This window comes from Tasmannia lanceolata, unplaced genomic scaffold, assembly GCF_043159265.1.
Source record: "Tasmannia lanceolata isolate RefF3 unplaced genomic scaffold, GAP_Taslan_0.1 ptg000015l, whole genome shotgun sequence".
NCBI lineage: Eukaryota > Viridiplantae > Streptophyta > Magnoliopsida > Canellales > Winteraceae > Tasmannia > Tasmannia lanceolata.
Window position 1 is genome coordinate 56016087 of NW_027518692.1, and position 132292 is coordinate 56148378.

The following is a 132292-nucleotide window of genomic DNA, read 5'->3' on the forward strand; positions in this document are numbered from 1 at the left end:
ACTTATGTTATCTTTCCACCTCTCCGTATGAATGGATTATAGACAGTGGGGCCATAGACCATATGGTCTCTGAACCATATTTTCTTTCTACCTTGCGTGTAGACTGGCAAACGGCCGGGCCCAGGTCAAAATGACCCGGAAATTTTTACGGGTAGACCCGCACCCGGCCCGTACGGGCCGGGTCACCCGTGTTTTTAGTAAATGTTTGCTTTTTTCTGTTTTTTTTTTGTTTTTATAGGTATCTGCTAGCCACCTTCTCCAAAGGCTACTTATCGCTCATCCTTTGCAACTGATGTGTCAAGAGATTTGTCTTATTAGACGTGGTGAAAACTGCAAGGAAATACTTTTTTGGAAAGGTGGCTAGCAATAATAAGTACCGAAAAAGCTAGCAATAATAATCATAATAATGTACTAAAGTTTTGGAGGAAAATTACGGAAAAAGTGCTATAAAGTAGAAAAATTACGGAAGAAATACTGTTCCTTTATATGACAATTACATAAAAAACTACAGAGAAGAGATATAGAAATATGACAATTACGTAAAAACTACCTTTTTGTTTCACTTCAACGGGCACCCGCAGGTCCACCCGGACCCGCCAAGTTTTGACGGGCCGGGTTGACCCCCGGGTCAACTTAGAAACGGGTCACAACATGTTGACCCGGACCCCGAAATTACAGGCGGGTCGGGTTGACCCACGGGTCTGGGCAATTCTTGCCAGGTCTACTTGCGGACTCTACAATCTTCTAAACCTATCATTCTACCAAACGGACAACGGGCCACTATTTCTCGTATTGGGTCTACTAACATCTCTCCTTTTTGAGACTTGACAACGGGTCACAATACTATAACTTGCTTTCTGTTAGCGAATTAATCAGTGCTATGAATTGCTCTACTTCCTTCTTTCTTGATCACTGTACTGTGCAGGACTTGTCGATGAAGACGTGATTGTTTGGGCAGGCTTAATGGAGGCTTCTACACACTCCAACCACTTCCAGAGCCATAGCACTTACCTCTACCACCCGGGACTGGATTGACTTGTGCCATTCTTCTGCTTATGTACAAGCTCTTTCTCAATACTTTTTCTGCTATTTTATTTTCCAATTAATTTATTTGTGATGTATGTCCTCTTGCAAAACAGACATGTCTTTCTCTTCTACGTAGCACTATTTCATCTGCCTTGACTTTTAGTTTGCTTCAGGTTGATATTTGGGGACCTTTCGGTGTTACATCACATTAAATGTTAGATTTTTTATTACCAACATAGATGACTTCTCTCGTGCTACTTGGACTTAATTACCTCATGCAATACAAGTCTTAAACTACTCATTATTTAAAATTGTTTGTTGCTCTTACTAACCCAATTCCAATGTCAAGTTCAAACTATATGAACTGCCAATGGCAGTGAATTTCTCTCTCACGTCATGCATATTTTCTTTTATAGAGAAGGCATTGCTCATCAACGCAGCTGCACGGGGACACCACAACAACATTTGTTGTGGAACATAAGCACGGACATCTTTTAGAAGTTGCTCGGTCTCTATAGTTCCAAGCACAACTTATGTGGTTAATATGTCCTTACAGTTATATATTTAATTAATCGCATTATGACGTCGTTGCTAAATAACCTCTCCGCATAAGAAGAAATTTTTAAATCAGAACCTCACTCTGACTATCTCCGTGTTTTTTGTTGTATTTGTTATGCTTTCGACATAAAACATCACAGTAAATTTGCCCCCACAGCTCACCATTGTATCTTTGTTGGTTACCCCTTCGCTCAAAAGGGCTACCGAGTGTATGGTTTGCTAAGTTATTTGCAAACACAAGTTATTGCACGGCCTTAGATAGGCCTTTCATAATTGGTTTGCTAAGTTCTCTCTCATGCCGTTCATCAGATGGTCTTTAATCGGTCCAAGATTGATAATTCTCTTCACAAACATTATGATAATCCATCTACATTTCTACCTATCTATGTTAATGATATTATTATAACCAACAACGATGGAACTTCCATTGCTACTAGAAAAGATTTTCTATGCACCCAATTTTATATTAAATAGCTTGGTCTACTAAAATATTTCTTGGGTATCAAGGTTGCAAGATCATCTGGATGCTCTTTTCTTACTCAAAAGAAATACACTTTAGAGATTCTCAATTATGTGAGACTTATTGCATTTCTTATAGAGCAATAATTAAAGCTTGACAATTCCGGTGAACTAATAGAAGATGCATCTATTTACCTACGTCTCATTGGAAGGATAATATATCTACCATCGCTCGGCCTGGCATTGGTTACTCATTGCACACCAACCACGTAAGCCACACATGGATGCCACATTCAATATACTTTGTTGTCTCAAAAGCACGCCGTGGCAGTGCGTCTTCTTTACTTCGTGTCTCTCTCTGCAACTTACTATCTATTATGACTCAAATTGAGTCATTTGCCCTGCGGCGAAGATGTCCACGTTCGAATATCGCATGTTGCTAGGTCAATCGCTGTTTTCTTGGGGAAGGAAAAAAAAACAAAAAAACAAAGAGCAGGCACCCATTCTTCAGGGCATTCATGTGAAGTTCGACGGCAAAAATACTTGCTCAATGACCTTAGTATTATTCTATAGCACCAACCTATCACCTTACACTATGACATCCAAGACACTATTTACACTGCAGCTAACCCTGTTTTTCATGAACAGACCGAATACATTGAATTTGATTGTTATCTTGATTTTATTTCTTTGTAATCATCTTGATGTACATTGGGCATTAACATCCTATTGCTCTAAAGGACACATAGATAGTACACCATTTTTTTTTTCAATTTTGCAACATTTAAAGATGAAAAAAATGCGGTTTCATATACCAAGAGTTGGTATTATTATTCTGCTAATGAATGATTTTTATTTTATTTTTTAATTAATTATTTTAATTTTTTCCATTCCATCCAGGAGGAATCGATATAAGAATCAAAATAATAAGATGCCAATTCCAATTCCAATTCCAATTCCGATTCCAATTCATGATTCTAGCAAAATCCAAAACGCATCCAGAACTAGTGGTGCACTTTGCTTATAAAAAGCAACCTAAACACGCGCGCTCATTTTAGGTTAGGGTATCCAAAACGGAACCTAACAGAGCTACATGTGTCCATTATCGTACTGTAGACAAAATCAAAATCGAAAAGATACATACCCTCCCTTTTCTTCCCCGGGACACCCCTCCATTATATAAAAGTTCACTATATATATCAGAGGTGAAGGGAATGCCCAAGAACGGGACAGAAAAGCAGAGAGCAGTTGAAAGCAAGAGGGAAATCGAAGCATAAAAATCTCCCTCTCTCTCTCTCTCTGTTGTATTTCGTTTGGGAGAAGAATAGGCAAAGAAGATGGGAAGACGAGGAGGACAGGGAAAACGAAATGGAGAGGGGAAACAAAACCCTAACGTGACTGAACCTATGCGCATCCAAATCACTAAACGCCTTGAAGAGTTCCGAGCAGGAGACGATCAAGGTTACTCTCTCTATCATTCGCCTTTCTCTTTTCATTTTCTTCCTCTAAATATCATTTCTTGGCACATTTTACGTTTTTTTTTTTTTCATTTGTTTTGTTGTTTTGATGGTGTTTATTTTGCGTTGTGCTAAGAAGTGGGTCTTGTTCTCTTCATCACAGTCTCTGATTGTTTTGAGTTATTCAAAATTAGATTGCCCTAAAATATTGACACTGGGTATTTTCATTCTCAAATCATGGATATGGATCCAATGCCAGGAAAAGATTTCCTCTGTGTGTATGTTTGTTTGTTTGTTTTATTTATTTTTAAGTGCACTGTGATGATATGTGCATGTAATCATGGTGTTTATGGGGTTTTTGTAATGTAGTTATTATGTAGCTGTGGGAATGTGTTTTAGGGTTATGGATGTTTGTTATTGGTTATGTGTCATGTAAGTGGGTTAATAGGTGGTGATGTGGCAATCCTTTCTATTTGTATTTAAGAAGTTGTACCTTAATGAAAATGAAGAGAATTTGCAACCAAAACAGTAACTTATGTTTGTGGAAGGTTGCTAGACATTAATGTCCCTAGCATAGTTTCAAAACTCCACTGCTTCATCGCGGACTCCCTCGAGTCGACTCCCTTTTGCCTTGGCCGTGTTCCGTGTTTTGCCTTGCAAAGTCAATAAAAACTCCTTTGTCTCTCTTGAGTAATAACTGCGTCAACCGAGTACTCCGCCACGTCAACTGCACTCTTCTCTGCATCCGTGCCGAGTCGAGAAAGATTTTTCTTGGCCGCATTTTGAATCACATCTGCGTTTTTAAACTTTGTTCCCTAGAACAATTTTATCCACATTATTCATAATGTCTGGACGGGGCATTTATTACTTTCTGAGGAAGGATAACTTGCTGATTGTTGAGTGCTCGTCACACATTTTTCCCACCCCTAATGTGAGATTACAATCGACTCACCACTGGGACTACAATGGTGCTGATTGTCAATATAAGCATGCCGAGAATCATCTTCTCCATCAGTGTGTAAAAGACTTGATTTGCCCATATTGTTTTTTCAAACTTGTCCCAACATGTCAGATGCATGATTTGATTTCGCACAATGCGTGCACTTTCTGTTTCCATGTCTTTGACTGCTAGCATGGCCTCCTCTTGACCTTCCACCACGTTCTTTGCTGAAACACTACTTCCATAGCTACCATTATCTCTGCCTATTGAGGATTTTATGGTGAATTCCTTTCTCACATTGTGCTGTGCATAGGATCTCGAAATACTTTTTTTATTTTACCTTTAGAATCACATCCCAAAGTATTTTAACTTTGAGGATCTAGAAATCCTAGCATGTTGAAGTCATGAATACAGGCTATTCAAAGAGGGAAAGCTCTTTGCTAGCCAAAATTTGCCAACAAACTGAATGACATTTTGGGCATGGTCCGGAAAGAAACTTAGCGACCTTATACACTTCTTGCTGAATTTTTAATAGCTCCAGGTTGGCAGTGTGAGGTTGATACAGATTCAATCTATCCCACATACTAGAAAGTGTCATATATTACTCACTCAAACAGTCAAACTCTTGTTTTCTTGTCTAAACAAGAATATGTTCTAAAATGAAGAATTCGTTTCCCATATTGTTTCTCATACCTCCTTGCCCGTGTCAAGGAACATCACATCTGCAATAGTGGTTCCATATTGTTCCATGACCAAGTTATAATCTGATAATTTACGTTGGGCCACTCTTCATACTCACAATCAGTCTTGATGACTTCCTTATGCGTCTTAGATCAAACAAGCAGATGAAGTCAAACTCATCCGATGGGTCCATTTTCAGTTAAGAATGTTAGTTTCCCATTTCCACTAAGGCTACCTTTACATGTTGAGACCATATAATGTAATTGGACACATTCAACTTAACAGAAGTAAGTTGCATCCCATGTATCTTCATGATGTTTAAAAAAATGGGTTTATTTTCACTCATTATGGAGATTCACACGTAGGACAGCAAACTGATCTACTCAGATAATCGCAAATAGGGCAGCAACTGATGTAAACTAACATTAAACACTGAGGTAGCAACCATAGTTAGCAAAACGCCCTAAGGAACGCATCCGAGATTTTTATTCCTCGGCAAAAAAACAGGACGGGAAAAATTCGAGTTTAATACGGTATTGGTTAAAAAAAAACGTAGTAAAAAACGGAAACACAAAAAAATGCGTTTAAAATTTTGTTATTTACAAAATTTGGTAGGGGTAAAATTGGAAAGTTTGGCCAAAAAAGCATGTTTAAAATGCGTATTAAATGTTTCCTAAATTCTTTTTTTTTTACTGCAAAAGTTTTAAACAGAGTATTAAATGGCACACTAATAAAACACTTTTTTTTTTTTTTTGAAAAAAAACGCCTTTTAAAACGGAGTTTTGCTAACTACGATAGCAACCAAGGTTTAAAATTTTGATTTCGGCACCGGTTTCGGACTTCCAAAAAACCGAAATTTCAACCGAAATTTGGTACTCAAGTTCGAAATTTCGGACAGAAATTTCAAAATTCCGGATTTTAAAAAAAATAAAAAAGGCATTTTCTCGAAATCGGCCGAAATTTGGTAAATGGCGAAATTCTAATTTCGCCAAATTTCGGTTTCGGTCTAAATTTAAAGCCATGGTAGCAACTAGGATAACAAGGTAACATAATCCACAAGTAGGCAGCGCGACCACAAAACAGGGCAGCAAGATTGCACACTCCACAAGTTGACAGTACAATCATGATTAGGACAGCAAGCACACTAGATTCACCACATAAAAAACTGAACACAGCTCCTGGGCGGTCCACATTTCATAACATAAAAAGAAAACTAAACACAGATTTACCACATAAAAACTGAATAAAGCTCGAGGAAGTCCTCACGAAGGCAGTCCACTCTTCATGCAAGGAAGCATCACAGCTAATCTTCGCAAAGTATTATAGGCACGAATTAGACCAGGTAGTTGTCAAACTCTTAAGTCAAGTCGCATGGGTGACTCACCCATGTTGATGACTCTTACAAGTTGTCTGGTGACTCTTATGAGTCGCTACGAGTCGAGTCGAAAAACTGAGACTCTTACGAGTCAAGTCGAGTCGCTGGGCTTGCGCTTTGCTGTTTTGATGATTGAAAACTTGAAAGTTGGAACTTAGAACTTCACCATTATTATTATTTTTTGAATGGTAGGCAATTGTTTTAAATGTGAAAAAGATCAAGGAGGCATGTACAAATAGATAAGGACAAGCCCCACTGCAAGGTTCAAGGAGGAACAGAGTCAAATAGCTCAACTCTCTCCCTAGAGACACCATCCCTAGCTAAATTGTCTGCCATGCCATTAGCTGGCCGCCTAACATGATGGAAAGAAATCGATGCATCCCCCACCCTGTCGTGGATCTCATCGAAGAAAGAAGCAAATCTCCAAGGGAAGGAATGAGAGCCACTACGCCACCTTATCACATTGAGCTAGTCTCTTACGACTATCTTATTCTAATCTTCATTCTCAAGGTACCTTATTCCTTGGTAGATAGCACGCACTACCTTATTCTAATCTTCATTCTCAAAAAACCATGTGCGGGAGGGTCCAATCTTGGACAATCTTGGGTTCTTGTTTTGAACCACCACAAATCTCCTTCCAACCATACCATAAATCATGGGCGTATACAAATCTAAAGCAGGAAAGGGTTTTCACCCATGATTAAGTCCAACCAGAAGTTATTTTTTTTGCATGCAATTTACAAGCACATAGTTATATTTTTGGCTTAGTGCTTTATCTATGTGCCGTTGGATTATTTTTTTACATGCTTTATCTTTTGATATATAATTATATTTTGTTCAACTAAATTTCTGTTATCGTCAAAAACTTTTACGAGTCACGAGTCGAGTCGAGTCGCGAGTCATAAAATTAAGAAATCGAGTCACTAGTCGAGTCATGGGTTGACAACCAGTTATCATGATGGCAGTGTCCTATGCATAGAAGCTGCACACACTTCTAGAATATCCACCTTGATTTACAACCGGAAGAGGAATCGATTCAATGATACATTACACACTAGGGCACAAAGACACAGAACCCCATGGGTTTCTGCCCCGACATGAAGAATGCCTTAGGTTTGCGCAACACAAGAGATTCAAGGACAGAAAGACAAGAAAATGGGGAAGGGAAGGTAGAGCTAGGATTTCAAGAAAACACTGAAATCAGACTGAAGGCAAAGATGGATCTTGGCATTGATACCAAGTCATGGAGTTAGGGTTAGAGAAGAAGAATAAAGATGAAGAAAGAAAAAAGAGAAGAGAAGAGGGAGTTTGTGGAATTAAAGGTGAAACCCTGCATTTTGTGACACCTATCGAAGTGAAAGGCTGAAAAATGTTCACAATATGCAAATCAATGGGAAAAGACATGAAGTTAAATGATTCACTATTTTATTGGGTAATCAATGAAATAAATCAGAAACATATACTAAATGTCTAAAACTACTTTTTTTTTTTGAGAAAAAGAAAATGTCTAAAACTACATGAAAGGTTTAGGCCTGTTAAGTGATAGAAAGTCACATGTTATTTTTAAGTTAATTAGTAGGATGGGCCCATCATAATGTGCCCTTGTGACATGTACTGTAATTTCCATTAAGCAAATAATATATATACTGTCAGCTTCACTAGCAAATATAGGGACATGGTATATTCGGCCCATTTTTTACTTGGGAGTTGGGACAGCCCTTTTTTTTACTTGGAACAGCCCCCTCTAGTGTAAAAGAGTAGTAAAATATACACTAGAGAGGGCTGTCCCAAGTAAAAAAAGGGCCGAATATATCACTTCCCTAAATATATTTCTGATGATGTTTTTCTGGAGTCAGTTATGATACTATTTATTTCTTATGCTTTTGAAGGAACAATTTTGGAAAAATTGTAAATCTTTGGGGCGTGTATCATTTGTTACTAACCGCGTGGATGTTACCTTTTTCTTGACTTGCAGTGTACACATTTGAAGTGAACTTGACCAATCCTGAGCGGGCTGTGGTGCATGAGATGTGCAGGAAATTGGGTATGGTGTCGAAAAGTTCTGGGTGAGTGTTAAGATGGCGGTGTTTTGAGATATTATCTGTTAGTGTAGAAACAAGTGTTTAGACTATTGTTTTATATAAACGTATTGCCAGCTTGGGTAACTTGATACAATTGAGCTGTATGTTCGATACAGTCGTCTTTCTTATTTTTCTTTTTAAAATTGAAAAGTCAAGAAAATTATGGAAAACTCAATATTTTTACTAAAATTGGTTTCCTAAGTGAGACATGACATTTAATGCGTAAATTATTTTTAGGGGGGAAATTAAAAAAATTGCTGAAATTTTAATAACTGAAAGAACATCAAAGAAAACTAGCTGGATTTTTTTTGAAAAGAATGTGGTAATTAGGAATTCATTGAACATTAATATTAAAAACTTTTTTTTATTTCTTTTCCCATCCTTTTGTTTATTTTTAAAGATGGGGAATGAATCATCCCAGTTTTCTCATATTGAATTTGTGGTCGCACCTTGATCAATCTTCCCCATCCACGTGATGGATCCCCCCTTGGATTGCTTTTTACCTGATATATGTTCTAACCTGAACGATTGCTATTGCTAATTCAAGAGCCTTAAAGTAGGTCCACATATTAGGGGGGAACTTTCGGAAACTGTCTTAAGGTGTTGCTGCATGGAGCTTTTGGGTCGATGAATGTGATATCCATCTACCACGGAAGCACCCATATTTCGTTGGTGGGTCTCACCTTGATCAATCTCAACCCTCCACAGTAAGCTCACCTTGGACTGCCCATGAACTAAGAGTGATGGAGATAGCTACTCAAACTTTTATTATTGGGCTTGGTCCCAAAAACACATTCAGATATCTTTTTGAGAATTGGAACAGCCCTAATCTTACTATTTATAATGGTTTTGGTTAGGGTTGCAAGAAATAAGAAACATGGATGGGTATTGTATTGGGATGCAGTCCCAAAAACACATTCATATATTTGTTTGTTTCCAAGTCATTTTCTTATAATTTTCCGCTGGGGTAACATAATTACATGTGTTATACTCACAAAATCATAATATGCATGCATAATAACAGTTATGCAGTCGTTACAAGTCAAATACTTGGTTTTTTTTTTTTTTTTTTTTTTGAAATAAAGAATTGTATTTAAAAAGAAGAGAAGGGTACCGTGTATTTTTCGTTCAAAAAAAAAAAAAAGAAGAAGAGAAGGGAAAATCCTGCGATTGAGGAGGTCTATCCATGAAAAACAACAAGATAAAAACAAGAAAACAAAAGACCCCTCGATAGCTATTCCAAAAAAAAAAAAAAAAACGACCCTCAAGTGGGAAGAAAATTAAAGATCTCCAGACTCTCCCTGGTGACCCCTTCTCTAGCTAGCCTATTAGCATCACTGTTAGAATGTAAACATGTGTTTAGGAAAGCGATGGATGATCCAGCCGCACAGTTCATAATATCATCTATCTAGTGTGCAAATTGCCAAGGGTGAGAAAGGCTTCCCTTTCAACAATCTAATAATGACTTGCCAAGTCAGACATCAAATACTTATTAGAATGTAAACATGTGTTTAGGAGCATTTTAGTCATTTTATATGTGCTTTCTCCAAAAGCTTAAGCTATTGGAGAAGGCGTTATTTATTCTTTTATACTTTAACACTCCCCCTCACTTGTGGCCCCTCTTTCTAGGCTTGGCCTACACCTGGCACATTCGGCCCCTCTTTTGGGTTTGGCCATTGCATGTTGATTTTTGCTATCAAGGAGGTTTGAACTCATGACCTTTGGCTCTGATACCATTTGAAACAACCAGTTGCTCCAAAGGCTTAAGCTGTTGGAGAAGGCATTATTTATTCTTTTATACTTTAACACTTACACTGGTCATTTCACCTACGATTTGGTTAATTAAGAAAATTCGTCGAGGATGACTTCTCCATGTTTTCCCTCTCTTCTCTTCTTCTAGTAATCTAACATGACTATAATATTCTGACATGATACTGTAGCGGATTATGAGTATATAAATGTTGGGTCTGATTCTAAGCGTGCTTCTTCTAATTTCCTTAAAATCCCTTTCATTTCATCCCTGAAGTCTGTCTCCCGTCCAATTATTTATGATCTTCTCCTTAAACTTACCAATTATTTATGATCTTCTCCTTAAACTTACCTTTTCTCTCCTTTTTAAAAACCCAATCCACCTTTCATCTAAATTTAGTACCGTTCAACACCTTTTCCTCACCCCCTTTATTATCTTCTATTTTTTTCTTCATTCCAAGATCCAAATTTCGAACTTCTTTGTCTTGGTTGTATTTCGAACTTCTTTGTCTTGGTTGTATTTCAAATCTGTATCTCCTAGTGGCAGGTTTACTAAAATTCATAGTATCCCAACTTGAAGTTAGGGTATCCTAGGGCCACTTAAATTTCCCTTTCCATTCCCTTTTGTGGAAGACCCAAAATTAAACGTACCACCCCATTTTGCTTTCTTTTTGGTTTAAAATTCATCTAAACCAGCTCCATACAGCTTTTGTCCCCTCTTTCACTTCCACCCTTGCTCTTGTTTCAAAAATTTAAACAGTGATTTTTTCCCTTCCTCTATTGTCATTTTCTTCATCTCTCTTTCCCTTTAACTTTTTAAATGGCGTCTTCATTTTTTTTCAATGCGGCGTTGTCTTTCACTTTCCTCTGCTTCCCCATCTCTTTCTTACCTCAACTTGTTTCCATCAATCCAATGGCAATGTCGTCCTTTGGCTTCATCAATCAATACATCGGGTGAGATTAACTAACATTTAAAAAAATAGTTTTTTATATTTATTTGATAAGTAATTTTCTGAAAATATAGTTTTACCATAATTTTTAAGCAATTTTATTACAAAATACATAAAATAAATAAATTTTGAAATGAATAAAAACCAAATCCTTCAATCGATAGTTGAGCAAGATTAATTCTTTCCATAGTTTTTCTTTATTCAAACCTTTCCTGGTCCTGAAAACCTTCATAATGCTCATCCCTTTTTCCCTCTTCTATGTCCTCTCAGTCTTTAGTTTCTGTCTAAGAAAGCAACTTGTCTTGATTTTTCTCACTTTTCTGGCGAACAAGAGAGAAGTCTTCTCTCTCCACGCCTTTTAGCATTTTAAATAAGAAGTTAAACTCTCTCTCTCTCTCTCTCTCCAAGTGACCTCAAGCATTTTCCTTAATTTCCATATTATTTCTTTCACCGTGTTCCTTTTTTTTCCACAGATGACAACTTTTCTATTTTCAAATATTTATGGTTGTTCTTATTCTTTCCTTTATTTTATGTTTATTAGTTTTAAATTTTTAATTCCTTTTCTTTTTCACAGATGACAACTTTTCTATTTTCCAATATTTACGGTTGTTTCTTTCCCTTATTTTATGTTTATTAGTTTAAATCTTGTTAATACACGTATATTTATGACTTCATAAACGTTGTTGAAGTGGTCTTCAATGTTATTTAATATTCTATTTTTCTTAGCCAAATGATTTCTTTTTCTCTTATGTTGATCTTCTCACTTTATTCAACATTTTTTGATTGGCTGTTGATGGCTTTTGTGGGATTGTAACATCTTTTAACTGCTGATTAGAAAAGTGTAAATTAAAGAGAGGTGTGTCATTATTAAAACAAGGGTGTGCATATATCATTTCTCTGTTCATTATTTCTTTGAGATTTATTATTTATTGATTTTATTTTTCAGGATTGTTGTGATGTAAGTTCCCTTTGTCTTTAAATGGCTTAACCAATGGTCTAGATCCATTTCTTTTTTAATTTGTCCGGTTGACATAATTGAAGATTCAAACTTTTGTTTGGAGATATTTAGTTGGGTGTCTATTATTTCATGTTTTTGTCAGTGAATAGTTTGATCTAATGACTAATTGCTGGAAATGACAGTACCGCTGAAATTGTCGCTCACTGTACCCTCCATGCTTTATTTTTGGTTATTCCAAAATTTGATTTGAGAGCCGTCTTCTTGAGTAACCGTCGTTTTGATAGATTAGACATTTAGACACTGATGGCAACCCTATTCCTTTTGAATAATTGATAGCCTGGATCTGATCTGTGAGCAAATGAATAGGCCTGAACCCAACCGTGAGCATCATGTTTAGTGTTTTCTGCTTTCTAGGACCAATTTTTGCTACTTTTCAATCATATTTATTTCATTTAATCATGGGTTCTTAATTATTAACTTCTCTGTTGTGGCATTTTGTTTCTTACGGACCTAGACTTTTCTGACAGGCGTGGAAATCAGAGATGTGTCTCTGTTTACAAAAGTAAAAGTAAGCAGGAACCTGTTAAGAAGGGGAAAGAAAATCTTACCTGCTTGACATTTTCAGAAGAGACAAAAGTTGTTCTACAGGATTTATTTACTCGCTATCCTCCTGCTGAAGGGGAGTTTAGTGAAGAAGCTTGCAAGAATAGTAGTGAGAAGACTAGTAAGAGACATGGGAAGAATGATACTACCTTTTGCAAACCTTCAATGAAGAAGGCTGAAATTGCGAATAAGTTGGATTTGCTTACTTCTAGAATGAATGAGCCTTCAGACTTACAAAAGGTTCTCTTCTGTGATCAAATTCTTGGAAGTTTCAACACTCCTCTTGGTTTCACATCTACTATTTAGTACTGCTCGCATATCATAGTTTCTGGTTCCAAAAGTTTTTACCTTCTGCCACTCACTTTGGCTTGGTATGAATGTTTGCTGTGGATTCATACTTGCAGATTGCTGAAGTGAGAACTAAGCTTCCAATTACATCCTTCAAAGATGCTATTACGTCGACATTAGAATCTCACCAGGTTCCATTACTCCTATTGCTTGTTCAATTCCCCTTCTCATATACAACAAATTACGTTTCACTTCATATATACTTAACCTAGTTTATTATTACCCATTGCCTTCTTTCATGCTCTCTCTCACACACAGGTAGTATCCTGTATACTTGCATTAGTATATACTCAATCCAAGGTTTTGTTTCTTTTCCATAGGTTCTATACATCATATTAACCTTTGTTTCTATTGTAGCTTCTGTACATGGTGTAAACCTGATGTTCAGATTGTCAAATGCATTCTAATGGTGCAGTATATTCTAAGTTCTCTTTGCTTCTCTACCATCTAAACCAGGTGGTGCTGATATCTGGTGAGACCGGCTGCGGGAAAACCACTCAGGTACCTGTTCAGCTGTTCTTTGCTTTGTCTTTTCTCTGGTACATTTGAAATTTCTTGTATAAAAATCATTCCTTCTAAATAGTTTTGCCATAGAATTACTGGTGATATACGTATCTTTGGGATTTTGGGAAGTGAGAACAGCTGATCCGAATTGAATCTCGTTTTATAATTTTTTGAACTCCTGGTGATTTTTTAATTAAGAAGTTTTGTTTCTTCAATATTGGCTGAAAATTTCTTATTTTCGGTTGTTTAATGCCATTAGTGCCATTGCCAATGATACAACATTTATTTAGGTCGTATTTTCTCTTTTCAGTGTTTGGGAGAGTGCTGGTTATATAGATAAACTCGAGATTTGACTGTGCAAGCTGTGGGATTATTTTCAATTGAACTATTATCTGTGGTCATGGATTCGTATGTTGAGTGTCGACATGGATACGAGATGTCATACACGGCAACTCCTAAAAATATAGAAACAAGGACACATCCGTACAATTACTTACGTATAAAACTACTGATTACTAATCCTAACTTGTGACAAAATAAATATGGTATTCATATAACAAACTAATAAGCATGGTTTTAAACGTTTCGGCCGAAATATTTCGGTTTCGGTGGAAAACGAAACGAAATTCACAGTGAGTCAGAAAAGTACCATACTTCGCCGAAACGTTTCGGAAATTTCGGTGAAAGGTTTTGGAAATTTCGGTGAAATTTTTACAAGATTTCGTCCGAAATTTCGTACCGAAACCGAGATTTAAAACCTTGCTAATAAGTCTTAAGAAACATGTGATAATCAAATAACAATGCATTCATCAATCTAGTTTAGCTATCGTCAGCCTCCAATATGCATCAGAAAGAGAGACCAATATGATATAATGAATATAATATTGGAAGAGTATTTGTCTAAACCATTAAAAAAAGAGAGAGTATTTGCTTAGTGTTTTAGATTTAGGAGAGGAGGGATAGTAACAAATATTAGTTAAAGAAGAGTTAAAAGAAAAGTTAATAATAAAATAAGAGTTAATGTTAAAAAAGAAGTTAAACACAATGCTCGATAATAAATAGTATTTCACTTGACACGGTACAGTTGAGACGACGTTCTCACTTTAAGTTAGACAGTGCAACAATACCGTTACGACTTAGCAGTGTCAAAAGGAGTGTCAACACGTGTCTCCCGAAAATTTGAAGCGTCGGCTAAATCATAGCATTGAATCATTATGGGTCTACATTTGGGAGATAGCAGTGGCCATATATATATATATATATATATATATATTGAGGAAATGGTTTGTGAGCAGCTGCTCAGATAAGCTTATCTGAGCAGAGCTCACAAACCATAGGGGGCCCCACATTTTGGGGTGATCCTAAGCATTCATTTGGAAGGCCCCATCATGGATGGCGTGTTACCAAAAATCAGCTCCATTGGATCATCTTAGGGTGTCCATTTGTGGAGGGAAAAATGGACAGAAACTGTTTGTCCACCAATATACCCATTTTTTCCCTCAACAAATGGAAGGGTTAGGATGATACAATGGAGCTGATTTTTGGTACACACCCCATCCATGATGGGGCCTTCCAAATGAATGCTTAGGATCACCCCCAAAGTGTGGGCCCCTATGGTTTGTGAGCTCTGCTCAGATAAGCTTATTTGAGCAGCTGCTCACAAACCTCATATTGATATTAATCGACTTAAAGTAGGGATTTTTATAATTACATTGGTCTAGAATCTAGATACTTCTTTTAAGACAGTGCTCATTGTTTCTGTATGAAAAAGTGACGGGGGCTATTTGGCTATTGTTTGTTTGTAATTGGGTATGTTTTATATATTAAGTAAGCAAGCCTACCGGTGCCATTCTTAAAATGAATCTTACATGCATAAGATGTGCTTATTTTAGTTGAATATGTGTATGCTTGATGGTGAAACCCAAAAGGATTACTGTGCTATAAAATGAAAAAGATAACTCTAGAGTGGTCCATCCTCCTTTGGTTATCGACTTTTTCTCTATCTTTCAAATCGATCCTTTCTCTGTAATGATCTTGACTTCGGAGTAAGTCATCGTCGACAAGTTTTAAAACTAAAATGGTTATGGTTATGTGGTTTTGCAAAACTCAACCAAAATATGCTTTGATATTTCAAAACATGTGTAAATTTCAATTTTTTGTTCGCTAAGATATATGGTAATTGTTGAAAAATATCAAGTAATTATCATTTTGATGCAAGTTAGGCCACAATTGTGACTTTATTGATTAGAACTAACTATGCTGTGATTTGGTCATTCCTTGTGAGTTACACCTATTCCCAAGACCTTCGGTTTTTTGACTTGGATCTTCGATAAACCAAGTCAGATCATGCTATAAGGTAAGGTCTCAGCCTATTTGTAAGTTTCACAAATAATTATACAAATTGCAAGAATTCCTTATGGTTTTGCCTTGGAAGGTTTTTGAAAATTTGATCTTGAAAATTGGTGTAAGTTACCAGAAATTGACTTGAAACTAGAGTTTGTACCAATCGTCTCCTTTAAGCAAAAGCGATTTGTACCAAGTTTTCAGAACTTGACATCCAATTTACTATCCATAATTTTGACTGTAGCTTTGTGCATCAAGTACTAATCAAATGTTTTGAGTAAAAATAAGTGATGGTTCGTTAATAATGTTGGGCAACAGACACATTTCAACCTATGTTGAATGTGTACAAGAGTGTCGGAATCCGACATGGGTATTGAGCGTCTAGTTCGGAAAACCTCAAGAAAATAGTTTCCTTGCATGGTTTTAAATTTCCACCAAAACCGACACAAAATGACCGAAATGTTTCCTTTTCCATGCCCCTTCCTTTTCCATGCCCCCCACCGCTGTTGCCTCAAAATTGGTTCAGTCTTGCTCCATTTGTTAGTCCTTTGGTTTGATCTGGGAACTATGATGGCCTTCTGTAGGTCCAGGTCTTTTCTCTGGTTTTTCTTCTTTCTTTTTTTCTTATTCCAAGCATTCCAACCTTGGTCCTTAGCCATGGTTTTTCTTCGTTGAACCTTTGACTCGGTGCTGTTCGGTGAAGCCTTTATCAGAAGTGAAATGTCTTGCAGCTAGTTTTATGTCCCACTGAAGAATAAATGTTTCTGAAAATGATTATTGTGAAATTGTAACACCTTAGTTTGGGTGCAAAGACCAAAATGTGGACGTATTTGCTAAAGCCATACGTAAGGTGTGATTTGTTCTACTCTCAAGCAAGTTGGGGATGCTTGACCTGCATTCTTCAACTTGATGATAGTTTGAAATTATAGATGATATCATGTAATTTCAATTAATGTTGGGTGTTCTAAAGTTATAGGGATCTTTTAGTTTCTTTAAGTTTTTTCTATTATGTAACTCACATCATGTATTTTACATTTAGTTGAGTAATAAATCACACGTGCCTAACTTAAAACTGAATTTGAGAGAGAGAGAGAGAGAGAGAGAGAGAGAGAGAGAGAGAGAGAGAGAGAGAGAGAGATTTGCTGGTGACCTTGGAGGATTCAGATTTCCCATGCTTACTGTCGCCTCAGTGGCTTGACTAACAGCTTCACTAGATGGGGTGCAAAACAGTCCCACTCTTGGATCTCTTTCCTCAGCAATGCAATTACTCTTTTATTTATTTTTCTATTAACAATTCTTGATTTATCAAAACTAAAATAATTTCTATCATATATTCCCCATTTTCTTTGAACCCTGACTCCCACAATATTTGTGGATGTGACTAGGTGGTATTGGCCTTAGAATAGATGTGCATATACCTGGCGATGTATAACACGTTGGTTTTTGTATTTCCAGCTCTAATACCTTTGTTGTTTGCATTTCCAACTGAAAGACCTATTCATATCTATATTGGCTGATACCCTAATCCATGCTCCGAAAGTTGATCCTCTGTACACGCCAATCTCACGTTCCTTCATATTTTGTGAAACTGGCAATGCCATGAATGGATTCTCACGCGTGATAATTCATTCATATATTTCTGCAACAAATACATGTTGGACTGTTGATCAAACCATTCAATAGTCTGGTAGTCTAGTTCTGCAAGTATTTTATTTGGTAATGGTGCCCCCATGTCGCATGATTTTGCCACCGTGACACATTGCAATACCTGGATTTAATGTGCCGTTGTTCGCCGGAACACACAGTCCTTCCAGTTTGAAGGGCTTTACCTCTCTAATCAAGGTTAGAGATAATGGATGTCCAAAACTACATAATTTTCATAAGTTTGTTATGACTATGTTCATATACTGCAATTTCATCTTTATGTTACTTTGAATAATATTAATTGAGTCTCAGGAATCGATCATTAGATTTTGAGTTTAGGATTAAAGCTTCCGCTAAAGTACTTATTCTCGTTATTTATGTGTCTGATAGTTTGCATAATTCATATTGAAATTTGCTTGTGTGCATGAGTGCATAGAATTAACTATATACATTTTAATGGCTCCACATCCGATGCCTTAACATTGTCTTCCTACCAGAGGTTTTTGATTGAAAATAAAAGGTTTAACAACAAAAGAGTTTTGATATCGTGTTCTTATTTGTCAAATGTCAACAAATACTTTACAACCTTGTTATGATTCATATTTATCTTACTTCTTTTGATCTTATGATGATTTTCTTTTTAACTAACATGACCCAGGTCCCACAATTTCTTTTGGACCATATGTGGCGTAAAGGCAAGGTGTGTAAGATTGTGTGCACTCAACCTAGACGTATATCAGCCATATCAGGTTTCTGCTATGTGACTTTGCATTCTAAAGATCGTGTGTTTTTATTTTGCTCTTTTTGCTTCTACACTAGTTTTTGCTCATGGTTAGAGATATGCTGTGTGCAGTTGCCGAGAGAATCGCTTATGAAAGAGGAGAAAATGTTGGAGACAGTGTTGGTTACAAGGTATATCATAACCTACCTAGATATATTAATACTAAGAAACACGTCCCTTCCGAATGTGCAGATGGTTGATTCTTTTATCATTGCATGCTGCCCTGCTCTAATGTGTTTAAGCAATCACGGGCCATATTAACTTGAAGTCCTGTATACATACATTTATATGTGTGTGTGTGTGTGTCTTTGTATATGTATTTAAGCAATCACGGGCCATATTAACTTGAAGTCCTGTATACATATATTTGGTGCATGTGTTTTAGAGCTTTAACTATACATTGAATCAGTGGATTATATCATAATCATCTCTAAGAAAAGCATTAGCTAACTTTGTTTCTCCATAAATTGGTGAATGTCTGCCCACCAAAAAAAAAAAAAAAACTGGTGAATCTCTAGGTAAAATGATCATGCTTGTCCTTTTCATTCTTTAAGTCTGTCAGGAAACTCTTTTTAGTTTTTTGAAAGGGACTTTGCATTATAGTTTGATTATTGTTTTTTGTGAGGAATATTCCCTGAATTCTTTTCATGTTTAGAATCACATCTCTAAACCACTTCTCTTGACAATTGGGTTGAATGCTTTTTGTGTAACTTCTTTGGACAATAAAATTTCTAGCCATTTGCTTATAAGACTGCCTATTTTGTGACAATTTTATATTTTATTGATGAATTTATCAATTTCTGGAAACATTATCACTTGTCAGATACGCTTGGAGTCTAAAGGTGGGAAGCAATCTTCTATAGTGTTTTGCACGAATGGGATTCTTTTGAGAATGCTTATTAACATGGGCATGGGCATACCAAAGACAGAAACCACACCGGAATCCTTGAAAAGTGGTATTTTTGAAATAACCCACATCATCGTGGTAATGATTTTATCTTTTTTTTTTATAAAATTTGGTTTCTCTCTGAGTTTAGCTAGATTTCTTTATTGGACCCCATAATGCCTTAATTTATATAGGATTCTTGCCCTCCTTTGCTCACACTCAGTGGAATTACTAGACTGTCTTGTTTCGTTTTGTTAGTGTTATTTTTTTATTGCTCATGCCCATGTTCTAATACGTGTCGACATTTATCCATGTATGCATGCATATTATATGCATAGAGGGAATACTATTATCTCATGCTTGTCCGTGTCCATCCAGTCGTGCATGCAACACATTGTTTCACAAAAATTCTGAACTGTTTAATTCCGGTATTCCATGTAAATCCATCTATGCTGATTTTCTACTCTCTCTCTCTCTCTCTCTCTCTCTCTCTCTCTCTCTTAAAGTGGCAATTTACATGTTAGTTCAGTTGGTATCGTCCCTCTTCTTTTATATTGAAGTAAAAAAAAAATAAAATTAATTCTCTAGTTCAAATATATAATAAGTAAAGCATGGGAAAGACTTCTTTTCATGGAAAGTATAGGTTATCTGATCATCATAAGCTGCTTCAGATGCTATGCGGCGGTTTCCTTTTGTAGCTAGGGGTTATGCCAAGGACTACTCTTTCTTAGAGGGCATCGACATTGGGGAAAATTACATTGGGCATATAATTATATGAATGGAAAATTCAAATTGAATTGGTAGATGAATCGAATTGGCGATCCAGTTTGGGCCTTTTGAAAAATTGAAAGTACTCTAGAAGATTCTTCTGTACAAATGTTAAAAAAAATTGTGATATTAGCGAAAATATTGTAGGTGGAAGATATTTTCTAGGGAAGTGTTACATATTATGGGGATATTAGCTGTTCCCAGTCATCAAGTTCCTTCTTAAATTGGTAATTTACTTGTCTTTAAATTGAACAAGTTGGGTTTATACTTGCTTCAATATCCTAGCTTTGCTCAAGGTAAATCAGATTCTCCGCTCCATTTTTTCTTGCGTTTTCACATATTCATGCCCACACAATTTTGTTGCAGGATGCCAATTTACTTCCTATTCATAGCCCTAGGTCACTGGTAGGAGCTCCCTGGGATTGTGGTCCAATAAACCGACTTCAGTTAGAACTCATTAATAATAGGTGTTGTTGTGGTATCTTGCACGCATAGTTGTGCTCATGTTTCTTCTGCACATTTTTGTTTTGCCTACAGCTAATAGATCTTGGGTGGACTTTGAGGAGGTTTTCCATATATCGAGTGGCATTTTTGGAAGGTCCAAAAATAATCTTTAGTTTTCTTGAACTGCCATGTGAAAAAGCAATTTTATAAAATTTCGCCACGGGAAATAATAGTCCACCCTATTGTTTTGTATTTTCCTGAAAATAACTTCATTTTTAGGAAAAGACAAACAAAGAGGGGGTAGAAATGCGGCCATGTTTAGGAAAAGACAAACAAAAATGCGTGGAAATGCTAGAAAAGGGGGTAAAAATATAGCACTAAATTGGTTAGTTTTATTTTTTTCCATTTTTTTATTAAGGGTAGAGGTGTACTTTTTAATCCAAATACTTTTCCAGACTGAAAATGGAAAATTGCAGCCATGTTTAGGAAAATGTGAATCTTGAAGAAAGTACTTGGACTTGGATGGGTCTCAAAATTTGTGGAAGAGTGGGTGGTGAAAATCCTTCTGCATGTACCACACTTCTCATGTATATATTTATTGATTGGGCCCACTTCTCATTTATTGTTGGTTTTTCCTTAGAAGCAGGAACCTCCTCTCGGGGTGCCACTCCCACCTTTTGGCGCTCCTTAGGAAGGAGCTTCCAGGGAGCGCCGACCCCAGAGTGATGGGAACTGCTCTAATGATGCTCCCAGCCTGCTTCTATTATTCTATAAGTCCTACCATTACCAACTTCCTTATATCAAACTCCTCAAACTCTTCAAAGTAATTCGTTGGAGCAAGCAGAAAGGCTTGTGTATCTTCAAAAGGCATGAGGAACGAGTGCACACAAATGAAGATGGTTAGAAATTAGCTTTTAGATGTACTTAAAATTTGAAAGATACATATGAAAATAGTTAGAAACTATTATTTTTTGATGTGCTTGAATTTTGAAAGATATATAAAGAAAATATTACATACACGCTCCCATGGTGCTCCCAAACTTAGACTCTTCTAGACCCCACGCTTCCCGCCCCCGCACCCGCTTCGTGCTTCTAAGGGTCTTACGGTTGGCTCATGAAAATAACCTCATTTTCAGGAAAATACAAACAAGGAGGGGGTAGAAATGCAGCCATGTTTAGGAAAAGGCAAACAAAAATGCGTGGGAATGCTGGGAAATGGGGTTAAATTTTTTTTTCCTTGCACTAAATTAGTTAATTTTATTTTCCCATTTTTTTTTATTAAGGGTAGAAGTATCTACCTAATCTAAATACTTTTTTTGACAGTAGTCTAATCTAAATACTTTTCCAGGCTGAAAAGGGGAAAATTGCAGCCATGTTTAGGAAAAGACGAATCTTAAATGAAGTACTTGGACTTGGATGGGCCGCAGAATTTGTGGAAGAGTGGGTGGTGAAAATCCTTGATGTCCCACACTTCTCATATACGTAAGGATTTTCTTGAAAATACATAAGAGTCCCACTTAAAAGCTCGGAAATGAGGCCATGTGATGTCTCTTAAAATGACCATAAAAGTCGTACGGTTTGTTCATTTGCTATTCTTTTTTTTGAATGGTAATTCATTTGTTATTCTTGAAAAATAAATCCTTGTGCATGTCCCACACTTTCGATTCTCTAAGAAATACTTAGAATCCCACTGGAAAGCCTTGGAAAAGACATTTTAAAAAAAAGCTTTGGAAAGGAGGCCAATATTGGTTTTAAGATGACTGTAAAAGTCTTATGGTTGGCTCTTTTTCTTTTTTTTTGTGAGAGATGTTGAAGGTTTGAGGGCAAGAATGACTTTTAGTTCTAGGCTTCCAGACATAATTTGGACACCATGCTGCACTTCCATGTTTGAGTGAGATGACCTTAAAAGTCTTATGGTTGGCTAATTTATTTTTATTTTTTTGTGAGAGATGTTGAAGGTTTGAGGGCAAGAATGACTTTTAGTTCTAGGCTTCCTGACATAATTTGGACACCTTGCTGCACTTCCATGTTTGAGTGGATCAACAATTTGAGAGTCCTCTTGCTTATTATGTATTGCAGAATGTTTTGTTTCTCGGTGTTATTTGTATTTTTTTCCTTTTTGAAAAGACTTCATTAAAAGAACGAGACAAGAACAACAAGAAGAAGAGATGACACCCCACGCCCTCCCCCTAAGGAAAAAAGGAAAAACGAAGCCAACAACAAAGATCTAACAGAAAAATGTGGAAAAGGAAAATGCCGAAGGGGGCTTCAAACGGGGAAAGTGGAAACATATTGTCAATTAAGAATTCCATACCATGCCTTCTGTAACTTGTCTATTCGTTGTGTTGTTTGTATTCCATAGGATGTGTGGCGTCTCTATCCAATTCCTCAACTTGGGAGAACTTCACAAGTCTCCAACATACTAACCAAGTTCAAATTAGGGAATAAATCAGCGAGGCAAATGTCCAAAAACTCAGGGAAAAATAAAAAATATTAAGGACAATATATAACAGATATAACGTACAACCATTCTAACAATGTTTTAAGTAGTAAAAAGTTTTTTTTTTTTTAATGGCAGCAACTTAATTAATAGAAAGACAGACTGAGATGGTCAATACAAAGAGAGATTGGAATTAGAGCCCAATAGATGATCATCCCAACGATTAAGTGGTAAAAAGATATTATCATAAACAAAATTTATCATCAAATGTTCATCTCCAAACCAATATCCCACTAGGAATGAGCAAAAATGTTGAAAATGTAATTAAATTAAATGTTAGATGGCAACATTCCATCATGATGATCAATTGAATCCATAAAATCGTTTGTATTTGAATCATCATTACTCATATCCAACAACTCTTCATCATTTTGGTATTTAGGGTGATCATCACCTCCAAGGTCAGCTTCCACATCCTCCGTTTTTGGCAATGTTGTAATCAAAATACAACAAAAGAAGATATGAACTTGTTACAAGAAGAAATGGATATTCTTTTCTTTAATCTTATGAAACTAAATAGATCAAATAAAATATCAAATCTCAAAGAGAGAGCAAAGGGAAAGAGGATAAATATGATTGCTTGCTTAAAAAGATTATCTAGTGAGATTGGTTGTGAATCTTTCTTTTTATTTCTTGCACTAATCCTATGCTCTTCATCTACATGTTCATACGTACAAAAACTATGTCTTCTAGGTTCATAGGTTCCAATCTATTTCCCTTCTATAATTGAAATACTATTACATTGGTATGCTTTCCATGGAGAAACTTAATAGCCATATCTCCAAAAAATTTGGTGTCCATTTGCATGGTACCTTTTGATCTGTTGAGTTATTTTCTCAATTTATTGTGTAGCCAATCAGCACCATCTTATGAATGACCTTTCTAATCTATCTTTTATTACTTTATCTATCTTCGGATGTTTATTACAAAACAATTGCAAATTTAGATGGACGTGACACCGTGTAATGGGCTATTTAGACTTCTATTCATTTGTGATCTACGATATTCCACAGCAAATATGTCAATCTGGTCTTGTAGATGCTCTTGATTGCTTCCTTTGCCTTATCGGCGACGGCTGAAGGGGGTCATTATTTCCTCATCTCTAATATCTTTAGTAGGCAGAGCACGATTGAGATTAGAGAACTGATCATCTTCTATGTAACGATTTGAAGCTTGTTGAAGACCTTGATTGTTGATGTTAGCTCCATGCAAGAATCCATGGTGGAACCATAACCACCTACTAGTCACAACACCCTGTTCAAAGTTTAGTACTGTTTGTAAAATCTGATTCAAACATATGTCATATCAATTGTAAAATTAGAAGTTAGAGAAGGGAGAATAGAGTGGAGACGAGTTGTGGGAGGGGAAGATAGATATTTCCCCCACAACATGTTTTTCACTTAGTTTCATTGGCTTGGAATGTCTGATGACCATTATCATCTTATTTATCTTTATTTGTAGGATGAAATTCACGAAAGGGATCGTTTTGCTGATTTTATGCTCGCAATTCTCAGGTATTTCCTTGGCAAAAGGACACTTTGTTATTTGTTGTTTATTTGCTTTATGTTACTGGACATACAGATACATGTTTCATTATCAGACAAAAATGTGGGGTGCCTAATTCACATTTTTAAATTGGTGGATACGCGGATATGTGAGGGGTAGACATTCATACCACATTTAGGGGTCATTTGGATGCACTGATTTTGATTTTGCTAAAAGTTTGAAATTCACTGATTTTAAAAACCCTGCATTATAAAATATGTTGCTTGTATTTGATCCTGTAATTTTCAAGGATGCAGTTTTGCTCTGCTTGGAGGAAACCCTATTTTGCTTATCATTAAAAACATACTAATTTTGCTTTAGTGTTTAATTTCATGAACATTATCAGTTAACCAAATGAATTGGCAATGCCAATGACTACTCCAATGTATTTTAAAATTACTACTCAACTCTCCAAGAGGATTTCTTTGATTTTTTTATAGAAGGATCTCACGCTGTCAGCCCATGATTATCTATAGCATCATGGAACTCCATTGGGCGCTCCCTTTCGAATGCCTGCCGGAATTCACGTTCATGTTGTAAATTCCGGATCTCAAAAAAAAAAAAAGAGAGTCAAGAGGCCTTCCCCTCAACCACTTCGAAAACTATTCATATTATTAGTCCAACAAAATATATGGAAGGAGTATGTTCAAGATAGTATTGTTAATTACAATAATACATAAAACAACAGAAAGAACACGAAATTAGACATCCACAAGCTATAAATTATGCTTTTCTTATAGAGACATACACAAGCTATGAATTTTGCTTTTCTTATAGACTACCACATATAGATTGTCTCTTGCAAGCAACGACGTCCATGTTTGCTTTTCTTGAAGCCAACCAATGTCTCCCTCTCTTTCAAATTTATAAAGATGTTCCTCCGCTTCGTGCAATGAGGGGAATGCGTGATAGCAACACCCTTTGTACTGATTCACTTACATGTGACACTCTTCCCATGATAGCTAAATTCTAAGAGCAAAGGCCTCTAAAGAGAACATAATATTTCCGTCTTGCCATTTTATTTTAAGATCTTTCATTTACAAAAATATTTCAGCATTCTGGATGTTACCTATATAACGGTAAACGACAAGTCTTTGGTATGAAAGCATGATAACAATATGATACAAGCCTACAATGAAGGACTTCTGGCCTTATAAATATATTATAGTGGCATATATGTTTGCCACACTACATTCTTAAACATATAGAATTGTAAATGAGATGATCATGCTTTATGCCTTAATAAGTTCTCCCATAAAATCTACAACAAACAATAATATTTTGCAAAAAACATAGTAGCTATATATTTTCTATAATCATGGTTTTAATTTTCTACCAAATTCAACACGAAATGACTGAAATGTTTCTATTTCCATCACCATCGAAACAAATACTAAAACCAAACCTCTAAGTGCATTAGTTGTATGGAGGGACATTATCAAGCAGAAGTTTAAGTTTGAAGAAGGGATTAGATTCAAAGTATACTCGGGTGAGCGGATCCAATTCTGATCACATAAGTGGTGCGGGGAGTCACCCCTTAAGGAGGCCTTTCCGTATTTGTTTGCGGTAGTCGTTGACTAGGAGGTGTCTGTGAAGGACTGTATCGTGAGAGAGGGCTCCTAGCTATCTTGGAGGATTAATTTCAGGCGAAACTTCTTTGACAGGGAACTGTATTGGGTGGCTCATCTCTTGGAAGTGATCTCAGCAGGTTAAATTAAGGGGTCAGGAAATGCCAAAAGGGTTTGGATCTGGAGCTCCTCCAGGTCCTTCAACGCCAAGCCCTTCTATCATGAACTAGCACCGATTCCTGCTTCTTCGCCTCTTGCCAAAGTATGGAGCATCCACTCATCCAGTGCCACCTAGGGTATGTGCTTTTGGTTGGTTGTCCCTTCTCAATAAAATCCTCAATGCGGACCACCTTCGAAACCGTCAGATGCTCATCATAGATCATTGTGCTTTGTGTGTGGAGGCAGGGGAGGCGGTAGATCATATGTTCCTTCACTGCAAGACAGTGAGGTATGTATGGTGCAAGATTTTGGGCAGATTCTGTACAGTGTATGTTTTGCCTCTGAGGCTGTGCAATCTATTGGATTGCTAGCCGCTTGTCCCTTGGAGAAAAAAAAGGTAAAATTCTCTGGCACATGATATTACTTGCCACTCTCTGGTTGCTGTGGAAGGAGAGAAATACCACGGTTTTCAGGGGTTTGACAAAAAGCCCCCAATTCTTACTCTTAACGATTCTTGCGTTGACGATTGCGTGGGTGCGGACTCATCCTTCTTTCATGTTCACGTCAGCTTTGATCTATGGCATCGATGGAGGGAGATTTGTTTGGAAGGAGAGATCATGACTGTTATTTCTCAGAGTGGAGTCCTCCTGAGTCAGGTCAGCTTAAGCTAAATTTTGATGGCTCCAATCTTGGCAATCCTGTCCTTCTGGCATAGGAAGTTTTCTAAGAGATGAGGGTGGGACAATTTTCTGGTCCTTCTCGGGGCCCATTGGTATAGCGGATTCCAATGAGTCGGAGCTTAGAGTGGTTCTACAAGGGCTGAGGACTTTAGACCCGTCTCGTCTAGATATGGTTGTGGTAGAATATGATTCTCTTAACATCAATAGATGGTTGAAGGGCGCTTCTCCTCCCCCTTGGTGATTCGCGCATTGGATGGATGAGATTTCGGATCTCTTAGCGCATTCATCGATTGGCTTCCTCCATGTTCGAACTGGCGAATCGTGACGCTGATAGGTTAGCTAGAGGAGGATGAGTCGGAGCTTCCTTTGAGATTTTTGATTTTCTGCCCCTTGAGGAGGCTTGACTGCACTCTATTCTTTATCTTTTTCCCATATTTCTGTACTGACCATCTCAGTCTCCCCTTCTTTTAATCAGTGCAATTCAATCACTACCATTAAAATAAATGCAGTAGTTACATTAAATAATTATATTTATATGAATTACATGTGAAATGTGGTGTATATATTGTGTATAAATATGTATATGATATACATGTGAAATGTGGTGTGTATTGAATTATCAGACATGCAACAATGCATGTCACTAGGTGTTTGATGTTGTTAAACTATTATTGGTGTTTTTTTTTTGCTTGGGTGATGGTTTTAGTGTGTATTTGTGCTTATTCTAGCACTTCCTAGGGTTCCATCTTAAGTCCCACCATTTACGTATGTTTCCATAATTTTACAGGACTTAGACCAAAATTTCCATCTAAAACCGGCATGTTCATGTAGGTCAAACAAGCACTCATGATATTTAGGAAGCTAGCCATTCCTTGTAATATCACATAGGCCAATCAAATACTCATGGTTTTAAGGATGCTAGCAAACCTTGGATAAAGTTATTAGACTACTTGAATTTGATGCAAGGATGCTAGCAAAGCCTGTATAAAGTTATTAGACTACTTGAATTTGATGCAAGCTCCTGCCTTCTTTACTGGACATAGAATGTATTAATCTTAACCATGTTAGCTACCAACAAGTCATCTAATTCATCAATTCAATAACACGTATAAACTCATTCTTTACAAACCAAATCAGTTTCCTATTTCAGAGAAGTCTTTTTATCTTTCTTTTTTTCTTCCACTAATTGGATTCCTTAATCAGTAGTTTTCTAGTTTAAAAAAGATATGGGTAGTAGAAGTCAATAGTTCACAATTGATTTGAGATTAGGATGGCCTTAGTTAGCTAGTGATTCAATGTCAATTTAATAATGAGGTTTGGACAAAGTCAGACCAAAGAGAAGAGGAAGCCCTTTGTGTTCATAAAATACGTCAGGTATAGAATCAAGCATAAAGCTGGGAAGCTTGATCAGACATTCAATGGTGATACCTAAAGTCAAGCCCAACCTCCTTACCCAATACTCTCTCAATCTAGACCCCAAATGCACAAAACAAGAACCAAAATAACCAACTTCCCATATCTGAATCAAACTCACCATGAAACGGATTAATAGAGAAAAGTAAAATAAGGCATCATGATTTCTAGAAAATTTTAACCCATCTCCACACAAAATAACCCTAACCCACTCAAGAAAAGCCCTCCCAAATCAAGTTTAATGAACTTGAATTCACCCATCATTCAAAAACTCTATAAAGATCGAGATCAAGTAAAGATGAGGGGTCCACTATTCAAAAAAATAAAAAAAGGTAAAGATGAGGGTACTTGCAAAGATGAGGCTATTTCAAAAAAAAAAAAAAAAAAGGGTACTTGCAAAGAGACGACCTTACACAGATCCACACATGCTTTGTTGTATATGTGCTGAAAAAAATAATGATGTAACAGTAAGAATATCTAGGAACCATCTTGTAAAATCCCAGAAATCATCGCCTCAGATCCAAGACAATTCGAAGATAGAATGATATTTCTTGCCTTAAGAAAGCAAGTTTCAGATCTGTAAAGGTGGCTCCTTTGATGTTGGATATGATTCCAATTACAAAGATTTTCTTTAGTCAAAAGAACGAGAAGAAGAGTTCCAATATAAAAAACAAGGGATCTCAATGGCAGAAGTAGAAGAGACGGCTGTGGGTATTTTCTAGTCAGATCAGATCTTGATGTGGGGAATGAAATATTGTAGTTGGAGGCGGACGATATGGTCTGAGATTGGAACCGATGAGCTCTGTTATGTTTTTAGTAGATAGAATCAATATATATATATATATGAGAGAGAGAGAGAGAGAGAGAGAGAGAGGAAAGTGAAGCTACACCGCCGGTGTAGCTAACTTAGCTACACCGCCGGCTTAAAATACAATGGGCCCACATTGTTTTGGTGATCCAAACCATTCATTTGATTGGCCCTCACATAGATAGGGTGTCCCCCAAAAATCAGCTCCATAGGATCATCCCAACCCTACGATTTGTGGAGGCAAAAATGAATGTGTAAAAACCTTCACAAATTTGTCCATTTTTGCCTCCACAGTTTGAAGGGTTGGGATGATCCTATGGAGCTGATTTTTGGTGGACACCCTATCTATGTGAGGGCCAATCAAATGAATGGTTTGGATCACCAAAACAATGTGGGCACATTGTATTTTAAGCCGGCGGTGTAGCTAAGTTAGCTACACCGGCGGTGTAGCTTCACTTTCCTCATATATATATATATATATATATATGTGTGTGTGTGTGTATATTTTTTTAAATGAATATATATGTGTGTGTTGATATTGTCTACAATATAATAGGGAAATTACATTTCCACCCCTTTACCATATCTTTTCCTGCAAAATGACTTTATTTTCTGAAAGAACCAAACAAAAGGGGGTAGAAATTCTGGACATTGGGTGGAAAAATTATTGGAAATTACATTTTCTCCCCCTCTTTTCCTGCGAAGTTATTATATTTTCCAAAAGAACCAAACAAAGGGGGGTGGAAATGCTGGATGTGGGGGTGGAAATATCATTTCCCTTCATTATATAGTATATAGTTTGTAGGGAGGTGATATTTCCATCCCTTTTATGCATCGGACAGAGAAGGATGAGATGTGTTGCATCCATCAAAAGCCCTTTTATTAATAGAAGGAAGTACTGCAGTGACAAAGCTGCCAATGCTGGGAAGTCATTTGTGGAAGGTTCAAGAAGTGACCAATAGCAGTAGAAATGTCATCTCCTACCCCGCCCCTTCCAATTGTCATGCAAAGGAAAATCTCCCTTTCTCAATAACGACCCTTGATAAGACCCACACAATTCCTTAACAAGCCTGTCGCTACCAGTGTTTCACAGATGTTGTCTGAGCCTTCGCCACCTCGGTGCCACTTGCAGTTGAAGAATCAGTGCTCGTTGCTGGACAATTGATCCCAAGTGAGGAGTCGACCCTCTCTCTCCATGGTGTTGACTGTTGTTTTAACCTTCTCCATTGATTGTGGTGTCATTGTTTTCATCACCCACTCCATGCCCACCCTCTGCTTCTCCATCCTTCTTGCATCGCCACTCATCTGCACCTACATCCATCCTCACTGTGTTGCTTGGATTCTTTGCGCCCTAGCCAAATCCGTGTTGATATGTTTCGACACTCGAATTGGACATGGATTCGTGTGGGACACAATCAGATTCTTGGAGTAGTCGTGTCCCGCACGAATTGTGTATTTTCGGCCGAATCCGACTCACCATTGTCTCTTTTAAAATATAAATCTTGAATAGTTACCATTTAAATTTGTTTTCTTCTTAACATATTTTTATAAAGGAACATTTCATCCTCTCTTGATGAAAGCCCTGATGCATCTACCCTCTACTCTCTACCCTTGAACATTGACCCCCCTTCTTCGGCTCTCTTTATAACAACCCCAATGCCTCAAACCTCCACCCTCAAATTATATATATATATATATATATATATGAGAATAGTGTTTCTGAGCTCTAGCTCAGATAGCTTATCTGAGCTAGAGCGTCAAAAACTCGTGTGGGCCCATGTTTTTGGGGGGATCCAAAGCATTCATTTAAAAGGCCCTATCATGAATAGGGTGTGTACCAAAAATCAGGTCCATAGGATCATCCTAACCCTTCCATCTATATATATATATATATATATATATATATATATATATAGAGGAAAGTGAAGCTACACCGCTGGTGTAGCTAACTTAGCTACACCACCGGCTTAAAATACAATGGGCCCACATTGTTTTGGTGATCCAAACCATTCATTTGATTGGCCCTCACATAGATAGGGTGTCCACCAAAAATCAGCTCCATAGGATCATCCCAACCCTTCAAACTGTGGAGGCAAAAATGGACAAATTTGTGAAGGTTTTTACACGTTCATTTTTGCCTCCACAAATCGTAGGGTTGGGATGATCCTATGGAGCTGATTTTTGGTGGACACCCTATCTATGTGAGGCCCAATCAAATGAATTCTTTGAATCACCAAAACAATGTGGGCCCATTGTATTTTAAGCCGGCGGTGTAGCTTCACTTTCCTCATATATATATATATATATATATATATATATATATATAGAGAGAGAGAGAGAGAGAGAGAGAGAGAGGAAAAGGATTGTGAGCTTGAGCGTACCATCCTTATGGTGCGCTTGAGCTCTCAAACCCATGTGGCCCACATTGTTAGGATGATCCAAAGCATTCATTTGAAAGGCCCTTATATAGATAGGGTGTGTACAAAAAATCAGCTCCATAGGATTATCCTAACCCATCCATTTGTGGAGGTCAAAATGGACAGACCACAAATCTGCGCATTTTTTCCCTCCACTTTTGGGGGGGTAGGATGATTCAATGGAGCTGATTTTTGGTACACACCCTATCTATGATAGGGCCTTGCAAGTGAATGGTTTGGATCCTCACAGAAATTGTGGGACCCATGTGATTGGTGCACTCAAACGCACCATTTGATTGGTGCGCTTGACACATTCCTCATATATATTCGGAGGGGTTAGGTTGATTCAATGGAGCTGATTTTTGGTACACACCCTATCTATGATAGGGCCTTGCAAGTGAATGGTTTGGATCCTCACAGAAATTGTGGGACCCATGTGATTGTTGCACTCAAGCGCGCCATTTGATTGATATATATATATATATATATATATATATATATATAATCTATTTAATAAAAATTATCGAATCCTACTTTTTGGGATTTGCCGAATCTGGCACCTCAAATTCGTGTCGGATCTCGACACACGAATCCGAATCCATGCAAAACACCTCTGTTAGTCATCAAATCCTTCTTTTAGTAAGCTACTCACCTCGTGACTGCCGCTTGCGTCCCTTTTCCTCCGCTTCAGTATCATCCATCCTCAACTCTCTTATTCTTGTCACCCAAAAACCTAGAAAAAAAGTGGAGAGAGAAAGAACGGATTCTCCTAGAAAAACCAAGGTGTGAATTTGACATCTCCATTCTGAAAAATGAGAAAAAAAGTCTTACTAGTTGGGAAAAGTGTGCCTCCCCATCTTGTCTGAGACAAACGATACAAATAAGTGTGGAAATATGTGTTCCCATTGTATATAATATGCCATGTTCTTATCTGTATCCATGGAAAACATCTTTATATAGTTTGAAAAGGTTATCCACAAAGTCTTATCTACTTAGCATCTTACCTAATTTATTGCTTTTCTTCAAGTATCAAGCAAGGATTTTTTTTTTGAATGGTATCAAACAAGGATATTGATGTCAATACTTGTTGATGTCAATGTGGCACTAGTTTTTGTGTCTAGGGAACGTAAGTTTTTCTCCTAATTTCAAATATTCACACATATAGAGTTATACATCCTGACTCTGTTTGTCTTATTTGCAGAGACCTACTCCCATCGTGTCCTCATCTACGTCTGGTTAGCATAGTTCCTTATTCTCTATTTCTAGCTTATATGTTTTTTTACTTTGACATTTACTTTCTGCTCTTCTCATTTGTCTAGTATTGGTGAATGAATGTTCTGACCTTTTCTTCAATTCAACAGATTCTTATGAGTGCCACTATTGATGCTGAAAGGTTTTCACAATATTTTGGAGGCTGCCCTATTATTCGGGTACCTGGGTTCACTTATCCGGTAAATTTTTTCGAATTAAGTTGGGATATCAATTCATTTCTTGTAATTAATTAATAGTTTGTTGTAATTCGGTAGCTTTCTTGTTTTAGGTCAAGACCTTCTATTTGGAAGACGTGCTCTCTATCATGAAATCTTCCGAGGATAATCATCTAAACCATGCTGCCTTAAGTGGCGTGGAAGAAGATACTGAGTTAACGGAGGAGTACAGAACCGCCTTGGATGAATCTATTGAGTTGGCAATTTCAACTGACGAGTTTGATCCCCTGCTAGAACTAGTTTCTACTGAGGCAACTCCCAAAATTTATAATTACCAACACTCATTAACTGGTGCGTCACCACTGATGGTTTTTGCCGGAAAAGGTAAAGTTGGTGATGTGTGTATGCTTTTGTCATTTGGTGCTGACTGCTACCTACGTTCCCAAGATGGAAGCACGGCACTGGATTGGGCTAGGCGAGAAAATCAGGAAGAAGTTGCGGATATTATAAAAAAACACATGGAGAATTCGAAGTCGGAAGAAGAGCAACAACTACTTGAAAAATATCTTACTAGTGTCAATCCTGAGCACATTGATACTGTTCTTATAGAGCGACTTTTAAGGAAATTATGTACCGATTCTAAGGAAGGAGCTATCCTTGTTTTCCTACCAGGTTGGGATGATATAAATCAAACCAAAGAGAGATTACTGGCTTCCCCATTATTTAAGGACTCTTCAAAGTTTCTGATAATCGCTCTTCATTCTATGATTCCATCTGTGGAGCAGAAAAAGGTTTTTAGACGTCCACCTGGTGGTATTCGTAAAATCATTCTTTCGACTAACATTGCCGAGACCGCAGTTACCATCGATGATGTTGTTTATGTTATAGACAGTGGCCGAATGAAAGAAAAAAGTTATGATCCTTATAACAATGTGTCCACGCTCCATTCTGCTTGGGTTTCAAAAGCTAGTGCAAAGCAGCGGGAGGGGCGTGCTGGCCGTTGTCAGCCAGGAACTTGTTACCATCTTTATTCAATAACCCGTGCGTCATGTCTTCCAGATTTCCAAGTTCCTGAAATCAAACGAATGCCAATTGAGGAACTCTGCTTGCAGGCAAGCATTCATTCTGTTGTTTTATTATCTTTTGTTCGTATTATAGTTTTAACACATGTATTTTATCTTTCCACTGGTAACTCAAATATAAAACAAGTACGGAACAAAGGAAGGTATTGGTAATGGAAGATTTTATATGGTGTAAGCCCTTATAGTCCCGTATTTTTCAAAAGGTACTGTACAGACCACATCATAGGATGATCCAAACCGTCCACGTGATGGAACACAACGTAAATAGGTTGTGCCCCAAAAATCAGTTCCATAGGATGATCCTATACCTTCGATCTATTGAGGTTTCCATAATATGTAGTTCCTCTGTAGATCGGAGGGTTGGGATCATCCTATGGAACTGATTTTTTGGGCACAAACTATTTACGTTGTGGCCCATCACATGGACGGTTTGGAATTGGATCATCCTATGATGTGGTCCGTACAGTACTTTTTGAAAAATACGGGACTATAAGGGCTTACATCATATAAATTCTCTGGTAATGGATCGAACTAAAACAAAACCCTTTCCATTTAATTTAATATATGAACAATCTACAAATTAAGTTGAAGCAAAATGGATGTGATAACAATACAAGAAGACAGAACCAGGCCTTATTTTTATTTTATTTTGGATTTCACAGGTAAAGTTGCTTGATCCATGTTGCAAAGTAGTAGACTTTATTCAGAAGACTTTGGATCCACCGGTTTTTGAAACTATACGCAATGCTATCATAGTCCTTCAAGATATCGGTGCCTTAACACATGATGAAAAGCTCACTGAACTTGGTGAAAAACTGGGTTCGCTGCCTGTGCATCCATCAATTAGCAAAATGCTCTTTTTTGCTATCTTGATGAACTGCCTTGACCCTGCACTGACATTAGCGTGTGCTTCGGACTACAGAGATCCCTTTATTCTTCCCATGGCCCCACACGACAAAAAGCGAGCCTCAGCAGCCAAAGTTGAGTTAGCATCATTGTACGGTGGGCACAGCGACCAGCTAACGGTAATAGCGGCATTTGAGTGCTGGAAACGTGCAAAGGATAAGGGTCAAGAAGCCCAGTTTTGTTCTCGATATTTTGTCTCTTCAAGTACTATGAATATGTTATTTCGCATGCGTAAGCAGCTTCAGAGTGAACTGGCTCGTAATGGGTTTATTCCGGAAGACGTGTCTAACTGTAGCCTGAATGCTCAAGACCCAGGTATCCTACATGCAGTCCTTGTGGCGGGTATGTACCCAATGGTGGGAAAATTGCTTCCGCCCCGTAGAAATAATCAAAGGGCTGTTGTGGAGACTGCTAGTGGTGCGAAAGTTCGCCTGCATCCTCATTCCTCTAACTTTAAGTTATCATTTAGTAAGTCTAGCCATGGCCCACTGGTCATATATGATGAAATAACCCGTGGGGATGGGGGCATGTACATAAAAAACTGCACAGTTGTGGGTCCCTATTCTTTATTGTTACTTGCGACAGAGATGGTTGTAGCTCCTGCACATGATGATGATGATGATGATGATGAGAGTGATGAAGATGTGGAAGCTTCTGGAAGTGAGGAAGATGAGATGGACATACACACATCATATTCTGGACAACAAGGAGAACGGATAATGTCCTCTCCTGATAATACTGTGTCAGTTGTTGTTGATCGATGGCTCACTTTTGAGTCCACAGCACTTGATGTGGCTCAGATTTACTGCTTGAGGGAGCGATTATCGGCAGCAATCATGTTCAAAGTAAGTTCCTTCGATTATGTTTAGGGCATGTTTGGGTTTCAAGAATTTCGTGGAAAAGTTTGGAAAGAAAATATATTTCTAAAACGTCCTACCTTTTTACACTGAAAAAAGATAATTGGAACCAATCATATTCAAATTTTTTTTTTTGAAAAGCGACGGGTTTATATATATTATAAATGAAATCGAAAGTTACAGAAGATAGGGACCAGCGGTCCCTTGCATATTTACAGTCGTCAAGGATGCCAACAAACCAAAAAAACAAAACCATCGTTGCTCCATCGGAGACCACCACTCCAAAACTCAGAAATTATCTCTAAAAACACTATGCACCAGAACTCTGAGATAGTAAAAAATTAAGAACTTCTTAAAGAGACTCCCCTTAAGATGAGCACTTCTGTAAATCCAATAGGAGCCCAACAATCTCAGGGGCGAATACCTCCTCGTCAAAGCTGATGGCCGAGAGTTCCTCATCAGATGGTTCTCTCTCCTGTTGCTCAACCCTATTCAATTTTTATTTAGTAGGGCCTTCAATTTATGATGATATCACTCTAACTTAACCATAATAAAATCATTTCCCTCTAAATCGTGGAAATAAAATATGTTCCCAAGAATTTCTTTTCATCAGAAGTATTTTTCTTGCAATCCAAACAGGGTCTTAGCTTTTGGTTTTTAAAAATTCTCACATATATAGGTATCAACATAAGGTTTTCTCAAGTTATGACTTCAAATCTCAAATATTATTGGGGAAGCCTGCTGGTAACCTCTCAAAGCCTTTGTATACATCAACAATGTCAGTCATTTATGGATGAAGGGGACAGAATATCATGCATCTGTTATTGTTGTCTCTTAGACAAGGGCAGGCAGAGGTTTTCCTGCATGGGGCTGTTGGGGACAAAATGCCTACATGGAGGCATTGGCTTAGGACAAGACCTTTTGCTTTCCACTCCGTCATTTCCAGGTGGAAGGTATCCTCTCAATTTTCTTATGGAGGCTAAGGGGGAGCTTTGGTAGCTAATTTCTCTCGGAGATTTGATTTTCGTAGGCATTCTACCAGCGTTGTAGTGTTTTCTGTTGTGCTTCTTTTGCTTTGTTGTCTCTTTTTGGAGTTGTCTGGTTTTTAAATCTAATTTTATATTCAATGAATTTTTCAATCTAGAATGAGTATGCACTCTTGTCTCTCCTAGGTTCCAATGCTGCATGGGAGGTGTAAATTAGCAAGTAGTAGGATGGGAAGAATTAAAAACGCACCAATCAGCTGGATTCTCTGTAGTTCTCGTATGGGATTGTTTTCTTCAGCCCTCCAATTGTACCCGCTGTCCTTCATGTGGCGGGTTTCAATTAATGTCTTGAAATCAGTGCGTCTTATTGGAAATGATTACAGAAGATTGCTTTTATAGATCTTTCGTGTCTTAATCAAACTGTGCTTAGGATAAAATATTTAAAAATAATAATTTTGGCAGGTAAAACATCCACAGAAAGTTCTACCACCAAATCTTGGAGCCTCTCTTTATGCAATTGCCTGTATCCTCTCTTATGATGGGTTATCTGGAATATCACTAGCCTTCGATTCAGTTGATTCACTGACATCAATGGTGAATGCTGCTGGACTAGGCAAGTCAGCTCAAGGGAAGCAGTTTAGGACGCCAATTTCAGGACAAAGGAGAGGGATGGGTGTGGCTCCTTGCAATTCGAGTGGTTTTCTGCGGTCGCTAATGAGTGATGGCCCACACATCAACTCGCCTTCCCATTTTCACAAGTCTAGGACGCAACATTCCAAAGGTAATCACTTTATCCACTCATCGGGCCATGTGAATTCACCAGCATTTACCCCAATTATTAGAACCCCACATCAGAGGACTCCATTTCAAGGTCAAGGTTCTGGTGGAGCCAGTTCAACTAATGGTTCTTTTAAACGACAACGTGGAAGTGGTCCCCGGTGAAAAGCAATGTCAGGTTTGTTTTATAAGGGATCGAATTCTTGGGAATCAGTTCTAACCCCACAAGTTGGGAGGTGAGGGAATGAGATGTCCCTGGTTTTTGAGGTATATATGTTCCATGGAAAATATGAAATGGAGAGAGTAAAATGATACATCAATCAAACACACCATTGGTGGTATGGTCAGATCAATCCCACTTTATACAAGGCAATCTTGAGTAAAATACAGAGTGAGTGCCAATATTATCATTTGCTCAATATGAGATGCTCACATCACTATTGCCAGTGTTCACAAATCTGGAATCAAATGCGGGAATGTTCTTCCACTTTGCGAGGCAAGAATTGGATTATGATCCAAGTGTTGTTGCAATGTGGATGTTTTGGGTTTGATACATTTATGCTCTTATTTACAGGCCTCCATGTGTATGTGTTACCATAAACTCTCAGGAAAGAACACATTCTATCTGTTTCAGTTATACTAATATTTATGGTAGTTTCGCACTTGAGAAACACTGACAAGATGAACTCGGCTGTCAAAGAAATTTGCCACTTCCTAAATGGAGAAGCTCAAACGCTCAAGCAATCTCGGCAGTGGATGAGATGCAAATTCCGGTCCTTTGGGTTCTGTTTTGAGTGATGCAAGCTTCCAGAATACTCTATTACCGGAATCATCATCTTAACACTCCATTGTGGCGAAAGGTATGTTCATGTTCCCATTTCTGCTGACATTTGTGAACCTTAAACTCAAACAGTGATGAGCTCTGGCCGAAACTGTTTATTATATGGATTTGTTAGTGATTTTATCTTGTGGAAGCCCAGAGTTTTATGGTTCAGGTTCTGTTAGAAACTCTCATGGGCTCATCGCAATGGATGCGAAATTCATTCTCTAATTTCGCTGGTCTGGTCCATTGCGCTTAAACCCATGTGGGATTAATTGACCAGTTCATTATCCAAGTATTCCTGTCATCCAAATGACAAATCAAAGGTTTAACAAGTTTAAAGTCAGGCCTTAGAACCAAATTTCCCCCTTCCCCCCCCCCCCCCCCCCCCCCCCCGAGAAACGTTACATCTCAAAGACCGACAAAGCTATGTTTTAGAATGCAGGAAAGAGAAAAGGAACACTGCCAAAAAAAATTAAGAAAAATAAGATTAGAAATGACCGTAGAAAGTAGAAAAAGAACGATGAGAGGTATTCACCACGTTTCTCTCTATCCCCGTTTGTGAGAGGAAGCCCCATTCTTAAACTTTCCGGGAAGCAGTAGGATAAACCTTCTCTTAATTTTCTCACTTTTCAAGAAGCAATAGGATAATTTATTTTTTTTCTTCCCTGATAATCAAATTCCCTTCAAAAGGATTGATCCCTATAACATTAATGGTTTGGATCACTGAGTGGAGCCCATTTGTACTATTACCCACTAGTACTTTTCCTAGGAAAAAAATATGTGCATCCATCATATAAGAACATACTGAAATGGAGGGTTTCAAACACAGTTGCAGTAAATAATGAGGCAAGCAGGAACACAATGCTCCCACTGTTCATTTCACGTAAGATGTAAATTACATCTCATGTAGGGGTGCAACTCGGGTTGGGCGGGTCGGGTTTTGAAGAACCATGCCCTACCCGAGAAATATCTCGGGCCGGGTTGGGTTTTTTTATTTTAATATAAAAAATCAAATGTTGCATGTGAAGGATCATCTTGTGAAATACACATCTATATATATAGAAATTGCATTAATGTTCATGTGGGTCTCACATATCGGAGAGTTTCAAAATGTGGTGGCGTAACTCGTGAAGTCAGGTTAAGTCCTCTGAGAATCCAATGTATGGTGCTGTGTAGATAAACTTTTATCAAAACAGGTGCCAGATTAACTTAGGGTAACACTTGCTCTAACACCATACATTGTATTCTCGGGATTAACCTGACTTCATCAGTTAAACAGCATCACATTTTGAAACGCTCCAATTTGTGGGATCCACATTGTGTATTTCACAATATGATCCTTCAAATGCCAACCTAGACACACCCTTGAGTTAAAATGTAACAGTAGTTAAGGTTCAAGTGGTAGGGTTAAGGTTAAGAAAATGATTAAATAAACCCAAATCAATGTTAACTCAAGGTAAAAATGAAAAACCCATAATCAATTTTCTCAAAATATAAGTGTCATTTTAGGCAAGTGGCAGCCTACCCAGCCACTTAAAGAGTTAAAATTTAACAGTAACTAGGGTTTCAAGGGGTGAGTTTAGGTCAAGAAAATGCTTAAAGAAACCAAAATCAATTTTAAGTCAAGTGAAATAAGAAAAAATCATAATCAATTTTCTCAAATTATAAGGTTATTCATAAACTTTCCGGGAAACAAAGGATATTCTATGTTGATCAAGGGTAGTAAGGGTTGGATGGAATTTGAAACATGTTGAATGGAGTTCTTCCAGATGGACAGCCGTGATATGAGTGCTTAAAAGTATAAGCAGGGGACACTAACTTAATGATCAAAACCGTTTATTTCCTAGGGCTTGATGTGGATGTGTCATGGAGCAAAATCCACCACCATCGGATGATTCTAACCCTCTACTGATTTGAGGGTTATAATCATCCAATGGGGGGGAATTTTACTTCATGGCCAATCCATAGCAAGGCCTATGAAATAAATGGTTTGGATCACTAAGTGGATTACCCACTCATTTTTTTCCTAGGAAACAAATATGTGCATCCATCATATAAGAACATGTTGGATGGAGGGTTTCAGACACAGTTGCAGTGAAAAAATGAGGCAACCAAGGGCTGAACCAAAATGAAAGTATAGTGGGCAACAAAATGCTCACACTGTTCATTTCACAAAAGATGGTAAGGATCTGTTATACTCAACCTAAGAAACAAGTCATCTTGCCAACTTCTGAGAGACCTCTTCTTTCTTCCAGTCTATTGACTTCTACACACGTTAGACTGAAACTTGAAAGCTTATTAGTGTTCAGGAGAGACGGAAGCGCAACCCAACCCATTGATCTTTGTTCCACATACGAGCTAAGATATCTTCCTGAAAAAATGGAGGAATCAATCTTAATATTTTACATATCTCTATGATTGAGTCTTTGGGTTTCTGAAATAGTGTAGTGTAAAAATAAATGCTTCGAATCATTGCTATTTGACTCGGACTTCTCCGAGAAAAAGTCCAGGTATTTCGAATTATTGTTTTACATGGACGATTGTTTCCAAACAGGGAACAATAAAGCATGATTCAATGTCAAAGCTACATTGACAGATTCATTTTTAGATTGTCACAAGCAATGTTTCAAAACATGGATGCAGATCAAATGACAGCCAAAGCAAATCCTATTCGACTCAGCATGAGTCAGTACTCGGCTGAGTCTACTCAGCTGACATGGTTATAACTCGATAAAGGAGTTTTGATTGATTTTGTAGGGCGAAACACGGACTCGGACAGGAACGCGGCCAAGGTAAAAGAGAGTCGACTTGGGGAGTCCACGACGATGCTGGGGAGTTTTGAAACCATAGTCTCTAGAAAAAAAAAGTAATGCTGCATGATATTTTTACACAGACCTTTACAAACTGGTTGTGATACAAGTTCCCATTCCACCTTGGACATCACTGACTTTGGCAGCGGTTATCTGTTGGCCGGAAATCGGTTATCCAATTCTATCCGGCAGAAGCCATTGGTTCAGATGGACTTGGGTGCTCCAAATATAACTGTACACACAAAGGCTCACTGCTCATTGATTTGATTGGGGTTATCATTGGCGGTTGTTGCCATTGCTTTGTGTCTGTGGGAATCCAAAGCTGTGCTTCCTTGCTTTTATCCTTAGGAAGAGAACGGAAGTAAGATGTTATCTCCCACCTGCAATCTGTCAAAAGTTGCAACAAAGATTTAGCTCCCATCTCCTTTATATTTCTCCAACATAGCCAAAATGCAGGGTGAACCAGGAAGAAGAACGAATATAGATGATTAACATTGTGTTCATACCAGGTGGAAGAGATCTGGTAACGGGTGCAGCCACTGAAAGCTTAATCAGGAAAGACCTCAGAGCAAATTCCAGGTCTTTTTCTTCCACCTTTGACTTGTAGTTCATTGAGAGTTTGAATACAAATCTCTCAGTTGGGATATGTTCCTTGTCGTAGAAGATAACTGCTACCCTCTCCACCAAGCCCTAGTTTGGAGAACAGGCAATATGTTTAATACATCACAAGACACAGTGTGTGTGCCAGAATCAATGTGGTTCGCTTATTCAACTAGAATTGGAATCAAACTACTTAAATAACATTACAAAATTATTGTAATTGGAATGGCCCAAATCGGTTTCATACAGAATGGACCATACCAAGAAGGGAAGGTGGTGGGTGGCCAGTAGAAGAGGATAAAAGGTATTTTTGTTGTTGGAGAGATGGGAGATGATACGAGCTCATCATAATGACATTCTACCATTATATAAATGCTGAAAACAAGAAACTTCTCTTCTAGTTCTACCCCTCTTTGTTCTTCCTATTTCTGATCTCTGAATGCATACCCCCAAAAAATAGCCCCCAACATACTCAACAGAATTTGAAACCACATGCAAAGAAAGCTACCACAGAAACCATGCATGGAACACTTGCATTATTCAACCTATTTTTCTTCTGGCAAGAAATAAATTGTGCAAATAAAGATGATAAAGGAACCATACTAGTGAAGCAAAGTTATTTGTAAGATAGACAATAGCAGAATTTCAACCTTGGCGCAAGGCAATAGGTGTTAAAGTATAAAAGATAAATAACGCATTTCTCCGACAGCTTAAGCTTTTGGAGAAGTTGGAAAGTTAACATGGTATCAGAGCCAAAGGTCTCGAGTTCAAACCTCCTGGATAGCAAAAATTCACATGCAATGGTCGGCCCAAAGTAGGACCACATGTGTCACGTATTTGCCAAAGTGGGCCACACGTGTGGGGGAGTGTTAAAGTATAAAAGATAAATAACGCCTTTCTCCAACCGCTTAAGCTTTCGGAGAAGTTGGTAAGTTAATAATAGGCAGGTCAAGATGACTATCAGAAGACATGAGAATCTGTATAGCTGAAGAAATAAAAGCAACACTTGAAATTAGATTTGAGGTCACCATTAGAGTATCATTTTTTTATGCAACTAGATATCACATGCATGTTAAAAGAACCAATTGCTCCAAAAGCTTAAGGTTTTAGAGTTGGTGCTATTTAATCATTCATACTTGAACATAAAATTCAAAGAAAAGATATGGGCATATAATAAAGCATGTAATTGAAGGTAAAAGGAATTGAAGCTATGGGTAGAGATTCAATATTAGTAATCATAGAACATAAAACCTTAAGGATAAAAGGGTGAAGGGCAGAAATTGCAGAATGGATGTAGTCCCTGAGCTCAGGGTGGCAAGCACTCTGAACAACAACGTTCATGTATCGTCGTCTCTCGAATGCTCCTTTAAAAAGAAATGCGAATTTAGGGTTTTTCAATAGAATCCAAGAGAGAGAGAATCTGAAAGAAGAAATGAGGAATAGGGTTTAGTAAATGTAGAGATTTGTACCCGAAGGATAGACCCCTTTGAGAAATACGATGGAGTTTATGGCGACTTCGAGGAATTCGACCAGAACCCTAGTTGTTTCGCCTGCAAGATGAAAAGAGAAATGATCAAGGGTTGTTGTTTTCGATCCTAAGAGTTCCAAGTGAGAGAGAGAGAGAGAGAGGGGAAGGACTTTGTTGTCGAGGTTGATTAGTCCTTCGATCATCCATCAAGCCGAATTCTGAGGGTTCTCTGCCGAATTGTGAGGGTTCTCTGTTATAAGTTTATAACAGACCCAAAAAAGGAGAAAAGGGGCTTTTGCCTTTTGCAAAGAAGCCCTGGGGAAAATAAAAAAAAAGGTCTCCTAGTTTGGCAATTTGCAAATAGACTCATCACATCTGAGTTAGTTTTGCAAATCACGTCATTCCATCACATTTTTTAACTCTTATATGTCAAAAGACTAAAATTTACCTTGTGAAAAAGACCAAATTATAAATAGTATATTCTGATGGGTAGGTCCCACAGACTCAACTCAAACCCATGCATCAGGTGGGACCCACCATTTTGCCTCATGTTTTGATGGGGTTATGTCTCACGATCTCCACCCGAGCCCATGTATAGTGTGGGGCCCTCCATTTTACACCCTTATGTAGAGCGTGATGTTCCCCTACATTTGGTCCAAAATACGTCATTGGCCGTCATGGGTATTGTTGTCTTTTTACAAGGACATTTTGGTCTTTTATGAGAAAACAAATTCACCCTCGGCATTTTGGTAACAAATTGATGCAATCCCCTTATTAGCAACACTCACACAAATGTGATGACTCTATTTGTAGATTGTCAAACTAGAAGACTCTTTTTGCAAATAAAGCAACGTACAAGACTTCTTTCGCAAAAATCCCAATGGAAAATGACATGGGAACCAAGTTTATAACGAACCGGGAATCCGTGAGGCGGAATCGGAATTCCTGTCACACTTGACAATGATATGGTTTCTGTTTACTTTCTATAGAGTTTCCTTATAACTAAACAACCATCTCACTGTTTCCCTTTTCAATTCCTCTACATTTCTTTTCCGTCTCATTTCTATTTGTCATTCCTAGTCAAGTGAACAAACTGAAAGCAGATTACTGAGTTGTCTTTTGCTTTTCAGAATGGTAAATACCAATCCCATTGTAGTACTCTTTTCCATTCTCGCCAACACACCTATATTCACCTCCCTTGTCTCCTCTATTCGGCTTCTTGTCTCTCTACAGCTTCTGGCTATCAAAATGTGTTTAACAAGTTTTAAACAAGTTTTAAACATTTGACTAAAAAGAATAGAGTTTTTTTACTCAAAAGTTTTCAACCGAGTATCAAATGCTGAACATACAAAACACATTTTTTTTGTTTAAAACGAAGTTTTGCTAACTATGATGCTTGCGACAACTTATATTTTGGTCTTTGTGAGAGTGTAGTATAGTGGGTGGTCCGTATTCCATGCCATAATTGCTCACATGCATTGGTGGCCTCATAATTGGGTCTCTAATGGCGTGGAAATCACATTGATTGCATGGTCCACATCACCTAACTAAGAGCCTGCAATTGGATATATAATAGAAACCTGGTTTGAAATTTCGGTTTCGCTACCAGTTTCACCCCCCTCCCAAACTGAAATTTCGGTCGAAATCTCTGAAATTTCAGTAATTTCGGTTGAAATTTCGGGATAATTATAAAATAATTAAAAGCTCGAAAAAAATGGTGGAAATCCCTAAAATTTCGCATGAAATTTCGACCAAAATAATGGCACGTTTAGGGTAAGTGCCATTTCGGTTTTGGTCTCCACCGAAACCCGAAATTTAAAACCAAGAACAGAAAAAGAGGGTTGCTGAGCAAAACTGAATTTCATTACAAAAAACAGTGGGAATGAACGAATCGACGAGGGTTGATCTTGCTTTCTTCTTTATTTTCCAAACGAAATCCCGTTTTGGAAGTGTTTTCCATAGAAAAATAAAATGTCACATAACATCTTCCATATCTAGAATACACTCTATGTAGCTACACATTAGGATGAAGGAGGAGAAATAGGATTTTATTTTATTTATAAGAGGAATGCTAAATTGAAGCGTGTCATTGGAAAAAAAAAACCTTACAAAGGCGCTCCCTCTGACATCTCACCAAGTGCATTTGTTATTCATCTAATTTTACATTTTTTTCTGTGGCATTACAAATGCACTTTGGTGAGTTCAGTTTAGCATTCCTCATTTTCTCAGAGGAATGCAAAACTATAGGCCGTTTTTGCAAAAACCCAGCTGCAAGTGCACCCATTCTGATGCAAAGGCGCTTTAGTTTAGCATTTATCTTATATTCAATAAAGTTTTATCCATCCTAGTGAAGCTTGATATTGACTCATCTGTGTTAGCGAGTCAACTCATTTATTTTCACGCATGGGATCTCATCATTACAAAGAACATTGAGTCCAAGTTTCACAGCTGTCTTACGAATAATAAAGCGGAAAACTAACAAAAAGCCACAAAAAACGATAAAGAGAAAAAGAGTGCAGAAACAAACCGAATCTCTCCAGTCGCGAGTGATAGAAACAAAATGCAGAAAAGTAGAAAAAAAGAATGTAGGCCTTTAATTTGTACGAACAAGATATAAGTTCATGGTGGGACCTCCAAATCAATGGTCCGGATTACAAAAACATGTTCATTGGACTTTTAGCCCCTACCCTTTTGTTTCTCCGTCACTTGATTTTTAGAAGTTCTCTTTCATCGATTTTGACTATGCACTCTCGTCTTTTCTCTCTCGAAACTTCCCTAAACAGCTCTTCGTCTCTTTCTCCTTTCAATAAAACAAAATTTTGGAAACCCCACAAAAATCTCATTGTGAAATGACTTCTTTGCCCTTTTTTATTTTTAAGGGAAAGTAGGGGCATGGGTTGGTAGCTTCTGCTACTACTATTTCAAGTAGCCCACCCATTAATTGGACATGAATGGGTCCATCGGTCCTGCCCAAATTAAAATCTGTCCTGTTACTCTGGCCCCACCTTTTCAGACAATCCTACCCGTTGATCTTGATTTTTTTTAAAGCGTTGATCTAATCTTACGAAAGATTACTCCTCTATGTAATATGAGAGAAATATTATGTGGGCCACATTTTGATAATCCACCAAATCAACGGTCCTGATTAAGTAAACATCCCCCTTATAGGAACCCCATCTTGATTCTAATTAATGGTTGTAATCGGACGGTTGAGGCACTGTGGGATCCACTTTTTGGCTGTGGGTCTCAGCTGCGAAATGCCTTTCTGCGAAAGTCCCTAACAAATCTCAAACTATTATTATAAAACAGGGTGTTTTAGTCATGCAAATCTCCCTCCCTCTATAAAACTAAGCCTCGTGTTCTTTTGCTTCATACAACGGAATTACCACCTCTCGTTTCATTTTGAAAATGGAAAATCACGCTAGTAGGGCACGAGGCACAGGCTATAGAGGGAGAGGGAGAGGGAGAGGAAGAACAAATGCAGAAAACCCTAATCATCCAATCAATTCACCGAATTCTGGCCGAGATCGCCCTTATTATGAATCACCGATGGTGGATTCCGGTCACTCTAGGCCGAATTACGGGGAGGGCGCAAGCTTTTCCGGCCGTGGCGGAATGCGTGGAGGCCGAGGAGGAAATTTTCAGTACAGACCGGTTGGCAAGAATCCTGCTTCTACTGGAGTTGGTAATTTTTTCTTCTTAGATGCTTTGATCTATTTTATTTTTGAATTATGCATTTGGAATCTATGAAGTGGATTTTTAACAGTAAAGAAAAGAGAAATAGGGTTGAATAGAAAGAGCAAAACTAACACACCCATTTTGATCCTTTAATCTATTTTATTTTTGTATTGTAGGTTTTGAATGTATGAATTGGATTTCTGGGAGAAAGAGGAACCCTAACACACTCTTTTTTATGGATGATATTTGTTTGTTTTGTGGAATTTTAGGGTAGAGAATGAAAGGGGAGAGGGGCTTTTGGCCTACTTTCATGGCAGATTTTAGAGATCTTAATCCCCAAAGGCCCTGTTTGGATTGCAAGAAAAAAAATTCTACACTGGGGAAAACTTTTTCATTCAACAATTTAGAGGGAAATATATGATTATGGTTAATTTCGATGGATATTATCATAAATTGATGGTTCCTTTAAGTAAAAATTGAATATGTTGGTTCACATTATCTTGTTTAGGGTGTAAAAAAGTTGGAAATTTTAGAAATATTTTTTTCCTTTTTAAACTTTTCTAGAAAATTCCTGCAATCGAAACAGGGCCAAAGGGAGAAGGTTGATGACATACCATGATCATGAAAGTGTCACGTGTGTCCACCAACCCTCCGATGGTTACTCTCTTTTCTCACTTATGGGCGATGCTGACACCTCTGTATCAACTCAACCAAACCCACCGAGTCCAGGCTATTTGAGTTGGATACAAGATTGAAAATTCTCATAGTTAAATTTTAAAAAGTGACTAAGGATCGAAGAAAAATTACCAGGTGCAATAAAAGTAGGATTCTTGCCAATGGGCTTGTATTGAGGAATTTATCCTATGCCTCTGCGGGCTCTGCCACAGCGAGGAAAACTTGTGCCGTCGCAGTAAACTGACCTCGAGTGACCGTAACCCACCCTTGGTGCTTCACGAGAAGGCCGATCTCAGTCGGAATTCAGTCATGAAAAACTTGCAGTGTTGCCGTAATTAGGCCTCAAGTGCATGTATTCCTCCGTGCGTGATTCGCAGAAAGATCTAGCTCAACCGAAATCCATCCAGGAATCATTCGAGTGATGAGGGTTTTCTGCATTTGTTCGTCCTCTTCCTCTCCCTCACCCTCTAGAGGAAATCCTCAATACAAGCTCGTTCGCAAGAATCCTGCTTTGATTGGACGTGGCAATTTTTTCTTCGATCCTTAAACCCATATTTTTTTCTATAACTATGAAAGTTTCCGATCTTGTATCTGACTCCAATGGCTTGACTCAGTGGGTTTCGTTGAGTTGGCTATTTAGGTGTTTCTTTATAGCTATTAAATAGCTAAAAGAAAATTTGCATCTATAAGAAAATTTACCAATGTATGATATTTAATAATCCTGCCTGCCTTTGCATCTCTTAGGTAGCCTTTTGATGCTCCACGGAAATTTAGTTTGACCCAATTAAGAGGGGTTGGTTTTCATTTAACAGGAATTGGAAACTTCAATTTTATCTTGAGGTTTGTCTGATTCCAATGACGAAGGATGACTACGTCTGCATTAGAATTATATATGAAGGTTTGCTTGAAACATGTCTGAGCTTTGATCTGGAACCACAAAGACTGGGATAATTGGTTGTCCCCATATCTTAAATAACTGTTGTTTTGCTGTTGCCGAAGCAAATGGACAATTGCTGCACTAACAGGAAAATAAGTTGTGTTAAATGTTAGGAGCGGTACACAACCATTGAGAAATAAATTTTGATCAAGGGAGAGAAGTGAAGTTTTCATTTATCACTTTCTCAAAGCGCTAAAACATCGTAGAGAGGTGTTGACATCACTAACAAGAGAGTAACCATTAGTGGGTGGGTAGAGATGGGCCAACAGCAAGCAGGAAAGGGCTTCATTGCAACTCTCGACCAGCTCATGATTGTTGTGTGCCATCGTCTTCTCACTTCGGGGAATGAGATCTCTCCGCAAGTCTGGGTGCCCTTTATATACATATTTGGTTAAACCCTATAAAATCCCCCTCAAAAGTAGGCCCAACAATCCTATCTCTATCCTACTCGCTCCCCCTTTCGTTCTCCACCAAAAATTCCCCAAAACAAACAAATATCATCCGAAAGTCTTCCCTTTTCCTCCACTTGCTATACAATTTCTTACCTCATACACCCAGACCAGAAGGCTGTCTCAAGCTTCCTGTCATCTTTGGGCTAAATTACTCCATTAGCTCATCCTCTATATGTACCATTCAACCATCTTTTTCTTCTATGCTAGTACAAATCCACTCCACAGATTTCAACTGCATAAGACAAACATAAAATCAACACACATCTAAATCTCAAATTTCATCTACTGCATGCCCATCTTTTTTTTTTTTTTTTGAAGATTGTAATTTGCATTCATTTAGCCGACCCCAACTAATTTGGGACAAAGGCTTTGTTGAGTTGAGTTGAGTTGAGTTGTAATTTGCATTCATAACATAAAAATTACAAAGGGTGGACGAGGTGTCCCAGCAAACAAAAGCTACAGAAAGAAACTAAAAAGGTCAATCGACAAGGAATCGGTTTCTAATCAATAATGACTAAAACATCCCGATCATTGCTTTTCTTAGCCAATATGTCAGCTTCTTCACTTGCTGCTCTTAAGCGGTGATTTAATAAAGGCTTGATCACAATACAAAGATCAACTATCTCAAGGATGATTGGAGCTAACTGTTCTCTAAGAGTCCTTTTGCCTTAGAAATCATGTTAATGGAGTCACCTTCAATCATACACATATCGCCAAAACATTCCTTAAAGACATTCAATTCAGATAATAAGGCTCTAGCTTCTGCTTCATTAGTTCCCGTCACACCACAAGGCCTAGAAAAACGTTTGAGAACCTCCCCTAGTGCATGCACATCTAGGTGAATGGAAAATATTACCTATGTAATCTAAGCATTGTTATTGGCAACCCTTTGAAGCCCCCAATGTGTAATCTCCCTGCAGTCTATTGAGGCCAAAAATCTAAATCCCCCACTTGATGTTAACCTCAGAAGAAGATACTTCGTATGCATCCCGCCCAAGGGTGTGTCGACCACCACCTCCTCCCACATACATCCCCATTGATCCCCACCCGACACTGTGTGTATCAAGAATCTATGGCTATTGTGGAAATGAAAACATCCTTGTCATGTTTTTGAGAGCTACATGAGATCTCATTCTGCCACTTCCTTCAGAATATTTTGATTCCTCATTTTTTGGGTCTCATTTCCAGATCGGCCATTTGGATTTTGGAGTGCTTGTACATTGTTCTCAATGTATGGAATGATCGATGTCATCACTGAAGGCACAATTGTTCCAACTTCCTTGTTTTCTTTTTCCTTTTTGTCGTCCTTTTTTTAAACCAGTTAGGGCAACTACTACTGCCCCAGTCCGTTGTGTCGAACAAAACGACAAAGAGCATCACACAATTATTAGTGCAAGGTTTTGGGATATCAAATCCCAAAAATATATAATAATAATAAAGGTGTTGATAAATGTGACCTCGCTTTAACTATGAACATTCCTCATATAGTGGTTTAATGTATTAAAATCCTCCTTCATTTGCAATTAGAATACTAGAAAGCCATGTTCATATGCACATTTATCATCTCCCTCATGATAATAGTAAAAATTAAAGTCGGAAAGCATTTTTTTTACTTTAAATTGGCAGTATATATGATAAATAGGCATATTGATTACTAATTACCAATAGGGGTGTTTTGGGATTAAATTTTATAAATAAATAAGGTGGCAAAATTGGAATCTAATGGGTGAGAAGCTGTTTGGTACATTAATAAGTAGTATAATAATCTGTATTTCAAATTTGTAGTATGGTCCTGTCATTTTGTAAATAAATAGCAAAATTGGAATTTCAAGTTTGGTTCTGTTTGCAATTGCATTTCAATCACTTTTTCCTTTCTTCAGTCTCCCTGGTAGTGAAATATGAGTGTCGGAGATTACCAAATATCCAGGTTACCAAATAACCAGTTTCTGGGCTCGGTTGCATCACAATCCTTGTCCATTATGTAGTATCCTTTATTCATTATTTGAAATTTCATTGCCTCGTCGAGCTTTGAATTTTGATTCATGACTTTACAAGCTTACCTGATTTATCTATCTATTTCACAGATCTTTTGGCTTCAGAAGTAAAATCCATGAATATTTCTCAATCGCAACGGCCACCACAACCAGGAAGTAGTGGCAGAGTACAGATAAGGCGACCGGACAAGGGTGGTGAGTCTGCAACCAGACTGATCAAGCTTCTCATCAACCATTTCCGGGTCGAGTTCAAACCTCAAATGATTATCCTCCACTATGATATCGACATTAAACCTGAGAAACCGTCCAGACCCAATGCTATTACTGTTTCCAAGTCAGATGCTCTTATGATAAAGGACACATTATTTGCTGAGAACCCAACACAGTTTCCAAAATCAGCAATAGCCTATGATGGCGAGAAGAACATCTACAGTGCAACAGAACTACCATCCGGAAAATTCAATGTGACAGTGTCCAAGGGAGAGGACACCAGTCCCCGTACCTATGTTCTTATTATAAAGCTGGTAAATTCTCTAAAGCTTAGCAGACTCTATGAAGGGATTCAACCATCAATCCCGCGGGAAATCTTGCAAGGAATGGATGTGGTCATGAGAGAAAACCCAAGTAGAACTCGGATTTCAGCCGGTGGGTGCTTTTATTCTAAAGATGTGGAGAATGATTGCGAACTCGGTTGGGGAATCATAGCATCTAGAGGGTTTCGACAGAGCCTGAAGCCCACTTCTCAGGGTCTAGTCCTATCTCTTGATTACTCTGTTATACCGTTTCGTAAACAAGTACCAGTGCTGACATTTTTGCAGGAACACTTCGGCGATTCTTTTGACAAAAATAAACCACTAAGTAATAACAAGTTAAATATAGAGAGTGCCTTGAAAGGATTGAAGGTGACCGTGGTTCATAGGAAGACTAACCAAAAATATGTGGTTATTGGGCTAACGAAACTCACGGCGAATGATTTGAAATTTTTGCTTGATGATCCAAAAGAAGTGAATTCCAAGAGAGAGGTAGGACTTGTGGATTATTTTGCAGAGAAATATGAAAAGGATATTGTGTACAAGCATCTTCCTTGCTTGGATTTGACAAAGAACAAGCGGATGAATTATGTGCCTATGGAGTTCTGTGAATTGGTGGAAGGACAGAGATATCCAAGGGAGTCCTTGGATATGGAAGGTGAAAAGAAGCTAAAGCATATGGCTTTAGCTTTCCCAAGCGTTCGAAAGAAGTTGATTTGTGACATGGTTAGAGCAAGTGATGGACCTTGTGGGTACGTACAAAAGGACCTTGATCTTTTCTATTTGAATTTTGTTTCCTTTTGTTATACGTTGATTTGTTCACTGAGGAATAATCTTGATTTATATATGGACTACTCACTGTATCTCAGTGCATACACCGTCTCAATCACCCATGCAGTGCACATTCCCATTGCTGTAACAAATCTCTGACCATATAGTTTAATTATTTGATCAGTGAGACTTTTAGGCGATGATACATGCAAGAGTAGGCATATTTGATTCGATGGTCTAAATCAATGAGGCATGTGCAACAATTGGACTATAGTGATGGCTCTTACAAAGTTATTCACTGTAAATTTATTACACGGGATCATTTCTCTTTAGATTCTGATTTGGCACTTCAATTGTGGATTCAAGTGCTCAATCCGTGCATGTAACTGGAATTTCAAGCCAAAATTTGAAAATTGTATGACTTCTTTTAGTTTCTTATGAGAATGATAATTGTAAATTAATAATATAAACTTGATATATAACCTAATGAAATTTAGAGTGTGTAGATTTTGGTAATTTTCATACTACAGTTTTGGTCAAAATTCATGAAGGATTTAATTGCATGAACCATGGCTGAGCTAAAATTTGTCAGATCAGATATAGATCAGGGAACCAATGGAAACAAAGAAAAGTGGAAAGAAAGAGAAAAGTCGACATTGCATTTGGGAAAATCTGTGAGTAGTCGACCCAATTAGGTCGACCAACATAAGTACTTACTATTTAGTAAAAAGACTAAAACACCCTTAGGGACTTAATCCAAATACAATACATTATACTTTTATAATTTGTAGTTCTTAATTATCATTTAACTAGTGGAGTTTTGTTGTCATCTTGTTCTCCTATTTTTAACAGTGGGGAGATAGCCGAGAGTTTTGGTATTACTGTGAGCAAGGAGATGACGGAAGTGACTGGACGGGTTCTCAAACAACCGAGTTTGAAACTGCGTGATACCAGGGATCAATACAGCCAACTCATACCTCAAGGAGACTGCCAATGGAACCTCCTCCATAACAAGGTTTTGGAAGGAAAGCAAATCGAACGGTGGGCCATCCTTGACTTCACCAAAGAAAGTTTCATCAAGAAACAACTTATTGTTCAACCATTTGTTCAGTATCTTGCCAACAAGTGCAACAAGCTCGGTATCCGCATCAAAGATACTCCTCTATTTTACCAGCCATCCAACATGAACGTGCTTAACAACCCTAATCAACTCTATGAACTACTTAACCATGTGCATCAACGTGCCGGCAGACGATTACAGATTCTTATCTGTGTGATGACAGAGCGCCACAATGGGTACAAGAATCTCAAACGAATTTGTGAGACGGAGATCGGAATCGTAACCCAATGCTGTCTGAGCTACCTTGTTAATGAGCAGAGGGACCAATACATAGCCAACCTTGCCCTAAAGATCAATTCCAAGGTTGGGGGCAGCACCGTCGGACTCTTTGATCCCCTCCCTCGGCTCGACGATGGCCGCCATGTCATCTTCATTGGTGCAGATGTCAATCACCCGGGGAGTTTGAACACTTCGAGCCCATCAATTGCTGCTGTTGCGGCTAGCATGAACTGGCCCGCCGCAAACAGATATGCTACTCGGTTCTGTGCACAGCCCCACCGAACTGAGAAGATTCAGAAGCTTGGAGAGATGTGTTCAGAGCTTATCGAAGCCTATGCTCGAATGAACAAGGTCAAGCCGGAAAAGATTATTTTCTTTCGCGATGGTGTTAGTGAGAGCCAATTCGACATGGTTCTCAACGAAGAGTTGCGGGATCTTAAGCTGGCGATTGAGTCGGACGGGTACTCTCCGACCATCACACTCGTGGTGGCTCAGAAGCGACACCTCACGAGGGCTTTCCCTAAGGATGAGAGGCAAGGTGGTAGGACTGGTAATATCCCTCCGGGGACGGTTATTGACACGACGATTGTTCATCCATATGGGTTTGATTTCTATCTTTGCAGCCATAATGGGACCCTTGGGACGAGCAAGCCTACTCACTATCATGTCCTCTGGGACGAGCATGGGTTTTCTTCAGATGAGATACAACGGCTCATATACAACCTCTGTTACACATTTGCTCGTTGCACTAAGCCGGTTTCATTGGTTCCGCCAGTTTACTATGCTGATATTGCTGCCTATAGGGGACGGCTCTACCAGGAAGCAATAGATCTCCGTTCGCCACATTCGAGTTGGTCATGGTCTCCGTCGTCCTCATCATCATCTTCATTGTCATTGTCTCCGGCTTCTTTTGATCACAGCAGCTTCCCTAAGATACATAGAGAGATTGAGAATCATATGTTCTTCACTTGAGATCATGAAGGGATGTTTGGTAAGTGCTCCTAGGATCCATTCTTTACAAATTTATAACATATATCACATGAACTGTTTTAGGAAAGAAGATTGAAAGTTGTATTTATAACAGAATTTACATGTAACTGTTTCAGGAAAGGAGATAGAAAGTTGGGAGTATTTTGGGAAGAACTGTTTTAGTATGGATTGAGAGTTTTTATTGTTTGAATGAAGTCATTTAGCAGATTTGAGGTTTTGATTCTTGAATTTTTAGGATGCAGCTGTTTCTTTCGCAAATCCAACTATACTGTTCTCATGTGGACTCTGATTAAATGAGGCTCGATGGAGTATGGGGCTAGGATCATCCTATCACGATGCGATCAAGGGCAATCAATTGGGTTTGTGGACACGGATCAGATCAGTAGACCCATCTTTTTAGCATTTTTCTCTGTCCTGTCTTTCTTACTATTCGAGACTTGCTTTGAGTGTCTCAGACAAACAGATTTCATTTTCGGTCAGTCTAGTAATGCATAAATAAAGAATGACTAACATCTATAGTCCATCTGCTCTCTCTTGATACCTACACCTAAGAATTGCATCAAATGGGCAGTAACCATTCAACTGGTGCAAATTTTACTCAGATTTTACCCATCTTTCTTTTAAAATTATCCATTTCTGGGTCATCGGTGAAAGGTTAAGATAATCCATTTGCTTTTGATTCATGGAATTGAAGAAAGTTTATATCTTCCAAATATCATGCTTTTCTTTGACAGATCATGTCTTAGTTATTTAATTCATCTGACATGCCTGTCATCACATGCAAAAGCTGGGCGCAAAATGGCTTTCTGCGGAAGTGGCTAGCAAATCCCTAAAAAAACTTTAAGAAAATGGAGGTGTTGAGGGGGGAGAGGTGGATGAGAGATTGATAGTGGAGTTGTGATACCCAATGTGGCAGAGAGAGCAAGAGAAGATGGGATTTGCTGCCTGCTCTTTTGATAATTGCACCCCCAACTTCACTTTCCTTGAAATTGAACTACCAAACAGCCTCAACTTTCACTCTACTTCTGTTCGGTTAGGCCCGTTATTTCCCTGTTCGTTTAAGATTATGACAACAGATTGTGAGTGCCAAACTTATTATTGAACTCAAATTTACATGGCTTTAAGATTATGACAACCGATTGTGAGTGCCAAACTGATTATCGGACTAAAAATTAAGTTTAAAATTTGAGTCCAATAATCATATTGCCACTGAAAATCGGTTGCCATAATCTTAAGACCCTGTTCGTTTAAGATTATGACAACCGATTGTTTGTGGCAAACCAATTATTGGAATCAAATTAAAACATAATTTTGAGTCCCATAATCGGTTTGGCCGTCACAATCGTCTGTCATAATCTTAAACGAACACGGCCTAAACTAACGGCTCTAAGCCCGTGTTTATTTTGGATTCTGATAACTGATTTTGAATCCAAAACTGATTATTGGACTCCAATTTAATCATATTCTTGCACTGAGGCTTGCAAAAATTAACATCCTAAAGATACAATTAGAATTTTCTTTTCATCAAGATCGATCAGTGGTCTAGACTCATCCAATGAGTGTGGAATCAAGTGCAAATGGCCAGGATTGTGATAGCTAAGGGTACCCTATGGGTAAAAATGGCAAGATTCAGTCAAAATCAGAAGACAATGACTTAAATCGGCAAAATATCAGCTTAAATAAAAATTGAAAAATATTGATAAAAATTAGTGAAGATCGGGTTCAATAGTAAAAAAAATCAAGTTAAATAGATCAAAATTATTTTTTCCCCCAATTGAGCATGATTTCTTAACTTGCCTCTTGTAGTCATTTTATCAACCTAATATGATTTCTTCGTCAAAAGTCCCTTCAGCATTCATGGCTATGTAAGGATGGGAATTTGGGATAAAACTGACAAGAGAAGAGAGTTTCTCCATCATTTTCGTACTTTGACCCACGACCCATATCTTTCCCATTCACAATTATGAAATGAACGTAGACGAAGCAACTAGGAAATTGCACTATTACGTTCACATTCACGTGTGAGACTACTGATGGATAAGACTGAGAAAGAGAGACAAGTTTTCTTAATTTTTCCCACCCCCAATGTTCCCACCGCGACGCCCCTCTCCTTCCTCTTAAACTACAAAGCTATCAATGAGAGGAGAGCGGTGAGAACAATTTTAAGGCAAAAGGACACATTGATTGTGTACAAATTCTGAAATTTGTGGCAAATGGCACTCGTAATAAAGTTGATTGGAAAGTAGCACCCTACGAGTAAGAAGTCCAAAATTCTCCTATTGGGGTTTTACCTTGTTTCTTTTTCTTCTTGAGCTCCTCTCCATTTGGATGCCGATTTGTTTGGTTCTTGGGACTTATGTGGAATTTCCCCAGGAAGCCCACATTTGGTTGCTGGTTATATAGTGGGCCCAAAAAAACCCCATGAACCAAAATAACCAAAATAATAACTTTTTTCTTCCCAACAGTTTAAGCAACCAAGCAACGAGATTATTATTTTACCGGGATTTTTTTTTCCCCACCATAGTCCAGTCAACCAAACATGGGATTTTTATTTTACCGGGATACTTTCAGGGATTTTTTTTTCCCCCCAATCTCCCAGGAAGTTTTTTGTTCCGCAAAAGTCCCAAGAACCAAAAAATTACCGGCAACCAAACGTTATATTTTCATCGTTCACCGCTGCATTTTTTTTACTGTTCAAAGAGAGGTGGAGGAAAAGGAAGGAAAAGAAGAGGAAGATGATGAAGAAGGAAAAAGAAGAATCTGCACTGGAAAAAATGGAAGGCGTTGGAAAAATGAAAAAGAAGAGAAAAGAAAGAAGAAACAAGAATTGATGCTTGAAAAAAAAAGAAAAATAAGAGGAAGAAGGGAGAAAATAATCAATGCTGGAAAAAATGGAAGATGAGAGAAAAATGAAAAAAAAAAAAAGAACTTAGAGGTTATCCCGTTTTGACTCGGGGTCATCGCTCATCTCAGTCCGACTTGGGGTCGTTTCTGAAACGACCCCGAGTTCGACCGAAACAACTGCAAGTTCGACCAAGATGAGCGATGATCCCGCGTTAGACAGAGATGACCTTGAGTCAAACTGAGATTAGCGATGACCCGGAGTCAGATGAGGATGACCCCAAGTAGATCAAGATGACATCCAGTCACACTAAGATGACGCCAAGTCAATTCATCTGTTTTCCCTTCTTCCTCTTCACCTTTCCTATTTTTTCTGACGCCTTCTATTTTTCCGGCATCGATTCATTTTTCTGACACCTCATATTTTTTGGCGCTGATACTTCATTTTCCTCCTTCATCCTCTTTTCTTCATCTTCCTCTTCTTCCTCTTATTTTGTTCTACTTTCTCTTCTTTTCCTTATTCTTCCTCCTCTTTTGTGCTGCAAAGATGAAAAACTGAGAAAATGAAAAAAGGCCAAGAAGATAACATTTTTCTGTGCTTTAATTGCATTTGAGAGGAAAACTATTTTGGACTGCACTTCGTCACAATCCATTCACCTTGTTTTTTAGTGCCATTCACTGGAAATTTCATATTTTTACGCAATTTTTGAGTCCTTTTAATTTGCAAAGACATTGTGTTATATTTCTACTATGACAGCATACATGCACTTATTTCTACTATGACAGCATAAATGCGCAGTTTCATCCCCTTGCTTCTTTATTTCTTTATTTGTTTTTTCATCTCTACCACCACCATCGATCGGTGCTACAAAAGAGGAAGGGGGAAGAAAACGAGGAAGAAAATATGAGGAGGAAGGAAAAAGAAAATTCGACGCGAGAAAAAATAAAAGATGCTGAAAAAATAGAAGATGCAATAAAGAGGAAGAATCGAATTTAGAAAAAATTGAAGGGATGCTTAAAAATATGGAAGGTTAAGGGAAAAAAAAGAAGAACGGATGCCAGGAAAAATGAAAAAAAGAGAAAATTGAGGTAGAAATAAGTCTGTGTGATTTGGGGTCAAAACGGTGAGATTTGGGAGTCATCCCAGTAAAATGTGAGGTCGTCTCAGTAAAATGGACCCCTATTTTATCGAGTCAACCCCAATTTTTCCGAGACGAAACCTTATTTTATCGAGTTGACCCTACCATCCCAAATCTCACCGTTTCAACATCAAATCTCACTAACTTTTCTTAGCCAACCCCTAGTTTTCTTTCTTTTTCCTCTTTTTTTTGTCATTTTTTCCTGCTTCAATTTCTATTTTATTCGTCTTCTTCCATATTTTTCGGCATTTTCCATTTTTCCTTGGTCCCCAACGGTCTAAGAGATGGGAATGAAAAAAAATACTTAAAAAGAGGGGCAGTTTCATCTTTTTACTCATGCTGCGTAATTCCAACGCGTATTCAAAAGAAGCCGTCAATTTACCGTCATATCAAAAATAAAACGCTCTCATTTAACCAAAATTTAAAAGAGAAAAGTACGAAATGTGGGCCGATGTTAAGTGAAAATACGGATTGCGGGCACCTTTTAAAACAAGAACAAAAAAGGGGCTAAACTTCAAAATCGGGTGGTCAAAAGACCCTGATGCCCTTCTGACATCGACATAGTCCTCCTTTTTCATTGCTGCCTTTTATATTTGGCCCGATTCACGAGGCTTCTTTTGGTTCATTTAAATGTGTATTTGAACCGAGAGAACCTTGGGTTCGTTTCTATCTTGGCCGTCGGAAATAACTAGAGACGTATGGATCTTGACACGTGTTGGAAATTTTTTTGAAACCCCGACGTTGTTGTACTTTTTGGAACACTGACGTTATCTTTTTTCACTTATCTTTTGGCTTGGAACAATAGACGTTATCTTTTCAACACGTGTCAAGCATCCATCCGTCTCTAGGTATTTCCGACAGCCAAGATATAAATAATGGGTACGCCGGCGGAAAATAATGGGTACGCCGATGAAAATAATGATTACAGAGAGGGAAATAATGGGTGCGCCGGCGAAAATAATGTGTACGCTGATGGAAATAACGGTTACAGAGAGGAAAATAATGGGTACGCCGGCGGAAATAATGAGTACAGAGAGGGCAATAATGGGTACGCCGACGGAAATAATGGGTACGCTGGCGGAAATAATGGTTACAGAAAGGGGAATAATGAGTACGCCAGCGGAAATAATTGGTACGCCGATGGAAATAATGGTTATAGAGAGGGGAATAGTGGGTACGCCGAGGGGTACGACGGCGAAAATAATGGGTACGCCGATGGAAATAATGGTTACAGAGAGGGGAATAGGAATAGTACGCCGATGGAAATAATAGTTACAGAGAGGGGAATAGGAATAATAGGTACGCCGGCGGAAATAATGAGTACAGAGAAGGGAATAATGGTTACAGAGAGGGGTATTATTAGAAGACGCCACCGTTTCATATTGATGTCCACGTGTCGTGGATCCGATCATCTATTCATATTGGCGACGACCAAGATTTAAAGGAACCTAATGACTCTGGGTTCACAGGAAGATTTCAATCCAAACCAAATCGACTATGTATAGAGCCGCTAGCATTCCAAAAAGTTTTTCAACACGTGTCAGGCATCCATCCGTCTCTAGGTATTTTCAACAACTAAGATAGAAACAAACCCAAGGTTCAGTGACTTCTGTCGGTTCAAATACCAGACGAACCAAAAGAATCTCGTGAAACACGCCAGTAATGAAAAAGAATGCTGAATGACGTTTCTGTTGATGTCAAAAGGGAAACATGGACTTTTGACCACCCGATTTTGAAGTTTAGCCCTTTTTTTTGTTCTTGTTTTAAAAGGTACCCGCAATCCGTATTTTCACTAAACATCGGCCTACATTCCGTACTTTTCTCAATTTCAAAAGCCAGAGCGGGTGTATTTATCAAAACGAGGGAGGAGTATCGGGGAGATTAACTGTTTAAGCATCAGCTTCCCTCTCTTTCTGCGTAAATTCCTCGTCATTCAACGCGAGGAGCCAAGAAAAGAAAGAAGGACAAGTTTCCAAGGACGAAGAGAAAAATCCAAGAAACTCTCTCTCCCTCTTCTCTCTCTCTCTCTCCATCCTCTTACGCCATTACAGACGTAAGCAAACCCTAGCAAACGATGCTGACAACATAAAAAACGTCTGCACAAGACTTCATCAGCTAACTGCAGGTATAAAAAAGAAATAAAAAAAGAAAAAGACTAAATATAAAAAGTAAAACAAACAAGTCTTCTTTTTCTATTCTTCTGTCTCCCGTGATAAAGTGTAAAAGTTCAAAATAGTTGCAAATCTAGGGTTTTACTGTGACAGCTCTTCTTTTTCTACTCATTCTGACTTTTCTTTGGCAGATTAGAGACTGTCGGTAGGATTTCTCATTCAAATCACAGTTTTTCTGTGGACTTGGACTAGATCTGTAATAATTATGTGATTTTTTTTTGCTTAATTTAGGCGAATTGTCCAAAAAATGACGATTTCTCTTGCGAATCGGCATCTTTTGTTGTTAATCGCAGAGTTATTTGGATAGATCTGGAGAAATTCTTGAGTTTTTGTTATTTTGTTTAATTTTGGTGGATTTTCAAGTTTTTCATTCAAAATCCTGTTATTTGACTATTTCTTTTCAACGATTTTAAAGGTTTTGATGTTCTTTTCTTAAAGGAAGAAAATGATTTATGTCGTTTTTTTACTATTTTCAATGTTTCTGTTAAACATTGTTGTCTGATGGTAGTCCGTTGAAATTGGAAAATGATCCGAAGCTTTCTTGATGGTGATTCGTGGAAATTCGGGGAAGAACTGATGATCTTGCATAGATTTTTTATGCTCTGGTTCATATTTTCAACACGCTTGCATTTTAATGAAGCTTTAATGGTATAGCTCTCTCATGAGGTAGTGATTCCTGCAAACTTAAGAAAAATTTGTAGGTTACTAGTTTTTAGTTTGCTTCGTGTCCTAACGTCAAGATACTTTCCCTACAAGAATTTCGTTATTCTGCAGCAGTTTTTCCGAAACTCACACAGTAATTTCTTTGTTTGATTTTGATGTTGATAGTAGTTTAGGAATGTTTCCTGAGTGAATTTCCCTTTTAATTGTTCTCCTGAGCATATATTAGTGGAGATTCAGATATTCTGCTTTGAAGCCCTGCCAATCTATGTTGTTCTTGATGTCCAGGCAATTGTAAAGAGGTTTCTTTGAGAATTTTCTCCCCAAAAATTCAATTGTGAATATAGGATTTGATAAAAAAAAAAAAAAAAACTCATGTTTTTTTCTTTTTTACCCCTTCCACTATTTGTGCCCGCATACGCCGTTCTTTGAATGGCTGGGCGGTATTAGGACTTATAGTTTTTTAGTACTTTGAATTTCTTGATGTTCCTACATGTTCTTTATGAAACCTATGAAACTGTTTGATGTGCTTGAATCTTTATGGTCATTTATGTAATTTTGTATGCATGGGAAGTGTGAGAATGCTTTCTGTGGATGTCTGTCTTCACTTTGAATTTGCAATAGCTAGGGCTGGTTAGAAAGTTTTGGATTTAGGATCGTTAGAAAGCTTTGGACTGTCACCCTTAATCCCACTTGCCTTATTTAGAGTCAAGTCAGAGCACTGCTTTTGATTTCGTATCTAAACATCATCCATGTCAAAGTTCATGTTTTCCGATAGAATCAAATGGTTTTTTGGCCAAATCAGAAGTAGATGCTAAATAAGCTATGGAAAATTTGGAAGAACCATCATCTTCTCTGAGTTTTACGTCATCTTCCCATCTATCCAATGGTGCCAGTAGCTACAACATAGCCGCCTCCACTGGCCCCAAACAAGGGACTAGCATGGAAGTTTTCAGTTTAAGCAGGCTCAGCTCTAATCTGGAAAAACTTTTGATTGATACAGAGTTTGATTGTAGCGATGCTGAGATTATTGTCAATGGTATCCCAGTTGGTGTTCATCGATGTATTTTGTCTGCACGGAGTAAATTTTTCCACGAGCTTTTCGCTCAGGGAAATGGGGTTTCTCGAAAGGAAAAGAAACCAAAGTATAGTATAAATGAGTTGGTGCCTTATGGTAAGATTGGACATGAAGCCTTCATGATTTTCTTGAGTTACTTGTACACTGGTAAGCTGAAGCCATCTCCACCGGAGGTATCGACATGTGTTGATACCGCCTGTGCACACAGTGCATGCCGGCCTGCTGTTAACTTTGCTGTGGAATTGATGTATGCTTCTTCTGTTTTTCAAATAGGGGAGCTGGTTTCGCTTTTCCAGGTTAGTTCATTATTCTGATATGTTAATTTCCCCTGTTCTTTGTAAATTTTACTATATCGCATTCTTAAGACATCTAGTAAATGCACCTTCTTGAATGGAGTAGAAGACCTAAATATTGTTGTCGGACAATTTATGGTCGACTCATTTGCTGGAGTGCATTTATACTTGCATAACAGAGGCTTTAAACGTGTGAACCAAGCTTGGTTTCTTTTTTGTGCTGACTACTATGTGGTTGGAGACAAATTTCAATCTCTCACCAATTAATAGTGAGAAATTAGTACATTGCCTTGTAGATCTTTACTCGGAACTCTTTTAACTACGTAATGGTTATCCAGACAGATGTTTTCACTCGCAGTGATGTTTTCATAGAATCTTAACCATCTACATTGAATGACTCATCTTGATGCAGTCCCAAAGATTAATTTCTAGTTGGGTATTTTACTTTAGAACTTCGGAGATCTGAATTTCAATACTTGGTTGCTCGGATGCTGGTTGTAAATGTAAAACACATGCAAGAATATTTTAATGGCACAAATGTGAAGCGACACACGGCCTTGAAGTGTGCTATTCAATAATGTAACCTAAAGTCACGAAGCAATATTCCAGAAACGTGACACCTCACACGTGGCAGTTAGAAATAGGGAATGAGGCACAAGTAGCACCTGAATGCCATAAACTGTCCGCAGTTCAAATTTGAATCATTATAAAGGCACATGTGTCGGGTTTCCAGCATGTTTGTTATTCAAATGTCCGGATAACGGTTGGAAAACAGTTAGACTGATTAACCCACATGTTAAAGCAACTACAAGAGAACCAGCAGTTACAAGACGGATGATCAACAACTGCTCGTACCAAAATGTATAAATACAAGGAGAAAAGAATGTAAACCCCCGGTCAACATTAAGTCATTAACACACAACTTCATCTCTTTCTTTTATCTCGGGGTAGTTTGTAACTTAGTTCCTTTCCTTCCTCACTCTTTCTTTCTGCGATTCGATTGTATACGGCAAATACATAAATGGACATTGCCTCGAAGAAGGTATTCTCTGGTTCTGTTCTTTGGTGATTTTCGTTTCTCTTTACACTAAACGAATTGTTAAAGTCCTTGTTTGCAAGGCAATCGAATTAACAGTCGCCTGACTATAGTTCGCACTTCGCACACTACTCGAACTCAAGTTTCATTACATTTTTATTAATTGGAAAGGCATTCGAAAACCTTCGATTGAAGGATATTTTCTCATGCAAAGAAAGTGTGTAGGATTTTTGCACCAACAATCTCTTGATGTTGATTTTGTTGTTGAGAATGCCATCTTTACGTGAATCATGAAACAAACCTGCACCACATTTTATCAAGAAGCAGAGTCCCATGGTTCTGATTTGATATGGATCAAACATTTTTTTAATTGGAGATGAGATGTTGGTTATTTGATTGTCTTCTATTGTGATGACACGAGTTTATCATTTTGGCATATTTTCCCATGCTAAGGGTTGATGTCTTTAGGTTAAGAAGGTGTTAATGGTAGGTGAACTTTTATATTCAACTGATCGGAGATTTAGGGGGTTGTTGAGAGTATTTTCTAGTACGTATGGAATTAGCTTGGCAAGGTTTTTGCTTCACAATGTTGGAGCATGTTGATTAGGAAAGTTGATTTGATCCTTTTATAATCATTATTCTTCTTTTTTTCTTTTGAAAGGCAAATTATTATACTTTTCCTGTATCTTTTCTTGTAGATAGACCTGCACAAGACTTGGTTATCTGATGAGTCCACCTAGCTGGCACCGGTAAAATGGTGCTCAGAATGGGAGTAGGTAGGGGAACATGGAATATCAAATATTTTTTTCTGAAAAATATGTCTAGAACGTCAGATTACAGTGTGACGTGCATATTTTATAGTAAAATTGATGGGGGACCATCCACGACATGAAGAAAGCCAGGAGAGTTGTCGATCCAAAGTTGCATTTTTCATTTTATCTTGTGTATTTAATTTTATTGTTTCTATGTAACCTTGTGATTATGCGTTGTAATGTGGTAAGAGTCCCAAGTAGTTATGTCCTACAAAAACTATGCTTTGCCATGTGTCGCTCTCTTTTAAAGGGAGTCCCAAGCAGTTATGTTCTACTAAACCATCCTTTGCCTTTGACATTCTCTCTTTTAAAAGAGAGAGTCCCAAGTACTTACCCAAGTAGTTATCTGCTACCAAAACCACCCATTGCAATGTTTCATTCGTAGTTAAGTAACTACCAGAACCTTCTATCTCTTAAAACAGAAAGTGATGAATGAATAAGAATTAGAAGGTTTTGCTCTTCGTGGCTGTGACTTCCATTATTTTTAGACATGGGTGTGATGCTCGTCTTATAGCCATTGGTATGATGCCTTCGGTGTCATTGGTGTGATGCCTTTGGCCATATGCCCTAACTCCTATCATTTCTTAAGCTTGTTCTATTTTTTTCTTCAATCACTATTTATCTTCTATTCAAGCATACTACCTTTTCTACCATTCAAAAAAAGTAGCATACTACCTTTTCTTCCCTCCAATCTATTCATTTCTTTTTGTTGTTTAAAAATCAAGCACTTTTGATCATGTGAGATTGTTGATTTCATGCAATCAGTTTCAATTGATTGATCATAGCTGTTGATCTAACATCAGATCTCTAATTTTAGAGTTTTGTCTTAGGCTATAGTCTATCAAACATAGTTAAAATTTAACCCGATCCAACAGTCAGATTTTGACCTATGATAAGTTTAAGATCCTAAAATTTAAAATCCCGCGGATGTAGAAAAAGCACCCAGATTTGAGTTTTTGTGATCCTATTGACCTCGGATTTTGATATTGTCACCTTACAATTTTGCAGTCTATTTTTGTTTTTTTTGTTTTGTTTTGTTTACAAGTCGGACCACTTTGTTTTCCATTTGTGTCGTTTCCACACTCATTAGTTTCTCTTTATATTGAAAGTTAATACCCACCTTAGTTGTCGTTTTGTTGTTCTGGTCCATTTCAGAAAATGAGAAAAAACATAGATCTAAACGTTCCTCTTAGAAATCCAGTCAGTTTCATTATGTTCGTGTCCAATCTGGTCCATTTCGTCTGGGTCAAAGAAACAAGGGAAATGGCATTTTCCAGTCCAAGGATTCGATTTTGTAGCAAAATTTTTGGGTTTCTCCTTTTGACGCTCTTTTAGTGACTATTTTGTATTCGTTTGAAGCGCATTTGATGTCTTTTAATCCTCGCAAACGAATAAAAGGGCTAAAAGTTTATCAAAACCCCTCATTTTTACACTTTTTCAAAACCCATTCCTTCCTTACACACGGAGAGATAGACACAAACGCACATGCATATGTACACTCAACCCCTCATTTATATTTGGCATTTGGTATGATGAATTGTGAGCAATATTGATGTTTAGCACTGAATTTGATATTAATTAGACTCATCAAGCCCGGCCCGGTGGGTATTGGTGGGCTGTTTCGTAATTCCAGTGGGTAGACTCTATGGGCATTCTCTGGTCCGCTGGGGGTATGTGATTCCAGTGAAGCTGAGGTTAGAGCGGTTTTTGAAGGTATTAAAAAAAATTGCTAGTGAGGTATTGGATACTACTATTGTGGAAGGTGATTCTTTGAATGTGGTTAGATGGCTTTGGGGGTCCGCGGTGCCGCCTTGGAGATTCTGGTCTTTCTTTGATGAGATCCATGACCTTGTTGAGGGCTCATCCATTGCTTTTGCTCATGTTCGTAGATCGGCTAATGGCGAGGCGGATTCATTAGCTAGAGATGGTGTTGTCAGAGCGGGTTTGGAGTTTTTTTATTATCTGCCCCCTTGAGGCTCTTGTATTTTTGTGTTTTTAGTTTTCCCTTGTTGTTCTCCTCTGGGTGACCTTCTTGGTCTTCCCTTTTCTTTTTATATATTTATTGATTACAAATCAAAAAAAATTAGGCTCATCAAGATTCAATTTTATGCAAATGGTAGATGTTTTAAGTAGTAAAATATTTCATTTTGCTCAATTTGCTGATTGTAATGGTTTTTAATTTTTATAAATATTTCTCATTCGTTTGTTTTTTTTTTTTTTTAAAGTTTTTTTACCATTAAAAAAATCTAGTGGATATAGCGCCTTTTTACTGAAACGAAACATTGGAATGGTCTATTCCTGTGAGAAAAACAAAATGCCCAAGGGAATGGAGATGATAACTAAGGTAGCCGTTGTACTCTCAATAATTGGAAGTACTTGGAACATAAATCAAATTGTCTCAAATGTTAAAGAACCTTATACTACAATGATAGTTCATGTTCTGGGAGTTTTCTGCTCCCATTGGTTTTTCGGATTCTAGCGCAGCGGAAGCTAAGGCTCTCTTAACTGGGATTAGGATCTACAAGTCAAGATTTGGGCGTCCACTCGTGAGAGGGCAATCACTGAACTCTGTTTGGTGGGGTTCTGAAAAGGTTAGGGGACCTTGGTGTTTGAGTCTGAATATTAACAGAATAGTAAATAGAGTAATGCTAGGGAAACCGAGAGTAGGACCTAAAAGGGGACCAGACAAAGTGTTGCACGCCACAACATCACTAGTGACGTGAGCAATCCCTTAAGTTTAGGGAAATCATCAAAAAGTAAATTTATCTTTAACACATCGCATATTCTCATTGCAAGTCCTGTTTTAGGTCCTACTCTAGGTCTCCATATCATTTTCCTAGTAAATATAGCTTCGGAAGGTAACTATGTTTTTTATCATTTTATCACTGCCCAGTATGTAATTTTTGGGCAGTCTCATACCTTTGTATATGTTTCTCTCCTTAATGAAATCTTGTTTCCATTCTCAACATAGAAAACAAAAAGGTTAGTTTCACCTGATTATAAAGTTCTTACAAAGTCAGTAGTTTCTAGAACTTGAAAACCAATAATATAGACTTTTCCATATCTTAACTGTTAAAATTGTTGGGTTTAGGCTTTATACTCTTTCCAGCTTTTGCTTTATTTTTTTTCTAGAATGTCCGGTTTCCAATCTGATATTACTGCAACCATATTTCTGACCAGTCAATTCAAACAAACTTCTTATTCTGATAAATCTGTATTCATGCAGCGCCGTCTTGTGAATTTCGTCGAGAAGGCCCTCGTGGAAGATGTAATACCAATTGTTCAGGTTGCTTTCTACTGCCAACTTAATCAGCTTCTCACTCAGTGTGTTCAAAGAGTAGCACGATCTGATCTTGACAACATCTCTCTAGAGAAAGAGCTCCCACATGAAGTTGCAGAAGAAATCAAATTACTTCGTCTCAAAGCTCAGCCAGATGAACCTGAGGGACCCACAGACCTGCGTGAAAAAAGTATCAGGAGAATCTACAAGGCACTGGATTCAGACGACGTTGAACTTTTAAAACTGCTACTAACTGAATCCAAAATCACTTTAGATGATGCCAATGCCCTTCATTATGCTGCTGCCTATTGTGATTCTAAGATTGTGGCTGAGGTGCTGGAACTGGGACTGGCCAATGTTAATCTCAAGAATGCCAGAGGTTACACAGTCCTTCATGTGGCTGCCATGCGTAGGGAGCCGGCAGTGATTGTGTCACTACTCACGAAAGGTGCTTGTGCATCAGAGTTGACAGAAGATGGCCAAAGTGCTGTAAGGATCTGTCGGAGGCTGACAAGGGCAAAGGATTATTATGCAAGGACAGAGCAAGGACAGGAGTCAAACAAAGACAAGATATGCATAGACATTCTGGAGAGGGAGATGTGGAGGAATCCGATGGCCAGGGACGAGTCGACATCATCAATGTTGATGTCCGATGATTTGCATATGAAGCTGCAGTACCTGGAAAACAGAGGTAAGTTTATCTGGGTAATTCATTTTTTCATATCCACGAAGTAATGTTTCTTTGTTCTTTTCACTGATTAAAAATTCCCCCCATCAATCGTGGACTCGCCCGAGCCGAATACTTTTTACCTTGGCCGAGTTCTCTTCTGAATCGGAATTCTTCCCTACCAAGTCATTCAAAACTCCTTTGACTTGCTCGAGTTAATAAAAAACTACCACACCAATCATTGACTTGCCCGAGTCGACTCTGTTCTCATCCGAGTCCATGTTTTGAAACATTGGTTCATTTGGTGCTTATTTTACACTAGCGAACCAAACAACGATATCTCCTGCATATATTTTTTTTGAATCGATGATAATACTTCCTGTAGAAGACTTCTGTACTACTTTTCCTCTGGAAATTACGTGAAAAATTTTAGAAGTTCTTTCTGAAGATGACATTATGGTACGTACTAGTACAGTATATCCTTTTATGGGATACACACAGAGAGACACACGCGCGCAGAGAGAGAGAGAGAGAGAGAGAGAGAGAGAGAGAGAGAGAGAGAGAGAGAGAGAGAGAGATGCCCCACCTGACTGAAGAAGCCTTCTGCCATCTACTGATGTGAAGTATATTTGCTGAAACCCATGCTTTTCTTATTTTTAATTTCTACTCTTACCATGAAGATTGCAAATTTGCCCTTCCCTGAGAGTTATTTCTTTTCATGTCAGTGGCATTTGCAAGGTTGCTCTTCCCTACCGAAGCTAAGGTAGCCATGAAGATTGCACACGCGGAGGCAACGTCTGAATTCTCTGATTTTGCTGCGTCAAAAAGTGCTTGTGAGAACTTGAGGGAGGTTGATCTAAATGAGACGCCTTCGGTGCAGCACAAACGGCTCAGATTGAGGATGGACGCCCTTCTTAAAACAGGTGTGTTCCTTTTTTTTAGTGCTTTTCTTTCTTATGTAAACATTAAACAGAGAATCTCTTTTCCTGCTCTAGAAAAATGGATCATTTCCCCATTATTTTCAAATATATGATTTTACACTTAAATAATGAAAACGTCCATGACATACGGAGTATTCTTAAGCTGTTCTTAAGAATTCTCGAGTATTTTTTTGCTCTCAACAGTTTTTGCGTTTCAAATTTTGGAGCCGCAGTGGTTCCTACCTGGTTTTGTTTGCCTGTTTTAGTTGTCTTTTCTTAGGAAACTGAGAATTAAAAAATATCCAAATAAAATTTTCTTGACTTCATAAAAAGAACTTTGTTTATGTTGGTAGAATTGCGTAACATTTTAAACTTTTTATACCCAAACTTCAGTCATGTTTCTTCCCATGAAAGAAAACTATATTGCTTTTTAAAAATTTTGAAATTTTCTACAAAATTCCATTCCACAATCAATCAAATAAAACTCCTACCTAGCTCTTATCCAAAAAGATGACAGTGGCCTCTTATTCATGTTGCTCGAAAACTCATGAATTAGTATAACAATCCTATTTGTATTTCTGTAAGAAAAATAATTAGCAAGAGAAAAGAATAATAAAACAATATAATTTATAAACCATACAATGAAACTTTATTTTAGAAGCCATCTCTACCGACAATCACAGGGATCAATCTGGACCATCTATTCAATTTGCCACCTCTTTTATGGGCCTTGGCCCTAAAATCACACCTATTAAAAAGTTCCTACTACTTGCTTAATGGCACGGATCTTTGGACAGTTAGCAAATGATACAGGCAGTGATCCACACAAATGTCCATTAATAGTTTGTCATTCATTGAGTTTCTAAAAACTACTGATTTCCACAAGTAGTCTCCATTCTCCAAGCTGATTTTTTGTAATTGCAGTGGAGTTGGGCAGGCGTTATTTTCCCCATTGCTCACTAGTGCTAGATAAGTTCCTGGAAGAAGATCTGTCCGACTTGTTCTTCCTCCACAAGGGTACTGCTGACGAACAAAAGATCAAAATGTCGCGTTTCTGCGAACTGAAAGAGGAAGTTCATAAGGCCTTTAGCAAGGACAAGGCCGAGATTAGCCGTTCAGGGTTTTCATCTTGTTCATCATCTTCGTCGTACAAGCTCGCAAAGAAGTGAAAGGTATCAGGTATGTATAGTATCAATAAATAGAGCTAGTGTAATTTAAGAAGCGGATAGGTGGTCTATAGAAAATATTGCAGATTATTATTTCTGTCTGAAATCTTCAACTGAGGTCCCAAGTACTGCCTCCTCAGAATGTAGAGCTTAAAATGTGATTTAGCAACTCAGAACTGTAAAATTTTCCCTTTCTTGATCCAAACAAACTATTGTTGACCACAAGCATCTTTACAGTGTAAGCACTTTGAGTTGTATGCTTTTCAACCCAGCTTCATTGTGATTGCACGATGATGAGTGGGGCCCACCACAGAATAGGAAGGTATGGGCACCACCAATCTGGGCCATTCATCAAGATGAAAATTCTGTGACCATAGATGTGGAAATTAAGCATTCATTGATCTTGTTACTGACATGTCATTCTGAAATTTCTAAATGACTGATTTAATGCTTGCCTGCTTATATCTTGCACAAAAAAAAAACCCAGCTTTTGTAGGGGTTTTACTTGGGTTTTGAGTGCCACATCATCAAAAACCTCTGTTTGGTTGCCATTATACGAATGAAATTCATGGAGACTACAAGAAATCTCTCCTGGTTGTCTCCTTATATGGTGACTTGTCATCCTTGTCTCTTCTCAACAAAATCCAAGCAAAAAAATAGTTTTTTTTCTTAGGTTTATTGGGAATGATGCCTCTCTCTCTCTCTCTCTCTATATATATATATATATATATATACGAGAAAACGGTTCTTCCACATATGTGTAGATAAGTTCTCTACACACTAGCTTAAAATACAGTGGGGGCCACATTATTTGGGTGATCCAAACCATTAATTTTTAAGGCCCTCACATAGATAGGGTGTCCACAAAAAATCAGATCCATAGGATCATCCTAACCATTCGAACTGTGGAGGCAAAAAATGGACTAATTTGTGAAGGTTTAAAGACATCCATTTTACCTCCACAAATCGTAGGGTTGGGATGATCCTATGGATCTGATTTTTTGTAGACACCCTATCTATGTGAGGGCCTTTAAAATGGATGGCTTAGATCACCCAAACAATGTGGGCCTCCACTGTATTTTATGCTAGTGTGTAGAGAACTCTCTACACATATGTGTAGGAACTGTTTTCTCTCTCTCTCTCTCTCTCTCTCTCTCTATATATATATATATATATATATATATATATATATATATATATATATATAGAGAGAGAGAGAGAGAGAGAGAGAGAGAGAGAGAGATAAGTTATCTACACACTAGTGTAGATAAGTTATCTACCCACTAGCTTAAAATACAGTGGGGGCCACGTTGTTTGGGTGATCCAAAGCATTCATTTGATTGGCCCTCACATAGATAGGGTGTGCCCAAAAAATCAGCTCCATAGGATCATCCCAATCCTACGATTGTTGAGGTAAAATGGACGTGTATAAACCTTCACAAATTTGTCCATTTTTGCCTCCACTGTTTGAATGGTTAGAATGATCCTATAGAGTTGATTTTTCGGGCACACCCTATCTATGTGAGGGCCAATCAAGTGAATGGTTTGAATCAAACAAAACAATGTGGTCCCCATTGTATTTTAAGGTAGTGTGTAGATAACTCATCTACACTAGTGCAGGGAGCTCCCTGCGCTTTAGTGGCTTATAAAGCCTCCCATTCGTCACTTTTTGTGGACCCGCAAAGGTGGGCCCGCTATACGAACCAGTGGGAGGCTTTATAAGCCACTAAAGCACAGGCATGGTTTTAAATTTCGACCAAAATCGAAATTTCAAATTTCGCCAATTACTAAATTTCGGTCGAAATTTTGGTCCGAAATTTTGTTTTAATGGCTTTTTTTTATTAAAAAAAAATGGTTACAAAATTTCGGCAGAAATTCCGGAATTTCGATCCCAAATTTTGAAGCTTAATATGAAATTTCGGATTTCGGTGGGGTCCGAAATAGGTACCGAAACCGAAATTTTAAACCTTGAGCACAGGGAAGCTCCCTGCGCTGCAGCGCATGAACGCTTCTCTCTCTCTCTCTCTCCATATATATATATATATGAGGAAACTGTTGGTGAGCTTAAGCGCACCACCTATGGTGCGCTTAAGCTCCCCAATCACATGTGGTGATCCAAACCATTCATTTGCAAGGCCTTATGAAAGATGTGTCTGTCCATTTTTGTCCTCCACAAATGGAGGGGTTAGGTTGATCCTATGGAGCTGATTTTTGGTACACCCCCTATCTATGTAAGGGACTTTAAAATGAATGCTTTGGATCATCCTAACAAAGTGGGCCTCCATGTGATTGGGCGCTTAAGCTCACCATAAGTTTGGTGAGCTTAAGCGCACCAACAGTTTCCTCTATATATATATATATATATATATATATATATATATATATATATATATATATATATATATATATATATATATATATATATGGCCCACATTTTTTGGGTGATCCAAAGCATTCATTTGGAAGGCCATGGAACTCTCTCTCTCTCTCTCTCTCTCTCTCTCTCTATATATATATATATATATATATATATATATATATATATATAATGTGGCTCACATTTTTGGGGTGATCCAAAGCATTCATTTGGAAGGCCCTTCCATGGATAGGGTGTGTACCAAAAATCAGCTCTATAGGATCATCCTAACCCAATCAAAGGTGGAGAGAAACTGCACAGACATTGTTTCTGATCATTTTCCCCTCCACAAATGGCAGGGTTAGGATGATCTTAAAGAGCTCATTTTTTGTACACACCCTATCCATGGAAGGGCCTTCCAAATGAATGCTTTGGATCACCCCAAAAATGTGGGGCCACATGAGTTTTTGAAGCAGATGCTCAGATAAGATATCTGAGACACACACACAGATATATATATATATATATATATATATATATGAGAAAACGGTTCCTACACATATGTGTAGAGAGTTCTCTACACACTAGCTTAAAATACAGTGGGGGCCCACATTGTTTGGGTGATCCAAGCCATCCATTTTAAAGGCCCTCACATAGATAGGGTGTCTACAAAAAATCAGATCCATAGGATCATCCCAACCCTACGATTTGTGGAGGTAAAATGGATGTCTTTAAACCTTCACAAATTAGTCCATTGTTTGCCTCCACAGTTCGAATGGTTAGGATGATCCTATGGATCTGATTTTTTATGGACACCCTATCTATGTGAGGCCCTTAATGGAAGGGCCTTCCAAATGAATGCTTTGGATCACCCCAAAAATGTTGGGCCACATGAGTTTTTGAAGCAGCTGCTCAGATAAGCTATCTGAGACACACACAGATATATATATATGTGTGTGTGTGTGTGTGTGTGTGTGTGTAGAGAGTTCTCTACACACTAGCTTAAAATACAGATAATGTGGCCCCCACTGTATTTTAAGCTAGTGTGTAGATAACTTATCTACACATATGTGTAGGAACCGTTCTCTCTCTCTCTCTCTCTCTCTATATATATATATATATATATATAGAGAGAGAGAGAGAAGGAAACTGTTAGTGAGCTTAAGCTCACCAAACTTATGGTGAGCTAGCTTGCCCAATCACATGGGGGCCCACTTTGTTAGGATGATCCAAACCATTCATTTGAAAGTCCCTTACATAGCTAGCTTGCCCAATCACATGGGGGTGTACCAAAAATCAGCTCCATAGGATCATCCTAACCCCTTCATTTGTGGAGGACAAAAATGGACAGACATAACCTATTTATGATAAGGCCTTGCAAATGAATGGTTTGGATCACTCCCCAAAATATGGGACCCATGTGATTGGGCAAGCTAGCTCACCATAAGACACAATCTCTCTCTCTCTCTCTCTCTCTCTCTCTCTCTATATATATATATATATATATATATATATATATAATGACACCCAGGCCCTAACCACTATACGAGGTTGGCAACTATACGAGGTTGACAACAAAACACTACTTACCACTAGTCTACGAGGTAAGTTCTAGGTAAATCCAAGGCTTGTTTCTTGTTGACTACTTAGACTACTACTCTGCGAGGTAAGTACATGCAACCAAACAGAGAGCTTCTTTAGAATCCTCTAAACCATACGGTTATTGGGTCTTGATTTAGACATGTGATTCCCCTAGATTCATCTCCATAACATGATCTTGACCCTCCAATCTATAGAGTTTTTTGTAATGTGCTTTCAATCTACATATCCGTGGGTTAGGATTATCTTATGGAGATGATTTTCGAGGCATGACCTACCTAAGTAGGGGCCCAACAAATGAATGGTTTGGATCATCGAACCCTGTTGTTGTCCCCGCTACATTTTTTTTTTAAAATTACTTGCACCTACGTGCACACTCCATATAATAACTTTACAAATATTGGTTGAAATAATATATTAAGACTGCTGATATTGGTGCTACTATGTTTTGATAATGGGGTGAACTCACCAGTCCAGAAACCCCATATCCAGCAGTCAGAATCCTTAACTTGGAGAGAAAGAACTAGAAGAACACCCAGTTTCCAGAACTCCACAAACACACACTTCCTGAGACCCAATGTTAACAAGAAATAACCACAACCCTCTATTTTACTCTTAAGAAGATGAGCATGTTACTAGATTTCCCCAGTTCATGCTTCAGCAACCCAAGCAATCTCACAACCACCACTACCACCACCACCACCACCACCACCACCAACAACAAAAGCTTGTTACCTTCATCTACCAGACCCAAATGTCTCTTCTTAATTATTTGGGTGATTTTTATTTTTTTTTGAAAGAGTGTTTTCTCCTTTTGATAATTCAAAATGAGTATATTTAAACTTAAAAGCTCATCTTAAGTTTCATAAGTTTCAAATAAAACTGATGGGAATTTGTTTTCCAAAAACTTAACATTAAATCGACACAGAATAAAATTTGTAAAATTATAAAATTCTTAAAACTTGCAATTCTAATCAGCTGCAAACCCCTCTTTACTACTTTAACATCAATCTACACTAATTCTTTCTTCCCAGTCTATTGTAACCTTGTCTCTTTTTATACGCTTCTTGTTCGTTTCCAATGGGACTTTCGATGATGTTTCATACACTTTTCTTTTTACTTTCTTTGGAACTTTTTGCTTCTTGCATTTTCTCTTTTTCAGACTCCTCACTTTTCACTTCCACTTTCTACATTGCTTCTTGCACTCGCTTCTCACTCTCAAAACTATGGTTGAGACCACATCCCCTATTTTACGAAATGCACCCATCACCGGTTTCTAAAACTTGAATTTGTGCATGAATTAACAACTGAGATTCCAATTGATAATTGAAAACATTTGGCTTTTCTTGGCAGAGAAGAGAAGAAAAGAAGAAAAAAGTGTGTGAGAGAGGGGACAGATTCTAGGGGTGGACATGGTTCCGGTTTGAACCGAGGAACCGAACTGAACCGGCACATATGGTTCGGTTCGGTTCCATATCTATATGGTTCGGTTCCGTTTTTGATATCCTGGAACCGGTGGAAATTCGGTTCGGTTTTGGGTTTGGGATCCCGGAACCGAAAACCGACCCTCACCTTAAAACCCAATGCCTCATCATTTGATAAAATCACCCCACCAACTTTTAATTCACCCATCTTTAACTTGTTTCTTTGCCTTTAAAATTTTAAGTCATCCCCCAAATTTGTGCCCTGTTTGTAGTTCATATATAATTTTTGCATTGCCCAAATTTGTGCCCGATTATCCCAAATTTGTGCCTGTTAGTGTTTGTAGCTCATATATAAACATGACCGAACCGAACCAATTAGGCAAAATATCTACATTTGGTGAAGGTTGGGTAAACCCCGAACCGAACCGATTAAAAGCCCCTTCTTTTTTAATGTATTAATAAAATGGGAAGTGATATATTCACCCCTCTTCCTTCCCTTGGGCAACCCGTGAATTTATGACTACTCTTCTACACTGCAAGTACAAGCGGGTGGCCCAGGGAATGTATCATTTCCCTCGCAAAACATACACTACCTCGATAAATTTGCAGCAATGTTGGACATGATGTAAGTGATATTCCAAAAAACAGACATGTCTTCATATCGTGTTCCTTATAAAAATCGTGTGGATATCATTTCCCTTCTGACAGGATAGAAAACTCAATCCATTTGCCACGTGGCATTAGGTAATTGCTTTTGGTATTTGACACCCATCCCATAATTGAACCCACATGGTCTCAATCACACTATGAGCCCGTGAGGATACGTGGGCCCAAATTAGATATAAAAAATTCAATAATGGGGTTTTTGCAAAAAGAGTCTTCGCCTATGGATTATTTGCAAATAGAGTCATGAAATTTGACATTTTGCAAAATGAGTGGTGGCATTGCAAATAGAGTAAGTCAGAAGAGTTTTTCTTGCAATCGAAACAGGGCCACATCAATCCATTTCTTCAACTAATATAATTTTGTCCCTAGAGGCACTGTTTTCATTCTGCACTTGGGCGCTCTCATTGTTCACTGATGTGAGAGACTACTACATTCCCACACTCTTAGTTTTTATAATGGCACCCATTGAGAGGTATGCATTGATGTAATGAGGCGCACCCATGCAGCACAACCAAAACCTGATACAGCACACCTTTGGTTGATCCGAACCATTCATTTGCTTGAAATTGCTCTTTAACTCCCACATCCAAATAATGTGTATTGTTTGTTGTTGATTTTGGGAGTGTGACTTGTGTCGATTTGTAGGAAATCCGGTTGAGTTTTTACCTTAAAATTTGGGCAGTTCGGGTTGATCAGATCCAAAAACGTGTAATCATGAGACCCTATCCCTCTCCCCACGTCTTTTTGTCTCCTTCGTGTACTTGGGATTTAGAAAAAAAATAATTTAGGAGCCTTTTGGATACACGGATTTTAGAATCTGGGATTTCTTCAAAATTGTAGCTAAGAGACAAGAGAAGAAGCGGACCAGCCGTCGTTTTTGACTTCTCGCCCTTCTTCCCGTCAGCAGGAGAGTAGTAGATCCTTCCATATTTCCAGGTTTTAGAAATCTCTGGATGGAGGAGAGATTTTTAAAACCTAAATTTCTCACTTAAAACCAAAGAAACGCTGTGAGGACAGCATACAACAGCTTGATCATGAACACTCTTTTACACTGTTTTCACACTAAAAACCTGGATTCTAAAATCTGCGTATCCAAACGGCCCCTTTCTAATTTAAAATAGTCCACGTTTGAACTTCGTCAAGATACGATTAACATTACGTGATGTGCAAAACGTCGCCAAATGCCACGACTTGATTTGCAAAATGTCAAACTACATGACTCTAGCTGCAAAAAATTCATAGTTGGCGGCTCGTTTTGCAAAAACCCCTTCAATAATTTCTTACTTTTTTATTATTTTATTTTTTCCAGGGTTGGTCCCAGGCCAAGGTTATGGCGAAGGTATATTTACTTAACAAAAATAAATGTAAATACATTTCACAATCAATAGTACAGTTACAACTTAAAGGATGGCCTCTCTGTCTCTCTGTCTTCAAACAAATATGGGATTTGCTAGGAAATTTCGTGAACGATTTTTGCATGAGAGAACAGCCACACAGGCTCACTTTTCAGCAAATTTTGTCTTAGCATTTAATTCATCTTAGGTGGCTGTTCTCTCATGCAAAAGTCAGCCCACGAAATGGCTTTCAAGGAAATTGCCTAGCAAATCCCAACAAATATATATGAGAAACAAAAAAGAATTAAAGGGCACCTACCTAGAAAAGGCAATTAAAGGGCACCTGCCTAGAAAAAGCATTGAGTGATCCCGAGCCTTTACTATGTTGAGATATTGAATTGATGGTAGAGAACCCTTAATTAAGAAAGGGTTTAGTTGCTAATTAATGCGAACAATGCCAAAGAAGGTAGAGAAGTTATGTTTCTTAATTAGAATTGTTAGCATTGCAGAAGAGAGAAAAGGGGACATGGGTTTTGTGGGCTCAATAAGTATGCATTTGATTTACATGTAAGGACATGTTTGGCAACCATGAAAAAAATAAATTCATGGAATATTTGTTTTCCTAGCGCGCGCGCGAGAGAGAGAGAGAGAGAGAGAGAGAGAGAGGTTGGTTGGGAAAACAAAATCTCTATTTTAAACAAGGATTTCTTTTTCTTTTGTTTACCAACCCTATCATATGCTCTTCTCACTCACAGGAGTCACAGCCATCTCAAATCTCTCTCTTACCAGCCCCGTCTATCCTTCTCTCATCTTGGGTAGACAAATATTCCCTAAATATTTAACTCAGTCCTACCTTTCTTGACTGATCAAACTGTCCTTATGGAGCAAGAAAACCATTGGGACTTTTCAACAATCAAATTTGATATAGTGAAAAGCCACCTTGATTATCATATGTAGTTCATGTCGTAGTGAATTTCGGTGATTAAACTCCACCTCATTTTTTAAACTTTGGTTTAAACCATAATTGTGTCTGTTTTGATGCACTAAGATCATAGTAACAATACATGGGTTCTTAAGAGAGTTAAAATAAATGAGCATTGTCTCTTAAGAGAAATTGCTAGTGAATGAACCAAGGATTCTTTACCATCTCCTTGTGTTGTCTTCTCCATGTTTTGCTTCTTGTGCCTAATAGCTTTCCTTTTTATCTTTATGCCTGTCTTTTTAATGAGCTCAGACTAATATATCTGTCTTCATTGAAAATTGGCACATGTATTATCTCTTTATGGATGCCCATCTAGCAAGGAAACAAGGAAACTATTAGAAGTAAGCATACTTTGTCCCCACAAGAAGGAAGAATACTTTGTCCACACAAGAAGGACGAAAAGATTAAGAAAAGATTATAAATCATCTGTCTATGTTGGTCATGGGCCTACGACAACCAATATTTAGTTTAACATATTCTTTACTAGGTCCATGAGAGAGTATTGATCTGTTCTAATAAAATTTCTTTATCAAGGGCCTATAATGTTCTAGTTGCCGAGTTTGTCTCTCCATTTTAAGTTCATAACTTATCAGAAAACTTCATTATTTTTCGGTCACTAATATCATTCTATTTTTTATTATATTTTCTATTAACAACAAAGAAGAAATAACAGTGAAGGTTATTTTTCCGTCCCTATTAGGAGGTTTAAGGGAAATTTTTATCAGCACAACCATGTTTTAATAATTACACAAATGCAGCTTCTCTTTTCTTTTTTATTGGCTCGTCAGAGCTTTTGAGAAAGGTGATGACCTTTGACAGCTCTTTAAATAATGAAAGATAAGATGTGTTTGTGTAATGCTGATAACATTTCTCTTTCTTAATTGTATATATTTTATGAGGAATGAACAGGGATATTGTTTACATTCCATGCAAAGTCATGGTGTTGATAGGTAGGATCCACTCAAGAAAGTATGTTCCTAGAGCTGCTGGGTGGGGCCCAGCTCCTCGCCTCTAGGATAGTGAATAGCATGTAAACACTGAATATATTTGGTAATAGCTATAAATCTGATATAACACTATTCTATCACCACAGAAATTAGAGAAGAAGATGATAGAGAAAGAGGGAAACAATGAGTTAATTCGAGGAAACTCATGCCTCCAATGAGTTAATACGAGAAAACTCGACCTCCAATGTGCTAATTGCACTAATTGTGATTATTCTTTGTTGAGTAGCTATATGACATCTACATTATATTGAAATTGAAGAAAATAAACTAAGAAATAGAAATCAGCAATATGCAAAGTAGGTAAAACAAATTAAGGAAACCTAATATAATAAGGAAATAACATAAATAAGGAAAACAATCTAAATAAAGAAGTCTGGTTCTAACATTCCTCGTCGTCAGGATCACTCGCTGGCTCGATCATTAATAATTTATTAACCATTTTGTCCACAACGATGACTCTTATGCCATTTCTCATCTTAGTGTCAACATAGCCCCTTCGTTGTTCAGTCCTTGAGTTCCTTTTATGACCTGTGGATGCGATGGGATCTTCTCGAGGAAGATCAGGGGGTCAACTAAGAGAGCCTTCATAAATACGTCAATCTTTATTGAGTCTTTCTTCCTGCAATCGCGCATAAGAAATAGCTGTCGCTATTAAGCGAGGAAGATATATCTTGACTTCTCATCTAATTTCTGGACGGAGTCCTGCTATAAACGTCCCAACCAATTAGGGCTCTAACCAGTCTTGAGCTCGATTGGAAAGCCGTTCGAAGCGGTTTTGATACTTCAAGACAGTTGTCTATGTCATTTTTGCTAGCTCGCCATGAACATTTTCGTACCCCAAAGAGCCGAAACGAATCAATAAGTCCTCCCCAAACTGCTTCCAAGTAGGAACTCCATGGCAAATTGCTTCAAACTAATCATACCATTTGGTAGCATTGGCCTCAAGATTGATGGAAGCGATTGCGACCCTAAGATCTTCCGTGCAATTAACAAAGAAAAGACAAGGTGAGTTCATGCAATTATCAAAACACGGCAGTGGCAATATCAGTAGCCATTTGCATACTATAACGTTCATATTCGATCGTCAAGCATGTGTGGTTTTCCAAAATACAATGGTTAAAGGGAAATGATATCCCCGCCCCAACCCCTAAATGGATAAAATCCCCTCCTTTAACGGTTTCTGTGAGAATGGTTCACTGATCGAGGATAAATTCACCCCCTGTAATGTTTTTCTTTGAGTTTAAAAGTTAACGAATAATGTTAAAAGGGGGGATTTTATCCGTCAGAGGGGGAATATCATTTCCCTAGTTAAAACTACTTTTGTCTTTACAAGAAAAAAACAGAGGGAAATGTTAACAGGGCAACCATATTTTGATATTTGCACAAACCCAGCTGTCTTTCTTCTTTAATTGGCACGTGAGAGCTTTCTGGGAAATGTAATAACCTTTTGACAGCTCTTTAAACACTAAAAGGCAAGATGAGTTAGCAAAAATATCATGGTTGTGCTGATATCATTTTCCAGAACCAAAGCAAAACCTTATATTAAATATCATAGGGAAAGGAATTTTACACATGTTTTGATAAAAATGACTCAAAACATTTGTAAAATTCTCAAACAATGTGAAAAATGATAAGAAAATTCCTTTCCTAATGCACTCGTTAGCAAAACCCAATTATTATTAAATTCCATATCCGACCACATGCTATTTCTGTGTGTACATGTGAAGTGTGCGTGAAGGATAGATAATTTCTCAAACACAAAATCTCTCTCTCTCTCTCTCTCTAAATCATGGTTTGTTTTGTCTCTCTCTTAGCCTTTTTCTCTTTCTATTTGATATGCGTTGGGTAGGACGCAATCCTCAGGAATCCGACCCACCAAGCGATTCAAATCACTAGACCCAGGTAACACCTTTTAATGCCATCCATTTCTTTCGTGGGTTTTATTTGTGTAATTATTTTTATTTAACTTTCGGTTGGGGGTTCGAACAAACCTATATGAATTTAATAATCGTGATATGGGTCCTCCAGTTTTCCTCTCCATATTTAATAACTTTGTCTTATCTTCCCATTTTGGGACGTTTGTAATGTTTACATTTTGATTTTCTTTGTTGGCTGCTTTTATTGCTTCATTGTTGTGTAGAGGCTTCTATGACATGGAGGAGATTTTAGCACTCTAAGTGTGAGTTTCTTTTGATTCTTCATTTTTCATTTGTTTTGGGTTTGTACCTCTTGTTTAATTTGATTGTTTTTTTTTTGGGAGAATTGGTATTTTGTAGTGGAAATGAAAGGATTTTGTTTTGGGTCTCTCTCTCTCTAATTAATTTATTTTAGGAAGCTATTGCATTCAATCTAAGGATTAATTTATTTATTTTTTTAACTATTATCTGGGAGAAATAGAGGGATGTAGCAGATTTCTGGCAAAAAATGGGTTTTTAATCTGTTCAAAAGTTTGCATGTTTACTTTGTTGATTGAAAGTTTATGATTGTTTTTATTGGAAGCTGTTGTCTGTAAATCTTCCATTAGATTGATCAAGGGTAAGTGCTTGATGACTAACATATTGACAATGTTTAAATTTTGGGGGTTTTGCCTTTTATAATCTGATACATGTATGATCCTCCATGTTGGCTTTAATCTCCATTTGTTGGTTGGGTTTATGCGTGAATGGGGTGGTTGTTTAACTGATAATGCAGTAAATTTTTTTCCTTAGATATAGTCATGGGCTATGATATGGCCGACACTTCGAATTTATTGCCGACTCGCGTGTCCACACGTGTCGACACTTCTTTGGACACTTTTACTTGTATTGCTGGAAGTGTCAGACTTAATGTAGGTGTGTGGACATGTTTTGGTACCGTGTGTTGTTTTTCTTATTGAATATTGTGTTTACCTCATTTAGACAACTTGTATCCATGTCAAAACTCGACACCCGAATAGATATCCACAAATCATTATTACATATACTTTCTATTTTAGCTGTGTCCCCGTTTCTAAAGTTTGGGGGTTTGCCGTGTCCGACACTCCGTGTCCGTGTCGACACGCGACCCTTCATTTTTCATTTGTTTTGGGTTTGTACCTCTTGTTTAATTTGATTGTTTTTTTTTGGGAGAATTGGTAATTTGTAGTGGAAATGAAGGGATTTTGTTTTGGGTCTCTCTCTCTCTAATTAATTTATTTTAGGAAGCTATTGCATTCAATCTAAGGATTTTTTTTTTTTTTTACTATTATCTGGGAGAAATAGAGGGATGTAGCAGATTTCTGGCAAAAAAATGGGTTTTTAATCTGTTCAAAAGTTTGCATGTTTACTTTGTTGATTGAAAGTTTATGATTGTTTTTATTGGAAGCTGTTGTCTGTAAATCTTCCATTAGATTGATCAAGGGTAAGTGCTTGATGACCAACATATTGACAATGTTTAAATTTTGGGGGTTTTGCCTTTTATAATCTGATACATGTATGATCCTCCATGTTGGCTTTAATCTCCATTTGTTGGTTGGGTTTATGCGTGAATGGGGTGGTTGTTTAACTGATAATGCAGTAAATTTTTTTCCTTAGATATAGATAGTCATGGGCTATGATTTGGCCGACACTTCGAATTTATTGCCGACTCGCGTGTCCACACGTGTCGACACTTCTTTGGATACTTTTCTTGTATTGCTGGAATTGTCAGACTTAATGTAGGTGTGTGGACATGTTTTGGTACCGTGTGTTGTTTTTCTTATTGAATATTGTGTTTACCTCATTTAGACAACTCGTATCCATGTCAAAACTGGACACCACCCGAATCCATATCCACAAATCATTATTACATATACTTTCTATTTTAGCTGTGTCCCCGTTTCTAAAGTTTGGGGGTTTGCCGTGTCCGACACTTCGTGTCCGTGTCGACACGCGACACTTCATTTTTCATTTGTTTTGGGTTTGTACCTCTTGTTTAATTTGATTGTTTTTTTTGCGAGAATTGGTATTTTGTAGTGGAAATGAAGGGATTTTGTTTTGGGTCTCTCTCTCTCTAATTAATTTAATCTGTTCAAAAGTTTGCATGTTTACTTTGTTGATTGAAAGTTTATGATTGTTTTTGTTGGAAGCTGTCTATGAAGCACGGGTACGGGTACGGGTACGACACGACACGGGTACGTGGGTACGTGATTTGCCAAAAAAGCCGGGTGTGGGTACGTTCGGGTACGCCGAATATAATAATATATTTTAATATTTTATTATATATTCATAAAAATTAAAAAAATAATAATTGTAGACAATCAAATAACAATAACATCACCTAAATGAAAAATTCTAATATTACTCTTCATTTCATAAGTGATTAAGTTCCATATTTCATAACATGAGGCATCAATACATCATTCATTAGAAAAAAAAAGTCTGTGACTAGTGCCTGACAAGATGAATAATTTTTAGAGACCAAATTATGAGATTTTTGTTACCAGACTTTTGGGATTTAATAATGTTTGGACAAAATAGATTTTATGAATTTTTAAAATTTGAAAAATACCCCACCGTTTGGAAGTTAAGAATGTTAAAATTTTGACCCGACCATTTTTCTTTGAATTTTGTACTAAAACTGGAGAGTTGACTTTTTTTTCCTTTTAGATTTGGGTGTTGAAATGATTTTTAATAAATCCAAAAGGGGGGTATTCCGTTATTTACATGTAAATCTTAAGCATGCACCTTGGCAGCGATGCAGTTGAAAGAGAGAGGGACGCGCTCGCATTCTTTCTTGTTCAGTAGCGTCTGGGGGTTTTCATGTAAATACCGAGTACAGGAAAGTAGAGAGAAGTACAGGAAAGGAAAGAGAAGCAGTAGGAAGAAGCAGGACGTGTCGGGTACGCGTGGTGCGCACCCGACACGCACCCAACCAGCAAAACTGGTTTTTTTTTTAAAAAAAACAATGGGGTACGTACCCCGGACGTACCCGGGGCGTACCCGCACCCCATACGTGTCGGGTACGGGTGCGGGAGCCCCGGGAGAGTACCCGTGCTTCCTAGGAAGCTGTTGTCTGTAAATCTTCCATTAGATTGATCAAGGGTAAGTGCTTGATGACTAACATATTGACAATGTTTAAATTTTGGGGGTTTTGCCTTTTATAATCTGATACATGTATGATCCTCCATGTTGGCTTTAATCTCCATTTGTTGGTTGGGTTTATGCGTGAATGGGGTGGTTGTTTAACTGATAATGCAGTAAATTTTTTTCCTTAGATATAATCATGGGCTATGATTTGGCCGACACTTCGAATTTATTGCCGACTCGCGTGTCCACACGTGTCTACACTTCTTTGGACACTTTTACTTGTATTGCTGGAAGTGTCAGACTTAATGTAGGTGTGTGGACATGTTTTGGTACCGTGTGTTGTTTTTCTTATTGAATATTGTGTTTACCTCATTTAGACAACTCGTATCCATGTCAAAACTGGACACCCGAATCCATATCCACAAATCATTATTACATATACTTTCTATTTTAGCTGTGTCCCCGTTTCTAAAGTTTGGGGGTTTGCCGTGTCCAACACTCCGTGTCCGTGTAGTTTCTATTTTTATTTTTTTTGAAAAGGTGAAATTTATATTAAAAGGAGGGGGAAGCCCCAAGACCGAAGAGATCAAGAGTACAAGAGGAAAAGAGATAAAAAGAAAGGATGATACAAAAAAAAAACGTATCTTTTTTTTTTTTTGAAATGATGGGATTTTATTAAAAAAGACGAGGCCGCGACCGAGAGTCATGACCGCAAAGAGAACAAAAAAAGAGCATACAACTACTAGAGCAACAATAGTCAAGTAGGTAAGTAATCAAAGATCTCTAGAGCCAGTTAAATCACTCCAATGCGAGCTGGACAGTCCTCCTCTCCTTTCGCCGACCTCCGAACGTGATGGAAGCGGACCTGATAACTCCAGGCAGTCCAAAATCTCATCAATGAACTCTTGACAATCTCCTAGGGTGAGGGAATCTCTCATACAGCCATCCGATAACATTGAGGGTATCTCCCTCCACAATGAGATTATCCAAATCTCTGACTGTCTTTAATCTAATGCCATGAGGAATCGCCCTCACTTTTACCTTATTAGAATCATTTTTTAATGGCACCTTATTAGAATCATTGATTACAGTAGGCCCAGAAAAGGCCCATTTGGTCAAGCCAGACTCATCTCTAAGAAGGCCTCTAATACGCTTCGGACCGAGATAAACCAAGGCTAGAGTCGTCAAAATTAAGCTTGAACCATCCAAGATCAAGGGGGTCCATCTGGGAGCGAAGATCTCCTCATGTTCCTCACTGAAGTAAACCTCCTTCCTGCAATGTTTGATGTCTGTAGCCGAGTATGACCGGAAACTAGGGAGAACTCTAACCCAGGAGATTACTAACGTAATTATCCTCGAGTATGAGAAGGAAGCACTTTTGACTACATTCTCAAAAGTACTTGTGCTCCTTTTCTTTCCAAAGAACCCAGATAGTGGCCTGCAAAACTAATTTCCATAATATTATACCCTTCTTGTGTCTGGACGCAAAGAACCAACTATCAACAAGATCGGATATATGGGCAGGGAAGACTCACAAAATCGCAAATCTATCTAAGATTTTGGCCCACACAGCTCTAGAATACTTGCAATGAAGGAGCATATGATCCACCTTTTCTCCCACTCTCAAACAGATGGCACATTGGTCTAAGATTACAATATTGCTACGACAGAGGTCATCTATAGTCCAAAGGAGTTCTAGATCTAAACCCTTTTGTTTGATCCCGTCTTCCCAATGCAAAGAGTCTCCAGGAGTTGAATCGGATTAGCAACAATATCCATTGTTTACCTTCTCTAAGACAGAAGTAACATTCTCATTGTTTACCTTCCCTAAGACAGAAGTAATATTTGTCCTGTTTTCCTCTATCTCTCTTGCATATTTATCTTCATTACTACTATCACTGCCTTCCTTGAACTTCTTATCATTACATCTCTCTGCTGACAAGCTGGCTGGCGGGATTTAAGCTTCATCCTCTCCTCCCCGCTGTTGATCTTCAAAAATAGGGGTAGCAGCATTCACTGGATAGAATTAATGTACTCGACACTTCCGGCTTATTAATATCTCCAATCACACCTGATTGGCCCTAACCATGGCCTTTCGCCCTTGCATATTTCCAAATCACTTTATTGATAGCATCAGAGCCCTTCGGATTTTTGGCCAAAACAGGAACAACAATTGTTTACAGACTCCTGTGCTGTCCCAAGTAGATTTGGTGTTGGTTCCATCTGGAACCAAATGAAGAACAACAAAATGTACATTCTTACCCGTAACAGTCTCTTGAGCAGCACTAACAGGATAGGGTTTTCCAAAGCAGAATTAAATTCCGCCCCACAAACAGCATTTGCAACTGGTTCAGATAAGTTCTGATTTGTTTCTGTTTTCTGAGCAATTGGTTTAGATATATTTTGAAATATAACCACCTTCTGACCAACAACCACAGCACTCATCCCCATGTCAATTGCATTATCAATGACAGTCACTTCAGAACCCGAACACACATCATCTGGTTTATCCTCTGTTATACCCTTTTTTTCTGTTTAACAAACATAACCCGAATACGCCTTCTTTTCAGCCTTTTTTTCAAAATTGGATAGAAAAATTACAAGGTATCTAGAGGTGTCTGTACCCTCCAGCAACAGATTCTTTCCATCATGGTTCGTTGTGCGGCGGTTCTTCCTGTTTTTGGGGGGCATTTCGGAGTCCTCTCTTTGGTTCTCTTGGGATGTGATCTGTTGAAGCGTGGTCCAGGTCGACCATTCGCCTCCTAGATGGTCTCCCTCTCCGATTAGGTTCATGAAGCTAAACTTTGATGGTTCTAGCTTTCCTAACCCTGGCCCAGCAGCGAGTCTCCTTTACAATGGGGAAAGTTTCATGGGTTGGACCTTTTCCGATCCTATTTGTGAGACATACTTGAATGAGGCTGAAGTTCATGCCTTTCTCTCTAGGATTTGGCTTGTTGAGGCTTCTCTCCTGGATTCCTTGACCATTGAAGGAGATTCTCTCAATGTTATCCGGTGGGTCTAGGAAGGTAACGACTTTCCTTGCAGATTTGCAGAAGCCATCGAGGGAATTTTAGATATGGTGGAAGGCCACTCGACGTCATTCTGCCATTTTTTTTGTTCCGCCCGCAGTGATGTGGATCAACTGGCTTGTTTCAGGGTTGATAGACCTGTTGTGGAGGTATTTGGTCACGTTCCCCCTTGACGAGTTGTTTTTCTTCTCTTTATTTTTTTTGGTTGTCTCGGTTGAGCTTTTTTCCCCTCTCTTAACAAGGCTTCACCATTCTAAAAAAAATTACAAGGCATCCACAAGCAAGTTGGAAGAACTTAGAGAGTAGAATTTTATTTTAGAACTATATTATAAAAGTATCATTTCTATATTTTCTGTTATAAAAAAGTCTTCAATTTTTTAACTTCTGTTTTCCTTCACTATAGTCCTTGAGATGCAAAATGGTCAAATTTTCTAATAATGTCCATATGATTTATTAGATATATCTAAGACTAAAGTATGTGAATGTTCAGTATAATATATGGATAGGTTTGTGTATGCAGAAATGTATCATGTTGGCGTGGAGTGCTCCTTCTGTTTGACAAATCATTTTAACATTTTTATTTTATTCTGCTCCCTGTTTCTCTGATTAGACGTATGGGTCAATAAATTTGTTATGATATAGGTTTCCGGGAGCACAGACATAGGCCTTATGGCGATGAAGTCTTACCGTAACCAGGCTGAGGCACTGGTCAAAAACTACCTACTAGCAGATTCTTTTATTCCATACGCTTCAATCATTGGTGGTGCTTTCATGTCCAAGATGGTACTCCCTCATCTTTCCTTTATATTTGCTTCCTTTCTTCTGAGTATGTTGAGCAAACTGCTTGCATTATAGGTTGCATTTGGTGGTAAATGTCAAATCTGCTCAATGTATTCGTATGATCCAAAAAGTAATTTCAGGTTACAAATGCAGCCAAGGATCTTTTGTTTCTTTTTCCTTAGCGACTCAGTGCTCCCTTATCCATAGTTTTAAAATTTCACTGAAAACGATACAAAATGACCAAAATGTTTATGTTTCCATCTCTACTGAAGCGCATACGAAAACTGAAACGCATAGCAAAATCAAAACTGTTAGTATATTAGTGATATACTATTGCAATATGTGTAACATAATTATATTTATATAAATTTCATGCGAAATGTGGTGGCGCATATATTATGTATAAATATCTATATAAATTACATGTGAGATGTGTCTGTATTGAATTATCTTACATGCGCGATAGAACGCGGTACTATGCCATTAAAAAAAAGTGTCACTAGGTGTTTGATGTTGTTAAAACTTTATGGTGGTTGTTTTTGCTTATGTGATAGTTCTTTTATTACATACCACATTTCACATGTAATTTATACAAATATGTATACATATTACAAACACCACATTTCACATGCAATTCATATAAATATTATTATGTAACACGTACTGATATAGTATACCAGTAATGTGCTTACAATTTTAGTTTTGGAATGCATTTTGGTTTCAATATTCGTGTCGGAAATGGAAACATTTCTGTCATTTCATGTTGGTTTCGGTGGAAAACAATGGCTTCCTGAACTTATTTCTTCCATTTTGGTCATGCATCAATCCCTGATGAGGGCAAGGTTTCTTCGATTTTTATTATGTGTTTTAGTCGTGATGGAATTGAAAACATGTCTGTTTTGGAAGGAAATTTCAGTGCAAAATCTTGCAAAATTACAATAATGTATGGAAACATATGCAAACGATGGACATTTAAGACAAAACTTCAGGAAGAAATGTTTTGAATGGTTTTTATGTATACTTTGGTAAATGTATACACAATTTTTATTGCACATATGTGCCTTTCAGGACCCAAAAGTTGCCGCTTACCATTGATCCCAATAATGACTTTCCACCTAGTGTTTCTCACTGAGCTCTACTTGTGCCATTTCTTTGTGATCGGATCCATTGATCACACTAGTGACTATAAAAATTCTCCCAAATGCATTGAGAACACCTTGATCAAATGATCCTGGGTCCTTGATCCATCAATCCTCTTTACTCTTCAGGGGGTTTGCCACCAAATTTTAAACTATTGACCTTTTAGCTCCTTATATTATGCATGGGATGACCCTTCGGCATGGGACCAAGACCATTTGGGTCATTTCTTGATGTTCTATGAGATCAACGGTCTTGATTGCACCCGTGTGGAACCTTAGGATTGATCATCACCATTGATCCCCTACAGTGCTATCACTACTTGTTATTCTTCTCTACACCTTCCTCACTCTTATTTCTTCTATTTTCTCTCTTTTGTCTTGGTTAGCATGCTAATTTTGTTCGTCTCATCGGATCTTTACTCTTATCAATTTTGCTCATCTTTCTTGGTAGTTTTACCATGTTGTAACATCACAAGATAAAAAACTGACAAGGGGATGGAATGCTAGATAAGGGCATGTGCTTTGGGTTTCCTTATTTTCTCAGAAAAAGACAATATTTGTGTCTCGTATTTTCTTAATATAATAAATTGTTTGAATTGGAACAAAAGAAATTTAGGGCGTGCTCCGTAGCCATTCAAAACATTCAATTTTAGATTGTTTACTTAAAAAGTCCTAAAATCCAAAAGAATGTAGTTCGTTATTTCATTAGGAAGATGCATTTAATTTCTTATTATGCTTCTTAAATGCAATTAGCTTTGGGTATTTACTCAGAAAAAGACAATATTTGTCTCATATTTTCTTAATATATAATGAACTGTTTTAGCTGGAACAGAAGAACTTAAGGGTGTGCTCAGTAGCCATTCAAAACATTCATTTTTTAGATTTCTACTTTATTTATTTATTTATTTTAGATTTTTACTTAAAAAATCCTAAAATCCGAAAGAATGAAGTTCGTTATTCATTAAGAAGATTCATTTAATTGCTTATTATGGTTTTTAAACGCAATTATCTTGAGCGACTATTTGACTATTTGTCACTCCGAAATGAGAATAAGAGAATGGTTGCCGAACGCAACCTTAAATACCTCTCCAGTTAAATAATTTCTTTCCACGTCCCACGTCCCACGTCGAAGGCTCATTTTCTCTTTTGTGAAATGCCATCCATCATCAATTTGTATGGACAATTTAAGTTTTTCCATTTAGGATTAATGCTTTTGTATGAACAATTTCCATTTAGTTTTTTCATTTAAGATTAAGGCTCTCTATGCTTACGTAATACTTTCCTGTTCTCTCCTCAGGTTTATGATGTTACCCAATTCATCAGTTCTTTTTACTTCAAGAGCTATGCTGGACTTACCAAAATCCAACGCATTGAGTGGAACAATCGGTGACCTTTTAATGCCTTTTTTCAACCCTTCCTTCTATTCTTTTTGTGTCTCATATTCATTTATCTTGTTTGAACTATTTGTGTAGTGGTATCTCTACTATTCACGCCATCTTCATCACAGTCATGTCCACGTACCTGGTGTTCTTTTCTGATATCTATTCTGATGAACGACTTGCCGGCCTTGTTACGTTCCGAAGTTCTCCTCTCTCTGCTTTTGCTTTAGGGGTAAGGTTCTTATTTTACATTCTAAGATTTGAGATGAGTTTAAGTATCTGTTCTCATTGTCCCTTCTATATCTGTTCGGTTAAATAGAAGAAAACCGTTTTTGTGTCTTGTGTGGTATCATAAATAGAGTTGTGTTTGGCAGGTTTCTGCGGGGTACTTCATTTCAGACCTTGGAATGATAGTTTGGTTATATCCTTCTCTAGGTGGCATGGAGTTTGTAAGTACATTCTACTTGTAGCGCCATAGCTAATTTGTGGATGCTGGTCTATGAGTCATTTGGAATACTAGGTCGAGCTTTTTCTCGTGTTAAAATATCAACTGTGTTAAGTTGACCTCTTCTAATTTTTTTCAGTACTCAATTTGTATTTCAGATTCTCCATCATTTGCTTTCTGTAGTTGCAATAACATACTCCATGTTGTCCGGGGAAGGACAGCTTTATACATACATGGTTCTCATATCTGAGTCAACAACTCCTGGCATAAATTTGAGATGGTAATGTGCATAAATTACAGGGAGTGATTCCGGAAAGATATCAATTTTCATCTCCTGACTTGACATATCTATCTGTTTGTGAAGGTATCTCGACACTGCTGGAATGAAAAGATCCACTGCGTATTTTGTTAATGGAGTTGTGATGTTTTTTGCTTGGCTGGTGAGTTAACTCACTTGTTACCTTTCAGTTTATATGATCTTTCATTTTACAGCACTATTCTAGGTTACTGAGTTAGTCTGAGTCAAATCTATTTTCAGATCTTTCTGTGGTGCATCTACTAATTTTGTTTGGAAACTATAATATTGTACATCTAGCCCTCCCCAGACCCCGCAATGACAGGAGCCTTGTGCACTGGGCAGCCCTTTTTATTGTTTGGAAACTATAATATTGTATATGGTATTTTTGGTAATATCTATTCTTCCAAAGAATTTAAAAAATTTATAAATTTAGAGGTTGCGATATTAATCACTTTGCACATATTATAAAATATAAAGCACGCTGAGGACCGCTTGCTTTGCATAAACTTGTTAATCACATTGCAAATAAACTTGCTTTGCATAATCCTGTTGAGCCCAAATTGGGGTTGAATCTAGTTTTGTCTATCATAGGCCGTGTTTGACAACCATGATTTTTTTTTTCCATTGAATATTTGCTTACCCAAAGGTGAGGGAGGTGAGGGAGAGAGCGTAGAGGGAGAGAATGATAGGGACTGTGTGAGAAGAAAAAACAAGGAAAATAAAAACTCCCTCAAAATATGATTTATTTTTTCCCTATTATTAAGATGCTTCTCACTCTCATTCATTCACTCTCAATTTTCTCCTCCCACCCTCACTACCCCTCTTTCACCACTAGATAAACTAATATTCCATGGAAAAGGATTTCATGGTTGGGTCAAACTTGGCGATCAGAGTTGACCCAACCTTTTTTTTTTGAATGGTAGAGTTGATCCAACCTTACTTCAAACATCGCTTTCCACTGAAATGAACAATTGTACGCAGGGTGCAAGAATTCTGTTATTCGGTTACTTGTTCTATCATGTGTATTTGCATTATGATCAGGTGAGTCTCTCAATTTCGGAACTCTTAACATACCCTTTTGTGCCCTTAAACTATAACAGCTGATTTGTTTAGCTACCATATTTTTCTTTAATCTTCTTTCTTACAACAGGTTGAGCAGATGCACACCTTTGGCTTACTGTTAGTTTTTGTAGTCCCATCTGTGTTGACTGTCATGAACCTAATGTGGTTTGGGAAGATCATCAAGGGGTTGAAGAAAACATTAGCAAAGAGGCAGTGAAGGATATACACAGTTCATTCCATCCTTTGTCATTCCAATCTTATTCTCTCCTACTTTGGGTTGCTCATGTATTCTTCTCATATTTTTCCTGTATAAAATCATTAGCATGTTTATCTGAGTAGGGAGTACAAAGAGAAAAGATGGGGAAAAAGAAAAGAAAGCTCACTAGAGAGGTAGGCCATCATGGTTTTAATTTAATGGGCATCATCCAAATGTTGTATATGGAGACATCATCCCTTGAATGCTCTCCTTTCTTTTCTTTTCCCTTTTTACTTTTCTTTTTGTTTTCTGTTTGAATTGAAGTCTACTTAATGTGCCTTAAATGGGCTTCACATTAGTCTCAAAAATTTAAAGAAATATAGAAAAGGACTAAGAAAAGGAGGTCCTTAAATATACTTATGTAACTTAACTGCCTCTTGGATCCATAGTTAGCAAAACATGACTTTTCTTTTTTGGTAATTTATGTTTAAAAGCGGCGCGAAAAAGACTTAAACTCATTATTCAAAAAGAAAAAAAAAAGGGCTATTTCGAGGCTTGCCAACAAAATGTCAGTGTGTTTGTGACAAATAGGACTTGTTATAAAAACGTGGTAGCTTCCTTGTTTTTGTGCTTCCTCTTTAGATTATTTGTTTTCTTTTCTGATAATTTTGAATTTCTCACAAGATTTAGAAATAATATATAAGAAGTTGACAAATTATTTGTGAAACTCATATTTTGTTCAGAAATTTTAGGTTGAAGTTCTTGCATTTTCTTTCAAAAAAGAAGGGATTTCTTGAACTGTTCTACAAAGTTTAAAATAGAGCATAAAAATAAAGATTTTTCATTTATTCCTAAAATTTGGTAACTATGATTGGATGCACCAATCATGGTTGCCCGGCATGGCTGTTGTGGCACAAAAGAAAATTTGCAGTCACCATGGGGATGACAAGGAATGTATTACAAACTACTACTTCTTTTCAATTTAAGTCTCATGAATGTTTCCGAGGAGCTTCTACTCTTTGAATGTAGTTTGCTACGCAAATTTTTAATGCTCAATTTGCTCTCCTCCAAAGTCTTCTAATAGGATGGAAGAAGTTCAATTTGCAATTCTACAATCATCCGATAACATAGAACCGGCTTGGTACAAACCACGCACGCACAGTACTATGTTATATTACGAACCCAAATCAGTTCACAACACAACATGATTGATCTTCTTAGAGGGAAGATCCGCCTCTCACCCACTTAGAGGGGAGGGTCAGTCCTCTGTATGCAAAAACACAGTTTTGAGTTTGAAATTATTGATTCCTTCGCGCAATTACAAAAGCAAGATGATATAGGAGAGTCTTCCAATCTTGTACAACTCCAAATCTCCTAAAAGAAATCAAATCCTAAACTGCTATTTTGAAGATCAACTAAAAAGGCAATCTTACTCCAAAAAGGAAACATTCCCACAGCTTGGGCCACCACGCACGTAACATGTTAATTAGTTAAAGAAAACCTATGTTATGACTCATTTTCTCCAACTTCATAGGGCCCCGTTTGTTTTGGATTTTGAGAACTGATTGCGAGTCCAAAACTGACTCTTGGACTCAAAATTACAAATTGAAAGCCATACTCTTGGCATACCCTTTCACTGAGAGATTGGTCAGTCAAAATGCATAACATTCATTTACACTTCTTCTGATAAAAGAATAAACAGTGGAGGATCTCAGACCGACCAAAGACAAGCCTGCTTCAATAGAAGATAAGAAGGTGACGTTAAAGTTCAAGAGGGCGGTGACTCCGGTCGATGCATGCATGGTGGCCAAGATGAAGCAGTGAATGAAAGGTTAGGAGCAACAAGAAGTATTTGTTGTTCTGTCTGCTCTCCGATCCAAAAGAATCATTCCTGGTGGGTTCTGAGCGGGTTGAACACTTGGTAGCCTCTTTGCTGTAACACAGAGAATAGTATGACTTACAAATTTCACTAGAAAAACAATATATACGAATGCAATTGGATATTATTTTTCCTTCCTATTACTAACTCTAAACCATCTATATAGCGGATTTGTTCGATATCTGGATATTCAGTTGGCAAGCCTCACTGTTAAGGGGCATATCACGAAATATAGACTAATATTAACAATCCAAAACAATCACACAGAGAACTTTTGCTCATTTATGGTAGATAGGTTTTGTACTATAGGGTCACAGCCCATATAAATAGATACAATGATGCATATAGATTGGTTTACCCACCAATATAGAAAAGGCAACCAGGTAGCGGATTTTTTTTAGAGAGAGAAGGTAATGAATTTTATTAAGTGATGTAACCAAAATACAACAGTAAAAGGATCAATGCAACCTAGTGGCAGATTCTCTTGCCAATTCCCCCTCTTATATGAAATGTAATCAAGTCTTTTGGTAATGAAAAGATCTGTCTAAGGGGTTTTTTAAGGTGTGATGTATTGGAAATTACAAATATTCGGCATAAGTGATTTCATTCTTGTTTTTTGGGTTTTGAGGCAAGACATTATGTCCTCGTGTATCATTTGCTTAATATCAATAAAGTCATGACGCTGGCCCAGGTTCCTAAATAAATTCTGGGTTAAAAAATTATTTTGAACTATGCTGCCTTTAGCCCATATGGTATAACTTCCAAACATGTGTGTTGTTCATGGATGCATGCATAAATGAAGATGTCTTTAATTCATCAAAATTAGAATATTACCAATTTCATAGAATATGTCATTCACATTTATTGCAGTCTTTGCAGATGTCTCCATGAAGAGAAGGCCATTCTCCTGAGAGTATTTTTGGGCTTCCTGCAACAATAACACAACATAATTTGGAGTACAAGCTTAAAGTTAAATACAGAATTAACAGACAAGATTGATGAAAATGTTTGCTGCAGCTAGGATTATTCATACATCCTTCAAGAATTGTACTCTTTTAATTAAAGGAAGCATTTTACATTGATTAGACAATTTTCAACTCAGGTAACAGTAAATAGATCTATATCAGTAAGCTAAAGAAAAAGCAAGATACTAGGTAAGTCACTAGAGGCAGTCTCTTCATCAACTACCATGGTCAAAGATAAGCAAGCTGGGATTGAACCCATGACCTCAAGGATACGCTGCAGATCACATTTTCACTGAGCTACAGAACCAACCCTAAACCCCTTACCGCGTGAATTGTACATGCAAGACACAGAAAGAAAAGACCAAGATGTTCCTTTTACACACCAAAATTTTAGAAACAAGCAGAACCATCCATCAACCATAGAAGCACAGACCAAATGTGAGCAATCACAAATCATGTAATGGGAGGTGCCAGAATCAAACAACTTAGGGAAAAAACAGAGAGATAGAAGAGATTAGCAAACCTCTACAGCCATCCATCATCTTTCAACTAAGATTATATTCAGTCCCAAAACTAAGGCTATTAGTAAGCATGGAAACTAGAAAAAACTCATGAATCTTCTTCAAAACTCATGTTTGGAAAGTTTATAAAATGGAAATAATTCCAAAACTAAGGCTATTAGTAAGCATGGAAACTAGAAAAAACTCATGAATCTTCTTCAAAACTCATGTTTGGAAAGTTTATAAAATGGAAATAATTCCAAAATTCAATAAACTATTTTTTTTGAATGGCAAAATCCAATAAACTTGATATACACAAATTTCCAGAAGGGACTTCCTAAATCCATAAAGAGGATTCTAAAATTCAAATAAAATTCAGCAAAATTTCTCTCTCTCTCTTTTTTTTAATATTCAGCAAAATTTCTTAAGAATTAAGAAAACCAGCCTGCTTTTCTCCCCGTGCTCAGCCGTAACATGTGAGACATAGCACAACACCAAGATGAGATCATTACATCTGGCCAATTATGGGGCCCTTTCCTTTGTCCTCATTGGGCTTTGAAGACTTGAACTATAGGCCCTGGGGTGACAAAATTGTGAGCTGAAGTTTGCTTGGATTGTGATTTGTGAACCACCTAAACTACCTACGCCCCTGATGTAGGTAGATCCTGACCAATCATTTCTATCACTAATTCAAAATAACATTACACATTGCTAAAGGGTTGATGGTGGGATGATAAAATTCCCCTGGTTTATGTGTTCCTCCCCTACCGAGATAAGTCATGGACTGTTTTTTTTAACTACATCAGCATGCCATTAGGATTGCACAGATGCAACCTGTTCAAATATAAATAAAGCTGCATGTGATTGCACTACTGAACCTAACCGAATAGAAAGCGGTGGAAATTCTGATGTAAGATGGAAATAGACTGGCATACAGCAAACAAATAACTTACCTCAGCAGTCACCTGCCTCGCTTCCAAGAGATCTGCTTTATTTCCAGCAAGTGCCATAACCATGCTTGGATTACCTTCGAAAAAACCAAGCATGATCAATAATCCAGGATGGAAAGGCATAAAAATTTGCTCAATAATTTTCTGGGGATACTCATAAGAAAAAGAAGAGACAAATATAATAGCAACCATACTTTAAGCACACAGGTTAAAAATACACAATTTCACTCAGATGCTTCAAAAGTATCTCATATCCATTAGATTCCAGAATCCAGATATACATAGGAAAAAAATGTTTCGAAGCAAGTAGCTCTACCAACTTAAAGATGTTCACTACATGACATACATGAATTGAAATGAAGAAGTTTACACACTACCTTGTGCTTTAAGTTCTTGAACCCATTTCTTTGCCCTGGCAAATGAAGCCTACAAAATAAATGAGTACTCAATACAAGAAAAAAAGGAATTTGTACGATTAATGTTATAAGCTGCAGATAAATAATCAAGAAAAATGCAAAATGATAAAATTTATTTTTCAGAACTACTTGTCATCATATTAATAAAATTTAAGGTGTCGGCCCGGGTTCCTAGATAAATTCCGGGTAAAAAAAAAACTCCTCCGCCAGCGAACAAACTACTAATTTGAAGCATATATATGCATGCAATAATGCACTTAATAGCATCTGTGGAAGTTATAGATCCCTAAATCCAATTTGGTTCACTCTATAGGTAGCAATATGGCTAGTTGATCAAATTGGGTAGGTGAGCTCAGTTAGCTCATCACCATGGTCAGTTTACAATGTTAGTTTGTACAGTTCAAGAATTCAATTCATCTGATCATAGTAATGAATGGCCCTTGATGGCAGTAACAGTGATTACATTGCTTTAGTAATATTGGTGATCGTGATCTTAACTGCACATAATCCGAACGTATTCAAGACAAGGTAGTGGTTGTAGTACTTTATGTTTTGAATCAGGATTTTTTTTGTTTTGTTTTTTGAAACAGGTAACTTTTATGTGCAGATATGGGGACAAGATGTCCCATCATTTACAAGAGAATCACGCCATATACAGAGTTGAAAAGCAAGGGCTAAAAAACTGCAATCCTAGCAGAAATAATTGCTCTGAGAAATAATTGCACTGAAACAGCCCGTTAGTGCCCAGCATCTAATCTCACAAGGATAAACAAGTGGTGATCTTTCAACCCAGAACAAAACCACATCAGGGGCTCTTACTGGAGGGTTGAAGCACCTGAGACAACTGTCATTCCTTCCCTGTCTGTGCCTTCTTTTGCAAGCCTATAGTTGCGTTTATTTAACATTTTTTAATTGAGGATGGATACTGCATGCCCGAAATTCATAATGGAAAACCTCATTTTTTTAATTTATAAAATCTACGGGTTGAGACAGTTATAGAAAGGGAACCCCTAATATCTTGATAACCTCACAAAGAGAGTATTAGAAAGAAACAGGCAATTTCTCATATATATCAAGAATCTTTTTCAGTGGATAAACAAGCCTCGACAAACCAAAACTACAACTCTAATCAATTAGAAATCCACTAACAGTAGAAAACTTGTTAGAGAAGATATGCAAGCCTCCACAAACCAACACTACAACTCTAATCTATTAGAAATCCACTAAAAAAAGAAAACATGTTAGAGAATTGAACAGCCATAACAAGCACGCCTATCGAATTATGCAAAATAGAACAGGAAAAAGCGATAAAATGGCAATACGGTTAATCAGTCTAGACAAAATAAGAAAGATCAAAACCTTTGCAAAGAAAATCATAACTCTACATAAACTAATCCTAAAGGACATCACAGTAACTCTACCCACACAAATAAATATATGTAGACTCAAAGCCACTTAAACACTAATATAATAATACAGAAAAGTGATTCTGCTCGGTCGAGCAGATAACTTATCTGCAAAGTCGGCCAAAAAAAAGTGGGGGCCCACATTGTTTGGGTGATGCGATCCATTCATTTGATGGGCCCTCACATAGATACGGTGTGCCCAAAAAATCAGCTCCATAGCATCATCCCAACCCTTTGATTTGTGGAGGTTAAAATGGACGGGCATAAACCTCCACAAATCTGTCCATTTTTTACCTCCACAGTTCGAAGGGTTGGGATGATCCTATGGAGCTGATTTTTGGGGCACACCCTATCTATGTGAGGGCACATCAAATGAATGCTTTGGATCACCCAAACAATGTGAGCCACTGTGTTTCTGGCCGACCGAGCAGATAACGTTATCTGCTCGATTGAGCAGGAAGACTAAGCCCATAATAATAACCATCGATTTATGATACATTCAAAATAAAACCCATCGATTTATGATCAATCACAGACCTTAGATCAACCTTAAAGAATTTACTTTAAGAAAATCCTAAAAAAGAAAGTGAATTGCATATTGTTAACCCAAATAAATAACACATTACCTTTTCTCTAAATAAAAAAAAAATAACAAAGCTACAGAAAATTCTCTAGCCTCTTTCCTAAACCTATTCTAAATTCCTAATTTTCATAAAATTTAATCCTTAAGTTTCTAAGTAAGACCCAAACAAAGTTTTATTGCAAAGATTCCAATTTCTACCCATTCTTTCATAGGGCTCACCAATACCTTAACTTGAGAAAAAGTTAAATAAAAGTCCTTAAAACCATAATAAATCGTAATCAATAACTGGCCAAATATTGAGATAACTTGATTCCTTCACATAAAAATACTGACAGTGGCATGATACCATGATGATGTCATTGAGCCTACTTTAGGGTCTTGACAAACCTTCTTCTCCAAAATAATTTTGTATGCTGAATTGCAGGCATGTATATGATTTTTTTTAATTTTTTTTTGCATTAATTATTCCCAGATTGCGGAGAACTCATCATTGAGGTTGCATCTTCAAGTACGAACATTTTCTACCATTCAACTTTCGCAAGTCAAACCGCAGAAGATATTTGAACATTGCCATGTTTCTTCATTGATGACCTTGGGAAGTAATAAAGTGTCTTTCGGGTCATCTATGTTTTTGTCTAGTTCATCTTCTAGACATTCATTGTAGCGCAAATCATCAATTTCCGAAAAATCAAAGTCGCTACATTGATCTTCTATTTGAGAATCATTATGTCCATGATCCCCATGAGAAACTTTTGTACACAGTTTACCATGGAATTCGAATATTACCTCCATTCATGACCCGTGATTCCATTCTTGCACCCCAAATATATCAATCCCCATCTCGATAATCATGCACTTGATCTCAAACGTCAAACGTAAAGCCACATCTATGAATGATGTTGATGACGAACTTTCCTTCATCAATCTCCTTACCAGACTCGATCACCTCTGCTACCTAGTTTTCCTCCCTAGATGGTGAATCCACAAACAACATAGTCGATCTAGCCTTTGCAAAACAAATTGGAGACATTGATCAAATCCATCATTCTTTCTGAATGAATCTTGGAGACTCTGATCAAATCAATAATTCTTTCTGAATTAGTGGTAGGAGCCTCCTTTGAAATCATTGAAATCCTAAAAGATTCCCCATATCAAAATTGCTTTGGTACACATTTGATGAAAGTAATATCTTAGAAATCTATCAAAAGTGAAAAAAGTGTAAGAAATTTAAATAATCACACAAACATAACAAATGAATTGTACAAAATAGAACTAAAGAGAGATGACACGATAATAAATTTTATCAATCCAATTCTAGAACAAAGAAAAAGAAAGCACAAAAGCTATACAAAGTAATTCATACTCTTTACTATTCAAACCAAGAGTACATCAAAACTTAATATCCACGTGTATACATGTGTATGCATGTATGTATGTATGTAAGATCAGATTGATCCCTTAGATTGACATAAACAAACCCTAATTTCAATGAACAAAACAACCCAAAAATAAAATAAAAAGTATTTCCCCCTAATTGTCAAATAAGACCCCAAAACAACTCTTCTTAATCTCAGAAACTCCAAATTGGAAAGCTTCCAATTTACGCACGCGCGCGCGCACACACACACACAAGCAAAAAAAAAATCTAGAACCCACTTAAACTCTACCCAAATATTAAATATAATTCACCAACAATCATAATAAATTTTCATGACCTATCCTGCCTATTTTTGTGATGGTAGAGCCCTCTAGGACCTATTATAGATTTCCTTGGTCCCATTTTGACGCACTTCTTTTGAATTTTCTTTGTTAAATTATAGGCATTTTCATGATCTGTGCTTGCATCAGCCTTGGTTAACCATGCTAAACTACAACTATTAACCAATGATGGATGTTCTACAATTATTGATACAAATAGTGATTTAAACAAGAGGAATAAGACCCCATTCGAAAAACAAGCGGAATAAGACTGTTAATAATATCATTAAAAAAAAGACTGTTAATAATGATTTGAGGGTGTCAAATTCCAGTAACTCGAAGCAGGCAGTCTCACATGCATGAATGGTGTTTACACATTGTGTTTACACATTCATGACAAATTGCCAAGAGTAGCATAAGTTGAGCCTCTCTCTGAATAATCTTGCAAACATAATATAATGAAAATGCCATCTCATAATACATGCCAAGCAGAATCCACATGCCATTTTTCTATTTACATATCAATGTGCTGACAATTAGAGAACTTGAATGGTAAACTGATACATATGTAAAACATCAATGCCACAAATATATCAGAAAAACTAAGACCATCTGAAATTCTTTCATTGAACAACAAACATAAAAGAACAGAATAAAAAAAAAGTAGCAATAGTCAACTAGTGGAACCTTTAGCATGTCCAAAAAAAGCTAAATTGTCACAATTACAAGTCTTGGAAGTTAATATCAGAACCTAAAGCTATTCACGCCAATGGTGCAACTTTTCACAATGGCAATGATTGGCAAGAGGAACAAAAACTATCTTACCTCATGATCACAGAATGTTGATAAACACAGCAGTATCAGTAGCTCTTAAGTGTTTATTCATTGAAGAATAAGAACTTAAATATTTACTATAATACTTAACCAATTCACAAATAATTTTCATCTGAATAGCAAAGCAGAGTACAAGCGGCCTAAAGCTGGCAGCTATGACATGACACTCTATCTTCAATTTCGTGTCTACAAATTTTAGATCTACATACCATATATGTTCAACCTTCAAAGTTTCACATGACTCTAATGACCAAACCCGGCATAAGAATGGATGCTCACTCCATTTTCAGAAAGAAACTCCTTTTTTCATTAAAAAAAATCTCAAAATATCCAATCAAACAACATGAACCAGATACCATCATTTTCACTCACCGGACTCGTTATATCATACACCGTTATGGCGGCTGCAGCTCCCCTGTAATACATGGGAGCCAAGCTATGATACCTCTCCTGCCCCGCCGTGTCCCAAATCTCAAACTTCACAGTGGCATCGTTGACAGCCAATGTTTGTGAGAAAAAGGCAGCACCTATGGTTGATTCCTGCAGCACCAAATTACAAGCAAATAAGCCAAATTTTAGAAAGGCAATAACTGAAATGCCATTAAATGCTCTAGATTCCAAAGAAATAATAACCAACCTGAAAATCAACAAATTGGCCTTTAACAAAACGCAAAACAAGACTAGATTTTCCAGCTCCCACATCTCCAAGAAGAACCTGAGTTATCATACCCAAAAACCAAATAAAAATTGAGCAACCAAAACCGCATAAACTCATCTATATAACACCAAAATCAAAACCTGCTTGGAAATTCAGATGGTCTCTTAGCATGTAAGCATGAGAAACCAATAAGACCAACCAACACCCACATCATAATTCAGATGAAAAGTTTCACACAAATTCCCAAAACCAATGTAAAGAAGAGAGGGAAAACAATTCTAGACAAAAAAAGAAAAAGAATTCATTGTATGGATGAACAATTTCTAACCACAAACATAGATAAAAATATGCAAAATCTCAAAATAATAACAAAATAGGGATGAAAATCCAAACCTTGATCTTATGAATTTACAAAACCAATTAATTTAAAAGAAATCACAATGTAAAGGATAAAAAGGACCCACAAAATTACAAGAAACAAATTACAAAAGGCAATGAAGACATGCAAAACCTTACAATCATAGCAAGGAAAACCCACAATTAAATTGAGAAAAATAGCCTGTGAATAAACATCAATGAAAAAAAACCACCAAAACATAAAAAAAAAAGGAAAAAAAAAAAAAAAACTCACAAAATCTAAAATTACCATGGAGAAAATAAGATGGGCAAAACAATCATAAATTGGGAATATCAACAATCAAAGCAACACCCACATCCAATTTTTTATAAAAATATAAAATTGAGTATGAACCACCCACCCACAACAAGATCAGAGAGAGAGAGAGAGAGAGAGAGAGAGAGAGAGAGAGAGAGAGAGAGAGAGAATAAGAAGGGTATATCAATTAACAAATAATTGGAAACATAATAAAACAGATACACAATAAAAGGGCAAAAGGAGAGAAAATTCAGAATCAAAAGTCTGAACAGCATCATAATATGAATCCAAAAAAAGAGAAAAAACAAACTCACCAATTTCGCATTGAAATTCTTATTTCTAGTACTCGCCATAACTCGAAAATTCCAAACAAAAAGGAAATATAGAAAGTTGAAAAATAGATTGATGGGTTGTAGCAAAAAGGAACCAAAGAGATGTTCAACAAACAACCCCGAAGACACGATAAGTCGATAACAATGTTTTGGGAAACTATATAAAATCAACTATATGACACGTGGCATCGTTGCATAAATGAGGGTTCTTTGGTGCGGTGAACAAACAGCGACCCGCCGGCATCTAGAAGAATTCTAATTTTACATATGGGGAATGATATTTCCACCCCTTTTTTTTATTGAGGCACATTATTAGGAGGGAAACACTAGTGAAAAGGGATCCCGCTTGTCACGGGACGTAGTTAGTATTACATCCGAAACGTACCTCTTCTCGTTGCGTCTTGAGAAGTTGTCATATATATCACCTTTGGTTGCCACTCGCTGCTAAGTGAGTAGGTTGCTAAAGCTCTTTACCCTTAGAGCTTGGTTGGCCATCGAGTGGTGCATTGCCAGTGCAAGAGTGAAGATTTCATAGTGTGTCAAACTTCATGAAGCAATCTATATGTACCTGAGCAAGTACCACAGGCTTGGTTTCATCTAGTGGTGCAACACGGGTCGGGTCGGGTCGATTTGAGGCCAACCCTAACCCACCCTCAACCCTAACCTTTTCCAACCCGAGCCTTGGGTCGAGAATGGTCAACCTAACCCAACTCGCCTCCAAATTGGGTCGGGTTGAGTAGGGTTGGGTTTTGAGATGAGTCGGGTGTTGGTTTCGGTTTCAGCTAGGGCCAAACAGGAAAATACAAGAAAAAAAAAACATCAATTTAAAAAAAGCTATTTTCTTTTCAGGCGAGTCAACATAAAAAGTTGACAGAATCAGGATTTTTCTTTGGCTTAAACCAAAATGCTGCACATAATATGAAGGAATTTTTTTTTTTTTAAATTTTGCCTTCTTTGCTTCAGATTTCCTTCGAAAGTCACTTTCTTGAACCAAATGGAATTTTAAGTATAAGAAAAGAGCAATGATAGATACAAGGGAGCCCCTGCATACAGAGCTGCAAAAGGGCCTTTCATTGGATCCACGTCATTTTCAGTTACATTTTAAAATCAATTGAAAAAGTAAAAGCAGTTACATTTGATGACGTGGATCCAATCAAGAGCCATTCTGCGGCTCTTTATGCAAGGGCTCCCTTGTATCTATCATTCCTCATAAGAAAAATAATACGAAGACACATTTGAGGGGATTTACTAGGGTCTATCGCAAAAGGCATTTCACAGACGGTCTGCTGCTGCATGTCGGACCAGCAACTTCGTGAATGAAGACAAAAGCTGCTGAAAAGTGAACATGTGTACTGCTGCATGTCGGACCAGCAACTTCGTGAATGAAGACAAAAGCTGCTGAAAAGTGAACATGTGTAGCTGGTCGGACGTGCAATTGACCACCTGCGAAATGCCTTTTGCCATGGACGCTAGCAATTACCTTGTTTTAGGGTCATCTAAAACATTCACTTCGACAATGCCACACGTACCAAGGTCGTAGGTTATAAACTTTATAAAAGACGAGGCTTTTTTTGTTTTCAAGGCTATGCTTATTTCAAAATAAAACGGGGTTAAACAAATTTTATGCCCATTCTGAGCTATGTTTGGCTACCATGAAATTCTTTTCCATTGAATTTTAGTTTATCAAGTTGTTAGAGGGGGCCAGCTCTTTAAAATTCAATGGAATTTTTTTTATGAGAGCCAAACACACTCTAGCGAAAAACATGGACGTGAATTGTGTTTTACTCCCTTTGTAAGATCAAAAGGCACAGAGCTTACTATTTTTAGTATCGAGGAATGATAGATGCAAGGGCGCCCTTGTGTAAAGAGCCGGAGAAGGTCCCTTGATTGGATCCACATAATTAAGTGAACCGAGGCCCTTGTATCTCTCATTCCTCGTTAGGGTATTTTATAAGCGTTGGTTACAAGGACACTATCATTTAATCAATTAAAGCAACTCGAAACTGACGGTGACATTGATCTATTATTTTAGGGATTTGCCAAGGACCATCACAGAATGCATTTCACAGGCCAGCTGCTGCATGAGAGAGCAGCACATCAGATGAATAAGACAAAAACTGAGCGTATGTGGCTGCTCTATTATGCAACAGCCGACCCCGAAATGCCTTCTGCGATGGTCCCTAGCAAATTCCATTATTTTATTTTCCACCTTGGCAAAGGACTTGCCAGTCACGCCTTCCTTTAAACGTCACCATAAACCTGTTAAGTGGCGCACAATAAGAGAAGAAGAAGCAGAAAGCGCCATACGGCGCACGTTAGCATGGAGCATCCGCAAAATAAATCCATTCCATTTCAACTGCAAGTCCATGGAAAAACCTATAACAGCCAAAACCCCATCCAATCCAAGAAATTAAAACCTCGTAAAATATTTAATTTTTCTGCTCTGTAATCCCTCTGATCCATGTCTTCTAATGGAATTCCTAATGTGAGAATTCCTCTTCATCTTCTTCTCCTTCAGAAAATTAGGGTTTTTTTTTTTCTCTCTTTTGTACCATAAAATAGATCTAGCTCGATCCCTTTGATCTTACACGAGAAATAAAGCTTTTATTTTTTTCTCAGTTTGGAGAAACAGAGAACAGTTTGGAGAAGATCAAGCGCCAGCTGGCATCAGGTTCGGGGAGATATCAGTTGCAGGGGCCTCTTCTCAAACGTTCCGAGAACGTACGGATTTTTATTTCTCTATCTATCAGGAATTTCTTTTCTTTTTCTCTTTTTATTTCTACTTTCAGAAATTAGTTCTATTCTCTTTAGGTTTTTCATTTTTCATTTTGTTATTGGTGTTATGTTATGTTATGTTTGTTTGTTATTTCCGTAGAAATTAAGTTTGGATGGCTAGAAAAACATTTCTGATGGAAAATTTTTTCTTGGGAATTTTATGTTCTTTACACGATTTAGAGGGAAATAATATGATTTAGGTTAATTTGGACGGATTTATCATAAATTATAAGTCCCTCCTCTAAATGAAATTTGAAGAGGGTTAGTTCCAATTATCTTCTTTGTGTGTAAAAAACAAGTAGGGAAGTTTAGAAATATTTTTCCTTCCCAAAATTTTTCCACAAAATCAATTTGGAACATCTCGTGTACTATTACATGTTACATGAACACCTAAACCTAACAAAGATCAAGGATAACTCTTAGGGGCCGTTTGGATACACGGATTTTAGAATCCGGGATTTCTTCAAAATTTTAGCTTAAGAGACAAGAGAAGAAGCTGACCAGCCGTCGTTTTTTGACTCTTTTTTACTTCTCGCCCTTCTTTCCGTCAGCAAGAGAGTAGCAGATCCTCCCATATTTCCAGATTTTAGAAATCTCAGGATGCAGGAGATATTTTTAAAACCTGGATTTCTCACTTAAAATCCAAGAAACGCTGTCAGGACAGCATACAACAGCTTGATCATGAACCATCTATTACACTGTTTTCAAGCTAAAAACCTGGATTCTAAAATTCGCGTATCCAAACGGCCGCTTAAATGTTTTGTTGTGGATATGTGTTTATTAGGGATTTGATAATAGTTAAAGAGTCAATATTTTTTTTTGAAAAGAGTAAATATTGTGAATTAGTTCTGAGTCGGTTGCACTTTGTTACTGGATTAGGGTTTGTTCATTTTTTATGACAATTTGGTGCACTTCTTGGAGTAAAATATCTATCAAGGAATGGGAATTAGTAATCACATAATGTTAGAGGCTGAAGAACCATAGCAATGTAGTTGGCATGTCTCTAATACAGCACTAGTTGAATAGTAAAATCACTAAGAAAAAAACAGTTTTTGGTTTGGAGAAATTCGTCAATAGAGAGAAAGAGGAGATGGTGATACTTGCTCCTGTCATTCCTTGATAGGAGAGGAATGGGGCCTTGCAGGTGGTAGGGGTGTTGACATATAGAGAAATAGATAGATGGATAACCATATAAAACTACCAAAACAAGGAACCAAAGTGTGGGTGGGTTGTTTGTCAAATACAACATAGTATCTATATAAGAATTTCATCATCACCATTCAAAGAAAAAAGAATTTCACCATTTTCTCTATTGACAGTTTTCTATACCTAATTCTAATAAGCGCAAAAACCATTTTGTTGCAATCCTTCTGACAGATAGAATGTTGAGGTTCATGTAGGGAGTTTAAAGATGCAATCCTATTTTTTTTTAGATACTGGAACAATGCAAACTATGCACGGACAGTTGAAGGTGCACTATGAGAAATGTTGTTGCAAGTTAGTCATGATATAATTTTACCTGACCTGTAATACTTTTATAGCTAGTATATTTTCTTCATTATTCATTTTTGATTGATAATTGGTTTTAATTCCTGAACAGCTGAGAAAATGGAATGAGCGATGGGTGATATTAGACCCTACCACTGGAAAAATGGAATACAAGTAAAGTAGCCCATCATATTTGAGAAAACACCCTTTTTCTTAGAAATTACATTGGTATCATATTTTGCTATAATCCTATCATTTGCATGTTCCAGGACTCGGAGAAATGAATCAGTTATAAAGGGCACCATCATATTTGATTCAACCAGCACAATTGCGATGTCTCCTGTGAATTTCCAGTAAGCTCGATACTTTGTTTGTAGTTTCTCTTTGATAGAAATTAAACAACCATGTATATACATTTCTCTTTTACCGTCTCAAAAAAAGAAAAATGTTGGTGTTTTTAGATTCGTAATGAATGGTTTCCTCTTTTTACTTGTTGCAGTGGGCTACCAAAGTACGAGGGCTGCTGTATATGTATCCTCATGCCTCAAGATATTAATTTTTCTTGGTAATATAGAGAATAGTTAGTTTGGGGTTCTTTGGGTTTAATCAAGGGACTTAAGTATTATCCACTTAAGTTAACTATTATCTTTATGTTTCTTAACTGTAGTCTTCAGATATTGGGACCCCACAGAAAAAAGAGTACTTCCTTTGTGCAGAAACTCCTGGTGCTGCTAGAGCTTGGGTATCTACTTTACAGTAAGCTTGCGGAGCTTCCACTTGGTTTTATTCTGTAGAAACAAGAAATTTGTTAAAAGTTCCTGGTATTTTTATCTCTTCTTTGCTATTTTTCTTCATTACTTCATGTTTTAGGACACCCACTGATGTTAACCAAGGTTCAGAACATGTTTACTTAGATTTTACTGTGATGAGACTAGGCATGTTTTGGCTGATGTTTGAAGAGAAGTCTTGAAAGTGTCAAAAAACAACTAGAACAGTCAGATCTTGGACACCCTCACACTTTTACTCTTTTTATTTAATCTTTGATTTTCATTTGATGCCTTCAATTCTTGTTTCCATTCTACATTTTAATTATTCAACTTCTTGGAGAACTGCTCATCACTACTTGCTTTATCTTTGTCATGGAGATGATGTTAATTCGTTTTGTGTTTTATTCTGCTTTCTTTTCTAATGTCAGTGCAACACAGTTGGTACTAAGGGCTCATAAGGAGGCTGTGAATTCATTAAGTGGGAATGGTTCTCCAACATTGGGAACAGTTGCAACAGTAGTTGCTGCAGCCAACTCGACAGCGATGGAATCTGCCAAAGAAATTGAAGCAGCAATGAGAATATCTATGAGGGCAGCATTAGGCGTATTGACAAACAGGAAAAATGATGGCTGGACAAATGATGGTCAATTGGATGATTTGACAATCATGAAGGTATATAATCACTCGTACTCTTTTTTCTTGATTCCATGGTTTTGAAATTTGTTTACAGTTCTCCATCCCACACGTTTTGAGTATGTTTCCTGCCCAAGTCAATTTCAGCACCTTTTTTTTTTTTTTTGAAATGGCAATATATTGAAAGAATGGAACCGAGATGGTCCACAGAAATACAAAGAAAAGAAAAATTACATCAAGAAAAGACTAAAAATACATTTCACGGAGGGAGATGATCAAACCATTTCAAACCCTCTTTATGGACACCCGATCTCACAAGGGAATCAGCTTCACCATTGGCTGATCTTGTAACAAATTTAAACACTATGGATGAACCTGAAACAAGATCAGCTATTTCCTCAAAGAAGCTAAGAAATCGCCACGATGGTGCAACCTTCCCAGATAGCCAACTGATTATGTTAGAAGAATCACCTTCCACAATCACCTTATCGAACATATCTCTACTCAGGCGTTTTATTCCTTGAAAAGCCGCTTTAACTTCAGCTTCAGATGAGTCACTTCTACCAATTGGGCCAGCAAAAGCCCAAGACACCACCCCTGCAGAATTCCTAGCAAGGCCACCAATACCAGCCGGGCTTGGATTACCCAAACTAGACCCGTCAAAGTTTATTTTCAAATACCCTTCAGGACTTTATTTGAGGACCTATAGATTTCAGCACTCTATTTTGATCCACTTCAATTCATAAATACTTGATTTGAGGACCTATAGATTTTTCAGTTCAAACTTTTGCTATATGCTTTCTTTGATATGTTCGCTACTGCCTTTCATACTGACATTATTAAAATAGAGAATCCACTTTTCATAATGACATTTTTAAAGTACACTAGCTTCCGGCAAATTTTTATCTTCCAATTCCTTCATCCACTTTTAAATTGTTGGCGCCTCTTATGATTTAGGATCTTGTATGCAGGGCATTTCATTAAAAAGCAATCATTGGTCTAAATGAAAATTTTGTAAGGAACTAGCCTTCTATAAGATATCAACACAACACAACTCAACTCAACTCAACTAAGCCTTTGTCCCAAACTAGTTGGGGTTGGTTCTATAAGATATCCTTCTCTTAAATTTTTCCAAACTTGAAAAATCAGAACAAAATTTTTTTTTTTTTTAATGAATGGTATGGAACGCACTGTTCATATCATATTAATTTCTTAGTGATGGAACCCATTATAAAATTTGCAGGAAACGCTTCGTGTGAAAGATGAGGAATTACAACAATTGGCTAGGGACCTTCGTGCTCGTGATTCAACAATAAAAGAGATTGCGGAGAAATTATCTGATACAGCTGATGCTGCTGAAGCTGCGGCCTCTGCAGCTCATGCAATGGATGCAGAGCGAAGGATCGCGTGTGCAGAAATTGAACGCTTAACCAAGGAAACAGAGAAGCAGTTGGAGTCATCCATGTTAAAGGTGCCAGAGTGTGTGTGTGTGTGTGTGTGTGTGTGTGTGTGTGTGTGTGTGTGTGTACGCTTAACCAAGGAAACAGAGAAGCAATTGGAGTCATCCATGATAAAGGTGCCAATGTGTGTGTGTGTGTGTGTGTGTGTGTGTGAGGATAGAGTTGCTGCGCTCGAGCACAGAAACAGGGTGGGGCCACATTTTGGGTGGGATCCAAAGCATTCATTTGATGGGCCCTTTCATGGGTAGGGTGTCCACCAAAAATCAGCTCCATTGGATCACCTTAGGGTGTCCATTTGTGGGGCAAAAAATGGACAGATTTGTGGACAAACAGTATCTGTCCATTTTTGGCCCCACAAATGGACACCCATTGGTGATCCAATGGAACTGATTCTTGGTAGGCCCCCCATCCATGATGGGGCCTTCCAAATGAATGGTTAGGATCCCCCCCCCCCCCCCCCCCCCCCCCCGCGCCCCCCCCCAAAATGGCCCCCCCTCCTGTTGTGCTCGAGCGCAGCTAAGCCTAGCTGCGCTCGAGTGCAGCAACCCTTCTCTCTCTCTCTCTATATATATATATATATATATGAGGAAAGTGTTCCTGCGCAGGGAGCTTTCCTGCGCTTAAGTGGCTTAAAAAACCACCGATTGGCTCGTACAGCGGGTCCACCTTTGCGGGGTCCACAAAAAGTGACCAATCGTACATCGGTTCGTACAGCTGCGCAGGAACACTTAAAAAGCCACCGATTGGTTCGTACAGCAGTTCGTACAGCTGCGCAGGAACACTTCTCTCTCTCTCTCTCTCTATATATATATATATATATATATATATATATATGAGGAAAGTGTTGGTGAGCTTAAGCTCACCAAACTTATGGTGAGCTTAAGTGCCCAATCACATTGGGGCCTACATTGTTAGGATGATCCAAAGCATTCATTTGAAAGGCCCTTACATAGATGGGGTGTGTACCAAAAATCAGCTCCATAGGATCATCCTAACCCATCCATTTGTGGAGGTCAAAATGGACAGACATTATTTGTCCACAAATCTGCCCATTTTTGTCCTCCACAAATGGAGGGGTTAGGATGATTCTATGGAGCTGATTTTTGGTACACACCCTATCTATGATATGGCCTTGCAAATGAATGGTTTGGATCACCACAGAAAATGTGGGACCCATGTGATTGGGGCGCTTAAGCTCACCATAAGTTTGGTGAGCTTAAGCTCACCAACACTTTCCTCTATATATATATATATATATATATATATATATATATATATATATATATATATAATAAAGAGGAAGGGGAGTTTCACTGTTCACAGACACGTGTCGTCCTCTCCTTCCTCCTCAGGGCACATTGTCAATTTAATACGTTTTTGAACAAATCAAGAAAAATCCGAGAAAGGTAAGAAAATTCGGAAAAAAACTGTGAAAAAGAAATAAAATCACTCTCTTTTTCTTACCTCTCGCGATACGTATAAAATCTCATGAGATATTAGAACATTCTAGAGAAGCTCGGAATTGCTCTCTTTATGATGCGAAGTCTGCAAAAAGAGATGAATTCTGCAAAAAGAGATGATGCGAATCTCTTCACCCCCTCCATCCTGTGGCCGTGCTCGCGATTCCCCTCCCCTAATATCTACAATATACTCCTCCTTCCCCCGATTTTCTTCTCTCTCTCTCTCTCCCACCATAAACCAAATCTTGTGAAAGATTTGGGACCACCCTGCGGCAGAGACTTTCTTCTATTTTAGGGTTTTTGGGCATGCCCTGATTTAGTTTAGGATTCGATGGATTTTGGGACTCAACAATCGACCTGGATATTTTTTCCCAATTACCAGCTGATTATTCAAGCTCTGCTGTTGGTTTTGTAATTTCTTTCTTCCTTCTTTTTTTTTTGCTGTTGATTCAATTCCTTTCTTCTTCCAGGAGGAGGTTTTTCGGCATCAAACATTTAAGACACCTTTTTTGTATATATATATATATATATATATATATATATATATATATATATATATATATATATATAGAGAGAGAGAGAGAGAGAGAGAGAGAGAGAGAGTTTATATGATGCACAACCATCAAAATAGCAAGGCCACCTAGCCCTTGTAAATTACCCGGTCGGGCATCATATAAAAACTCATATATATATATATATATATATATATATATATATATATATATATAAGAAATTTCTTATTCTCCTCCCTCCCCGCCGTGCTCTTCCTTGCCATAAAAGAGCTCAAAGATTGGGGCGACATTCTCTTGTTGTAGTTCCTTTTATTAACCGTCCAGCTTAGTTTTTTTTCTAATTTTTCTTTTTATTTCACATCTTCTTCAACCCTTGATTTCATCTTGTTTGTGAAATGGTTTCTGCTTTGTTAAGTTGTAGTCCCTCCGTGATGTGGCTTTGTAGGAAAAGATGATATTTCTTGCAAAATGATACAGAATAAAACAGAAAAAATAAGTTACAACTTAGAACAGATCTGTGCCTGTTTGTACAGTTGATAGGCCGTCTGTTTCTTCTTCTTTCTTCTTCTGTAGAGCTGTAAAAGGAAGTTTTTATTGTGGGATTAGACCATGAAGTCCCTCACAAAAGAGAGCTTACCATGAACTCCCTCACCATCCACCAACCACCAACACTCACCCTGACCCATTGATCTTCCTTTTTTTTTTGGCTTTCTCTCTTTTATATTTATTAGGTATATCTTTAGTGGCTTTGTTCTTTGGACCCATTTTTTAATTTTATTTAACCATGGGCGAGTTGTCCCTAAATAGTACTGACACATTTATTGACTTCAAAGAACTGCTTGGATGAGTGAAAGGCTATATCTAGTTTTAATTGTGTTATATTTCAGAAATTTTTGGTAAATGATAATCCTGAAGCTATAGTTGCATAGAGGCGCATATGTACATATAATCGTTAGCATATGTATCATTAACACATATACAGATATCTTGCTTTTTCTAAAGAAATAGCAAATGTGCCAGCAGTGATAACTGTAATTGTACATTAGTGTTGATAACAATTTGTTTTTGTTTTTTCTTTGCTTCCATCCTCATACAGCTTTTATGAGCTTCGACTAGAAAGCCTGATTTTGGATTACTTTTACTAATTAAATTTACAGTTGAGAACATCTGAAGAAGAAGTGGTAATTCTTAGGAAAGAGAGAGATCAACTGTTGAAACAAAGAGACTCTGCCTTTCAAGAAGCACATCTATGGCGTTCTGAGCTTGGAAAAGCTAGAGAACGTGTTGTGATATTAGAAGCAGCTGTTTTTAGAGCTGAAGAGAGGGCTCGGGTTTTATATGCTGATGCTGAAGCTAAACAGAAGGATGCTGTAGAAAAAGATTTGGTTGCGGCAAAAGAAAAGGAGGAGCTTGTAGCACATGTGAATCATTTGCAAGCACAAGTTCAAAGGTTTTCCCCCTTTTTATCTTTACTCTCTATAAGAAAAAACAAATTCACTGCAACCTGTTTATTTTCTTATAACTTCATTTTTTAACTAGTGTTAAATTTTGAATCCTGTTATCTATTTTTTTAGTTTCAACTTCTACCGTAAAAACTTTAATAGTTTAACCTCCTTTTGGGTGTTTGGTTGGGGTCTCGATTTGGTTATTTCTATAATCATTTGTCTTTCATTCATTTCTCATGTGGAAATTACAAATATGTAGTCCCATTTGAAATCTTGGTGTTTTAGTCAAATTGCATCTAACATCATTCATTGGCGTTCCATCTACCATTTTCTTTATAAGAACTAGGATGTCACCAATTATGATAAAGTGGAGCATAGTAAGACAAAGGTGTCACTGAAACAGTGAAGAATATGAACAAATAAACAACATACCGAATACCAAAATCAATGCATGGGACAATGAGCAAGGGAATAACAAGAAATTAGAAAGCCCTCCGCCCATGTGTGGTGTTTCTGTTCTCTCCGGATTGATAATGGTTAAATTAAGTATTCCATTGCCAGTGATGGTATCTTAGTCTTTTAGATTTCCAAGTCTATTTTTTGAGGTCTGGCATCTTCTGTGTTTATGCGGGCGTTTCTACTTACACATGGGATTTTAGTTCTGTCAAAGTTTCCTGAATAAAATGGAGTCCTATTTACAACAAAATATTGGTTGCATCATTAAAGAAAAACACTGAAGTGATGGTTCATGGTGAAGATTAACTTGCATGGGCGTTGGCCCGACATGGCCCACCATCACTTGTTTGGTGATTGGGTCCTTGATCTTGTCAGCCATTGGTGGTGAAAAAACATGTCCTTCTAGTTTTCTGCAAAGCTGTTTGATTTTTTGCATGCATTGATCTTGCAGACATGATATCATCTGACCGTCCACTCTGTCACTTACCTGTGGTCCATGTGTTAACAGTTATAATAACATTACATTTGAGCCATGTATGCAGTGGATTACTCCTGTCCATTATCATTTTGATGGTTTGTGTTTCCATATCTAACTCATGGTTAAATACTGTCAGCCAATTGAGACCATACTTGGGTGGGTTGTAAAGGAAAATGTTTATGAAAGTATCGCAGTTCACTTTGTGGTATGATTGATATGATTTAAAAAAATGAGATTTGTTTTGAAAAATTGTGATACATACTGTTTTCCTAATTCTATTATATAGTTCTTCATAATGTATCATATTTCTTCCAGGGAAATGATAAATGCGCCCCTTTTCATTACTTGGGACACCCAGCTAATGTGTATCTATGACTGCAAACGGGCCGATGTACTTCACATTTGAAGGAAAGAAGTGACATGATTGCCACGTACAATGCAGCTGGGTGTCCCAAGTGATGAAAAAGGGGCGTATTTATCATTTCCCTTCTTGTATAGCGTGGTACTATGTATTTATGCAAGGGGCATGATCCAATATTAAAAGTTTAAAACAGTTTTATTTCTCCATATTGCTGAATCCAGACCCATAAATATGGAAGGCATTTACAAGGTCAGGACTGTTTGTCAGGCAGGCCTTGCCATTGATTGGCCATATAGCCAAAATGATCACTGAGGGGATAATCCTAATCCAACTTGGGCACTTTTACCGGTTGACTATTGACCTTTAGTCTCTTTTTAACCATCATTTTGCGGTCCTCAAAAGCCCTCTGTTTGCATGGTCAGGATAATCTGATCAGTGATCTCGTGGCTATGGCGGATCCATGGTGAGGACCTGCTGGGTGTCTCTGGTTTCTCCCTTGCACAAGTATACCACACAAATTTAATTCATCAGTAGGGGTAAACGTGTTTTACTATTAGATTCTTTACTTTACCTTTACAGTGTACTTGTAGTGCATCATTATCACATGTAGCATTGTGATATTTACTCACAATAGTTATGAATACTATTTTCTGTATAGTAGTCGATCTGATCTCTGGCTTATTATTAATTAATAGTTATGAATACTTGAGCATATCGGTATTAGGAGATTAATCCCTTAATTTTGAATGCTTCTCTATATATTATTTTTCCAATAACTCGTGAGGACTGACACCAACTTTGCCTTATGTGTGGGTACACCATGATTCGAAAATTTTGACATTTAACTGCATATAATGGGTGGAAATTTTCCTTTTAAGTTTTAACAGACAACAGAGCAAGGCAAAGCAAGTCTTTGAAGAGAAGGCCGAGTCTTCCCCGGGTGCTGATAACACCCTTCCATTGACAAAGCATGTGGACTTGTCAGAGGACAATGTGGACAAAGCTTGTTTGAGCGAATGCCATGATTTTCAGTTAACAGATGCAAGGATAGCTGATGTTAAAGAGATCTCTACTGAAGCAGAGGGAAGTAGCTTGGATATACCTGTTGTGAATCTACCTGTAAATGACCAAAGCCACGGAGGGAGCTCTCTTCAACCTTGAAATATTTATTGGATGCCTTAAAGAAACTGCAAATCAGGTTATAAAGTGCCCATTGCAAAATGTTCAGATGGTTACATATAAAAAGGTCGATTCCCAAGGTAATCTTTTGGTATATGTTGTTCTGAAATATGGTTCTTGAGGTTTATCTTGGACATTGGATTCTTCTTGTTTTATTTTCTTAGGGGAACTTTTGTCTATCTCTATGTGCTATTAATAGCTTTTACAGAAACTAGATGCAGCCATATTGGGGGCTGTTACCTTGATGTCTCCTGGAACTCAATGGTGGGTGATCATTTTCTTTTCTTTTTCTATGTAAAACAGATCATTGTAATACTTATAAACATTAAAATGTGAGCTGCAAACACAGTACAGGCAAAATATTGAAAATGTCAAGACTCTGAAATTGGCTTTTTTTTTTCACAAATGGCATGTTTGGGAATCCGGATTTTTTTTCCATGGATTATTACTTTAGGGGCGGGGGCGTGGGGTGTTGGGGGGAATCTTTCATGGTTGCCAAACATGGCCTAGATGATAGCTGTAATCCCGTATTTTGATAATGCCACTCCTTTTTTTAAGCTTCCCTGAGTAGGTTTTATAGGTTGTTTAGGTTCAAATCAATCAGAAAGGAGTTTCACAGAGACTGAAAGCCATTAGGAAAACACGGGAATATCGATACCATCTCCCTTGGGTTCCGTTTGGATGCCAGGATAGGAAGGGAAAGTAATGACGTGACCGACAAAGTATTGGAATGAAAAATTTTCGAATTCTAGAGGGTGTTTGGTTTCCTAGAATCCTAGTTGGAAAGAGAAAAGGAAAACCAGGAAGGGGATCAGAAAAGGCAGTTTTCAAGGAGTGCACCAACAGCCATGGGGATGATGATTTCAGTGCCCTAACCGAGTCTCATCTTCTCTCCATCTGATGATTTCATCAAGAAGCAAAAACATTCATAAATTAGAAAGCCAGGACGATATTTCAAAGATGAGATCTCAAGAAAAAGACTTAAAAAGTAATGACTGAGACTTCTTTCAATGACAAGATCTTTGGGTTATTCCTGGACACTTAAAATAAGTTCTCTTAGCAAAGCCTTAGAAGTCCAAGATGATCTAAGAATGACGAAATCCAACCGGGTTCCTCGTGTAAATATGTCACATATCGGCCTAAGGATAAATCTTAAATGGTAAAATGTCTTACCCTCAAGTAAATAATATGATTAGGGATTTGCTAGGGACCATTGCAAAAGGAATTTTGCGCACTGTCTGTTGCATGAGAGAGCAGCCACCTCATGAAGCCTATGTGGCTGCTCTCTCATTCAACATACCATCCGCGAAATGCCTCCTGCGATGGTCCCTAGCAAATCCCAAATTATAGTTAATTTAGAGGGATCCCTCCAAGTAAAAATTGAAATGGATTGATTCAAGCTATATACTATTTCATGTTTAAATTAAATAGGTGATTCTGGAAATATTTTTCCATTCCAAGAAAATTCCTCCAATCAAAAGAGGGTCCCCAAGTCTTTCAGGTGTGTTGTTGAATAACGAAATCGGATAGCAAAATTGTAGACTTTTAACAGGTCACGGATGCCTACAATTAAGGCCTTTTGACGTAGGAAAGTTCTTCAATTTTAAAAGTCTCTATCTCTTCTATCAGATTATGACATTTTCTTTCACTTCATAAGAGGAGAGCCTTTTTTTTCTGAGAATTGACTCCATAGAATTTGAATGTAATGCAATTATAGTTGAATGTATTGATATTGGCAGCCCTCATTTGTACAAATAGCCCTTGTATTGATAAATGGTTAATGAAGAAGTCCACTAATCTCCAAAAGGGTACCTCTCAAGGTCATGTTCATGGTAGTGCCCACCATATGAATGGTTCAATGTTCTGGTCTTTTGAACAATGATCAATTTCAGTCTAGCCGTATGTTAAGAAGTACACAACTCTATTTTTTTGTAAGCCACAAAATGCAATGGGTCCCGGTTAACATAATGACCCACCTAACACACTTGGAATCATTCATCCAGGTCAACATGACAGGAGGAAGAAAGCATGACCATAGTCACAAATATATTCAACCTTTCTGAAAATATCATGATTTTTTTTTTGATAAAAAATCATCAACATATCTTTCGTTTACTTTTACCGTGGAAATATCACAAAAAATATTGTGATAAATCCACAATCTGATTTATTCTCCTAATGATACTCTTAAATTTTATATATATTTTTATATTTTTTAAACTAGTGGGACCAACGGTTTGGAAGCTATTCTATTTAAGATTGGGGAAAAAATTAAAAATTAATCAAAGAATAAAATAAATGGGTGAAGCAATGGTATGTGTTTTACAAGTCAGTAAGGTCATGGTAAGGTCATGTAAGAGAACGATAAAGAAGAAAACATCTTTTTATCATCTAAACATGTTCAATAGAGTAATGTATCGAGATTAGGAAGAAATGGGGACTGTTGCTAGTGTACACTGTTAAGCTGTATAATAAATAAATGCAAAGATATTGGACCTACGGTTCATAACAATCGCAAGGCCCGGTTTGGATCGGGTTGAGGCCAACCCTATCCCAAACCGAGATAGCATTCCCTCAACCCTAACCCAAACCAACCCAACCCAACCCAACCCAACCGGAGCCTCGGGTTGAGGATGGTCAACCCTAACCCAACCTACCTCTAAATCATTCAACCCTAGCCCAACCCATCTAACCCAAAAATTTGGTCGGGTTGGTTCGGGTTCACCTTAGGCCAAACAAAAAAAAATACAGACATCGGATTCAGGTCGGGTTGCCAAGGCCTCAACCCTAACCCAACCCAAAATTAAATTGGGTTGGCTAGCTTTTACCAATCCTTTTACCAATCCTAACCCAAGGAAATGCCAACCCGACCCGAGCAAAAATTAGGTTGAACCCGTCGGGTTCAGGTTCAGGTTGAGCCCGATCCAAGTTGCACCCTGTGTTTAGGGTTCAGGGTTCAGGTATACTATTAAATAGGGAGATAAGAGCATCCCGAAATCTTGACATTCATAGGGCCACTCTAGTGACTGGAATTGTTCATCAAATGTGCATGGTGTAAAGACAATATATCGTAGCACATTGATATATTGATTGAAGGGGTTCTGATCTCTTAGATTGGTGTGATTTACATCCCCCAAAAAGAAGTTTGACCATTTCCAATCTTCACCAGATAAGGGACCCGCCATTGATGAGTAAAATTAATAAACCAAATGTACCCTATGTTTGTTGGTCAATGGAACATATTGGAATACTATTACAGATAAAGCCCATTGATCGAACAGTTGTTATCCGTTTTATCACTGTGGTTTCACATAATAGCCCACCCAAGATTTCAATCATGTAAAGAGAACATATTTCAATAGTGTGGTTTCATCTTCTTACAACGATTTGTGTGGCTGGAAATTTGTTTTTCATGAAGCTTAAGTGTTTGAAAAAATCGAAAAAGAGGGTTTGTGCCATATTATTAGGGAACTTTTCCGATTAGGAAACTATAAAACGATAGAATAGTAACCAAATCCCTATTAAATTGTTAATCCCTATTTTATAGAGTCCAGAAAAAAAGGGAAAAATACACTTAGACCCCCTGTGGTTTCTGACACATTCAACTTAACCCCTAATGTTTAAAAAGTTACAAGTAGACCCCCAGTGGTTTCAATCTGTGTAAGGTAGACCCCCTCAGTTGATGGTTCGTCCACAGATTGAAGGTTTAGGATGATCCGATGGAGCTGATTTTTTAGCACACCCTATCTATGTCAGGGCCCATCAAATGAACGCTTTGGATCATCCAAACAATGTGGGCCCACTGTGTTTCTGGTAGTGTTTGGATTCGTGTATGGGCCCACATTGTTTGGATGCTCCAAAGCGTTCATTTGATGGGCCCTGACATAGATAGGGTGTGCCCAAAAAATCAACCCTTCTTCCTCCTTAAGAAATCCCTATTCTCTCTTTCTCGAAAACCAGAGAATCATAAACCCGTAGGGGTCCCCGCCAAATCCTAGCTTACCCATAAAAAGAAAAGAAAAGAAAACCAGAGAATTGTTTGAAAAGGGGGAAGAAAGGTAGGGTTTTATAGGAGGGAAAATCTTCCCCTATGCAAAATTCATTTGATTGGGAGTTTTTCCTTCCAATCTCTGTGTTTGTTTAATGAGCATTTGATGATCGTGAAGGTTTGAAGTGAAGTGCAATTTCTTTTGATTGAACTTGAGTAATTGAACCTGTGAGTTTTCGAATGTTAGACGATTTGGAGATAACATAGATTCGTGTTGGAATCGGCCTTCACTGCTGTAGGGTTTTGTATGGTGCTTTGCCTGTGTTATGATGGTTCTGAACCCTACTCCAGTCATACAAAATGGCACTTGGCATCCAAAGCTTATTAAACATGAGAAGTGACTTCTCTATTGATAATTGAAGCCTTTTAATTGCCAAGTCATGTCTAAGAACATTTTGTTTAATAGCCATTTGGGATACTGCCATCCAGTTTTTTTTCAACACATTGCACAACCCGACTTGATGCTCATGATACCAACTAGCTGTGGTTTTTCGCTACTCTGCCCGGTTAAGAGAATGAGGCTTCCAAATGTTTGTTGATTCTCACCACTATCCACTGTCACCTTCATTGAATTGATTTTTTTTATGTCATTCCAAACGTGATTCTGATTTTTAGAAACAGAATCAGAATATAAAATAGAATCAAGAATCAATATCAAAATCAAGAAACAGAATCAGAATAGTTACCAAACGCACCAACCAATAAGTTCTTCCGTCTTTTGTTTGAAGGACGGTGCCACGTAGATCGAATGCAGGATGGGGGGACTGTCCACGCCAGCATTAACAGTGAAACCTAGACAGATTTATAATATTTGATATTTCAATCAAACATCAAATATTTTATATTTGATTGAAATATCAAATATCTATCTATATTATAATAGATAGATATTTGATATTTCAATTTTTCTTGATATAAATTGGAAATCAACAAAAAAAAATTAAAATATACCGAGATACACCCTTCCCGAAAAATTCCTAGACAGATTTCTTAATAGGTCTGAGCATGACATTTTCCTGCTAAAAAGGAATGGGGAATGAGGATAGTGAAAGCGTGACACAACCGGAATCTTTGAAAGAGTAAAAGATTCATGCAAAAGACTTCTCAAGTGGTCCATCTTAGTAAATGTAGTATACCTAAAGTCGCTTAAAAGTAGGGTTCAACTCGGGCCTCCCGAGGACCCAAAATCTCAACCCTAACCCAGCCCAACCCAAGCCTCAGGTCAAGAGGGCGAACCCTAACCCGACCCACCTTTAAATCTCTCCATTCTAATCCAATCCAATTTTCAAAATCGTGTCAAGTTGGAACAAGTGGGTTCGGGTTGCCCCGGGGCAAAAAACAAAAAACAAAAAAACCCTTACCCTAAGATTTTAAAATCATGATAAAAGCACGATAAAGTTAAGGGCGTTGGTGCGGGTCAGGTTTCCCAAGGACTCAACCCTAACCCGACCCAATATTATAACGGGCTGCATTTTCCAAACCCTAACCAACCCAGCCTGAGGAAATACCAACCTAACCCGAGCCGAAATCGATTTTGAACCCATCGCTGGGTTGAGCCCTACCCAAGTTACAACCCTAGTGGTCACCCATCTTGATTAAAAGGAAGTATAATTGTCAAGCCCCGACCCCACCGCGTACTTTTCCATTGCAGTAACCATGCTCGACCTACTCCGTGGGATCCACCCTTTGGAAATGCTGACCCTAATGAGAAAATACCATTCTGTCACGCCCCGACCCACCTACTCCGAGGGATCCACCCCTTGGAGATGCTGACCCTAATGCGTAAATACCATTATGTCACGCCCCGACCCTACTGCGTAAATATTGTCATGTTCTGGGTCTTCTACCCTCCCATGTTTTGTTTTCCAGCGGCACTAACCGTGCTCAACCCACTCCGTGAGGTCCACCCCTTGGAGATGCTGAAAACACTTCTACGCAGGAAGAATGAAAGTTCACATATATAGCCCAGAAACTTTCTCTTCCTTTCCGATGTGGGATTTTAAAATAACCAAAGTCACTTGAAAGAATGTTGAGGGGTTCACATTCAATCTAAAACAAACATGGGTTTTTCAGTTTCAACATGCAAGAGGGTGTGGGTATCAGTCAGTTCTTTGGTGTGTAAACAAATTGGGACTTGGCAGGAGAGTTGTTAGATCACTATACACAAGTATCAAGTATTTGTCTCCAGTTTCAAAGCCCTAACGTAGGCAAGCTTGTTTCATTCGCCGATGTCGTTATCCTCGTTTGTTCGATTCGACATAAAATCACAAACTTCTCAAACAAGAAAACTGCATTTTAGAATGACACTCTACAAAGGAAAGAAACGAAAGGATGAAAAGGAAAATAAGACTTTGATGCTCAAATCATCACTATCTACATGGTGCATGAATGGTTGAATCGTTGTGTATAGAATTAGTTCTCACTCTATTTAATTCATAAAAGGCAGGATGATGCTTTATAAACATTTCTTGAAATCAAACAGGAGAATGAATTCTCGAAAATTACTTCATGAAAAGATAAATAAGAGGGGTGGAATTGCTCAGCAAGGGGGGGCGGCAATATCATTTCCCTTTAAATAAATAAATGCTTATCTAATTTGAAAGTTTGAAATTGAAACAAGAACCAACAGGTTTCATTTTGGTCTTCTGCTTGGTAGGGGTGTCAACAGATCCACTTCGGATCGGATCCACCTGTGCCTTAGTCACGATCCATTCAAATCCCTTATCGGTCGGATTGGATTCAGAGAGTTATTCGGATCCTATTTCCCATGTCTCGGTCACAATCCATTTCAAATTGGGCCGTCCATGGCAGAGTTTTAGTAAGTCCCACTTATGTTTTAAACAGTCAAAATTATCAAAAGAGGGCGAGTGCAAGTTGCACCGGCGACGATGCAACGGATTAAGGACTTAGAGTCAATGGTTAGAGAAGGAAGAGAAGAGGGTGATTCAAGATTTGAGACTCAAACTAATCAAAATAGAAATAGCTCGAAAAATAGATATGGCTTATTTTTACTAAAATACCCTTTGAAATAATACATAATGTTATAAAAAATTGAGGGTATTTTCGTAAAATAATATAACAATATCGGATTTAGGACTGTCCCAGGGGCTTTTATTAGTTGTTTGGGTCCGTTAATTTTTTCGAATCCTATGATCGGGATCCGAAATATGTCCATGGATCTAGGTCATGTCCATTTAACTTCGGATTCGGATAGTCCCATCTGACTGTGGGTTCATTGACACCCAACCTGGCCCGATCACGTTCACAAAAAGACATGAAAAGTAGGGGTGCAACTCGGGTCGATTTTTGCGAATTCGGGATGAGCTTTTACCTTAAAATTGGGTCGGGTTCGGGTTGATTCCAATTCATTTTTTTAGCAAAAGCTCAACCCGACCCGACCCAAGTTGCACAAGAGGGCTCGAATCCCATGAAGCACAATACATACAGTGAAAATGACCAAATTGTGCGCCATTTTCACCATAGTCTTTATTTTCCAGATGGGATTCCGTTTTGAAAGTGTTTTCCTTATGTTAGTGTCCTCAAGTCGATGCAGTGGTCCTTTTTTTATCTTCTAGAAAGGGTAGAATTTGGTGATTTGGAATGAACTTCGTTTCATTGTTGGAATCAACGTCGCATGAAATGGCTGCGAGATGATAGAATTCGGACCTACTCTCTTACTTATTTTGTTTGCGCATGACGTTGGAAATTTTGGTATGGAATGGTTGTTATCATACACCTTCACACAAAAAGACAACTTGGTTGCAATACGTTTACTAATTTTCTCACTCATATATAGTATCTCGTGTGTTGCTTTTCATACCAAGTTCTTTTGTCTAGTGTGAAAGCTATCTTCCTTTCTTCATTTATCAGATTCTAACCCATCTCTTTAGGCTATCGTTTTCTTCATCAATTTTGAAAGAGGATGAAATCTCTGTTTGCACTTTCTTTATCTTTCTTTCAAATCGTAGAAGTAACTTTGGTGAATTTAACACCCATTAAGAGTTTTTAATGAATTATGAAGGGTGTGGTCTTGAAGGTAAACGATCTTGTATTTAATATGTATGGAGAAAGACTTTGTAAGGAATTGCTTGGGTTCAAGGAAGGTGCTTAAACACAATGTATTTATTTTCTTCTTTCTATGCTAATTAAAACTACCGTTTGGCTCTTACACGCATGTCCCAGTGTAAGACTTCAAAATTAATCTTTATTATTGATAGGCGACGACACTCAATCTCCTCCTACTCAGACTCCTTATTAGATTAAGCAGCAATATATAGATGATATGCGTAAGCATTATAGAAGAAACAAAGCTTGTGTTCAAATTTTGATCTTAAATAAATGCAATTCTACGGCCCTTATGGGCATACTCACATAGTTTACTCATACATACTTGGACATATGATCGTTTTTACGTTATTTTACTACAATATGATCGTTATTCTACGTTATTTGGACATACAATCGTTTTTACATTATGTATTGTTAATTATAATATTTCAATTCATTAGAGTATTATTTAGGGCATTAGATTGCCGGCTAGAGGTGACTCGGATATAATATCATTGTAGAAGGTGATTATCTAAGCATAGTAAGATGGTGAGGCTCTCTCACCCTTGGGATTTCTCCGAGATGATCGATGAGATATTGGATGAAGAGGATCATTTTGTTAGATTCCTTTATACGTGGAGGTCGGCTAATGAAGAGGTGGACGGACTTGCTCGTCCTCTATACGTGGAGGTCGGCTAATGAAGAGGTGGACAGACTTGCTCGAGCTAGTGCCGAGATATTTGACTATTTGACTATTTTCTTCTCTGTATCTTCTTGTTATTGTCTTTCCTTTCTCGACCTCCTCGGCCGCATTTCACCTTTGTTAATTTCTCTAATAAAATTTCATCATTCCAAAAAAAAAAAAAAATCATTTCATTAATAGTTTTAATAAATTGGTCAATAGTATTTTCTTAATTAATATATTCATTAATGTTTTGATATTTTATTAAAGCATATTGCATATAGATTAATGATAGATAATTAGATATAAAGCATATGAATCAATTTCTAGCAAAGTAAATAGCTGTGGGAAAATCCCAGTTAACTTTTCTCTAACCATGGGTCACAGAGGCCACATGCCGGTTACCACACTTTTAATACCCTAAAATACCCCTTTTAATAAAGGGATTTGCTCCATTGCAAAAGGCAGCTGGTCTGTTGCATGCTTCCTCGTGAATGGAGACAACAGCTTTTGTCTCCACTCTCCATTCACGATGTGAGTGGTCTGACATGCGATAGACCACCTGCGAAATGCCTTTTGCGATGGACACTAACAATTCCCTTTGACAAGTAACTTTTTTTAAAGAATGTTAGGGAAATCGAGAGTCGGATCTAAAAGGGGACCGAACAAATTGTTTCATGCGAATCATGCCACAACATCACTACTGATGTGAGCAATCCTTTAAGCTAAGGGAAATCACCAAAAAGTAAAATTTTCTTTAACATGTGGCATATTCTCATTGCAGGTCCCGTTTTAGGTGGTACTCTAGGTCTCCATGTCATTTTCCTTTGGGCGCTGATATTTTCTCCCCTCTTGACGGCTGGCTAACGCATTCCCACCATTTGACCTCTCTCTCTCTCTCTCTCTCTCTCTCTCCACACACACACACACACACAACAGGAACAGTTAGTGGGCCCAATAGAAACCATTGGTGGAATGGTGAGCCCATCTTTGAACAACGTAGGCCCCGCCCATACCACACCATAGGATAATCCAAACCGTCCATTTGATGGGCCATAAACTTAAATAGGTTGCGTCCCAAAATATTTTTCCATAGGCGGATCCTAGCCCTCCGATCTAAATAGAAACTACATCTTATGCAACCTCTATAGATTGTAGGGTTGTGATCATCCTACGGAAATGATTTTTGGGGCACAACCTTTTTACATTGTGGCCCATCAAATGGACGGCTCGGATCATCCTATGGTCTGGACGGTACACTTCATTTTCAAAAATATGGGTGGGGCCTAAATTGGTACGAACCACACCATAGGATGATCCAAACCATGGACGGCTTGGATCATCCCATGTTGTGGACGGTATGGTTCAATTTCAAAAATATCGGTGGGGCCTACGATTGGCCTTAATGTTAGTGTACGACCAACTCCATAGGATTATCCAAACAATGGACGGCTTGGATCATCCCATGTTGTGGACGGGCCTTAATGTTACTGTACGACCATAGGATGATCCAAACCATTCATTTGATGGGCCAACCCTTTTGGGGGCACAACCCATTTACGTTATGGCGGCCCATCAGCGCCCTTTCCTTTTTGTAAACAAAATTCCAGCATTCTATCAATTGCATTTAATGCACCTGAATGTAATCCATGGTTTTAGGCAGAAAAGCATCAAATGGGTATGGTTTTTAATTAGAAAAATAAATATCTAAAAAAATAACACTGAAATTTATTAAACTTTAGGAAAAAGCTGAAAATAAATAATCCCCACCCCGATTTAGAACTACTTTTACGTTGCGTTTGGTATGCTGAAATAGGGAATGAGAATGAGAATCGGCATCCGATTCCCTTTTCATGCATTCCGGTGTTTGGGTATCACAAGTGGGCGGTACGGGAAGAATCGAGCGGAATTGGAAAGCAAAATTGACTCAAGAGTTGGTATTCTTTGATTCCCGGCCGAATCACTACCTCTCTCACTTTTTCACCAAGCCCTAAAATCTCTCTCCCCGCCCCCCCTTATGAAATGGGTTTTGGCTTAACTTTTTCATGAAAATGCTATATAAAAATGAAGATGGATAGGTCAGATTTGGTCAATGTTCATGCATCTCTCGGAGCTTCTCTCATGTGGGAAAAAAAATGAAAAATGATTCTAATGCTTTTCATAGTTAGATATAGCCATATATGCAGATTCTAATGGTTACCCAAACACTAGCGTTGGAATTAATATTCCCTTTAGCAGGGGAATTGGAATAGGAATGGAAGTTGATACCATTACCGATTCCTAATTCATATAATCCAAATACACCCTTAGACGGTTGTACCCAAAAGGCCATGTTTGGCAACCATGAATTTTTTTCGCATGAAAGGTTAGTTTCTCAAGTGGTGAGAGAATGAGCAGGGGGTGAGAAGTGACTAAAAAACATGGAAAAAATAAATCATATTTTGAGTGGAATTTTTCGTTTCCTTGTATTTGCCTTACTTACCCTATCCTCACTCAGACTCTCACGTCTCTCTCTCAGTCTCACCCGCTCTCCATCAGCGTTGGATATGCTAATATTCCCTAGGAAAAAAAAATCATGTTTGCTAAACGTGACCAGAGTGTGCTAAATTTTATGTAGAAAATCACTCAAAAGCCCCCAAAAGATTAGTAAATGCACCCACCCGCCACACGTGTCAGTTACATTCTATGAAAATAACACACATTCTAAGGTACTGGCTACAAACTAAAGAGACGTTGCTCCGTTTGGTTGCCGGGTTTTTTTCTTTTCCTGGGATTTATGTGGGTAAAGGTAGGAGAGAAAAGAGGGGACAAGCATTAATTAGGTAAAGATATTATGATGAGTGGAGAGAGAGGGTAGAGAGAGACCGAGAGACCACCATTTTCAAGACAAGATTTTGCTGATGTCAGCAAGAAAAAGCTGATGTGACCACTTTATGCATGTAAAACTTCTTGTAAAAATGATCTTCCGCATTTAAATTAGGGAAATTTTTTGGGAAGTGATATTTAGGCCCTTTTTTTATTATTACTAGGGACTCCCAACGCTAGTGTATCAATGACTAAAGGGGGCTGATGTACTTGGCGTCAGAAGAATCCAGTCGGTTTGATTGCCGCGTACACTGGCACACTGGATGTCCCTGGTGATCAAAAGGGGCGTAAATATCACTTCCTAAATTTTATTATATTATACATTTGGGTTTTCCGTTCATACCCGTCTATTGGGATCACATGTGACAACTGGACCTCCTAACTGCTCAATTCAAAAGGAGCCATGACTCTCCTAAACAAAATCACCTTTCTTGTAAATTTTCTCTTCTCTTTCATTTTCATTACAATACACTTCTTAAGTACAAGCATAAAGGTAGTGCCACATCACTACCCCATCAATCCACTTACATGGCACATAATAAGTAACTAACACCCACAAATTTAAAATGCAAAATCCTACAACATGTTAGATTTTGATTTTCAAAATCTTATTTTTTGGTCAAAAGATAGTGTTCCGAAAATGTTTTCTAAGTGTGTTTTGGAAAAGGAAAAAATTTTCTTTAGAAAAAGTTGCTTTTTGCAAGAGAAAGAGAAGAAAAGAGTACAAAAGTAGTGTGAAAAAGATAGTTCCATACCGACTCATAAGAACGAAAAATTTGGGCTTATAAAGCCTTACTCTTTTCTCTTCTTTATTATGGTGTTCAATGGGTGGCCTTAAGTTGAACCGCGGGACGGTGCATCGCACACGCACACGCGCGCGGCGTGGGCAATGGGTTATAGGGCGTATAGTGGCATTTTTTTAGGCGCACTTTGCATCGTATGGAGGAGCGATTGGAGCCTTTCATTTTTTCGATTTAATCTTGACCGTTGGATTAAGATCGACTTGGATCGGTCAAGTGGGTAGACCGAATGGTTCGGTCGGGTTGGGTTTGAGTTCGGGCCCAACGGTTGGCCCAGCAGGCCTAGGGGCTCCAATGGATAGTGCGTGAGCGGGTGCGATCTGAAGCGTCGGATCGTAGTGTAACGGCTGGTGGAAGATGACCGTTGGATGGTGTCCCATCTACTCAATGGTCAAAGGCTCAAAGGGTGCGATCTGCACCATGGATGGGCAATCTAGTAGTTCGGAGTTGGAAGGGTTTTTACACAAGCCAACGGTCATTCCAGGATTCATCTGATCCGTAGAGTCGCGATTAGACATGATCTAATGGTCAGAATTCAAACCTGCTGAAAGAATGTCCAGAAATGGTGTTTTCCAATGGGAAAAGCCACCAGAGGCTCTATAAAAACAGTAGAAAATACTTTCTATAGAGAATTCAGATTTCTACTTTGGCATACCCAAAATTGATATTTCCAGCACAATTCTCTCTCTAAACCCCTACAAAGTTTCTTTTTTTCTGTTTTAGAAGTTCTCTTCAAGTATTCTGTTTTCTGGAGAAACAGGACACTTGAGTCTCAATTATTTGAAAAATTCAAAGGTGATTCAGGCTTGATTTCGTTCAGTGCAGAACGTCGTCAAGCAATCGGTTTGGAACCGGGCATCGTTGTATCTTGGAGGCGAGTTCGTGGTCCCCTTTGCACACTACTGGTGGGGGCGAATATCGTCTTAAGGAGAGCGTTTACGCGCCTTGAAGCACCTTCTTATCTTCTCAGCCACTACACGGATCATCTCCAACACAACAACTACTCTGTAACTAATTCATATACACCCTAACATGCACCGTACCAAGTATGTATCAGTTACCAAGGGACAGGATGTGGCAACTAGCAATTAAGCACAAATCTAAACTTTCAGAGGATATTATTTTGGTAGTTAAACTTTATTCTATGAAATCCATGTAGGGTCGACATTGACCTTTTCTTCTTTGGGGCTCATGATTATCATGATTCATTGTTTTTCTTGCATTTTTACATTTATGGCCACGTGGTGTTTAACCCTTCTTTGTAGACTGAATTTTCAGGTCTAAAGTCTAAACAATCGTAGTCTTTGTGTTTTTTTTTCCTAGGCCTCACTTTCGGATTTTCAGCAAAGCTGGGGCACGGACCTTTGAATTTTACCTCGGGTGCCTATCGGATTTCATTCTAGAGGGTCTGACACTAACTTTTGCTTAAGTTGTCCTATCTACTTTTCAATCTGGTGGACCTTGACCTTAATTTTTGTTTGGTTTTCAACCTAGTGGGACTTTCTTTTGTTTTTGGTTTTTTTAAGGCTATGGATGTTTCACTACCTGCATGTTTTGATAATTACACTGACTCATCTTTTCTTTTATTATTTAAACAGCTGCCAAAAATTATTAGACAGGACAAGCTGAGTTTGTGCAACTATCAAAATGTGATTGTGCCAATATCAATAACTTTCGTGTGCCTTTCTTGATGGAAATCCTCCTGCCAAATGATCCCAGACTTTTTGGAAGATTGTCAAATTATTGTCAGGGATTAGACCTCACCTATTTATTGTGTTTCCAGTCAAATCCGTATGTAGTCTCAAGCATGGTTTTAAATTTCGGATTTCGGTCGAGACCGACACCAAAATATCACCCAAAACTGAAACGGTCATTTATTTCGGCCGAAATTTCGGCTTTTCCGAAATTTGACCCAAAAAATCTCTTTTTTTAATATTAATTTAATATTTCAACGAAACTTTCTGCCGAAATTACCGAAATTTAATATTGAATAAAATATTGGTTTTCGGTTCCGTACCAGATTTCGACCAAAATTTCAAAATTTCAGGGTCCGAAACCAGTATCGAAACCGAAATTTTAAACCTTGGTCCCAAGATAGCTTTGCTATCACTAAGTAATTAATTAGCTTAATTCGCCACTACTCTATGAGGTAACTTCGTGCAACCAAATTGACCCCAAATGACAGGCAACTGGTACTTCAAAAAACAGAAAAGGAGGTAAAATCGGGTAAAGAAGCTAAGGCAGGGAAGACGGGAAGGGAGCTGGTACTATAGTTGTCATCATGGTTTTAAATTTTGACCGGACCGAAACCGAAATGCCTGAAATTTACCAAAATTTGTTCGAAATTTATAATAAAATATTAATTTTTTATCCAGTCAAAGAATTTGGATCGAAATTTCCTCCCAAAAAATCAGGGATTTCGTGCGTTAA

The 132292-nt window shown here is 37.8% G+C and overlaps 7 protein-coding genes across 12 annotated transcripts; 5 read left to right on the forward strand and 2 right to left on the reverse strand.

The window, feature by feature from the left end:
• Positions 1-3145: 3145 nt before the first annotated feature.
• Positions 3146-38654, forward strand: LOC143892545 (DExH-box ATP-dependent RNA helicase DExH6-like). The gene is made up of 14 exons (XM_077397253.1): positions 3146-3504; positions 8472-8562; positions 12762-13077; positions 13242-13316; positions 13642-13686; positions 18335-18425; positions 18530-18588; positions 19281-19442; positions 24517-24569; positions 32847-32880; positions 33007-33096; positions 33186-34184; positions 34817-35905; positions 37366-38654. The coding sequence occupies exons 1-14, from the start codon at positions 3381-3383 to the stop codon at positions 37843-37845; spliced, it is 3708 nt and encodes a 1235-aa protein (XP_077253368.1). The 5' UTR covers positions 3146-3380; the 3' UTR covers positions 37846-38654.
• A 1968-nt stretch (positions 38655-40622) lies between these two features.
• On the reverse strand, positions 40623-43708 carry REV7 (DNA-binding HORMA family protein). Of its 2 annotated transcripts, XR_013255551.1 has the most exons (6): positions 43552-43708; positions 43383-43463; positions 43165-43277; positions 41820-42003; positions 41399-41700; positions 40623-40874 (listed from the first exon to the last, which is right to left on the reverse strand). XR_013255551.1 is itself a non-coding variant. In XM_077397254.1 (5 exons), the coding sequence occupies exons 1-5, from the start codon at positions 43586-43588 to the stop codon at positions 41495-41497; spliced, it is 621 nt and encodes a 206-aa protein (XP_077253369.1). In that variant the 5' UTR covers positions 43589-43708; the 3' UTR covers positions 41072-41494. The 2 variants fall into 2 exon arrangements, 1 of the variants encoding a protein (XP_077253369.1); XM_077397254.1 differs by lacking the exon at positions 40623-40874 and having other exon boundaries at positions 41072-41700.
• A 3021-nt stretch (positions 43709-46729) lies between these two features.
• LOC143892547 (protein argonaute 2-like) lies at positions 46730-55268 on the forward strand. Its single transcript, XM_077397255.1, has 4 exons — positions 46730-47066; positions 51208-52399; positions 53271-54748; positions 54864-55268. Exons 1-3 carry the CDS (start codon positions 46790-46792, stop codon positions 54727-54729), a joined length of 2928 nt encoding a protein of 975 aa, XP_077253370.1. The 5' UTR covers positions 46730-46789; the 3' UTR covers positions 54730-54748; positions 54864-55268.
• Positions 55269-61061: 5793 nt separating this feature from the next.
• Positions 61062-71225, forward strand: LOC143892548 (BTB/POZ domain and ankyrin repeat-containing protein NPR1-like). Its single transcript, XM_077397256.1, has 4 exons — positions 61062-62932; positions 68004-68748; positions 69450-69647; positions 70569-71225. Exons 1-4 carry the CDS (start codon positions 62384-62386, stop codon positions 70811-70813), a joined length of 1737 nt encoding a protein of 578 aa, XP_077253371.1. The 5' UTR covers positions 61062-62383; the 3' UTR covers positions 70814-71225.
• Positions 71226-81789: 10564 nt separating this feature from the next.
• On the forward strand, positions 81790-93810 carry LOC143892549 (uncharacterized). 3 transcript variants are annotated; one of them, XM_077397257.1, is made up of 11 exons: positions 81790-82080; positions 82319-82357; positions 84263-84346; positions 88874-89014; positions 91448-91536; positions 91623-91761; positions 91904-91978; positions 92133-92254; positions 92339-92414; positions 93254-93313; positions 93423-93810. In XM_077397257.1, exons 3-11 carry the CDS (start codon positions 84269-84271, stop codon positions 93549-93551), a joined length of 909 nt encoding a protein of 302 aa, XP_077253372.1. In that variant the 5' UTR covers positions 81790-82080; positions 82319-82357; positions 84263-84268; the 3' UTR covers positions 93552-93810. The 3 variants fall into 3 exon arrangements, with proteins under 3 accessions (XP_077253372.1, XP_077253374.1, XP_077253373.1); XM_077397258.1 differs by lacking the exon at positions 84263-84346 and having other exon boundaries at positions 81797-82080; XM_077397259.1 differs by lacking the exons at positions 82319-82357; positions 84263-84346 and having other exon boundaries at positions 81796-82080.
• A 1318-nt stretch (positions 93811-95128) lies between these two features.
• On the reverse strand, positions 95129-104541 carry LOC143892551 (ras-related protein RABF2b-like). Its single transcript, XM_077397260.1, has 7 exons — positions 104389-104541; positions 103399-103476; positions 103134-103301; positions 98202-98250; positions 97828-97901; positions 96244-96337; positions 95129-95463 (listed from the first exon to the last, which is right to left on the reverse strand). The coding sequence occupies exons 1-7, from the start codon at positions 104425-104427 to the stop codon at positions 95363-95365; spliced, it is 603 nt and encodes a 200-aa protein (XP_077253375.1). The 5' UTR covers positions 104428-104541; the 3' UTR covers positions 95129-95362.
• Positions 104542-106678: 2137 nt separating this feature from the next.
• On the forward strand, positions 106679-117785 carry LOC143892552 (uncharacterized). 3 transcript variants are annotated; one of them, XM_077397261.1, is made up of 10 exons: positions 106682-106891; positions 107026-107127; positions 108782-108843; positions 108939-109022; positions 109169-109200; positions 109344-109425; positions 109865-110108; positions 111313-111540; positions 114659-114951; positions 117120-117785. In XM_077397261.1, the coding sequence occupies exons 1-10, from the start codon at positions 106868-106870 to the stop codon at positions 117400-117402; spliced, it is 1434 nt and encodes a 477-aa protein (XP_077253376.1). In that variant the 5' UTR covers positions 106682-106867; the 3' UTR covers positions 117403-117785. The 3 variants fall into 3 exon arrangements, with proteins under 3 accessions (XP_077253379.1, XP_077253376.1, XP_077253377.1); XM_077397262.1 differs by having other exon boundaries at positions 106684-106891; positions 117129-117785; XM_077397264.1 differs by lacking the exon at positions 111313-111540 and having other exon boundaries at positions 106679-106891.
• Positions 117786-132292: the final 14507 nt, after the last annotated feature.

Coding starts and splice junctions, on each gene's coding strand:
- LOC143892547 (XM_077397255.1), top strand. CDS start 46,790: ATGGAAAATCACGCTAGTAGGGCACGAGGCACAGGCTATAGAGGGAGA. Junction 47,067..51,207: donor TCCTGCTTCTACTGGAGTTG/GTAATTTTTTCT, acceptor TCTATTTCACAG/ATCTTTTGGCTTCAGAAGTA. Junction 52,400..53,270: donor GCAAGTGATGGACCTTGTGG/GTACGTACAAAA, acceptor TATTTTTAACAG/TGGGGAGATAGCCGAGAGTT.
- LOC143892552 (XM_077397261.1), top strand. CDS start 106,868: ATGTCTTCTAATGGAATTCCTAAT. Junction 106,892..107,025: donor CTTCTAATGGAATTCCTAAT/GTGAGAATTCCT, acceptor TTTTTTTCTCAG/TTTGGAGAAACAGAGAACAG. Junction 108,844..108,938: donor ACTGGAAAAATGGAATACAA/GTAAAGTAGCCC, acceptor TGCATGTTCCAG/GACTCGGAGAAATGAATCAG.
- LOC143892549 (XM_077397257.1), top strand. CDS start 84,269: ATGAAGCACGGGTACGGGTACGGGTACGACACGACACGGGTACGTGGG. Junction 84,347..88,873: donor GCCAAAAAAGCCGGGTGTGG/GTACGTTCGGGT, acceptor GTTATGATATAG/GTTTCCGGGAGCACAGACAT. Junction 93,314..93,422: donor TGTATTTGCATTATGATCAG/GTGAGTCTCTCA, acceptor TTCTTACAACAG/GTTGAGCAGATGCACACCTT.
- LOC143892551 (XM_077397260.1), bottom strand. CDS start 104,427: ATGGCGAGTACTAGAAATAAGAATTTCAATGCGAAATTG. Junction 103,302..103,398: donor GCCAATTTGTTGATTTTCAG/GTTGGTTATTAT, acceptor TTGGTGCTGCAG/GAATCAACCATAGGTGCTGC. Junction 95,464..96,243: donor TGACATATTCTATGAAATTG/GTAATATTCTAA, acceptor TCTGTGTTACAG/CAAAGAGGCTACCAAGTGTT.
- REV7 (XM_077397254.1), bottom strand. CDS start 43,588: ATGGATGATCGAAGGACTAATCAACCTCGACAACAAA. Junction 43,278..43,382: donor CAAAGGGGTCTATCCTTCGG/GTACAAATCTCT, acceptor TTCTTTTTAAAG/GAGCATTCGAGAGACGACGA. Junction 42,004..43,164: donor TTCACCCTTTTATCCTTAAG/GTTTTATGTTCT, acceptor TCTCCAAACTAG/GGCTTGGTGGAGAGGGTAGC.
- LOC143892548 (XM_077397256.1), top strand. CDS start 62,384: ATGGAAAATTTGGAAGAACCATCATCTTCTCTGAGTTTTACGTCATCT. Junction 68,749..69,449: donor GCAGTACCTGGAAAACAGAG/GTAAGTTTATCT, acceptor TTTTCATGTCAG/TGGCATTTGCAAGGTTGCTC. Junction 69,648..70,568: donor GGACGCCCTTCTTAAAACAG/GTGTGTTCCTTT, acceptor TTGTAATTGCAG/TGGAGTTGGGCAGGCGTTAT.
- LOC143892545 (XM_077397253.1), top strand. CDS start 3,381: ATGGGAAGACGAGGAGGACAGGGAAAACGAAATGGAGAGGGGAAACAA. Junction 13,317..13,641: donor CGACATTAGAATCTCACCAG/GTTCCATTACTC, acceptor CATCTAAACCAG/GTGGTGCTGATATCTGGTGA. Junction 13,687..18,334: donor GCTGCGGGAAAACCACTCAG/GTACCTGTTCAG, acceptor AACATGACCCAG/GTCCCACAATTTCTTTTGGA.